General features: G+C 37.4%; 3 protein-coding genes across 8 annotated transcripts; 1 reads left to right on the forward strand and 2 right to left on the reverse strand.

Annotated features, from left to right (window-relative positions):
- Positions 1-4,288: 4,288 nt before the first annotated feature.
- Positions 4,289-92,319, reverse strand: XI-I (myosin). Of its 4 annotated transcripts, none has more exons than XM_082901105.1 (38): positions 91,944-92,319; positions 91,519-91,662; positions 85,947-86,092; positions 85,711-85,867; positions 85,136-85,194; positions 82,320-82,476; positions 77,794-77,943; positions 77,544-77,680; positions 75,903-76,049; positions 75,689-75,790; positions 74,775-74,832; positions 74,276-74,377; positions 50,429-50,466; positions 50,211-50,337; positions 49,958-50,131; positions 45,701-45,832; positions 45,030-45,139; positions 43,281-43,341; positions 42,913-43,090; positions 36,750-36,955; positions 30,616-30,735; positions 30,034-30,132; positions 29,651-29,872; positions 28,870-29,009; positions 28,604-28,712; positions 28,027-28,077; positions 27,848-27,937; positions 27,548-27,718; positions 27,196-27,348; positions 24,856-25,032; positions 22,803-22,940; positions 6,411-6,481; positions 6,220-6,319; positions 6,070-6,126; positions 5,928-5,984; positions 5,752-5,832; positions 5,586-5,668; positions 4,289-4,972 (listed from the first exon to the last, which is right to left on the reverse strand). In XM_082901105.1, exons 1-38 carry the CDS (start codon positions 92,061-92,063, stop codon positions 4,849-4,851), a joined length of 4,548 nt encoding a protein of 1,515 aa, XP_082757231.1. In that variant the 5' UTR covers positions 92,064-92,319; the 3' UTR covers positions 4,289-4,848. The 4 variants fall into 4 exon arrangements, with proteins under 4 accessions (XP_082757231.1, XP_082757233.1, XP_082757232.1 ...); XM_082901107.1 differs by having other exon boundaries at positions 85,711-85,884; positions 91,944-92,309; XM_082901106.1 differs by lacking the exon at positions 28,027-28,077.
- A 22,569-nt stretch (positions 92,320-114,888) lies between these two features.
- On the forward strand, positions 114,889-116,555 carry LOC114311429 (uncharacterized). The gene is made up of 2 exons (XM_082903813.1): positions 114,889-115,310; positions 115,404-116,555. The coding sequence occupies exons 1-2, from the start codon at positions 115,014-115,016 to the stop codon at positions 116,091-116,093; spliced, it is 987 nt and encodes a 328-aa protein (XP_082759939.1). The 5' UTR covers positions 114,889-115,013; the 3' UTR covers positions 116,094-116,555.
- Positions 116,556-119,795: 3,240 nt separating this feature from the next.
- On the reverse strand, positions 119,796-135,107 carry LOC114278819 (Leucine-rich receptor-like protein kinase family protein). 3 transcript variants are annotated; one of them, XM_028220950.2, is made up of 27 exons: positions 134,284-135,107; positions 133,689-133,827; positions 133,385-133,456; positions 133,170-133,241; positions 132,948-133,019; positions 132,775-132,846; positions 132,610-132,681; positions 132,401-132,472; positions 132,228-132,299; positions 132,069-132,137; positions 131,914-131,985; positions 131,686-131,757; positions 131,245-131,316; positions 130,903-130,974; positions 130,749-130,820; positions 130,590-130,661; positions 129,218-129,289; positions 129,039-129,110; positions 128,891-128,962; positions 128,731-128,802; positions 128,329-128,397; positions 128,053-128,124; positions 127,879-127,952; positions 122,517-122,645; positions 121,761-122,108; positions 120,940-121,310; positions 119,796-120,375 (listed from the first exon to the last, which is right to left on the reverse strand). In XM_028220950.2, exons 1-27 carry the CDS (start codon positions 134,366-134,368, stop codon positions 119,998-120,000), a joined length of 2,958 nt encoding a protein of 985 aa, XP_028076751.1. In that variant the 5' UTR covers positions 134,369-135,107; the 3' UTR covers positions 119,796-119,997. The 3 variants fall into 3 exon arrangements, with proteins under 3 accessions (XP_028076751.1, XP_028076753.1, XP_028076752.1); XM_028220952.2 differs by having other exon boundaries at positions 133,385-133,445; positions 134,284-134,425; XM_028220951.2 differs by lacking the exon at positions 132,069-132,137.
- Positions 135,108-144,179: the final 9,072 nt, after the last annotated feature.

The following is a 144,179-nucleotide window of genomic DNA, read 5'->3' on the forward strand; positions in this document are numbered from 1 at the left end:
CATGCAATATGCAAAAGGGCTTAAGAAGCTACTATAAGGGGGGGCACCTCCTTTAAGGCTAGCCAGCATGGCCAAGCCACAGGCCACGCCTATGCCAGTGCATGCGCTTGATCCTATTATGTTGGCCTTCGGGATCAGAGTAATGATTAACAGGGACAATCGGGGGTATTCGTATTTCATAGTCAGTGGTGAAATTCTGGAGCAACCGCGCCGTCCTACTTATTTAAAGTTTGAGAATAGGTCGAGGGCATTGTGCGCCCCGATGCCTCTAATTATTGGCTTTAATACTAGTGCATTGTTAATTATATGCCATGGTTTAGGGAAGAATATAAAGGAATCATGTTCAAAACCGTCTTCAATAAAACGGTGAAAATGTACGAAATACGACACATTGTCAGAAAAAGCGATAACATACACCATAAGCGATACCCAAAAAAAAAAAAATTAATTTTTTTTATAGTGTCTTGATTTATTTTCTTAAAGTTATGATTGAAAATTTGTGATAGAAAACATTATTACTTTTTTAAAAAATCCAATTATGATTTATTTATTTATTTTTTGAACCAATACAATACTTACTATAGTTTTGGAGCCTTTTGTGGGACATTTTTGAAGGGCCCAAAGTGGCTGTTTTGTGTATTTTGCCCAAAAGCCGGTCCTGATCAATGTAAGAAGGTTAGACGATGATCCTTTTAATTGTATGCAATTCCACAAGGTTAATTCTATTCTTCCACTTTTTGTGTAATAATTCCAAGTCCAACATACTATTCCATCATCTAACATATTATCAAACAAGATTTATTAGCTTTTCTGTCTGTACAAAGCAAAATTATATTTCATAGAATTTATAAAAAAAAGCACAATGCAGAAGGGCCAAATTTACCTGATCTCTGAAAAGCAGCTACTCCCAAAACCTCCTGATTGCTAAATTAATTTTAGATCCTATCAAGAATAACTATTGCATTTCTTCTTTAAAGAAAAACTGTTAAGGTTCTATGTTGTCAAAAATTTATACAATCATTTCACACCAGAATGAGCATTCCATTAAAAAAAAATATATAATGCACATAAGCTACCATGAAGCAAATGAGAGGAAGTCATCCTTGCCTCCTCCTCAGTGTGTATTTCTCTCAAACAAATCTTGACAATTAAGCCTTGCTATCAAGGTGAAAAAAACTTTGACAGCAAGGATTGCAATTCTGTTAGAAGCATATCTCACAATGGAAGCTTACAAGGAAATGGCACATTAAGCAATGTGACAAGAAGTTCAAGTAGTGCAAAGGGAGATCATCCATAATAATTTAAAAGCAGTGCCATCCCCTCAAAGTAGGGATGGCAATGGACGGCAATGAGGTGGTCATTAATTCTCCATCCCTATTTTTCTATAATTATTTTTTCCCATTCCCCATCCCCTATAGATACTATCCTCCCCATCCCTAAATGGGTTTGGATTTTTCCCAACCCAACTTGATCTCCCCCCCCCCTCCCCCCTAAGGTTCACAACCATAGCTAAATATACATTTAATTTAATTTTTTTAACTTAACAACAAAATCAAATACATATTAATTAATTAATTAAGAAGTTCGTTTTAAAGTAATCGAATATATAATTTCAAGACAATCAAATAAGTTTTTAGTGATTGAAAAAAAACAAAAAAAAAAAACTAAAATTATATAATTATGAGTGTTTTCACCTGATGGTGCCACATCAAAACATTTTAGAGACAATAAAAGGAAAAAAAAAATTTCTTACAAAAATCATGTAAAAGAGAGATTTAATATTGGATGAAATCAGTAACTCAAATGTAATCAGACTCAAATTTCTTACAAATTTTTCAATCGTATTTCATTGACATCTATATTTACAACACACTAATTCAACTAAAAGCAAAAGAAATAATTTTTTTTTTAAAAAAAAAAAACTAAAGTTAAAAGCAACAAAAACTCCAATTCAACAATACACATTCTTTGACATTTCAACTCTAAACTGCCCATAAACTGCCTTAAAAAAGCTTTGGTGTTTTTCTTTTTTTTGCAAGAATTAATTGAGAATGTAGGTCTAATCAACAATTAATAGCAACACAGAAATCAGACCACTAAACTATTACAACCCATAAGCTGAGAACAAAAACAGGGAAGACTTTTAATCAAAGCCCATATGAGATGGCCAAATTTTGACAGAGTACAGACTAACAGATAGCTTAGCAGACCACATAAAACAGACACAAAATGAACACAGAATTCACACGAATCAAAAACATCAGTCGTTTGTTTTACAGCTAGTTCTGGGCTTTTTTGCATGTGATTGTAAATATGATTCACTACACACCAAATGTCAAAATGATTAATGATACAACAAAAAAACAAAAAAAAAAAAAGGCCATTTCATTGGCATCATAGGCACATCAGATAGGTAAATACTCCATATCATTTACATTTAAAGTGACGCATTAAGATATGAACTTGAATGAATTTAATCAAATAGAACTTGAATTAGATGTGAACCAATTTCAGTCTAACAATATCTCGTGAGATCATCTTTTATTATTCCCTTCCTAGTTACTGAAGCAAAAGCAACTAGGTAATAGAAGATGCAACAATGACATAGATTCTAGAAGTTGATTGACTAGATTAGTTGATAACTATGACATACCAATTTCAGTCTAACAATGACATACCAAGTAATAGAAGATGCAATCTATATTGGTGTAGTTATGAGGTTATGGGCAAGGACTCTTTGGTAGATTATATTTCTAGTTAAATTAGGATCTTAAGAATCCTGTATTATTGTCAAAAGAAAAGACAAAATCACCAACAGCAATAAATGATCTAACTTGTTCTATGCCAGGGAGAAGTTGAGGAACTGCTTGGAGTTGACTCAAAGAATTTTGCCATTGCAGTTGCTGAAGACTGCTCTAAACAACTATTTGCATATGTTAACTTTGATGTCTTAGATGCTATTCAGAGATCAGCTGCAAATCCTTGGGTCTCTGGGACTCCTTATTCAGAAGAGGCTTGTATGCCAGACTTAAGTCCGGTTTTCATTGATGGGAGTAGGTTGGAAAAGAATCTCTTGGAAGCCATCCTGTGGTGGAGTATAGTTCTGAATACGAATGAAAGGTTCCACATTCTACTTTTCCTTATTATTTATAGTGCTTTTCCTTTTTTCTTCATAGGCCTTCTGTGCTTCACTTAAAATGTTGATATTTGGCTGCGAAGCAAGTTTTGGTTTCGATAAGATTTGCCCTAGATGTGTTAAGTAAGGTAGTAGATCAGCCCAATTGAAAAGTAGGCTTTCCTTGCTCAAGTGTTGATTCTAGTTGAATTTAGAGATGGCAATGGGGGTTAATGGGGTGGATATTAATTCCCCATCCCCATTCCTCTATAATAAGTTAGTCATGTAGTCAAACAAATTGCACATCCAAATTCTAGTCTACTGCAGCTTTTTGTCTCTTTCAAACAAACACAAACACATGGTGGGTGTGCAGAAACCACTCACAAAATGCACACAATTGCAAATTCTCAACAGAAATACTAGTTATTGTACTGATTTCACAACTTCTTACCTACAGACTTAAAACCAAATAAAACCCATTAAAGTTTTTGGCAAAAAAAAAGTGAAAATTGCTACAAACTAGTCCTGAACTAAGAATCAACATAACCCAATAAGCACCAAGCAAAATGAGTTCAAATAGTAGAAGAAAAGTGGAGTACCAAGTCGGGGAAGAACTTCTGATACAACAGAGAACGAGAGAACGAGATAGAGAAACTCACCATGCCGGAGAACCACCGTGGTAACGCCGATGGAGATCGCCACCGCTAGATCGTTGCCTTCACAAATCCGACGGACATCGTTGCCTTCGCTGACAAGAATGAACCCTTAAACAAATTCAATTCCTGGATTTGTTCTCCAAGAAAATCGGTGACAAAAGAAGAATCAAGAAGGCGTAGGCAATGATTCTTACAGAGAGATCGAGATCGGGGAGAGAGGAAAGGACTTGGTAGACAGGATTGAATGGTGTATGTGAGAATGAGAATGAGAACCTTAAACACAGATACGGGGAAATGGGCGGGTGCCCATTCCCGACCCATATCCTATGGGTATTTAAAAAACACCATTTAATTAACCCAATGGGTAAAAAACGTGGGGAAAATCCATATATTTCAGTATCATGAAGCATGAAATCAACAAAATGTCTCAAAATGCAATGGCCCAACTCTTAACATGGATATGAATCATGCACTGGTGAGAATGTCCATAAATATTTCACAATAATGCTCACTAAAATTGTCAGAAAAAAATTTCCATGATGCTAATTATAATTGTACATTGTATTGATACAAGAGAATCCTTAATTAAGAAAGGATGGGGAAAGAAAGAAGGGGTGGTCCTTAATTAAGAAAAGAAAAGAAAACTAAACCAGAAGCAAAATACAACATGAATGCATTTCCAATAGGATCATCCTGTACAGAGTAGAGCTTAAAAATAAGCTTCATAAATAGAGAAGCCTTTTAAGCAAGTTGTTCCTTTTTACTGTACAATCACTACTTCCTAACACGTGTAATTAAATGGGGCGACCTAATCAATCCCCATTCAACTTCTAAGGAATCCCTTGTCACGAAAAGGGATATTTTGAACACATTCCAGCAGTTGGCTAAGTTAAACTCACCGTTGTCTGATGGTTAGGCCTTCAAAATATAAAAGCATTGCAGATACCTGTATTTGTCAGGTCTAAAAATTGAAAGCCAGTCTAACTCAGACCTGAGATACAGGAGGAACTGTTCCCTTCAGATAAAGCTAGCATTTGCTAAAAGAAACGATGTTTTTGGAGTCTAATCATGAAACATTTACTTTGTAGTCTGGAACAGGAACTGTGCACAAGAATTCCCAGACAAGATTGTTGGCAGCTCAATATCTGAAGGATCTATTGCTGGAAGTGCCATATATATATCTTCAGTAGAGAATGGAATGCTGCAACAGAGCAAAAAAAAATTAAGATGAATGTGAAATTCCCAGTCAGGAAAAACAAAAAAATAATAGTAAACCTTTGGGTTTTTCGGGTTCATTTCCATGGTAAAAATTTTGATCAGTAATTTTATGTTTTACTTGGCACATGTGGCAATATATTCAAATAATATGACAGCTATATAAAGAAAGATATACTCAGTAAAGATATGGAAACGTGGAACTCCTGGAATAACGATAACCATTGGGTTTTTGTCACCATTTAGAAATTCAAAGAGTTGCAAGCTTCAGTAGCATCAATGGATGCTGGTGTCAAAGCACTATCATTGATGATGATAATGAAGCAAAGTCTCATAACGCCTGGGCCTCACCTCAATATGCTGCACATTACTTTTGCACCCAGGCAATGTGAGACTTTGCTTTCACAGAACACTCACAAATTTGTCAATAAGCGTGATGACAAAGCACAATTTTTTTACAAGCATAACGAAGATTACAATTTGTTTGAAAAGTCTAACATCTATGATCTGAAGCAACAAGTAGCACACTACCCCTCATTTATTCAATGAACCGTGTGAAACAAACAATTCCAGATACCATGTTAGGTTTATTAGTTTACCTCAAATCATCATCCAACAAAAATGAATTTGAGGTTAGATTTTGAGAATCCTTGTTCAACATCTCCCTCATCTGAGCAACAACCTGTATAACCAAACAATGTTCACAAACAGTGGGTCATCATGATACGCACTTATTACAAAACAGAGACGGAACTCTAAACTTGCCTCATTTGATACACTTTGAGTGCCATATTTATCATCCCAATACATAGTACTTATGCGATAGATTTGTCTAACAGTCAGTGCCTGCACAAGATCACGATGACAACTAAGTTTTGGAAATGTGCAAAGAGAAATCAGGAGAGAAATAATGGCTAACTTTCAGCAGTGTAAGATCATACCGGACAAAGATCTTGCCTAATCTCTTCCAGAGACTTTTTTCTTTTTTGATGAATCACCTAAATGATTTGCAAGATGTTTAACATAAATACAGCTCTAAAAATTTCAAGCACTACAGGTTTCAATTGCAGTTATGGCTTATACCAGAAATCCAACAGCTTGTCTAATATAATTTAGCTCGTGCCATGAGGTTCCTGCAAACTACATTTAGTAATGATTCATATTCAGAAAGATATTCAACTTCTGTAGAACATGTGCGCCAGAAAAACTTGAAAAAAGAAACACTCTATTTACCTCCTCTGTTGCACTGAGAATCCATTTTTCTAGTTCTGCTAAACCAGATTTCACATATTCTCCATTTGAAAATGTGCAACATTCCCGTCGCAGCAGAAGACTGAGAAGAAATTTTTTTTACTCAATACCTAAGCCTAAATTGATCATCAATTCAAAAAGCACTGGTAAATTCTAGGATCAAGATTACATACCTGTTAAAAAGTGATATGTTGATGAAAGAAAAAACCTGGGTAGTGATCTTACGGATAAAAAATGAAGGAACCTGAAAGTACATTGTTTGATTTACAAATTCAGAAGGCAATGTCACAGCACACAACAGTAACACAAAACAACAGGTAATGAATGCTTCATCCAAGAAAAGTAAACTCCAAAGAAAGTTCACAAACTAAGAAGAAACTGGCATTAAACTGTGTAAACTATTTTGAAAACCCTATGGAAACTACTCCAAAAAAAACTTTAGAAATGATGTTTCATATTTATTCTTTATGTGCTTCCTGTTGTGATCCACAAGTGATTCTCATTAGTTTCTTTCTTATTTCTGCTTAAGTTTAAATTTTCAATTAATCTTCCAAATGTTTCCTTTCCGTCTTGCAATAGTTATTTGCTAGGATTCCTATTAGGTTTCCCTTCCAATATTTAATCTTTTCCCACTATCATTTTCCTATATATGTTTTGGCTATGTTTCCTACTTCCATTTCCCCTACTATTTCCTCTTTCTACTTCCTATGCTGGTAATTAGGGGTGGGCGCAGGTCGGTTGCGACCACGGAACCTCCAATCCGCCATCCGTCCGCTAGATTGGCGGATTGGAGAAAATCAATCCGCATCCGTTCGCCAATCCGATAGATGTGGATTGAGCGGATTGACGGTTTGGCGGATGGATGCGAATCGGTTTAGCTGTTTAAAATTTTATAAATTTTCAACATAATTCAACTTGTACACTTCCTCAAAAAAAAAAAAAAAAAAAAAAAAGTATTACAATCAATGACTTAAAAAAATATTACAATCATTGCATGCCTCATCCAAAGCAAGAAAGTTTGAAACTTTAGAATATCCCAATTACAGCATGCATTATCCACATAAAGTATTACAATCTGTGATTCTTAAAATATAAAAACAATTCAAACCACCAAAACCATAAACAAAGCAGTAGTACATATTGTATGTCTCTGTATTGTTACATCTATATCTGTTTTTGAAAACAAAAACCAACCAGAATATATCATATTTTCTATTTATTATTTTTAGAGATAGATTTAAAAACTAAAAAATATAGATAAATAATACGCAGTGTTTTAAAAAGCCCTAGGCGCATCGAGGCGTCAAGGTCACCTGGAGCCTAAGCCCCGAGGCGCGAGGCGAGGCGCGCGCGCCTCACCAAAGCGAGGCGCAAGTTATAGAAGTTAAGCAAAATATTAATAAAGCACAATTTTCTACATAAACAAATATTTAATATGTACATTATTAATTTTTTAATATATATATATTATTTTATTTATTTATTATATTTTTTAAATAATGTGTTTTAATTAATTATTTTATTTTATTTTATATACATGTGTTTATTTTTAAATAATTAATGTATTTTATTTTACATATTATCTATAAGTATATCATATATTATATAATAGGTATTGTATAATATTATATATATAAATCAATTATATTTTATATTTTATATATTATATATTACAAGTATATTGTATATTATATATTATATAATAGATATTATATATATATATATATATATATATGTTAAAATCCACCTACTCTCCACCTACTTCACCCACTTAAACCTACTCCACTAAACCTAACCCACTACACCACTACCACCTCACCTACTCCACTAAACCTAACCCACTACACCACTACCACCTCCACTTCACCTACTCCTTAACTACTACACACTCACCCTCTTCTATATATAGGAATCATGAATCATTGTAATAGATATAACATTATATCAATCAATAATACAATTCTCTATTTCTCTTTATACATTAAATTTCTACATGGTATCAGAGCTATAAGATTTAGGCCTATACTCCTTTCTTTCCGGCGGGCAGCCGGCCGGCAACCTTGCCTTCGCTGCCCGCTGGAGTTTTTTCTACACATACATTCACTTTCCTACTGCTGCACCTCCACAACCGGCAGACACCACTGCTGCAACTCCGGGACTGAGCTACCATACAGCCTCCAAACCGTGACCATGCACACATGAACAACTTTTTCTCATCATTCTTCTGGGAGTTCTCATCAATGGTGTCTGAGATCATTGTTACAGTGTAGACCAGCTCTATTTGCAGATCCTTTCTCTGTCCGGTTGTTCTTTCATATCGGCCAAGAGCTTGCCTTATTTGGTACAGTTGGGTCAGACTCTTGTGGGGTTGAACATCAAGCACTGCTATGCGCTAAGCAGCAGCATCGTTGATCTGCTTGTGGAGCGCCTATGGCGATGTGTTATGCTCTCGGGATTTGGCATGCAACCTTTTTTTTTTGCAACTTACCTTCCATAAGGAAGCTGTAAAAATTTATGTATTATTGATTGATGTTTATTGATATCTATTACAATGATTCATGATTCCTATATATAGAAGAGGGTGAGTGTGTAGTAGGTAAGGAGTAGGTGAAGTGGAGGTGGTAGTGGTGTAGTGGGTTAGGTTTAGTGGAGTAGGTGAGGTGGTAGTGGTGTAGTGGGTTAGGTTTAGTGGAGTAGGTTTAAGTGGGTGAAGTAGGTGGAGAGTAGGTGGATTTTAACAGCCCCCCGCAAACTCAAGGGGGGATAGGAACTAACCAACTTGAGTTTGGAGAGAGTAACAAAACAAGAAAATACATAAAAATAAAAGAGGATAAGAGACACTGTATGGTCGTGTCAGACCATTGGTGAAGACACTGGATGGTGGTGTCATAACGTTGTAGAGGACACTGTATGGTGGTGTCATAATGGTGTAGAGGACACTGGATGGCGGTGTCAGACCGATGTAGAAGTCAGTTTATGGGGTCATGTCGGACCGTTGTAGCAGACACTGTGTGGTCGTGTCAGACCGATGTAGAAGACAGTTTTTGGGGTCATGTCGGACCGATGTAGAAGACAGTTTACGGGGTCATGTCGGACCGTTGTAGCAGACAATGTTGTGACAGTTGTTGTGATAGTTTACAGAGTCTTGCTGGACCCTTGTAGAAACTAACCGGAATCAATGTCGGGACAGTTTATAGAGTCTTGTCGGACCCATAAAGGAGCTAACCGGAATCAATGTCGGGACAGTTTACAGAGTCTTGTCGGACCCATAAAGGAGCTAACCGGAATTAATGTCGGGACAGTTTACAGAGTCTTGTCGGACCCATAAAGGAGCTAACCGGAATCAATGTCGAGACAGTTTACAGAGTCTTGTCGGACCCCTAAAAAGTCGCACCCTCAAAAGGTGTGCCCAATCTTTCAAAAGGCGTGCCATCAAAAGGCGTGCCCAATCCATAAAAAGACGTGCCATCGAAATGCGTGCCCAATCCATAAAAAGACGTGCCATCAAAAGTTGCGCCCTCAAAAGGCGCGCCCACTTCATCAAAAGTCGTGCCCGACAGAAAGCGTCGAGCCATCAAAAGGTGAGCCGGAGACGCGGCGAGGCACGTGAGCGACAGAGTGGCGTGTCGGCCGCGTCGTTAGTGTCGATATAAACCAATGCGGAGGCTGTGCTTGAGGCAGAAGCGAAGACAAAAAAACCTGGGAAAAAACTTCTGAAAAACTCTTCATTTTCTGAGAGAGATGTTCGTTTTTCTGAGAGATTGCCTCTAAGAGCTGCAAATCTTGAAACACTCCCTTTCCGAACATTATCAGTTTGAAATTGCTATTTCGCTGAAACATTCAGCAACCCAAAAAACATGGCCTCTTCTTCCCGTTCAGCTACCCAGAATATGGCCTCTTCATCCCGTGGTCTACTCACTCTCTTTCCCGACCTCAACGAGTCAACAAGAGAGATAACTGGTGCGGAGGCCCGTGAACCTCAACCAAACACCTCTGGTTTTGCTCCGTTGAACTTTCCGATGCGGTCGGTGGAGCAAAGAATGGCAGTGCAGTCGGATGTGGAGGCCAATCAGTATACATTGAAGTCATGTGTGGAAACCATGACTGCGGTTACAAATTTGTCGAACCGGCTGCAGAGTAGGACAAATGAGGTGCAGCAGTTAAACGCCCAACTGGCTCTGCTCCAACGCATGTATAAGGATGCGCGAGCAGAGATAAGTGTGCTAAAGGCGGAAAACAAGGAGCTGAAGCGGAAGGCCAGTTTTATGTTCCGATTTGGAGGGCCGCCATATGCTGCAGTGGAGGAGCAGGGAGTAGTGATCATGCCCAGTGGAGTGGGAAACACGGAGGCAACACCGGCAAGGGCCACCCAGGACGGAGGCAAGAAGAAAAGACCGGCGGCTGAGTAGAGAAGAAAAATCCCACTGTGGGTGTGGTAGTTTTGTTTTTGTTTGTGTGGGTTTTCTTTCTTTCTTTTTTTTTTTTTGATGTAAAAGTATGATCGGGGTTGATCCCTTGATATGAATAAAATGACAAGGTTGTGGAATGTTGTTGGTGTTATTTTGTGGTGTTGTTTTGTTTAATAAGAAAATTAAAATAAAAGAAAATAATGGATAAAGAAAATAGAGAAAAATATTTGTGGATGGAATAAATTAAGAGAAAGGAGAGATATGATTAAAGTGGGTTTGAAAGTGGGAAAAGATGAGAGAGAGGGAGATAGAGTGGGTGCATGATGATGATGTTGGGTCCATGGAGAGAGAGAGAGAGGGATGTCCAAGAAGCTTGTGCTTTTGATAGTTACACATTACCCAAGCTGTATGTGAAGATGCATGTTACTGTCTTACACTTCTGCAGGCTTGGTATTCTTTGTGGGGCACTTGCAACACGTGACATTGAAAATTGTATTCGAAAATGATGACATCTCCAACATGAAACGTCTTGGAAGCAGCCCAGGCCTTGTAATCAATATTCCCAATGATGGTTTAACCAGCGGAGTCCCCAACCTTGTACACTGCTGCCATTGAAACCTTCAAGCCAGCAAACATGGCTACCAACAACAGAGCCACAGCTCTACACCCCACACCCAAATCCATGGCTAAGAGAGAGAGAGCAAATCGGGAAAAAAACAGCAGTGACGAGCAGAAAAGCAGCGCCAGAAACGCCAACGACGACGACGAGTAAGAGTACAACCACGGATATGTGAGAGGCAAGGTGAACGGCGATAGAGGCTAGACGATGATGCGGGTGCCGCCGCCGACATAGCGGAGGAGGGGTGTAAGAAAATGTTGAAGAAGTCAAGGTATGTGTAGAAAATAAGCGGAATAGGTTGAGGTCCGGCGGGCGGCCAAGGCGAGGTTGCCGCCCGCCGGTGAAGCGAGAAATACTAAGGTCTTAACCTTACTCTGATACCATGTAAAAATTTATGTATTATTGATTGATGTTTATTGATATCTATTACAATGATTCATGATTCCTATATATAGAAGAGGGTGAGTGTGTAGTAGGTAAGGAGTAGGTGAAGTGGAGGTGGTAGTGGTGTAGTGGGTTAGGTTTAGTGGAGTAGGTGAAGTGGTAGTGGTGTAGTGGGTTAGGTCACCTACTTCACCCACTTAAACCTACTCCACTAAACCTAACCCACTACACCACTACCACCTCACCTACTCCACTAAACCTAACCCACTACACCACTACCACCTCCACTTCACCTACTCCTTACCTACTACACACTCACCCTCTTCTATATATAGGAATCATGAATCATTGTAATAGATATCAATAAACATCAATCAATAATACATAAATTTTTACAGAAGCTGTTGGAAGAACTTTGGCCGCCCAAATGATGGGTCGTTGCTTTCTTCATCGCCATGCTTCCCTGAGAATACAGATACGGGTTCTGGTTCTAGAATTTATTTTCCATTGTCTTTTTCTGTCTCGTTGGCAGTTTGTGTTTTAATGTGGCCATGCATCGACATCATGCATCCATATCATGCATAGGCTAAGCTTTTAGTTTTTGAGTCCGTCCACTTTCAGTTTTACCTTTTCTTCCATGGTGTTGAAGCCTCGTGTTCTGCATGTGATGGTTAGGTCCCTGTTTTCCTTGTTGGGGTGGGCTAAGATTCCTTGGATCTCTTTATATTTGGTTTGCTTTTGACAGTTCAAAGTTTGTGGCCTTGTTTTCGGGGGCTTTGGTCCTGGCAGCAGATTCTATTCAGAACAACTTTTGAAAAAAAAAAAAAAAAAATCATCTCTCCTCCGTTTGATTTCCAATTCCATTCATACCATATAGCTTTGCACACCAAACCATATTTTATTCATCTCAGGGATCCACCCCGATCACAATTTTACAAAAAAAAAAAAAAAAAAAAAAACAACAACAACAAACCACCACACAACACCAACAGCTTTGTTTTCTTTTCTGCAGCCGGCCATCAACCGACCTCACTTCTTCACCTATTCCGCCGGTCTTTTCTTCTTGCCTCCGTCCTGAGCGGCCCTTGCCGGTGCTGCCTCCGTATTTCCCACTCCACTGGGCACGATCACTACTCCCTGCTCCTCCACTGCAGCAAATGGCGGACCTCCAAATCGGAACATAACGGTGGCCTTCCGCTTCAGCTCCTTGTTTTCTGCCTCTAGCACACTGATCTCTGCTCGTGCATCCTTATACATGCGTTGGAGCAGAGCCAGCTGGGAGTTTAACTGTTGCACCTCATTTGTCCTGCTCTGCAGCCGGTGCGACAAGTTTGTGACCGCAGTCATGGTTTCCACACATGACTTCAGAGTATACTGATTGGCCTCAATATCAATTTGCACCGCCATTTTTTGCTCCACCGACCGCATTGGAAAGTTCAACGGAGCAAACACAGAGGTGTTTGGTTGAGGTTCACTGGCCACCGCACCAGTTCTCTCTCTTGTTGACTCATTGAGGTCGGGAAAGAGAGTGAGTAGACCACGGGATGAAGAGGCCATATTCTGGGTAGCTGAACGGGAAGAAGAGGCCATGTTTTTTGGGTTGCTGAGTGTTTCCGAGAAGGGTTGGATACAGAGTATTTACAGATTGTTTCAGAATAACAAGTTCAGAGGTTTCAGTCTGGTTTGGTTTCCTCCGCCTCCGCATTGGTTTATATTGACACAGACGACGCGGCCGACACGCCGCTCTGTCGCTCACGTGCCTCGCCGCGTCTCCGGCTCACCTTTTGATGGCTCGACGCTTTCTGTCGGGCACGACTTTTGATGCAGTGGGCGCGCCTTTTGAGGGCGCAACTTTTGATGGCACGCCTTTTTATGGATTTGGCACGCCTTTTGATGGCACGCCTTTTTGAAGGATTGGGCACACCTTTTGAGGGTGCGACTTTTCAGGGGTCCGACAAGACTCTGTAAACTGTCCCAACATTGATTCCGGTTAGCTCCTTCATGGGTCCGACAAAACTCTATAAACTGTCCCGACATTGATTCCGGTTAGCTCCTTCAAGGGTCCGACAAGACTCAGTAAACTGTCCCGACATTGATTCCGGTTAGCTCCTTCATGGGTCCGACAAGACTCTGTAAACTGTCCTGACATTGATTCCGGTTAGTTTCTACAAGGGTCCAGCAAGACTCCGTAAACTGTCACAACAACTGTCACAACAGTGTCTGTTACAACGGTCCGACATGACCCCGTAAACTGTCTTCTACATCGGTCCGACATGACCCCATAAACTGTCTTCTACATCGGTCTGACACGACCACACAGTGTCTGCTACAACGGTCCGACATGACCCCATAAACTGTCTTCTACATCGGTCTGACACCGCCATCCAGTGTCCTCTACACCGTTATGACACCACCATACAGTGTCCTCTACATGGTTATGACACCCCCATACAGTGTCCTCTACAACGTTATGACACCACCATCCAGTGTCTCTTATCCTCTTTTATTTTTATGTATTTTCTTGTTTTGTTACTCTCTCCAAACTCAAGTTGGTTAGTTCCTATCCCCCTTGAGTTTGCGGGGGGCTGTTAAAATCTACCTACTCTCCACCTACTTCACCCACTTAAACCTACTCCACTAAACCTAACCCACTACACCACTACCACCTCACCTACTCCACTAAACCTAACCCACTACACCACTACCACCTCCACTTCACCTACTCCTTACCTACTACACACTCACCCTCTTCTATATATAGGAATCATGAATCATTGTAATAGATATAACATTATATCAATCAATAATACAATTCTCTATTTCTCTTTATACATTAAATTTCTACAATATATATGAATAGAAGATAAAGGGAGAGACAGAAGAAAGAGAGAGATAGATCGTCAGCGCGAGAGAGAACACGAGAGAGAGATCGCGATCGCGAGAGGGAAGGCGAGAGAGAGAGAGCGAGACAGAAGCGAGAAGAAGACAACGAAAGGAAGAAGAGGAGAAGAATCGAACCAGAAGAAAGAAAGAAAAAAAAAAAAAACAGGGTATAACAGAACCAGAAGAGAGAAGAGAAGAAGAGGAGAAGAGAAGAATAGTCAAAGCAGAAGAGAAGAGAACCAGAGAAGAGGAGAAGAGAGAGAGGAGAAGAGAACCTGTGTTTTTGCTCTGTTGACCCACGTTTGTATCATTTTATGATGTAAATGAGATGTTATCCCATGTGGGTATTCACACAGTAAACAAATGGGGGCTGCTGGAGTGAATAACATTTGAAGCGCATGAAGCGCACGCCTCAGGCTTTATAATAAAGCGCGCGCTTCGTCGCCTAAGCTGCGCCTCGCCCATGTCGCCTCGCCTCACCTCACCATGCTTGAGGCGCAAGGCTGCGCTTCATCTCGCCTTGGGCTTAGCGCGCGCCTTTTAAAACACTGATAATACGTTTATTTTTTTCAATTCAAAAAAGATATTTAAGTTGATTTCTTTTTTAACAGAATATTTAAACTCTTTTTTAATTGAAAACACAAACTGAATATTTAAACAAACTGAAAACACAAAGTCTTATAAATTACTAGGGGTGCTCGCGGTTTGGCGGTTCGGTTGCGGCCAAAAGAATCTCAAATCTGCCATCCGTTAGCTAGATTGACGGATTGGAGAAAATCAATCTGCAACAGTCCGCTCGTCATCACGCATCCGTCTAAAATGCGGCGGATCGGTATATCCGTTGCTCACCCCTACTGGTAACTATGATTCAAACATATCAGACTAGCTGTTCATAATGGAGACTCTGATGTGTCCAAATAATCTAGATGCCAAGTTTATCTTCTAGGTATATGAAAAATTATGCATATATTCCCACTCATTCAAATATTTCATATAGGATAGGAATACTTTCTTCTCGGGAAGTTAAATATTCAGTTTTTAAAAATTATTATGTCCACTTAAATATTTGGAAAAAAATCCACTTTATGATAAAGCCCAGGAGGAGCACCTCTCCTTGTAACATTTAAAAAAGGCAAAAGAACTCTCATATGGTTATGGACTAAAATGCCACCCCAACTCCATTATCATTGTCTACAAAAAGACATTTATACTCATCTTATTGTTCTTTGGAAAAAACAAAAACAAAACTAGAATAAAAAGAAAGAAAATCAGATTTCGAGGCAAAGCAAAACTTGACAAAATGCAAAGGAGTTATAAATAAAAAATTAATAAAATGAATTAACACCCCATATGAATTAACATTAGTTAGATATTAATGACAATGATGAGTCCCACATGAATGCCATTAATATCCAACTAATGTGTGTGTGTCACGTCAGATGGTAAATAAAAATGTGGTAAAAGAAGATGGTCATTCTAGCATTATTGAAATGGAAAAGAAGTCAGTGTTGTCAAGGACCAAGCTTCAGAAACTATAAATGTCGTTGGCAACACAGAGCATAATAATCTCAGTTATGAAATCATCCAAACCACAGGGGCAAAAGGCATCAAACTTTATGTTGATTAAAAGCATTGTAATGCCCATGTATTTAACATTAGCAATCTCCAGATAATCAACATAAACCAAATCGAATAGACAAAATGAAGGGGCAGCATAGTGGGGGGAAAGGGAGACTGGGCGCCTGGGTATGAAAGTAATATGTAGCATATAAGCGTGAGGGTACCCTCACCACAACAACTAGAATACTGCACACTACTTTCATATTCAGGCAACATAGGATTTTTTTTTTTGATAAATAATAAAACTTTATTGAGAAACTAAAGCATCAAAGAGATGCTAAAGAATACAAGACAACACCCCCTAAAAGGAGCACCACACACAAACAAAACAAAACAGCCACCTCAACCAATGTAGGACTTCACTTCATAGGTAATGTAGTGAAGTCCTACATAGGTTGGAGTGGTTGGGCAATGTAGGACTTCACTTCATACATAGGAGGTGGCTGGAGTGGTTGGGAATTTTTCACATGGTAGGAAGATTAACAGAAGGGAAAATTTGTATTTTACATTGAAATTTGATACTGACTTCAATTTTTTCTTCCAAACTCTAAAACTATGCATGTGTGACACAATTTCCATCAATTTGGACAAAAAGTGTAATGCTGGAAATTTGTGTTAATGCATATAATAAGATAGTGGCATATGATAGTGGTGTTGGTGGTAGATAGTGGCATGTATAGAATATGATAGTGGTGTTGGTGGTAGATAGTGGCATGTATAGAATATGATAGTGGTGTTGGTGGTAGATAGTGGCATGTATATAATATGATAGTGGTAGATAGTGGTAATATATAATATGTAAGTGGCATATAATGGGTTATAATGATGTTTGTAATATCTCCTATATAAGGAGTGTCATTTGGTCTTGTAAAATAAGAAGTTTTGAATATAACAGAAATATATTCCTTCTTCCTCATATTTTCGGAGTTCTTCTTCCTCATATTTTCTAAGTTGGTATCAGAGCTACAAAAAACACAGCAGCCCTAAAACCGTCATAGCCATGTCGGAAGTCACGTCCGAAACCACTTCAACCCCTGCCACTGCCATTCCGGTGAAAACGTCAAACTCTCACTCTGTCCAAATCACCACCATCCGCCTGAATGGTGATAATTTTCTCCGCTGGTCACAATCTGTCCGGATGTATATCCGTGGGCAAGGAAAGATCGGTTACATCACTGGTGACAAGAAGGCTCCTGCTGTTAATGATCCGCTGTTCGACAGTTGGGACGCTGAAAATTCCATGGTTATGACATGGTTGGTCAATTCCATGGAGGAGGATATAAGCTCTAATTACATGTGCTATCCTACTGCACAAGAATTGTGGGATAATGTTAGTCAGATGTATTCTGACCTAGGAAATCAATCTCAAGTTTTCGAATTAACTTTGAAGTTGGGAGAGATTCGTCAAGGAGATGATTCCGTCACCAAATATTTCAATTCGTTGAAAAGGTTGTGGCAGGATCTTGACATCTTCAACACATACGAATGGAAATCGGTTGACGACTGCAACCACCACAAGAAAACTGTGGAAGACAGCCGTATTTACAAGTTTCTTGCCGGCCTCAACATTGAGTTCGATGAAGTGCGAGGAAGAATTATTGGCAGACCTCCTCTCCCATCCATTGGCGAAGTATTTGCCGAAGTCAGAAGGGAAGAGAGCCGAAGGAGCGTCATGCTTAAGAAAAAAGGTACTGGTGAATCAATTGAAATTTCTGCTTTAATTAGCGATGCTGCGGCCAACAAGGCTGCAAATTACCAGCGCAGGTTTGATGATAAGCCATGGGTCTGGTGTGATTTTTGCAACAAGCCTCGCCATACACGCGAAACGTGTTGGAAGATCCATGGCAAACCTGTCAACTGGAAAAGCAGCAAACAAGGAGAGAAGAATCGTGGCTTTCCTACCGCTAATGAAGCCGATTCAGGTCCCTTCAACAAAGAGCAGATTGATCAACTCTTAAAGCTGATAAAATCCAACTCCTCATCCGGTACTCCTAGTGTTTTGTTGGCACAAACAGGTAGAAATCCTAAAGCCTTCTCTTGCCTAAACTTCTCTCCGTGGATCATAGATTCCGGTGCCTCCGATCACATGACTAGTTTTTCCCATTTATTTAGTACCTATTTCCCTTGTTCTGGTCATGACAAAATCAAAATAGCCGATGGTAGTTTTTCACCTATTGCAGGAAAATGATTTATTAAACTAACTGAGAAAATTAATCTCAATATTGTTCTTCACGTCCCCAACTTAGCCTGTAATCTTTTGTCTGTCAGTAAACTATCTAAGGATTCTAATTGTCGTGTTACATTTTTTGAATCCCATTGTGAATTTCAGGACCAGAACTCGGGGATGATGATTGGGCGTGCTAGGATGCTTGAAGGTCTTTACTACTTTGATGAAGTACCTGTTAGTAATAAAAAAGCTCAGAGCTTTAATAGTACTAGTTCAATCTCTGTTCGAGAAAAAATAATGCTATGGCACTATAGGCTAGGACATCCTAGTTTTCTTTATCTGAAACATTTATTTCCAGAATTATTTAAAGGGATTGATTGTTCTTCTTTTCATTGTGAAAGTTGCATTTTTGCAAAATTTCATCGCTCTACTTATTTGCCAAAACCTTACCAGGCTTCCAAACCTTTTTATTTGATTCATAGTGATGTTTGGGGCCCTTCTAAAATCACTACTCTTTCTGGTAAAAGATGGTTTGTTACATTTATTGATGACCATACCCGCTTATGTTGGATTTATTTGATGAATAAAAAATCTGACGTGAAAAATTTATTCACAAATTTTTACAATATGATTGAAAACCAATTTCAAACCAAAATTGATATTTTACATTCTGATAATGGAACAGAATGTTTCAATGAGCAGTTGGGTGAGTTTTTGAAAAAAAAATGGGATTTTTCATCAATCTACATGTCGGGATACCCCTCAACAAAATGGCATTGCAGAACGAAAAAATAAACATCTACTTGAAGTAGCACGTGCTATAATGTTTTACATGCATGTTCCTAAATATTTATGGGGTGAAGCAATTTTAACAGCCTCTTATTTGATAAACAGGATGCCTACAAAGGTGTTAACATACAAAACACCTTTCGATTGTCTCAAAACTTTTTTTCCTGACACGAGGTTGTTTTCTGATTTACCCGCCAAAGTTTTTGGATGTACTGCCTATGTTCATGTTCCTAGTCAATTTCGTTCAAAACTTGACCCCCGTGCTATAAAATGTGTTTTTTTGGGTTATTCCTCAAACAAAAAGGGGTATAAGTGTTTCGATCCTCAAACCAAGAAATTTCATGTGAGTATGGATGTGTCATTTGTGGAAACAAAATCCTATTTCCCCAACACTTCTCTTCAGGGGGAGACAAGTGGAGTAGAAGACCGTTTTTGGGATATTTCTATCCCGCTCCCCAATGTCATTTATCCTACACAAAAACCACATCTGTCTGATAATGATCACTTAGGAGAACCAAGTTCTATGGTGCCTAGTCAAGAAGATTCTTGTTTAGGGGGAGAAGTACTACAAAATGATCTAAATCCTGAGCTTCAGGTTTATACTAGGAAGCGATTTCATCTGAGGAATAATGACCCGAATGTCCATCCTAATGACCCGAATGTCCACCCGAGTTCTGGCATCGAAATTTTAGGTAATCCTATTCCTTCTATTTCCGACCTTGATGTTCCTATAGCAATTAGGATAGGTGTCCGAAATTGCATTAAACATCCTATTGCAAATTACCTCTCCTATCAAAGACTGTCTAAAAACCATAGAGCTTTCACATCTAGGATTTCACACTTGTTTGTTCCAAGGAATATACAGGAAGCATTGGATGATCCGAATTGGAAATTAGCAGTCATGGAGGAGATGAATGCTTTAAGGAGAAGTGGTACTTGGGAGATAGTTGATCTACCCAAAGACAAGAAAACAGTTGGGTGTAAATGGGTGTTTACGATAAAATGTAACGCAGATGGAAGCGTTGAGAGATACAAGGCGAGACTGGTGGCTAAAGGCTTCACTCAAACTTATGGGATCGACTATCAGGAGACGTTTGCTCCTGTTGCTAAAATAAATTCCATCAGAGTACTGTTATCTCTTGCAGTAAATTCAGATTGGCCTCTACATCAACTTGACATTAAAAATGCATTTCTCAATGGTGATCTTGAAGAGGAGGTGTTCATGAGCCTACCGCCGGGATTTGAGCAGAGACTTGGAAGCGACAGAGTATGCAGATTGAACAAGTCATTATACGGACTCAAACAATCACCAAGAGCATGGTTTGAACGCTTTGGGAAGGCAGTTATCAGTTGTGGCTTCTCGCAGAGTCAAGCAGATCACACAATATTTTATAAACATTCAAAAAACAGTAAAATTGCAATTTTGATTGTTTATGTTGATGACATCATTTTAACTGGTAATGATGAAGCAGAGTTAGCAGCCCTCAAAGAGAAACTCGCAAAAGAATTTCACATTAAGGATCTGGGAGCCCTCAAGTATTTCCTCGGAATGGAATTTGCAAGATCCAAGGAAGGTATATTCGTTAATCAGAGAAAATATGTTCTTGATCTCCTTGGAGAAACAGGTATGCTTGGTTGTAAGATGGTGGAGACTCCGATCGAGCCTAACTTGAAGTTACAAGCTGCTAAGGCTGAAGAAGTCAAAGAGAGGGAACAATATCAGCGACTTGTCGGGAAATTGATTTACTTGTCTCATACGCGGCCTGATATTGCCTTTGCAGTCAGCATGGTAAGTCAGTTCATGCACTCACCAGGGGCAGAGCACTTTGAGGCCGTTTATAAGATCTTAAGATATTTGAAAGGAACTCCAGGGAGAGGCTTACTGTTCAAGAAACATGGACATCTTCAAGTTGAAGTATACACAGATGCAGACTGGGCAGGAAGTGTTACAGACAGGAGATCAACATCCGGATACTGCTCCTTTGTAGGTGGGAACCTAGTTACATGGCGGAGTAAAAAACAGAATGTGGTAGCTAGAAGTAGTGCAGAAGCAGAGTTCAGAGCTGTTGTCCATGAAATCTGTGAAATAATGTGGATTAAAAGAATTCTTGAAGAATTAAAGCTTTCTCACCCGACACCTATGAAGGTCTATTGTGACAACAAAACAGCTATGTCTATAGCTCATAATCCAGTTCTACATGATCGCACAAAACATATAGAAGTGGATAAACATTTCATCAAGGAGAAAATCAATGCTGGCATAATCTGTATGACCTACCTTCCAACAGGTGAACAATTAGCTGATGTGCTAACGAAGGGACTACACAAGAAGCAATTTGATAAGCTGACTAGCAAGCTGGCTATGAAAGATATCTTCAAACCAGCTTGAGGGGGAGTGCTGGAAATTTGTATTAATGCATATAATAAGATAGTGGCATATGATAGTGGTGTTGGTGGTAGATAGTGGCATGTATAGAATATGATAGTGGTGTTGGTGGTAGATAGTGGCATGTATAGAATATGATAGTGGTGTTGGTGGTAGATAGTGGCATGTATATAATATGATAGTGGTAGATAGTGGTAATATATAATATGTAAGTGGCATATAATGGGTTATAATGATGTTTGTAATATCTCCTATATAAGGAGTGTCATTTGGTCTTGTAAAATAAGAAGTTTTGAATATAACAGAAATATATTCCTTCTTCCTCATATTTTCGGAGTTCTTCTTCCTCATATTTTCTAAGTGGATGCAACTAAGTTCAAAACCACAAGAGGGTTCCTCTTCTATTTTTAAATGTGAGGTCATTAAGTGCTCCTGAATCATACCACACAAAGGGGGTAAAACAAAGTTTGCCCAAAATATAAAATAATAGTTTATGTAGACCAGAATTTGATTGTGTACGAGCTCAATTAACATTAAACTTTCTCCAAAACAATTAGGGAAGAAAATAGAGAGCAAGCAATACAACACTACCACTCAGCAATAATGGTCTTGTTAAATTCAAAATAATTAGCTGTACCTCAGCTTGCTGAGACAAGAGTATCATTAATGCCATATTTGATTTAGTATTAAAAAAAACAAAGACAAAAATGAAGCTTATAACTTTAACCCATTGGATGTTGTAAGGTCAACAAAACCAAACCACACTAGGGAAACAAAACACGAAGCAACACAACTTCCTCTCTATAACACATTGTGATTGTTATGACTTGCTGGAAGACTGGAATTTCTATTTCAATACATATTCCTATTCTAATTCTTGTTTCACTTCTTTGGTTGTCTACTAGATGTATCGATGTACATAAATCATACAACATTCTCTAAAAGCCATAAGCAATATCTGAATGTCCAACCCAATTGGTATTCTGGAGCAAATCTCGGTAGATTACAAATTAGCCTCTTATAACCATATTGATGTTCATGTCAACTTGGTTATTCATTTAACTGAAAGGATCACAGCAAACAATGAGATAACTGGAGAAATACAGCAATTAAACAATAAATCATGTTCCAGGTTTGAGTAACTTTGCTATGCAAGTGGCATGAATAAATACAAGAATAGTTCACCAAGGTTTACCTAGATAAAATACACAAATTTTCTTTCTTTAAAAAAATAAAAAATTCATAAGTCCACAATAATATCCAACAACAATGAAAGAGAAACTGATAGCAAAAGAATGTTGAACGTACATGATTTTCACGTAGACGACTCATAAGAGAATCCAAGAATTTGATGATGCTATCCCATTGACTACTTGGTGACTGTTGAGGAACACCACCAGGTGATCTAGATGACTTTCCACCATGCATGCGTTGGATTTTAGGTGCCTTTACAGATGAAAAATATATGAATTAAATAAATAAAATACACCATCAAGCAGTTGCCTAATTAAGCATTGCAAAGGTTGAAATTTTTTAAGTTGAAAAGAGGGTATTTCATTCAAAATTTTCAGAAAACAAATATTATATAGATATATAGACAGATAAAATATACTGGCAGTTACCTTAATTCATCAAGCAATTTTAAATCTCTATAATTCACTAAATTAGTGTACTATCAGATGGCTCATAATTGCATTTCATAGCTTTTGACCATGTAGTTGAACCATAAAGAAAAGATTTCAATGTATATGAACTCAAGAACTCGTTAATTTAATTGATTCCTTTCAATAATAAACTAAATAAGTTAAGTGATTTGATTTGATAGAAGAAAGTACATGAAGGATGGTGTTCACTAAGTTATAGTCAGACAGATTCAACGCATGGAAATTCATAAATCCTGAACCACAAATAATTGCTAATGCATTGCTTGAGCATGGCAGTATTTTCCGGAATCATGTGTTTAGTTGCTGTTGCTGTTCTCACAAGGGTGCTCCTCATTTATCCAGTGAACTTCTATTATGTATTTTTTTAACTCAAAATCTACAAAATAAGGATGTACATACCTACCAATCCTTTTTGTTATATGGAAAAATACACAACCCTTCATAGATAATGTGGAGAAGAAAAAACCTATGGGCAGAAATAAAAGAATCTTGGTTCTATATTAAATCCCTAAAAAACTCCCAGGGTTTCTCCAACCCCATCACACAGATAATGTATATAGCTACCTATTTAATCAAAACTCCCAAATCATAGATGGAAGCCAAGAGTTTTTCTTATGGGTTTATATAACAGCATGTTTAAGATTGTGTCTTGAATCAGGTACCAAACAAGTACTAACAAGACCATATCACTTTATTTCTTCCCATGTCGCTAAAAGAGAGCCTCCATTTTGGTGAACGTGTACGTGTGTGTGTGTGTGTGTGTGTGTGTGTGAGAGTGAGAGAGAGAGAGAGAGGAGAATGCGTCCTTTGAATACATCAACTAATGTATTCTTATTGCAGGACTTCTTCGCAACTCATACCTAATGCTAGGTCTCATTTCCTTACGTCAACATCAACGAATGGAATTTGAACCCACCATTGGAGGTAAAAATTTACTAGAAAAAGTGAATTAACACACATGCTACTATCACATTCTTCTAGGTGAAAAGTGTCTTAAAAGTATCTTCTTGAGTATCTCATTTTGTTCATACTACTTATCAGCTTCAAACAAAATGCAACAAAATAAGAGCTGATACCATTATGATAAAAAATAATAATAATAACAGTTTTATTGACAATTAATTATGTTGAAGCCACAAGATTCCAAATTACAGGAACTCTAACATGTTAAATTCAAGATTTAGAAATGAACAATGCCAATGAACACCGTGAAAAAAGTGCAGAATAGGATAGACATGAAAACTCATAAAAGATAATGCTGGATAATCAAGAAATAGTTTACTGAACAAGTGACTCTTCTGACTTATAAGCAGAATAGGATAGACATGAAAACTCATAAGCAAGTGACTCTTCTGACTTATCCATGCAGGAAAAATAACAAAAACAGCAAAACTTATACTACCAACAATTACATCACACAATAACTTTGTGTCATGGTCATATCATTAAATAGTAATGTAGCAGGACAATGTCATGCTCAATTTACCAACTTACTGAAATAGTTTAGCATTTATGAAACTCTGCATAATATTTGTAACCACATGACGAGACCTAATCTTTGATTCAAACAGCAACAAATAAAAGCAAGAATCAAGGAGAATACAACAGTACCTAACATCATTAAAAGATGAAGATACAAACAGAAAAATATAAAACATTGAAAAATGCATTAAGTTAACCAGAAACAAATCATTCACCTGAATGCACAAACCCAAGAGGGGTGATATTTCTTTCTTCAGATTGTCTCGAATCAAACCGAAAATCTTCTCCACGCAAGCAGTTAATTGTTGTTTAAAAAGTATGGCAGGGTATCTTGCTTCCACATGTGAAATACCATCCTCAAATCCAATGTATTTAAAAGGAGATTTTAGGCTCTGAGAAGTGAAACAGAGATCAACTAAATCTCAATCTCATGAAATAACTAATAACTAAGAATATGGTAACAGCAAAAGCATGAAGGACCATTACAAAATAATTAATATAAGCAAAAAGACAAACTTTAGAAATGCTAAGTGTGATACTTTTATTCAACAAACTACAATCGAATCTAAAATTTCTTCTTCACATTTTATTTTTCAATTTAACACATTAATAAGATTGAAAAATGAACAAAGCAGAACTAAGAAACGCCAATCAATCAATTGGTGAAACTAGAGAAAGATAACGGATAAGGTAGAGAATTGCATTTTGTAAATAGCATGTGATATAACAAGCGAAAGCACAAGACATGGGTAAAACACAATATGGACAAGAAAACAAGAATATTAAAAAAACAGACAAAAATGTCACGACAACAAATAAATAAATGTTTTTATATATGCATGAAACTAACAACAATTTATTTTTTACGTCACAAAGACATTTGTATTTCAAAGATGAAATCAGGTAAGACTGCCCCAAAATATTAATCTTTTTTGAATGCACCAATTACATGTCCCCTTAAAAAGTGGGAACTCCCAAAAGCACTAACATTGTGGAGCCTTTTTCCCAAAAGGAGTAACAGAGTACTAACCTTTTTCACGAGGGAAAAAGAAAACGAAGAAGTAAATAAACATGCCGAATCTATTTTGCTAGATCCTGTGTTACATGGACTCTAGTTTGAGTATCCGGTGCACGTGCGTATCAAAGCATGAAACCTTCTTAAACCTAAATCTTAGGATATTGGAATATATATCCAAAAGTTGAGTACAGGTATGTGAACATGTTTAAAACACTTACATATATTACATAATGTCTACTATTGTTAGATAAGATGATATAAGTTATTTAGAAATGTACTTGAAATCAAATATGATTTACAGATAAGATGGAATCTCTCTCCCATCCATGTGCGAGGCAAGAAATATTCTTTATTAGTAAATCTGAACTTCTTTCTTCTTTAATCATCATATAAAATTAGAAGATCCAAGTGTCTAAATTGGGTACGGGTGTAGGACACATCCCAAACCCTTACTCTCGTTATATTAGGTGGACACAAGTACCAAGGGAGGAAATAGAAGAGTCCATGTAGCACTCTTAAATCATTAATAATTAAGAACTACAAGATGGAAAAGTTCTTAAAATAGGAGAAATTTTCTTTCACTCTTAGTGAAATGGGTTTGTCCACTATTTGAAGAACTCCCCTTGAATCTTTTGATGCAAGTAGATTTCTTTAGTTAAAATTGAAGAATACATCATATAACTGCGAAGCGAAGTCCAACATTGCCCAAGTACTAAAATAATGTCAAGCATATAAGTGTGAGGGCGCCCTCACCTCTTGACCTAGCTTTTGGGGTTGAGTTATACCCAAGACCGTGTAAATGTTACATGGACTCTGCTATTTCCCCCATAGTATCCGTGTCCACTAGATGTGACATGGGTAAGGGTGTGAGATATGTGTTCGACACTAGTACCCAATTTAGACACTTGGATCCATTAATTTGTTACAATATATGAAAAAAAAGAAACTCATATTTGCTTAGTAAAGCAATATTTTTAGCCCCCCACAGGAATTAGATATAAAAAGTTCATATTTTTCCTAAATCCTATTTAATTTCTAGTATATTTCTATATAATTTACACCATCTCATTCAAGAATATTATATAATATGTAATATATAAGAGTATATATATGATGCATCCCCATACCCATATCTAATTTTGGATACGTATCCCAAGATTCTAAGATTTAAATTTATGAAGGTTTGATGCTCAGATATACACCAGCACCCAAGTCCATGTAACATGGTATCAAAACCGAAGTACTTAGGGAAGGGTAGCGTGTGTGTCCCTGACCTGCATGCCGCAGTTGTTGCCGAGTAAGCATGCTAGGCGTGAGGGAGGGTGTGAAGCGAAGTCCCACATTGCCCTAGTACTAAAATAATGTCAAGCATATCAGTGTGAGGGCACCCTCACCTCTTGAGCTAGCTTTTGGGGTTGAGTTCTACCCAAGACCGTGTTACAATAACATCGAAGTTAGTTAACCTAAAACGCACTAAAGACTAATTATTAGAGTAACAAAGATTTAAATACATCTATTGTACAACTATATGACTCACTTGTGCAACCCGTCCATTCAGCCCAGAAGAGCCAGCAGAACGTTGAGAAGTAGCTGTCAGAAACCCATTGGAGCGTAAATTCCTCTGCAGGAGGCACAAAAGTGCTGAGGCATTAGACAACCAGTATGGCAAGGTAACATTCTCATCTCCCACCTGAAACGATGTTATAGCATATCATTAAATCTAACAACAATTCCACAATCTACTCCAATACTTCAAAAAAAAAAAAAAATTCTTAACCCCAAAGGCAATGTAGGCGAAGAAACATGAATCAAGACCCCCCCCCCAAAAAAAAAAAAAAAAAAACCAAATGTCTCTATAAATTTTTTAAAGAATGGAAAGAGTGAATCACCTTCAACACTTCATTAATGCCCTCAATAATGTAGTCAAAAATTGCCGTCCTCTCAGACTCAAAGGCATGCCAATGAACAAGGCATTTGTATATGACACAAGCAGCCACTGGTTTACTATCTTTAAAACCCAAATCCTCTTTAATACAGCTTGAGAGAAATTCATAATTCTCCTGTATAACAATATTACTTTTAAAACCCTATTTAGTGCTGTAGAGAACTCATCAAGTAATTTACTCTGAGCAAGCAAAGTGAGTCAGAAATAAGAAACTGTAACATTATAAACAATAGGAGAAGAAAACCTGGTGTCTTTCAGTGGTTAACTTTGTCCTGCGAGAATCAGATAAACCTTGTGAAAGGGGTGCTATAAGTTTTGTGGGTGTAGGGGATTCCTGCATCAAAGGTAATATATGAGAACAACAACGCAAAATTAGATTTCCTAGTTATGCAAAACCATATGACTGATAGGGACAAATCTTACAAATACAGGCTTCCGATCAGCATAGGGAAGAGCAAGTGCAGCAGAGTACTTCTGTTTCATCAGCAAAGAGGAACTGATCACAAAACCATAGTTCCCACTTTCCAAGTACAAAGTCAACTAAACCATCCTATACAGACTAGAGCTGGAATTTTCTTTCTTTTTCTTCTCATTTGTCCTCTTTTTTTTTTTCTTTTCTTTCATATTCTTACTGAAGGGATAGCTGAATATGCATCAAATTATAAAACCATTTGCTATAGGTCATAACATTACAAAAATTAAAAAGGTGGGAAAATCTACACATCTAGAATTTTCTTTCTATTTTCCTGCTTTTTCTTCTCATTTGTCCTCTCTTTTTTTCCTTTTCTTTTCATATTCTTATTGAAGGGATAGCTGAACATGCATCAAATTGTAAACCATTTGCTATAGGTCATAACACTAAAAAAAGGTTAAAAGGGAGCAAAATTTGCATAGACACGCCGACACCGATGCACATACGTGGTTGCACAAACATACTACATATGCTATATGCATGTGCACATGAATGTTGATGTAAAGTAATGACTGAATCAAATCTTACCTCCAAAAATGGCTTGACAAAACCAGGACGGCTGCCCTTCGGAGAACTCAACGCTTTTTGACGCAGTACATGATTCTCATCCTCTAAATTGCAGAGCTTTTCCTCCAAACTTGTATTCACAAAACATCTCTTTCAAATCAGGAAGAGATCAAAATGAGGCATAACAATTTAAAAACATATTTGAGAAGAAAAAGGAATGCAAAGCAGCTTTTTGGCAAGCAAGATGATAGAGACATGAGCATAGTAGTCAAGTAGTTATAGAACACCTTTGCAAATTCTGTTGCAGCTGTGAACATGTTTTATCAACTTCCCTCAACTTTTTCATGGTATCATTAGTATCATCTTTAGCCTTGATAAGCTCCTGCTCAAGCACTGAATTCTTCTTTTCCAGGGTATTTATAGAACTCTGTAAAGAAACCAAAGAATCAATTTCCAGCAGTCAATTTGCAGTAATTTTAACACAAAAAGAGTGCAAAATAGAAGTTTGTATAACAACTTTTGGAGAGGCCACCTTCCAAGAATGCATTTATAAGATACTAAAATAACAAGATCAGCTGTCATTCTTTCTCTTTACCTTGTTTCCTTTCCAAGTTCACATGATAAGGAAAGATGTTATAGAAAGGCAAAAAGCCCAGGAATTAATCCACGTGTTTGATGGATAAATAATCAAACCATATGATGGAATAAATAACACCAACAGGGTGGAAGTATAATGAGAGGTGAAGTATACCATGGTAAGAATGGACGGTCCAAAAAGATTATTAGCTTCAAGTAAAAGACAGGTGACAGGGTTGCCTGGATTTACAAGAATATGGATGCTCATCAAGTATGCCCAAATGATTAACTCATGCCACTGGTGGGGTCCAATACACAACGTATGGATATTTGAAGCCTAACAAAGTTAATTGCAGCCATTTGGGTTTATAGGAAATATGCCATATATGCTCTAGACGACACAATAAGGTTTATCAATTGGTTAATCATCAAGAACACAATTAACAAATATACATGCAATACAAGGAAATACAGAGTGCAGTGCCAAATCACCTTTAACAGTGCATTTTCATTTTTTAGTTCAGCCAGTGCAACGATTTCTCTTTCCAAAGCAGATTTCTCCTTCACAAACAACTCTAATTGATTTTGCAGCACCGCATTCTTGTTGCACTCGTTAACTGTGGCCAATTTAGCTGCAGCTAACTCAAGGCTCAAAGATTCCACTGACTTCTGAAGTTTTGTAATTCCCATTACTTTACCCTCTTCATTTGACACCTGCATCCCAGTATGTTACCATTACAGAATGAACTCACATGTAACCACTCAAATGTAACAACGAAACGGCTAATTTGCAATCAATGGTTGCAACAACTTGAATGGCAGATACACAATACTCAAGAAACAATAGAAGTAAACAAGAATAACAATTTAAATACCCGTAATTTCTTTTCAAGCTGCAACCGCCATGTGAGATCTTCTAACTGCTTCTCAAGTTTGTTCTTTGCCAAGCGTAAGGCACCTGCCTCATTAGCCTCCTGTACAAGATATACATGCACAAAAAGGTGATAGTTCAACCTGGTAGAAAACAATTGACACCACAGAAAAGTATGCAGACATTTCCTGGACTAATTATATATAAATATGTGATAAACCACTCAATACGGATCACTTGAAAAGTACCAGTTATGTACAGTCCAAAAAATTATCCCATTTCTTATGCTCTAAAGAATAATCAGCAGCACAGCTAAACTGATACCCCTACAAAGTAACTTAAGAGTGGTGTAATAGTGGAAACCATCCATCACTGACTTTCTGGGCAATTAACGATTGATAGACTGTACTTCCTAAAGGAAAACTAATACATCATAGACTACAGGGTATGCATACATAAAATAAAAGGAAAACAAATAATTGACGTACAAATAAAACTAATACATCAACTTAATATAATTGACGTACAAATAAGACTACAATGAATTGGAAGTAAAAACCATTCTACAACGGTTAATAAAGTTAACCTGTTTAAGCCTCCGGAGCTCTCTCTTTGCCAATTTTTGCCTCCAACGACATTGTATTGCTACAATATTTGTTTGACGATGACGGAAAGTAGAACGAACCTTGCACATTCTCCATTGAGCCTATGGATTGTTACATACTTAAATGTCAGGAAAGGATGAAAAATAGAGAGTTGTCAAATACAACAGGCAAAATGCAACTTCCATGGCAATGGAAAAGAAAGCAAAAGTTATCTTACAAAAGAAAATCAAAAGTTGATGTTCTCAGTTATAAATTGGTTTTTTTCATAAATCCAATACCATTTACAAACTAGGATGCAGAATGCATTGTTAAAAAAAAAAAAAAAAAAAAAACCGATATTCAAGAACCATAGTACTAATTCGAAATATAGTCAATGACAAATATGGAACTCAAAAACCCTTTTCTAAGTCCAACAACAAATTCTTAAAATTTCTGACATAGTGTTTGTCCAGACATTACAAGCATTTTTTTAAATTTCTGACATAGCGGTTTTCTTTATGTGGACTTTGGCTTTGGGGAGGAATCTCACATTGGACAATCTGATTAGGCGTGGGCATGTGTTAGTGAGTCGGTGTTGTATGTGTTGTGCTAATACGGAGTCGGTGGATCATTTGTTTCAGCCCCAAGGGGTGTTGGATATGCTTTGGGCTTGGCAAGGTGCTCGGATTGGACGTCAAAGGCGCCGGGTGTGGCTGTTCGCGCTGTTTTGCTTGATTGGCTTGTATGGTTGGAGTGAAATAGACGAACCTTTCAAGAGGTTCATCATGGTGTTCTTTGGTTAGAGAATCGGCTTCTTGTAGTTTTGTATAATTGGTTGGAGAGATCAGTTGATCCAGATTTGTTAGTTTTTTTAGATTTTCTAGATGATATAATTGGGTAGTGCTTGGTTAGGGTTTCCCAATTTGGGGCGCTGTGTTGTATTCATTGCATCATCTTGATGCCTTTTCTAATAAATGCTTTATTTATCAAAAAATAAAATTCTGACATAGTGTTTGTTCATCATTCCTTATATTATCGTATACCTTGGCCACATTGCATGCAAATTCAAGATATGAAAACTGGTACTTGTTCACCAATTTATATAATAAACAAATAAATAAATATAGATTAATTTTTTTCACAAATATTCTTGGTTATGATGCTTTATTTTTAGATGCTTTAAGAATAACAATCTGATAATGCTTTCCATTACAGGACATATAGCGAACTTTTTATCCTAAATTTTTTTGTCCACCCCCTTTCAACCCTCATATAGATTATCTTCAACTTTGTGTAGTAGGAGAGGTCTAAGATTTTTTTTTATTAGCTAAGGTCCATCAACATTTGACTTAGAAAAATTTTGCCCGACTCAAAGAAATTTTGCCCCAACTCCGAGAAATTTTGAAATTTCTCTAATATGATCACAGAGAAATATCAAAATTTCTCCAAGTCAGGCAAAATTTCTCTAAATAGAATTTTCTCTGTAAAAATGTTGAGGGCTAGGAAGCACGGATACGGATACGGGATATGGATACGGATACGATACGATACGGCGATACGACAAAATTTGAAAAACTAGGATACAGGTACGGCAGGGATACGTTCGTAAAAAATATTATTTTAACAATTTTTAATAATGCAGTATGCATAAAAATAAAACTTAAAGCAAAAGACAACTTGATAAAGAAGAAAGATTCCTACAAAACTAAGAGTCTTCAAGGTCAATAGTTTCAACTTGTTTCCCTTCATTAGTAAATATCACAAGACCTTAGCTAAAACCAAAGCCAAAGCCAAAAAACCATTCTTAAATAAAAATTTCAGCAAATATACTTTTTTAAGTCATCAATGATAGCCTAGGAAGCACGGATACGAATATGGTGATATGGGGATGTGGATATGGCGATATGTCAAAATTTGAAAAAGTATGATATGGGTACAGCGGGGATACATTCATAAATTTTTTTTTTTATAATTTTAATAATGTAATATGCATGAAAATAAAACTTAAAATAAATTAATAAATAAAGAGAGGGATTCCTATTAACCTAAAAGTGCTCAAACATTCATAAAACATCCAAAACTAAAAGCAAAAGCAAATGCAAATGCAAATTAAGCATCATCCTTACATGCCAACACCAAAAAAAGAATGAGAGCAGAGAGAAGAAACGTGAGAGAGTGAGAAAGCGAGAGAGAAGTGAGAGAGACAACAAGGATACATCAATTTGACAAATTCTATTACTTTAGCTCTCACTATATTCCTCTTATGAAAGAACTAAACAAAATATTATAAGTAATATGTAACTTCGAGTATCCGATACTTCAAAATTAAGTATCCGCTACTTCAAAATTAATAAAAAATTTGTTAGAATTTCCCATCTTTACCTTAACCTACCTCCACTTCACCACACACTCCACTTCACCTAACCCACTATCACCTCCACTACACCTACTCCACTACACACTCCACTTCACCTAACCCACTATCACCTCCACTACACCTACTACCACATTTTCTTCTATATATAGATTGTATAGGAATTGTAATTTATCAATCTTGTAATACAACATTATATCAATCAACAATACAATTCTCTATTTCTCTTTATACATTAAATTTCTACATGGTATCAGAGCCATAAGATTTAGGCCCGTATTTTGTTTTCTCACCGGCGGGCAGCCGGCCGGCAACCTTGCCTTCGCTGCCCGCTGGAATTTTGTACACATACCTTCACTTTCCTGCATCTTCCAACTTTCTTACAACTGTTGTCCCATAGATGGGCTTCATATCTACCAGTCCATCTATGCCTTGTGACACCTCTATACTGTGAAGTCCTCTGTCCAAATGTATCAATGGACTTCCTATGGCCAACCTGCTTCTGATCAAGCTTCTCAGCCCTCTTTTCTTCCCCTCCTTGAATGGTGTTTGGTACACCTCATGGCCTCTAAATGCATAGTAATCTGAGTATTGCTGGGCTTGAATCTGCTGTTGTTGACTATTGTTGGTCTCATGATCTGGGTTGTGGTGGTAGTACATGCTCTCTTCTTACATGAGAAGGCGCGTCACTGTCGGAATACGGGCTGCCGCCTCTGGCCCCTTAAGCTTCCGCTGCTTCCGCCCTACTCTTGCTGGCGGCGCCGCACCTGCGCTGAAGGTTGCCCAATTTAGGCGGAAAGTTTGCTCGGTATTTGGCATTGTAGTACCATTGGTTGTCGATGGCATCATCTTCACAGCCTCAATCTCTCTCCTCGAAATCACAGTGAATTGAAATTCGGCAACAAATGGTATACAGAGTGGTAGTAGTACTGTTTTTGTGCGAAGGGACAGAAATCATCACATTTCTCACCTTTTTTTCTTTTATTTTGTCCTCCACTTTACACCTCACATGCCTTCTCTCTGTCTAAACAATAATTTTCCACCACCCAACTTTCTTTTTATTTTATTTTCTTTTCTTTTATTTTATCACCAACTCACTTCTTATGATGAAAACACATGCCTTAATTTATTTTAATAACATGAGTGGCCTCCCTTTTCCACCATCTCCCTCTTTTTCTACACAATATTTTTTGTACCACCGCCCACTCCATGATACCCATATTAATATTATTATTATTTTCACAAAAAAAAAAAAAAAAAAAAAAAAAAAAAAATTCATTCCAGTTGATTTTTCTGCATTACCACACCTACCATTCGAGTTTGCCAAACACACTTATTTTATTCATGTCAGGATCAACCCCGATCACAATTTTACACACCAAAAAAAAAAAAAAAAAAAAAAACAAACAAACAAACAAACAAACCACCACAACACACCCAACACCCAAAGTGGGATTTTTCTTCTCGCCTATTCCGCCGGTCTTTTCTTCTTGCCACCGTCTTGGGCGGCCCTTGCCGGTGTTGCCTCCGTGTTTCCCACTCTACTGGGCATGATCACTACTCCCTGCTCCTCCACTGCAGCATATGGCGGCCCTCCAAATCGGAACATAAAACTGGCCTTCCGCTTCAGCTCCTTGTTTTCCGCCTTTAGCACACGTATCTCTGCTCGCGCATCCTTATACATGCGTTGGAGCAGAGCCAGCTGGGAGTTTAATTGCTGCACCTCATTTGTCCTACTCTGCAGCCGGTGCGACAAATTTGTGACCGCCGTCATGGACTCCACACATGCCTTCAAAGTATACTGATTAGCCTCCACATCCGTTTGCACTGCCATTTTTTGCTCCACCGACCGCATCGGAAAGTTCAACGGAGCAAACTCCGGGGCGCTTGGTTGAGGTTCCAGTGCCACCGCACCAGTTATTTCTCTTGTGGGCTCGTTCAGTTCTGGAAAGAGCGTGAGCAGGTTCTGGGTAGCTGGACGGGAAGAAGAGGCCATGTTTTTGGGTTGCTAAGTGTTTCGGAAGGGTTGGTGACAGAATGGCAACAAAGTGTTCCACAGTTTCTCTCTCCGCAGAGGCAGAGTTTTTTTCAGCGAAGGGTTGGTTTCAGAGGTTTCAGAATGGTATGCCTCAGCCTCAGCCTTCGTCTTGGATAAATAGCCGAGGCAGCCACGCGTATCGCGCGCCTCTTGCCGCCCGACAAACTGGCACGCCTTTTCATGGCACATCTTTTGACAAAGTGGACACGCCTTTTGATGGCACGCCTTTTGATGAATTGGGCACGCCTTTTGATGGCACGCCTTTTGACAAAATTGGGCACACCTTTTGAGGGTGCCACTTTTACAAGGGTCCGACAAGACTCTATAAACTGTCCCGACATTTGATACCGGTTAGCTTTTTCAAGGGTCCGACAAGACTCTATAAACTGTCCCGACATTGATTCCGGTTAGCTCCTTTATGGGTCCGACAAGACTCTGTAAACTGTCCCGACATAGATTCCGGTTAGCTCCTTTATGGGTCCGACAAGGCTCTGTAAACTGTCCCGACATTAATTTCGGTTAGCTCCTTTATGGGTCCGACAAGACTCTGTAAACTGTCCCGACATTGATTCCGGTTAGTTTCTACAAGGGTCCAGCAAGACTCCGTAAACTGTCACAACATTGTCTTCTACAACGGTCCGACATGACCCCATAAACTGTCTTCTACAACGGTCCGACATGACCCCATAAACTGTCTTCTCCAAACGGTCCGACATGACCCCATAAACTGTCTTCTACAACGGTCCGACATGACCCCATAAACTGTCTTCTACAACGGTCCGACATGACCCCATAAACTGTCTTCTACATCGGTCTGACACCACCATACAGTGTCCTCTACAACGTTATGACACCCCATACAGTGTCTTCACCAACGGTCTGACACAACCATACAGTGTCTCCTATCCTTTTTTATTTTTATGTATTTTCTTGTTTTGTTACTCTCTCCAAACTCAAGTTGGTTAGTTTCTCTCCTTCTTGAGTTTGCGGGGGGCTGTTAGAATTTCCCATCTTTACCTTAACCTACCTCCACTTCACCACACACTCCACTTCACCTAACCCACTATCACCTCCACTACACCTACTCCACTACACACTCCACTTCACCTAACCCACTATCACCTCCACTACACCTACTACCACATTTTCTTCTATATATAGATTGTATAGGAATTGTAATTTATCAATCTTGTAATACAACATTATATCAATCAACAATACAATTCTCTATTTCTCTTTATACATTAAATTTCTACAAAATTAATTAAGAAGTATCCAATACTTTTAAGAAGTATCCGATACGTATCCGCGAGTATCCGAGGAGTATCGGTATCCGATACGGATACGTCACCCTTTTTGAAGTATCCGTGCTTCATAGGTTGAGGGACTTTAACTATTATAAATATTGTATGTCCTTTATCTTATAAAATTTTAATATTAGGGACCTTAAAAAAAATTTCCCATTAAATAATTCATGAATTAGCTTTAAAAAATATTATTTTTGAAGAGTTTCGCTTTAAGAGGGTTCACAAATGTACTTTCCATGGGCATGCAATACCATATTATCTTGTAGGGTTTTGTAAAAGCAATAAAATATAAATTTTTGTTTAATTCAACCTTGATTACAGTACATGCAAAACACATACACTACAGATTTTTTCTCATGCAACAGTAAAGAGAGGCCCTACCACTAGAAACATCTGGCCAACCTTAATCAATTTTACCTGAATTAAAGTGGCAGCTCTATGTTCCTTTCTGTACAAGAATCTTTGCCGAGTTAAGAAACCACAGATGCTGGATTGTATGAGTACAGCAGAAGAGCAAAGTTGCATATAGGCACCCATGAAGAGCCATCTGCGAACATATTTCTGTATTAAAATAGCAGCTGCTACCTCCCGTATTACTGCATATGCATTTCGAGCAAGAATGCCTGCAAAATAAAAATATTTTTTTAAAAAAAAATTATCAGTGTCACAGTGCTGAATCTAAAGCAAAGCAAGACAATAACGCAGAAGAAGAACAAGTTAATGAACTGTTGCCTTAAGCTCACTAAAGTTCCAGTGATTAAATATCAGATAAGAAATAAATATGACTAAACAATCACTAATATATAATGCACAAGGAAATCAAGAATGAATACACCAAGTCAATTAAAACACAAATGGCTTAGTAAAAAAAAAACACAAATGGGAAAATAAATGAAAAAATGGTATCACGGTAACCAACTTTTGGTATGATGTCTGACAATGGGGTGCCTAAAGTGTTAATACATAGTGACTGAGGTGGTGGCTGTGGATATTGTAGATGGCATATTGCTACAGATCATGGGAATTGTAGAGACACATTAGTTTTTCTTCTTCTCTGATTTTGAGATTATTAAGTGTGCGTGTTTATTTTTTATAATCTCATTTAAACCTATAATGGGTGGATGTCTGCATCCACTTAAGTTCCACTTAATAGTCACATATTTTGAATTGGCATTGAGGGCCTCAAAGAATGCCATCATTAGATTAATGGGTGTATTAAAATATATGGCATATCAGGCCAAAAGAAGCACCAAATTAAGTTTTTCAAACACAGAAATCAAACAATCAAAATGTTAGTAGGATACCGAGGAAAAAAATTATGTAGAAGAAATTTATTAGATGGCATAGAAATGGAAGTGAGCAAGGTAAAGTCCAGTAGAAGTTTCAATAAAAGAGAGGTCTTCTTGTAATTATAGAGTTAAACAACTTCAATAGGCCATCTTGTCTAATAAGGGAGGGGGAGGAGATATTCCCATTTCCAAGTGACTATTGAAATAATTCAAAAACAGAAAAATCCTTTTCTTGATGGCTTAACATTAGTTAAATCCACTAATGCCATCCTGTAAAGCAGTTGGCAGCATGGAGGATATTGAAGATTAACATGGGTGAAATAATTCAAAAACAGAAAAATCATTTTCTTGATGGCTTAACATTAGTTAAATCCACTAATACCATCCCATAAAGCAGTTGGCAGCACGGAGGATATTGAAGATTAACACTAGTGATGAACTACAGTTAACTATAATGTGGTGAAGATCAGGTAATATATTAATTTGCTGATTACAAGACTCGGAGGCTTCATAATTACCAACCAAATCAATTTTCCACCTCCATACAAACAGCAATTCATAGTATGTCGAACAAAATGGGCAAGTTAGGAATTCCACTTTGGACCTAAACCTACAAACTATCCAAACTATTAATCTAAGTAGCACAAACATGGACACAACACCGACACGTCAATTTTCAAATAATGCAGGACACAACACATTGCGGACACATTCAAGTTTTACATTTTTATAAATTATTATATGTCATATATATAAATAATTTATTCAAGGATAATAAAAAAATCTAACACAACATTCATGACACGCTTCCTTCGTAGAAGTGTCTGTGCTTCTTAGCCTAGTGGTGAGTGCATATGTTACACAACAGTTTCCCTACAATTATACATGTTAGAATTTCCCATCTTTACCTTCACCTACTCCACTACACACTCCACTTCACCTACCTCCACTTCACCACACACTCCACTTCACCTAACCCACTATCACCTCCACTACACCTACTACCACATTTTCTTCTATATATAGATTGTATAGGAATTGTAATTAATCAATCTTGTAATACAGAATCAATACTACAATCAATAATACATCAATTTTAACATGGTATCAGAGCAAGGTTAAGAACCTAGTCATTCTGCTTCACCGGCGGGCGGCAGCCTCGCCTTGGCCGCCCGCCGGACCTCTACACATACCCTGACTCCGCTGCTACTAAACCCTTCCGATAGGAACAGAGCGATCAAGCTTCTTTCTTCTTCCTCAAAACTGGCCCAGCTTTATTCTTCTTCAATCGGAGCCCGCGGCTGCCAAACCGACTCGTCTGCCAACGCCGACGCCGACTCGTCTGCGACACCACTACTGCTGCTACGGTTGGCCAGCTCCGACAACAACTCTGCTGCGGTATCACAGTTGTTGTTTGCTTGTGAGCTCGGTTCGCACCTGCCTTGCGCACACACCAGATACACAACAAACACACACCATTCACACAGAGCCACCACACAAATAGACTTTCTCACTCTCGCTTGCCCATTTTCTCACTCAACTCAACTCAATCAAAAATCATTCACTCACTGATTCGTCACTTGTTCAACTTCAAAACTCCCCAAGGATGGAGCAGACTTTCGTCATGATCAAGCCTGATGGTGTTCAAAGAGGCTTGGTTGGTGAGATTATTTGCAGATTTGAGAAGAAAGGTTTCACTTTGACAGGTTTGAAACTCCAGTCTGTGGAGCGTGCTTTTGCTGAGAAGCACTATGCAGACTTGTCTTCCCATGGTCCCCCACATGCCCTTTATGATGAAAACATGTTTTTTTAATCAACCCACTCATTCTCTCTCTGGTCCTTTTTCCACCCACGTTACCTTTTCCTTTTCTTTTATTTTAATCTATATCTATATATTCTTTTTTTATTATTATTATAATATATTTCCCCTAGACATCTCTCGGTGATACCCACATTGTTTTTTATTATCCCTACGTCCCCATGTGATCCACTCTACCAAAAAAAAAATAAAAAATAAAAAAATAAAAAAAAAATAAAAACAAACAAAATAACATAAAATATTCTCTCTTTTTTATCCTTTTTTTTTTTTTTATTCTTATTATTATTATTAAACAAAACCAAAACAAAATCATCACCAAGCACATTCCACATCTCACAATCTTTGTTTTATTTCTGTTGGGCTTAATCCTGATCACTATTTTACACCACAACCCCAAACCACCAAAAAAAAAAAAAAAAAAAAAAAAAAAAAAAAAAAAAAACCAACAAACCAAAACACAACCCCAAAAGATTTGTTTTCTTTTCTGCAGACGGCCACCCACCGACCTATTCTGCCGCCGGTCTCTTCTTCTTGCCTCCGTCCTGGGCGGCCCTTGCCGGTGTTGCCTCCGTATTTCCCACTCCACTGGGCATGATCACTACTCCCTGCTCCTCCACTGCAGCATATGGCGGACCTCCAAAACGGAACATCACGGTGGCCTTCCGCTTCAGTTCCTTATTTTCCGCCTTCAGCACACTTATCTCTGCTCGCGCATCCTTATACATGCGTTGGAGCAGCGCCAGTTGGGAGTTTAACTGCTGCACCTCATTTGTCCTACTCTGCAGCCGGTTCGACAGGTTTGTGACCGCCGTCATGCTTTCCACACATACCTTCAAAGTATACTGATTGGCCTCCACATCCGACAGCACTGCCATTCTTTGCTCCACAGACCGCATCGGAAAGTTCAACGGAGTATACCCAGCGGTGTTTGGTTGAGGTTCCAGTGCCACCGCACCAGTTCTCTCTCTCGTTGACTCGTTGAGGTCGGGAAAGAGGGTGAGCAGTCCACGGGAAGACGAGGACGAGGCCATTTTTCTGGGCAACAGAGTGTTACAGCGTATTACAGAGTTTCTTTCTCAGCACAACAGTGTTACAGCCTCTCTCTCTCAGCACAACGAAGAGTTTTACAGAGGATTTCGCAGTTTTTTTTGCTTCTGCCTCGGCCTCAGGCTCTGTCATGGTTAAATAGCCGAGGCAGCCACGCGCATCGCGCGCCTCTTGCCACCAGCCGACAAACGGGCACGCAAGCCAAGGTGCCCACGTGCCTCGCCATCATGTCCGGCACACCTTTTGTTGTCCTACTCTGCAGCCGGTTCGACAGGTTTGTGACCGCCGTCATGCTTTCCACACATACCGTCAAAGTATACTGATTGGCCTCCACATCCGACAGCACTGCCATTCTTTGCTCCACAGACCGCATCGGAAAGTTCAACGGAGTATACCCAGCGGTGTTTGGTTGAGGTTCCAGTGCCACCGCACCAGTTCTCTCTCTCGTTGACTCGTTGAGGTCGGGAAAGAGGGTGAGCAGTCCACGGGAAGACGAGGACGAGGCCATTTTTCTGGGCAACAGAGTGTTACAGCGTATTACAGAGTTTCTTTCTCAGCACAACAGTGTTACAGCCTCTCTCTCTCAGCACAACGAAGAGTTTTACAGAGGATTTCGCAGTTTTTTTTGCTTCTGCCTCGGCCTCAGGCTCTGTCATGGTTAAATAGCCGAGGCAGCCACGCGCATCGCGCGCCTCTTGCCACCAGCCGACAAACGGGCACGCAAGCCAAGGTGCCCACGTGCCTCGCCATCATGTCCGGCACACCTTTTGTTGTCCTACTCTGCAGCCGGTTCGACAGGTTTGTGACCGCCGTCATGCTTTCCACACATACCGTCAAAGTATACTGATTGGCCTCCACATCCGACAGCACTGCCATTCTTTGCTCCACAGACCGCATCGGAAAGTTCAACGGAGTATACCCAGCGGTGTTTGGTTGAGGTTCCAGTGCCACCGCACCAGTTCTCTCTCTCGTTGACTCGTTGAGGTCGGGAAAGAGGGTGAGCAGTCCACGGGAAGACGAGGACGAGGCCATTTTTCTGGGCAACAGAGTGTTACAGCGTATTACAGAGTTTCTTTCTCAGCACAACAGTGTTACAGCCTCTCTCTCTCAGCACAACGAAGAGTTTTACAGAGGATTTCGCAGTTTTTTTTTGCTTCTGCCTCGGCCTCAGGCTCTGTCATGGTTAAATAGCCGAGGCAGCCACGCGCATCGCGCGCCTCTTGCCACCAGCCGACAAACGGGCACGCAAGCCAAGGTGCCCACGTGCCTCGCCATCATGTCCGGCACACCTTTTGATGAATTGGGCACGCCTTTTGATGGCACGCCTTTTTATGGATTGGGCACGCCTTTTGATGGCACGCCTTTTGAAAAATTGCGCGCACCTTTTGAGGATGCGATTTTACATGGGTCCGACAAGACTCTGTAAACTGTCCCGACATTGATTCCGGTTAGCTCCTTCATGGGTCCGACAAGACTCTGTAAACTGTCCCGACATTGATTCCGGTTAGCTCCTTTATGGGTCCGACAAGACTCTATAAACTGTCCCGACATTGATTCCGGTTAGTTTCTACAAGGGTCCAGCAAGACTCCGTAAACTGTCACAACATTGTCTTCTACAACGGTCCGACATGACCCCATAAACTGTTTTCTACAACGGTCCGACATGACCCCATAAACTGTCTTCTACAAACGGTCCGACATGACCCCATAAACTGTCTTCTACAACGGTCCGACATGACCCCATAAACTGTCTTCTACATCGGTCTGACACCACCATACAGTGTCCTCTACAACGTTATGACACCCCATACAGTGTCTTCACCAATGGTCTGACACGACCATACAGTGTCTCCTATCCTCTTTTATTTTTATGTATTTTCTTGGTTTGTTACTCTCTCCAAACTCAAGTTGGTTAGTTTCTCTCCTCCTTGAGTTTGCGGGGGGCTGTTAGAATTTCCCATCTTTACCTTCACCTACTCCACTACACACTCCACTTCACCTACCTCCACTTCACCACACACTCCACTTCACCTAACCCACTATCACCTCCACTACACCTACTACCACATTTTCTTCTATATATAGATTGTATAGGAATTGTAATTAATCAATCTTGTAATACAGAATCAATACTACAATCAATAATACATCAATTTTAACAATACAATACTCACAAAACCCCCAACAGAATTTGACATAACCCTAACATACCTATACCCCCATCCTTCAGACCTAATCCAAGGCATCATAGAGCAACACAAGGATCACTTGCTCACCTTTCAACCTTGCTTCAAATAATATTGAGCTCTATGTTAGAGGAAGAAAAATTGTCCTTATAAAAGCAATGAAAAGGTTGTATAAAATTTTAAAAATAAAGACATGCAAAACAAAAGTTTCAAATATAAACTATATTGTGGAAGAGAACCTCTGCAGCAAGCTTGAAGGGAAACTGCAGCAACCCTGGTTGAGACAAAATCCCTGTGTGCAACAAAAGTCCGTAACCGACCCTGGATACACTTTGCAGCAGCATCCAAAACTTCAGCCCGTCGTGAGTCTAAAACTCCAATCTGACCAGCCCTAAGAAAAACTTTTGTCTTTCCCAACTACAAAAAACAAATAATAATAATAATAAAAGATAAATAACAATAAGCCAACGTTGCCACCCATAAAACTTAAAAACTTCACAATTGAAACATTCAACAAACTGAACATGAAAGGAATTTAAAAAAAAAAAACACAAGATCAACACAAATTTTGTGATACCAACTGTAATATAAAATTATGGGAGCATACCTGATAATTCTCAAGCTTTAATTTCTGAAGTATCTTCTCTGTTGTTTTCTCATCGTCATAACTGTTAAAACATCAATAGGGAGCGGGGGTGAGATAGGCTAAGCACACAAATATCAAATAGCAAGAAAAAAGTTACTCTCCTACATCTAAAATCATCAGCATAACATATATTAATGAATCCACATTTGTCATAGAGAAAATTAATTACATGTATGCATAGATCCAGTTAAGTGTATCCACTCATATGTCTAACTCAACAAAGCCTTGTCCCAACTATTCATATTCAGCTACACAAATCCTGTTCGATAATACCTCTGTCCCTTAAAAATAATGTATTTTTGTGTCAATTTTTTTTTTTTCACAATTAAAAATACTTAATGAGATCTTTTAATTAGTAAAACAAATTTAAAAATTTTGGTATGAAAATTCATTATTTTTAAGTTCTTGTTTTTCTTGCCAGACAAACAATTTGGGATGGAGGGAGTAGTATTTTAGAAGATGCACTCAATTACAAACCTAGAATAAGTTTTCCTTTTCCCTTTTCTTTTTTCTCCCCTATATTTCATGCTCGGGGGGTAGAGGGTAGCAAAGAAACAATTTTGAAGGATCTTTGTGACTACAAAATTGTGAAATCCTCTAGGTTTTTGAAGACATATCCAAAACTAGGGGAAAGAGGAGCTTGTTAAAAAATTGAATGAGTGAAGCAAAGCCTAGAACGCTTAACAAGCATATGGACAGCTGCACAACAAACCAAATACGGCAACTTGATTTACTATCAAATTACGAAAATCGTGCAGCCATCTAGATCAGTCAGTATGTGTTATGCTCATAGCAATATACAACCATCTTAGATATTTACCTTGCCACTTTTTATCCCCTAGGACCCCTACCCTAGTATGAGAAAAAAAGAGGGGGTGCATTTGTATACTATGTAACTCATTTTATCTCTTTCATTAAGTACTCAACTTTATCAAAGCATTGCAGTTGTTTGGTGCAGCTTATATGAGTTGCTAAAAGCTTTTTTTATTTTAAAGTCTATGTAAGACTATTTGGTGAAACTTCTGCTTAATACTTTTTAGGCAGAAATAACTTAAATAAGTTGATTATTCGGAAGTTGGTGGAGAGAGCTTTTGGCTTCTGTTTTCTGATTATCAACTATTAGCTTATAATAAGTTGCACCAAACAAGCACATTGTCAGTCAATCCCATGGATGGAAGTTGGTCACAACATTGGACAGTAATTGGTATCACACTAGAACTGGATTGAAAAAATTCAGAAGTAACATCCAAAAAGTAACAAAGATTAAAATTCAAGATATACGATGATATGCCAGATTTCTGTTCACCCAATTGCATGCTACCAACCATAAAAATCTGAAAAAAAATTTAGTATATCAGCAAGTCATACCCTATGCTCCACGAGCTCCACTGGAATTTAGCAAAGCATGCTAGCCCCATAACAAAGGAACTAACAATGTAAAGGTGACCAGCATTAAACTTGTAAGGTTTTTGGGTCTTGAATTAATCATGTGTATATCCTCTTCTATACCAAAAAGGATATGGCACATTTGGCAATGCAAATATAATAACAATTATACATTAGCATGTTTGACTCAATGGTTCCTGTAGATACTTAAAAAACATCGTGCTTTCAAATGAAAAATCAAACAGAAATGGATGCTGAAACATGAAGAATATATGCAAATCATTCAGTGTATATACTTTGCATAAGCTTTACAAACAAACCCACCTTCCATCCATAATTTCCAGAGCTAACAGTCCAAAACGATCCACAAATTCATGATAAGTTCTCCGAGTGGGATAACCAGCCAGACTTATCCGAACAGCTTCTAAAACACCCTGAAGAAAATCAAACAATTATCATAAAGAACTTTACAATCATCGATAAGAATCATCCTCTCACCATAGTATTAGTATATAAGCTTGTGTCGTGGTAAATTAAACACAGATATTACATTCAAATGGCAAAATTGCCACATGAACACTATCAATACTCAAGTGAAAATTATTGTGCATACAGTCTAAACCTATCCATTTCTTAGCCTGAATTCATTGCAAATTACATCCCATAACAATCATGCTGGGAATATATGAAAAACAGAAGAGTAGTTTTAGCAAAAAGATGGATATTTGTGCTAAATAATTTTTACCAATTCCAAATTTTATCAACTTTGTTAGTATCTGCTCAAATAAATTAGCCACTAAACTTACTATTTTCTGTTTGTTTTAAAAAATTTTGGAAATTGAAAATGGAAACACATTTGGTAACTATTTTTGTTTTCCAAAACAAAAAGTGTTTTCTCATGTTTTGAAAACAGGTGAACTTTAGACGGTACATAACATCATGTAATTCATCAAATAACAAATTGTATGAAATGAAGAAATTCTGATGCTACTGACCCCACATCGTAACTGATGCAAGATACTCTGATTCTCAAATTTGTGAGGTCGGTTCAAAGAGTTTGGCTTCACACAGCGAATGTAATGAGGCTCCGTTGAATTGAGAGTCTCCATTAAAGCTTGAAGTTGTTGCTACAAATAAAAACAGAACAGTCACACATAGCAAGTTCTATTAGGCAAGATAAAGATATAGATGGACCATGCCATAACAACACAACCAAATCTTCAACAGATAAACATAACCAGTAAAGGCCTAAATACAATTAAAATATTAAACAGAAGTAGAAAGCTAAAACATAAAAAGTTAGCAAACCACACCAACTCTAATGAAACAAAAAGTGGAAGACTTGACCACTCCCACGTTGGCCAAAACAGTAATACACAAACAAATAGCTTACCAGCACTCAATCAAGGGTATATCATTCTTATATCAGGCACCAATGGCCCTACTAGTAGCACAATCAAGAATTCCCAAGGCTGAGAGCCTCCAAGTAGGTGTTTATCCCAACATGACATCATAGAGCCTCAACAAGGGACCTAGCCATATGAAGGGCCGTCATAGAGCCCAAACAAATCAAACCTAAGGCTTTTGCCAAGAGCCTGAAACAACAAGGTACAGTGTAGAAGTATCGCTCATTTCTTCAACGGGTCACTAGTGTTCATCGTAGTGCACAAACGGAATCAACATTATCAAATCAAGGGCATCTAGTCCAAAGGTTCTTATGCAAAAATCCCAAAATGGCTCGCAAACTAACCCAACATTGCCCAACCTTATGTCATCCTCTAAACTCTCTAATAATTTTATGGGTTTCCAATAGGACATATGTCAAGCATGTTGCCCAAAGCATATAGCAATATCCAAACACCAATGTACCATGCACCCCATGCAAAGGGGACCACCAACGTCAACATTAAAAAAATTGACCACTCCTCTATGTTACAGTCATTATGTAACAGTGTAGAAGGGTTTCAATATAGGCATAACGGCCTCCACAATCGCAGTTTGGACAAATGAACATTTTAAAGTATCAATTTTATTTTCCTTTTTCTTTTTTATAAGCCCAAGCCCTCTAAAATTCCTATTTCAACTTAGATTTACCTTCCTAACCTACAAAACGACAACATTTCATGGTAAATTCAAAGGTGGTTGTGTATTCCATTCTCGATATAACTTCCAATTTTTTTATTTTTTATTAATGTTGTGGCTTAATTTGAGTTAGATAAGTAAATTTCACCTACATGTACTTGTTTTATTTCAGCTTTGTTGTTTGAGACTTTCTTGGATATTCCATTTCAAAGTATTATTGATCAAGATTCTACATGCTTCATTTGACATTAGCTATACTTAGTAATTTTTTATTTTTTTAGTCTTTTTAACTATAATAATAAAATAAAATAAAATAACTAATTATTGAAAGAAAGTAGATATGTTCCTCTTGACAATGACTTAACAATAGAATTAACTACCTAAAGTAAATCATGTTCACTAATTATACCAAAAAAATCATTACAAATTATTATGAGCCCAAATATATATGATTTTGAATAAAAACATGCGTATCGATATAGGACTTGTGCAAAGAAGAAAGAATCACGACTCTATTGTCCGCTATTGTTAAGCAACATCAGTTACATCCTAAAACTGCACCACAACCACTGCCACGCTACTACCATTATTTGAAACCTTGATCATGAGTAACAAGGTGCCTGGTGTCACGAAGCTAAATTATCTACCCAAATTCATAGCTAACCAATCTTCACCTGTGGTTTACTAACAACTACGATTACATGTTCAAAGAGGCTATCTAAACAACTAAACAAAACAATACAAGAAACTATTACTAAGTTTATATGTATTACCATGCCTGCAAAATGTTTACAATGTGTATTTGCCCTCAAAGACAATAATGTCAAATAAATAGCCCAAACTAGGGCTACCAACTAGTTGGATACCCAAGCCCATTGAAGTTTTGTTTTTTTTTCGGATAGGCCATTGAAGTCTTGTTAAAAGACCAATGTTGCCACTTGAAATTTAAATTGGATAGAAATCCAATTATAATCTAATCAAACTTGGATTTGTTTAGATTCAAAATCTAATTGTATGCTAATTTTTCTTTTATTCCCACTATTATCTTGATTTCAACTATACTCTAATCAAACTCAAATCCAATTACATGTTGATTTTCTTTTATTCCCAAATATGAAAAGATATACATAGAAAGAGAGAAGAAAGAAGATAAGATAGGAAGGGTTGTCACCTCTTCCAAGGGTTTAGAAGAGGGAAATTAGAAAAGAGAAAAGAAAACAACAAAAAATCACATAACACGCCCGGGGGGGGATACAAAACTCTTCCAAATATTTCAAGTTCCATTCATTCTAAGTGGCTCTGATCCAACCCTCACCACGCTACTTGTTCCATGCATTACCCTAGTATTATTAAAGGCGCACCTAGGTGTGTGCCTAGGCGCAAATCCCATTCAGGCCTAAGGTTTGTGCCTTGTAGCGTTCCAGGCCAGGTGACTTCAATAAGGCGCACCTAGGCTCAAGTCCCGTCCAGGCCTAAGGTTTGCGCCTTGCAGTGTTCTAGGACAGACGACTTCAATAAGGCGCGCATAGGCTCAAGTCCCGTCCAGGCCCAAGGTTTGCAACTTGCAGTGTTTCAAGCCAAGCGACTGTGATAAGGCGCCTGACTAGCCCAAGGTTTACATCTTGAGGTTTTTTTCATTCTTGCTTTAATTGGTTTTGTTTAAAATCTAACCATTGATTTAATATGGTGCAGCTACAGAAGATACCTACTCTTATTACAGATGCTAATACATTGGGCATTCAAACCCAAATCAATGATAGAAGAAAAATTAACCCTAAAACTTAATCTCCAAAAAATATTAAATGTTAAACATTTTATTTTGTTTATGTTGAATACTAAATTATTTACTTATATTAAAAAAAAAAAAAATTTCCGTACAAGGTGCGCCTCACTTCAGTGAAGCCTGCGCCTTGAGCCAAGGCCTCAAGAGACCTTGGCGCCTTGGTGTGCCTGTCGCCTTTAATAACACTGCATTACCCTCACTATGCTACTTGTTCCGTGCATTACCAAGGACTGCTTCCAGCTATGGTGGGCTCCAAAAAGAACCAAGCTTTGCACATGACAGGGTTGTGCCCTCCTCAATTCACATGGATGTTAGGAAGAAACATATATTCACAAATTTTCCGATTTCATAATAAACAAAATAGATATTATGTCATTCTGTGTGATCTCTAGTCTAACAAGAAGAAACATGTCGATTGCATAATCAACAAAATTTCATGTATTCACAAATTTGCAATGACACGTCAATAACTACAAAATGCCATTATTGTGCATCACATGCCATGCCTTGAAGCAATTCTACCCAAAGTGATGCCGCCAATTTGGCCAACAACTAGCCACTGAATAATCAACATGATGATCCAAGCAGATAACAAAAATAATAATAATAAAATCCAAAGACCATGAAAGATCATTTTTTCACATTTACGAGCCTCCCAAAGTAATTGTTAGGTATAGTCCAAAGTTCCCCAACCAACAAGTATAAAAGCATGGGTTTGAGTATAAGAGCATCCACTTGGCAAAAATAATGCAAAAGCTACATCCACAATCTCACCCCATCCGACATTCTCTCATTAATGGGAATAATGTCTTGCTATTATATACAACGATTCCCTCTCATGTGAAAGTTGTTCTCTCCAAAAGTTGAGGCACAGAAGGACGATTCTACATCTTTCTAGACGATAGAATGAGAGAACTCTCTCTCATTCAAACGATTCTACATCTTTCTCCATACTCTTCTTCAAACGACCTATAGCACGGACACCACCCTATTTAGTCAATCCTCACGTAACTCTATCTATCCCTCACCCCTATATAGTCCTTTCCCATAAATAAAAAAAGGTTGACCTATCCCAAGGACAACAAAAGTTGTGGACAGATCAATGTAATAAATCTGATTAACCAACTCCTTCAAATATTACTTGCTCTGAATTTTACTCGCAAACTAACAGACTGATGTCAATCATATCATGGATCTGTCCCCAAATAAAACAATCAACTTTGTCAATTATGTAATCAATGGAGTATCTGATGCAAGAACTTTTCAAACCCCTAGTTTATCCACTTTCTTCACCTTCCTCATTCATATTGTTTTGTCAATACAGAATTACTAAGTTATTATGCACTAAAAAAACACAGGGTGACATATAGATGTGCAAGTTTCATACCTTAAATCTAGAGGCTACTGAAGAAAACTTATATGACGACCTTGAAGATTCCTCCGGTAATGAAGCAAAAAGACCAGCAATGAAGGAGCATTTGGAAGAAGACAATAGATTGCAATGTTCCACCACAACATAATCACGATTTTTATCTAAAAAAGTATCTGTCTGATATGTAACCTGCAGAATTATAAGGAAAGTTAAAACTATGTTTATAAAATTTCTGGACCACAACACAACTTCAATGCGTATGACATGCCTTGCCAGCATAGTGGGAAATGGTAAAATCTGTTTCTGAAAATTTTGCCTTCTCCAACCTTGGGTGAGCCCGAAAATTCTGGAACAGCTTGGTTGAGAATGTTCCATATGTTGATTTGGGAAACATGCTGCATAAATAGGAAAATAAGGATACGACAGAATTGAACTAATCTAAAAGAGCAACACACACCAATTGCCAATGGAAAAGTCATATTGTACCAAGCTTCATCCAGAAGAGCAATTATTCCAATAGGCTTCTGCAAAAGCATTTACAGAAACATGAGGCTAAAGAATAGCAGGTATTCAAGAAAAACAAAAAACACAAAGGAGAGAGAAAAAAAATTAATATTAATAATAATAAATGAAGAAATGGAAAATGTACATATCCACTCCCGATCTCCAAAAATACATTTCGTATATAATCGCAAAACTTGCAGTCTGGGTGCACTTCCTATATTTTGTCCAGATACAGCATTCTAAAAGAAGGGTTACTAAGTCATATCTGAACATAAAATATTTGCTAGTGTTATTCTCCTACCCAAAGAAGCACAGACTAGGACACACGACACGAGTCAAAAATCAAACATAATCCTAATACTTAAAAGACCCGGATGGCAAACTGTAGAGATCTGCAAGCGCAGCCCAGGATACTCACACTTGCGGAATCCAATCTTTTCGGTGATATTTTTCTTTTATTGTTTTAACCTATTGGGACCACTTCTAACCCTCAGAATGAGTATTAGGACTTAGAAAAGGCTCTAATGAATACTCAAACTTGTATCAAATGAAGAATGATTTGAATTTAAGATGACACTCGAATTAATCTCAAACTTGAGGTTCATACAAGCTAGAATAGAGTATTCAATGGACATTGCTTCTTCGTACTTGTGTATGTCAATAATTTTGTGAATCATCCTACTTGTACGAGCCATTGGTGAGTAGTATTATCTTGAAATTAAGTTCAAATGCTTAATTGGAACTCAAATCATGTTATACTTTGGAATACATTAAAATATTTTATATGAATGGATATCCTATGTTTATGTATGACATACGTAAAAATGGCATCCCAGATTAGTCCCAGATACTAAGAGACAATAAATGGGTTAATAGCAGACGATTGAGATCTCCTTTGCGTGTTTGTCTAATTGGTACCTAGGCCGATTATTCCTTTGTTTTGTTTCTGTTAGAATACTTATTTTTGTTCTCTTGTTAATATTTACGTAAGTTGAGGGTACAATAGTCATATTGCTATGTTAGGGTTTATATATATATATTTTGTTGATGTAGAGTTGAGGGATAATGATTATTCAATATATATATAATTTCTCTTTCTTCTCTCCTCTCTTCTTCTTCTTCTTCTTCTTCTTCTTCTTCTTCTTCTCTTCTTCTTCTTCCTAAATCCCAATACTAAATTCCTTCATTTTACATTCTAATTTGGTATCGGAGCAATCTATTCTTTAGTAGAAAGGTTTCTACAGACTCTAGAGATCAATTGGAGGTGACCGAGACGTGCTAATGTCATCAACCGTCAAAATGACATAAGCACTGTACGGATGGGGTCCTTCACCCCTATATTTGAAATTTCCTCCTCAAATTTATGGTGATTTTTGTGAAATTTTTTTATCATCCCTGATGTGAGTTTTCTATTTTTGAATGTTTTTCGTGTTTTTTGGTGTCAATCTTCAAATCTGAATTTGGGACTGGTTTTTGTTGGATCTGCTTGTTGAAATCCTATCTCTAGGAGCCGAAATACACTCTCACAGTGTTATTTGCTATTATTTTGTTGATTTACTACTGTTGGGTTGATGTTTGATTCGATTTTGGCTTCATTTTGGTACTGTACACATTCGGCAGTTTTATTTTTCAATTTCTACCTACTGAAACTTACTATATAGGCGTTGAAAATTATCTAGCAAGGGTTGTTTGATCTTAAAGTGTTGATTTGTGTTGGTGGATTGGTTTTTTTGGTTGAATTTGGGTCCAAATTTGTTTGGTATGAAGCTTTAAGTAACCAGCTTAGGGTATGATGAGATATCACCCCTTATTTATACATGAAGATTAGGGTTTACAAGGCATAAAAATGATTACAAACCCTAGTGACTTTCAGCTAATATAATATGCTAAGTGACTTTCGACGAATATAATATGCCAACACTCCCCCTCAAGCTGGTGCGAAGATATCTCTCATGCCCAGCTTGCCTAATATGTCATGAAATGGTTTATTCCCAATTCCCTTGGTGAGAATGTCTGCAAGTTGTTCACCAGACTGGACAAAAGGAGTACAAATGGTACCACTAGTGAGTTTCTCCTTAATGAAGTGGCGATCAATCTCAACATGTTTTGTCCTGTCATGTTGAACTGGATTGTGAGCGATGTTGATGGCGGCCTTATTATCACAGTATAACCGCATGGAGTCCGTCTGAGCAATACCTAGATCACTCAACAATAATTTGATCCATAAAAGTTCACACACACCTTGTGCCATAGCTCTAAACTCAGCTTCTGCACTTGACCTGGCAACCACATTCTGTTTCTTACTCCTCCAAGTAACTAGGTTGCCGCCAACAAATGTGCAATACCCTGAAGTTGATCTCCTATCAGTTACTGACCCAGCCCAATCAGCATCTGTATAGGCTTCTACACGAAGATGATCATACTTTGAAAAATACAAACCCTTACCAGGAGCAGACTTCAAATACCTCAAGATTCTCATGACAGCCTCAAAGTGAATCTGATGAGGAGTATGCATAAACTGACTAACTACACTGACAGCAACAGCAATATCAGGACGGGAGTGAGATAGGTAAATGAGCTTACCCACTAATCGTTGATAGCTCCCCCTATCCACAACTTCTCCTCCTTCATCATCCCCCAATTTCTGATTGGGTTCCAGTGGGGTGGCACATGCCTTGCAGCCAAGCATCCCAGTTTCCTTCAACAGGTCAAGCACATATTTTCTCTGTGAGATAAATATCCCATCCTTAGAGCGAGCAACTTCAATTCCCAGAAAATACTTCAAGCTTCCCAAGTCTTTGATTTCAAACTCTTTGGCTAAATATTTCTTCAACAGAGGTATTTCCCCACTATCATTGCCTGTAAGAACTATGTCATCTACATAAACAATAAGTGTTGTAGTCTTACCACATGAGGAATGTTTCACAAACAATGTGTGATCTGCCTGACTTTGTTTGAAGCCATATTTAAACATAGCCTGAGTGAATCTCTCAAACCAAGCCCTTGGAGACTGTTTGAGACCATATAATGACTTCCGAAGTTTGCATGCTTTGCCTTCTGTTTGATGATCCTCAAAACCCGGAGGAATGTCCATATATACTTCTTCTTCGAGGTCACCATGGAGAAAAGCATTCTTGACATCAAACTGATAAAGCGGCCAATCTAGATTAGCAACTAGAGAGAGAAGTACTCTGACTGAATTCATTTTAGCCACGGGTGCGAAGGTCTCCTGATAATCAATGCCATATGTCTGAGTAAACCCTTTTGCCACAAGTCTTGCCTTGTAACGCTCAATAGACCCATCTGCTTTGTGTTTCACAGTATATACCCATTTACAGCCCACAGGTCGTTTGCCCGTAGGTAACTCAGTCAATTCCCAAGTGCCATTCTTCCTAAGTACTTTCATTTCCTCAATCATGGCTAGTTTCCACTCAGAGATAGCAAGAGCATCCTGAAAATGGTTAGGAATACTAACAGAGGAAATATTGGACACAAACGCTCTATATGAGGATGACAAATGAGAGTATGATACAAACTGTGAGATAGGATGTTGAGTACAAGATCTCACACCCTTCCTTTTGGCAATAGGAACATCAAGATCAATGGTCTCACGAGATTCAAAGTTACCTAGACTCTCATCAGAAGCAGGAGATGGCAGTGGAGTAGCAGAAACGGTCCCGTGTATCCAGTTAACTTGTTTTCTGTCGATGTCCCGGACATAAACATGCCCATCCTTATTCTTGGTGACAGTGGGTTCTATAGGTCCAGTAGAAGAGGGGGGTGCAAGAGCAACTGGTTCTACCATAGGAGGCACAGGACTCACTTCTACCATAGGAGGCACAGGACTCACTTCACACCAAGGCTCCCCCGGAAATGACGACGGTGACACCGGAGAGGACAAGAAATAGGACTGGGACTCAAAGAAAGTGACATCGATGGACACAAACCACTTACGAGAAGAAGGGTGGTAACATTTATACCCCTTTTGAGTAGGAGAGTAACCAAGGAAAACACACTGGAGGGAGCGAGGGTCCAACTTACCACGAGAGGGAGAGTGATTATGGACAAAACAATATTTTGGGAGGAATAGAAAACAAGAACTGAGAACCGAGGAGGACGTGAAGCGGAGCCTGTTTGTCCAAGACCTGGGTAGGGAGACGATTAATAAGATGGGCAGCGGTGAGAACAGCGTCGCCCCAATAGGGTCGAGGCACATTCATAAAAAAACACATGCACCGAGCCATGTCAAGAAGATGCCGATTCTTGCGTTCGGCCACCCCATTTTGTTGAGGGGTATTGGTGCAAGAGGTCTGATGGATAATGCCATGAGTAGAGAAATATTGTCCTAACCCAGAATCTATGTATTCCCCGCCATTATCAGAACGAAATATTTTGATAGTGGCCCCAAACTGAGTACAAATCATCTTATGAAAAGTGCGAAACACAGAGAAAACCTCACTCTTATCTTTCATGAGATACACCCAAGTAGCACGAGAAAAATCATCAATAAATGTAACAAACCAGCGATGACCTTTCACAGACAGAACACGAGAGGGACCCCAAACATCAGAATGTATTAATGAAAAAGGAACTAAGCTTTTATTCAAACTGGGAGCAAAAGAAGCTCTATGTTGTTTTCCAAGTTGACAAGACTCACAAAGAAAGTCAGACACATGATGATTTGCGAAACTATAAGGAAATAAATGCTTAAGTAAATGAAATGAGGGATGCCCAAGACGCCAATGCCACAGCCATACATCAGCGGGGGTAGTAGAAGACATGGTGGAAGAATAAGCAAGTTTGTCCGGTTGATCTAGGAAGTAGAGACCATTTTCTGCACTACCACTGCCAATCGTCCTCCCCGTGACAAGGTCCTGAAAAAGACAATGATCAGAAAAAAACGTCACACAACAATTCAAATCCTGGGTAAGACGACTTAAGGATAACAGATTAACAGAAAACTTGGGAACATGGAGAACAGAAGATAGATGTATGGTAGGAGTGACTTGGACTAAACCTTTTCCAGAAATAGAAGAAACAGTTCCATCGGCAATCCTAACTTTGTCCTGACCTGAAGAGGGCTTATAGGCAGAGAAAAGATCAGAGGAGCCAGACATATGATCTGAGGCACCAGAATCAATAATCCAAGGCAAAGATGTATGACACAGGAAAGCACAACGAGAAGATGCTAAGTTACCTGAGCGGGCAAAGGACGAGGAAGCGGTACTGAGAGCAGTAGAAGATCGGCGGTCCAACAATTGGCGCAAAGCATCCTCCAGCTCAGTATCAGAAGCTTGGGTAACAGAAGTAGAATTAGAATCAAGGGTATCAACGGCACTAGACTGATGAGCCCGGGAATAGGAACCACGTCCTCGAGATTGGCCTGACCGACCTCCTCGAGAACCAGACCGATCACCTCGACCGCCAGATGGAGTCCCATGAAGCTTCCAACATGTCTCACGAGTATGCCACGGCTTCTTGCAATAATCACAGAATACAGACTCCTTAGCAGCAGACGGAGGAGGCAGGCTGAGGCCATCTCGAGGAGTAGATAGTAATGCGGAACGGTCAGTAGAGACAGGGGACATCATAGCAGACCGACGACTCTCCTCATTTTGTACATAGGCAAATGCCTCCTGCAGTGAAGGAAGAGTGTCCATACTCAGAACTCGACCCTTAACTGGATCATACTCCATATTTAGGCCGGCCAAAAATTTGAAGACCCGTTCCCGTGCGATGAACTTCTTGTACCCGACAAAATCAGTAGGGCAAACAGGCTTATAGTCTTCCAGGTGGTCAAGGCGTTTCCAGCCGTTGGTGAGGAAAGTGAAGTACTGAAGAACAGTCTGTTCCCCCTGAAGTGAGCTCTCAATAGAGCGACGCAACTCAAATGCCTGTGAAAAATTTCCTTTGCGGGAATAGGTAACAGCCACAGCCTCCCAAATGTCCTGGGCAGTCTCCATAGACAAGTAGCCCTCACCAAGTTCTGGAACCATCGAATGGATAAGCCAACTCATAATCAAAGAGTTGGTAATCTCCCATTGGTCATAACCTGAGTCAGTGGTACTAGGTGCCTGTATCCTGCCATCAACATACCCCATCTTTCCTCTGCTTTTCAAAAACAAAGTCAAATTTTGAGACCATGCTAGGTAGTTCTGACCATTAAATAGAGAGGTGGTGATTTTCAGACTAGGGTTGGGGTTCTCAGTCATGGTAGTAGGTAGAATAAGACTCTCACTCTTTGGTGTTTGAGACGAAGGGGACACACTAGTGGAATCTGTCATGGATACAATACTACCAAACCCGCAACAAAACTAGTGGAAATCACAAACCCGGAAGGTGGTAGTGAGATAACAGGCACAATGACCACTATAAAGACAACAAAATTAAGAAACGATTTTTTTTTTTTGTTTTTTTTTTTTTAATTTTAATTTTTTTTTTTCAATTTTTTTTTTTTTAAATTTTTTTTTTTTTTTTTTTTTGAAGTTGATTTATTTATGTATACATGTCTTTATATATAAATATATATATATATATATCAGGCTATATTTATATATATATATCAAGATATATATGTATATATATATATATATATATTTATACATACCACAGTGAGATCAGAGGCTGAGGACGACGAGTGACGAAGAAGACGAGCGACGACTGGCTGGAGGAGATCGCCGAGCTGAGGAGTTGACGGCTGAGTGACGATCGACAGAGGAAGGCGAGGAGATCGACGAGGTGAGGACGACGAGCTGAGGAGATCGACTGAGGAAAACGGCTGAGGAAGACGGCTGAGTGATGATCCACCAAGGTAAGCTTCGAACCCTAAAGTGTCGTTGGTGAAAAGGTCTACCAACGAGGGTGAGCCTAAACCCTATAGGTTCTGCTCTGATACCATGAAGCTTTAAGTAACCAGCTTAGGGTATGATGAGATATCACCCCTTATTTATACATGAAGATTAGGGTTTACAAGGCATAAAAATGATTACAGACCCTAGTGACTTTCGGCTAATATAATATGCTAAGTGACTTTCGGCGAATATAATATGCCAACATGGTAGACATAGGTTCTCCCCACTCATGTCTCTGTAGTCATGGATTCTTGTTGATTGAACTAGTTCCAGTGTCTATACTCATTGTTGTAAGTGTTGATTGGTGTGGGTAATTCCTATTTGCAAGGATTCTGCTACATTCATACTCTTGTGTTGAGCATTTTGTGTGATTGCTTGCCATGGTTGAAATTGAGACTATAGCTGTGGGTATGGATGATGACATGCCTAAATCTATTATTATCAAAAAAATGAATGGTGCCAATTATTTGATAAGAAGAAATACCACTTCATTAGCGAACTCCCTCCTGCTACTAACGACAAAGCTTATGATGATTGGTGTAGTGAGGATTCTTGTGTTATGGGTTGGATTTGGCATAGCTTGGAACCACATGTTGCTACTACCGTGGAATTTTGTGATACCTCTAAGGAAATTTGGGACTCCATTACTGAATCCTTTTCAAATTAAAGTAATGTCACTCGGGTCTATGAGTTATATGAACAGATTTTTGCTATGTGCCAATCTGGCCGGTCCCTTCCCAATTATTATAGTAGTCTCCAGACCTTGTGAGATCAGTTATTGCAGCATCGACCCTTCACTACTGATGTGAACAAACAAAAGCAACATTAGGAGGAGTTTATGATGGCTTCTTTACTCTCCGGCTTAGATCCTAAATTGTGGGGGATCAAGAATCAAATTCTTCCCAGTGAGACATTACCTAATGTTGCTAATGCCTATTCTCGGCTATTGCGTTCTTCTTTGGGACAGGCACAATCCGCCTCTGGGTCCTCTACCTTGTCATCTTTTGCATTGGTCTCAAGTAGTAGTGATCGTGGGTCTCATCAAGGGGGTTTTCTTGGCCCATCTAGTCAACGACACTCTTATTCTAGTTCACAGGGTTCTTGTGGTGCTGGTTCCCATGGTGGTGGCTCGCATGGTGGTTTTAGGGGTGAAGGTAGTAATGGACTTGGTTCTCGCACACGTGGTGATCGCAAGTGTACTCATTGTGGTTCCTAAGGTCATACTGAACCTTAACGTTGGCAGAAGCATGGTAAACCTAACCGTGTCCATCAGGTTATGGATGCTCTATCCTCACAGTCCTCCTTGTTTTCCACTAGTTATGTTGCTTCTCCGGTTGATTCTCATGAGACACTCACTACTCAGATTAGTGAACTTACCGCTCTTGTCCAATCTCTCCGGCCTAGTTTACCTTCATCCTCTACCGCTACTACGCTAGTTCAGGTAATATTGCATGTGTGGCTAAGGCACTGAGCCTTGGCTCCTAGACTCTGTGCTAGTTCCATATCTCTAGTAATTCCTCACTCTTTGATACTCTTAGACCTGTTGATCATTCTATTATACTTGGTGATGGATCTTCTCGACCTGTCAGTGGTCAAGGTCCTCTTCACCCCACTCCATCCCTTTCGTTACCTTCGGATCTTTATGTCCCTAGGTTTCCATTTAATTTACTGTTTGTTTTCCTATTGACTCAATCTCTCCACTGTTCGATAACCTTTTCTCCTATTTCATGTGTTTTACAGGACCTCCAGACCAAGAGCATGATTGGTTTGGGGCATGAGAATGATGACTTATACTTTTGGGCACGGAGCCCTCTCCTAACCCTTCATTTGCTGTGTTGAGTGCAACTATATCTCCTCTTCAATGGCATTTTCGCTTGGGTCATCCCTCCTTGGCCAAGCTCAAGTTAGTTGTTCCTAGTTTAAGTCATATTTCTCAGATTGAGTGTGAAGCCTATCAATTTGGGAAGTATCATCGTAATTCTTTTCCTAGTCGTAGCAATAGTCATGTGTCTGAGTCATTTGCTCTTGTCCATATAGATATCTGGGGTCCCAAAATTTTCACTGTTAATGATTTTTTTTATTTTGTTATTTTTGTGGATGATTACTCTCGGATGACTTGGTTGTTTTTAATGGAACAGATATCTGATTTGCCTTCTATTATCTCTAAGTTTTATAATGAAATCTTTACTCAATTTGGGAAACGTATTAAAATATTTCGATCTGATAATGTCTTAGAATATGTACAGTCTATTGTAACTACTTTTTGTGATGCTCGTGGTATTATTCATCAAACTAATTTTTCTCATACATATCCTCAAAATGGCATTGCAGAGCGAAAATACCGCCATTTGTTAGATGTTACTTACACATTGATGTTTAAAATGCATGTTCCCAAACAATTTTGGGGAGATACAGTTCTTACTGCTTGTTTTCTTAATATCTACATGCCTTCTAGTATTGTACACACATTTCCTATTCTCTGTTTCCCTTGTCGCCTCACATTTTTGATTAAGTGGCCTTTGTCCATGTTCTTGACCTTGATTTGGATAAGTTATCTCCTCGTGCTCGCAAATGTGTATTCTTAGGCTATTCTCGTACTCGGAAAGGGTACCAGTGTTATCATCCCGAGTCTCGTCGGTACTTTGTCAGTGTTGATGTTACTTTTTTTGAATCTACTTCTTTTTTTCTTCCTCTGGGCAAGAGTTACCTACTGATCTTCTCTCTTGTCGTGAGAAGGAGCCAACCTCTCTCACTCCTACTCTTCCCTCGTGTGTTCCTTCCTCCTCCACTCATATATCCTCTCCCTCTCGTCTCGCCTCTACCCATCCTTTGCCAGTTTATCAACAGTCTCAAGCTTATCGCATTGTGTCTTATGGCCCAACCAGTTCATCTCCCTTGTCTGAAGTCCCTGTTCCACCTGCTAATATGTCCTCTGATGACCTTCCTATTGCAATCCGCAAAGGTAAATGCACTTGCACTCAATATCCTATTGCTAACTTCGTTTCTTATGATCGTCTCTCTCCTAGTCTTCACTCTTTTGCCTGTAGCTTGTCTAGTATTTCCATTCTCCGCTACTATCAACAAGCTATGTCCATCTCTAGTTAGAAGCATGCCATGGATGAGGAAATGCATGCTTTTCATCAGAATCAGATGTGGGAACTTACAACTTTGCCGTCTGGCAAATCTATTGTAAGTTGTTGGATTTATACTGCCAAGTATCTTCTTGATGAAACTATTGAGCGACTTAAGACTCGCCTGGTAGCCAAAGGCTACACACAAACCTATGGTGTTGATTACTTGGAAACTTTCTCTCTTGTGGCTCGTCTTAACTCTATTCGGATTCTTCTCTCCGTTGCAGTTAACAAGTCTTGGCCTTTATATCAACTTAATATCAAGAATGTCTTTTTCATGGTGATCTCCAAGAGGAGGTCTATATGGATCAACCCCCTGACTATGTTGTTCCTTGCCAAGAGCATCTTGTTTGTCGATTGCGAAAGGCCTTGTATGGTCTCAAATAGTCCCCTCGTACCTGGTTTGATTGCTTTAGTGTTGTTATGCTTGCCTATGGATTTCACTGTTCCGCCTATAGATTTCACCATTCCACTTATCTACTAAGAGTATTGTTCTTATTGTCTATGTGGATGACATCATCATTTCTAAGAGTGACTCCACTGGCATTGCTGATTTGAAGCAGTATTTAGGCCAACAATTTCACAGCAAACCCTTGAGCCATCTTCGGTATTTTCTTAAGATTGAAGTTGCCCGCTCTTCTTTCTCAACAGAAGTGTGTTCTTGATCTTCTTACTGAGATTGGCCTCTTAGGCATTCGCCCTAGTGATACTCCTATAGATTCTAGCATCAAGCTTGATGGTGAAACTGGGGACTTATTTCCCGATATAGGTTGTTATCGTTGGTTGGTTGAGAAGTTAATCTATCTAACTGTCACTCGTCCAAATATTACATTTGTCGTGGGTGTGGTCAGTCAGTTTATGCATTCTCTCTTCTTTTTCCTAAATCCCATCCCTAAATTCCTTCATTTTACATTCCAACTGTTTCAATGGATGTACACTATCTTGTTATTGGAAATCTAAAGTCCATTACTACGATATGATTTAAGCAGGTTAAAGCTTTTTGTCTAGATATGCTATTATTCTGAAAGTTGTTGATATTCATTCACCTTACCACTTTGTTATAATATTGTTCATTAAGCTTTCCCCTATATGTACGGAGGTAATAAAAAGCAAGTTCAAAAAAACTTTGGTTGCGTTTAGTAAAGTTTTGTATATATGATACTTAGAAAATATGAGGAAGAAGAACTCCAAAAATATGAGGAAGAAGGAATATATTTCTCTTATATTCAAAACTTCTTATTTTACAAGACCAAATGACACTCCTTATATAGGAGATATTACAAACATCATTATAACCCATTATATACCACTTACATATTATATATTACCACTATCTAGCACTATCATATTATATACATGCCACTATCTACCACCAACACCACTATTATATTCTATACATGCCACCATCTACCACCTACACCACTATCATATTCTATACATGCCACTAGCTACCACCAGCACCACTATCATATGCCACTATCTTATTATATGCATTAACACAAATTTCCAGCACTCCCCCTCAAGCTGGTTTGAAGATATCTTCCATAGCCAGCTTGCTAGTCAGCTTATCAAATTGCTTCTTGTGTAGTCCCTTCGTTAGCACATCAGCTAATTGTTCACCTGTTGGAAGGTAGGTCATACAGATTATGCCAGCATTGATTTTCTCCTTGATGAAATGTTTATCCACTTCTATATGTTTTGTGCGATCATGTAGAACTGGATTATGAGCTATAGACATAGCTGCTTTGTTATCACAATAGACCTTCAGAGGTGTCGGGTGAGAAAGCTTTAATTCTTCAAGAATTCTTTTAATCCACATTACTTCACAGATTCCATGGGCAACAGCTCTGAACTCTGCTTCTGCACTACTTCTAGCTACCACATTCTGTTTTTTACTCCGCCATGTAACTAGGTTCCCACCTACAAAGGAGCAGTATCCGGATGTTGATCTCCTGTCTGTAACACTTCCTGCCCAGTCTGCATCTGTGTATACTTCAACTTGAAGATGTCCATGTTTCTTGAACAGTAAGCCTCTCCCTGGAGTTCCTTTCAAATATCTTAAGATCTTATAAACGGCCTCAAAGTGCTCTGCCCCTGGTGAGTGCATGAACTGACTTATCATGCTGACTGCAAAGGCAATATCAGGCCGCGTATGAGACAAGTAAATCAATTTCATGACAAGTCGCTGATATTGTTCCCTCTCTTTGACTTCTTCAGCCTTAGCAGCTTGTAACTTCAAGTTAGGCTCGATCGGAGTCTCCACCATCTTACAACCAAGCATACCTGTTTCTCCAAGGAGATCAAGAACATATTTTCTCTGATCAACGAATATACCTTCCTTGGATCTTGCAAATTCCATTCCGAGGAAATACTTGAGGGCTCCCAGATCCTTAATGTGAAATTCTTTTGCGAGTTTCTCTTTGAGGGCTGCTAACTCTGCTTCATCATTACCAGTTAAAATGATGTCATCAACATAAACAATCAAAATTGCAATTTTACTGTTTTTTGAATGTTTATAAAATATTGTGTGATCTGCTTGACTCTGCGAGAAGCCACAACTGATAACTGCCTTCCCAAAGCGTTCAAACCACGCTCTTGGTGATTGTTTGAGTCCGTATAATGACTTGTTCAATCTGCATACTCTGTCGCTTCCAAGTCTCTGCTCAAATCCCGGCGGTAGGCTCATGAACACCTCCTCTTCAAGATCACCATTGAGAAATGCATTTTTAATGTCAAGTTGATGTAGAGGCCAATCTGAATTTACTGCAAGAGATAACAGTACTCTGATGGAATTTATTTTAGCAACAGGAGCAAACGTCTCCTGATAGTCGATCCCATAAGTTTGAGTGAAGCCTTTAGCCACCAGTTTCGCCTTGTATCTCTCAACGCTTCCATCTGCGTTACATTTTATCGTAAACACCCATTTACACCCAACTGTTTTCTTGTCTTTGGGTAGATCAACTATCTCCCAAGTACCACTTCTCCTTAAAGCATTCATCTCCTCCATGACTGCTAATTTCCAATTCGGATCATCCAATACTTCCTGTATATTCCTTGGAACAAACAAGTGTGAAATCCTAGATGTGAAAGCTCTATGGTTTTTAAACAGTCTTTGATAGGAGAGGTAATTTGCAATAGGATGTTTAATGCAATTTCGGACACCTATCCTAATTGCTATAGGAACATCAAGGTCGGAAATAGAAGGAATAGGATTCCCTAAAATTTCGATGCCAGAACTCGGGTGGACATTCGGGTCATTAGGATGGACATTCGGGTCATTATTCCTCAGATGAAATCGCTTCCTAGTATAAACCTGAAGCTCAGGATTTAGATCATTTTGTAGTACTTCTCCCCTTAAACAAGAATCTTCTTGACTAGGCACCATAGAACTTAGTTCTCCTAAGTGATCATTATCAGACAGATGTGGTTTTTGTGTAGGATAAATGACATTGGGGAGCGGGATAGAAATATCCCAAAAACGGTCTTCTACTCCACTTGTCTCCCCCTGAAGAGAAGTGTTGGGGAAATAGGATTTTGTTTCCACAAATGACACATCCATACTCACATGAAATTTCTTGGTTTGAGGATCGAAACACTTATACCCCTTTTTGTTTGAGGAATAACCCAAAAAAACACATTTTATAGCACGGGGGTCAAGTTTTGAACGAAATTGACTAGAAACATGAACATAGGCAGAACATCCAAAAACTTTGGCGGGTAAATCAGAAAACAACCTCGTGTCAGGAAAAAAAGTTTTGAAACAATCGAAAGGTGTTTTGTATGTTAACACCGTTGTAGGCATCCTGTTTATCAAATAAGAGGCTGTTAAAATTGCTTCACCCCATAAATATTTAGGAACATGCATGTAAAACATTATAGCACGTGCTACTTCAAGTAGATGTTTATTTTTTCGTTCTGCAATGTCATTTTGTTGAGGGGTATCCCGACATGTAGATTGATGAAAAATCCCCTTTTTTTTCAAAAACTCACCCAACTGCTCATTGAAATATTCTGTTCCATTATCAAAATGTAAAATACCAATTTTGGTTTGAAATTGGTTTTCAATCATATTGTAAAAATTTGTGAATAAATTTTTCACGTCAAATTTTTTCTTCATCAAATAAATCCAACATAAGCGGGTATGGTCATCAATAAATGTAACAAACAATCTTTTACCAGAAAGAGTAGTGATTTTAGAAGGGCCCCAAACATCACTATGAATCAAATAAAAAGGTTTTGAAGCCTAGTAAGGTTTTGGCAAATAAGTAGAGCGATGAAATTTTGCAAAAATGCAACTTTCACAATGAAAAGAAGAACAATCAATCCCTTTAAATAATTCTGGAAATAAATGTTTCAGATAAAGAAAACTAGGATGTCCTAGCCTATAGTGCCATAGCATTATTTTTTCTCGAACAGAGATTGAACTAGTACTATTAAAGCTCTGAGCTTTTTTATTACTAACAGGTACTTCATCAAAGTAGTAAAGACCTTCAAGCATCCTAGCACGCCCAATCATCATCCCCGAGTTCTGGTCCTGAAATTCACAATGGGATTCAAAAAATGTAACACGACAATTAGAATCCTTAGATAGTTTACTGACAGACAAAAGATTACAGGCTAAGTTGGGGACGTGAAGAACAGCATTGAGATTAATTTTCTCAGTTAGTTTAATAAATCCTTTTCCTGCAATAGGTGAAAAACTACCATCGGCTATTCTGATTTTGTCATGACCAGAACAAGGGAAATAGGTACTAAATAAATGGGAAAAACTAGTCATGTGATCGGAGGCACCGGAATCTATGATCCACGGAGAGAAGTTTAGGCAAGAGAAGGCTTTAGGATTTCTACCTGTTTGTGCCAACAAAACACTAGGAGTACCGGTTGAGGAGTTGGATTTTATTAGCTTTAAGAGTTGATCAATCTGCTCTTTGTTGAAGGGACCTGAATCGGCTTCATTAGCGGTAGGAAAGCCACGATTCTTCTCTCCTTGTTTGCTGCTTTTCCAGTTGACAGGTTTGCCATGGATCTTCCAACACGTTTCGCGTGTATGGCGAGACTTGTTGCAAAAATCACACCAGACCCGTGGCTTATCATCAAACCTGCGCTGGTAATTTGCAGCCTTGTTGGCCGCAGCATCGCTAATTAAAGCAGAAATTTCAATTGATTCACCATTACCTTTTTTCTTAAGCATGACGCTCCTTCGGCTCTCTTCCCTTCTGACTTCGGCAAATACTTCGCCAATGGATGGGAGAGGAGGTCTGCCAATAATTCTTCCTCGCACTTCATCGAACTCAATGTTGAGGCCGGCAAGAAACTTGTAAATACGGCTGTCTTCCACAGTTTTCTTGTGGTGGTTGCAGTCGTCAACCGATTTCCATTCGTATGTGTTGAAGATGTCAAGTTCCTGCCACAACCTTTTCAACGAATTGAAATATTTGGTGACGGAATCATCTCCTTGACGAATCTCTCCCAACTTCAAAGTTAATTCGAAAACTTGAGATTGATTTCCTAGGTCAGAATACATCTGACTAACATTATCCCACAATTCTTGTGCAGTAGGATAGCACATGTAATTAGAGCTTATATCCTCCTCCATGGAATTGACCAACCATGTCATAACCATGGAATTTTCAGCGTCCCAACTGTCGAACAGCGGATCATTAACAGCAGGAGCCTTCTTGTCACCAGTGCTGTAACCGATCTTTCCTTGCCCACGGATATACATCCGGACAGATTGTGACCAGCAAAGAAAATTATCACCATTTAGGCGGATGGTGGTGATTTGGACAGAGTGAGAGTTTGACGTTTTCACCGGAATGGCAGCGACAGGGGTTGAAGTGGTTTCGGACGTGACTTCCGACATGGCTATGACGGTTTTAGGGCTGCTGTGTTTTTTGTAGCTCTGATACCAACTTAGAAAATATGAGGAAGAAGAACTCCGAAAATATGAGGAAGAAAGAATATATTTCTGTTATATTCAAAACTTCTTATTTTACAAGACCAAATGACACTCCTTATATAGGAGATATTACAAACATCATTATAACCCATTATATGCCACTTACATATTATATATTACCACTATCTACCACTATCATATTATATACATGCCACTATCTACCACCAACACCACTATTATATTCTATACATGCCACTATCTACCACCAACACCACTATCATATTCTATACATGCCACTAGCTACCACCAACACCACTATCATATGCCACTATCTTATTATATGCATTAACACAAATTTCCAGCAATGATTTGAGAGTATGAGTTGTATTTTGAGTTTGTGAGTTGTAGAATTATGATTTGAGTATAGAAACTTTGTTTGGTTATGATTTTTGAATTAAGTGTTGAATTGAGTTTTGAATTGTATGTGGAATTGAGTTTTGAAAGTTTGATGTGACATGTGAAATAAAAAAATTTGTTTGGTAATGTGTTTTTAAAATAATTTTCAAAACTTAATTCAACGTATAATTGATAATCAAACACACAACTCATAATTCAATATCCGTATTTTTTATCAACAGTCATAATCAAATTATTTTTAAAATACTCGAATAAAAAATTGATTTTTTTTTCAATTAATTGTTTTTAAGTAATTTTTTTGAATAATTTTTTTTTAAATAACTTCTATGTCAATTATTTTATGTCAATTAATTTTTCTATCAATTCATTTTTTAGGCCTGTATAAACATTAAAAATATTAAAAATATTTTAAAATTATTTAGGAAAGTAAAATATTAAAAATATTTAGAAAAATAAAATATTAAAAATATTCCGAAAAATAAAATATTAAGAATATTAAAAATATTCCGAAAATCAAAATATTTACAATTAAAATATCAAAATATTAAAATATTTTTATGAAAATTAAAATATTAAAAATATTCCTATAAAATAAAATAAAATATTTAAAATAAAAATATAAAAAATATTTAAAATAAAAATTAAGTTTTTTTTTAGTTTTGAAAAGAGTTTTGAGTTGTGTGTTTGGTTATGAATTTTGAAAAGTAATGATTATAGTTTGAAATGAGTTTTGAGAAATGGGTGTAGAATTATGATTTGAAAGCTGCAACCAAATACCACACTCAAATCAGTGATGGAACTATGTTTCGAAATCTAAACCAAACAGAACCTTTGTTTTTGTATAAGGATTTGTACATATCTGAAATAGAATGGAAGTCATGTTTTGGGTGTTTTGTAACTTGTGAATATTCAGCTTTGGAAAGAGTGTATTCTCATGTAATGGCGGTGTTTGGGGAAAAAAAATTTGGGGTTTTTTTTTATTTTTTCCACTAAAAGACAGTTTTTACAAAACCAAAAAAAACAAATCTAAACAAAATATCACATCCAACCCCATAATCATTTCACTTTTTCTCTCACAAACATCACATCCAACCACAAAAAAACCCAACTATCTTCCTAAACACCAAAAATTTTTTATCCAATAATATCCTACAACTAAAAAAACCTACATAAAAACCCACTTCCCAAACACCCACAATGTTATGTACTCCTTATGCCTCTGGTAATCTAGGACTACTGGCTTATCACAACTCTTTTTCGTTTGGGGTAGGATGGGATCGTGACCATAGTTATCAGAATCCCGATCCGGATCTTACGATCCTACGATCTTACGATCCATTTGAATGCAATCGATCCGGATCACGTAAAAAACTCCTTATAGGTAGGATCTTTTGATCCTGGTAGTGGGATCTTATAGGATCGTGGAATCCCGATCCGAATCCGATCTTATCCGATCCAATTTACAAGCCTTGTTTTGTATTGTATGACATATTTTGTTGTAAATTTTATATTTGTTGTCTAAATATCAATTTATGTTGTCAAAATAAATAATAAAAATTAAGTAGTATTGAATCAAATAGACTAAGAAAAACAAATTAGGAAACAAACATTCAAATATTGCGGTAATTTAAGAAAATTAAATAATCGGAAAAACAAACTTAGCTTTAGCGAAGTCTAAGAAGAATAAGATGATTGTAACTTTATCCCAATTTCTGGAGAAATTATTTTTGTGACTCGAATCTGCTCCACCAGGGATGCTAACGGCAAACCTTATCATTCGACTAAGTTACTCTTTTGAGTTCTTAATCTATTTTCATATCCAATTTTGTTAAATATTTTTTCTGCACTTTTTATGTATTATTGTACATTGTAAAGTATTTTGTTATAGAATTCTTCTTCTTCTTCACCTTCTTTTTTGATAAAATACAGAACTTTTACCATCGAGTTTTCTATTGCATAATATTATATGTACATTTTACATGGAGTATTATATTTTTCACAATATCTTCACTTCTTTTTAATAAAATATAAGTTCAGTTGGTGTATACTTTATAAGAAATATTTATTTAAATTAAATTATTATTTAATTTGTCTTTTTTGGTAGGATCTTACGATTCTCGATCCGATTCTACGATCCGATCCTATAAACACCTCCAACGATCCAACGTAGGATCCCGATTTTAACAACCTTGATCGTGACACCTCTCTTTGTCTTCCTCACCTAGTTCCACCTCCTTTTCCTATGCAGAAAGCATTGCAGAAGTACGTTCACTGATTGCCATCTTTGCATGCACCTAAATTGCCTACCAATGAGACTTTTCCACATTGTGAGATCCTTTGCGGAATCCTAATCTTTTTTTTGGGTCCATATTTGCAACTTCTAATGGTCCTAATTCTCTTCCAATTGCACCACACAAAAGTAAAGCACTTGTACTGCTCATCATATTACATAGTTTGTATCCAATGATCATTCATTCGTTTGTCTCCATCTCTTTGTTCTCGTCAATTTTGTTTTTTTTTTTGGTCGACATTCCTAAGTGCTCCCCCCCCTCTTAATTTGACTAACGAAATGGCCTTTGATAGGGCCACGTGGAGAAGAAAAATTCATGTAACCGACCCCATTTGATGGGAATTAAGGCTTGGCTTGGTTTGGTTTCCTAAGTTTGTTTTTTTGTCCACCTTCCTAAGTTTGTTCATGAGGTTTTCACTATCCTGGTTGGAGGCAAGCCATGGAGGAGAATTAGGATCATTAGGCACTCCATTATAAAGGCACCTGGGATCTGATACCTCTTCTTTTTGGAAAATCACCTTGTCATTGGTCCTACCTTGTGCTAAATATTCTAGAGAAACAAGTTTGTTAAGGTCAATCTATGGAGACACATGGATTCTAATATCAAACTTTATGTTGATCAAGGGGAGTTGCTGTCTAAACTGACGATTATCATTGGTTAGTTAGAACTGATCCAGATCATGAGAGCGTTTACTGATTCAGATTGGGCAAGACATCCACCAATGGAGCCTAATCACTTGGAAGATTAAGAAGCCCATTGTCACTGCTAGGTCCAGCGTTGAAGCTGAGTATAGAGCTCTGGCTCATGCTTCATTTGATCTTTATATAGGTGAAACAATTTCTTGAAGGAACAGAGATTAATGTATAGTTGCCTATAACTATGTATTGTGATAATCAAGGTACAATTCACATTGCTTCTTGTAAAAAATAAATTGATGTATTATTATTTATTAATTGATATATTACAATTGGTTCCTTATATAGATGTAGGTGTAGTGGATGGTGGTAGTGGTGTAGTGGGTTAGGTTTAGTGGAGTAGGTGAGGTGGTAGTGGTGTAGTGGGTTAGGTTTAGTGGAGTAGGTGAGGTGGTAGTGGTGGTAGGTGATGGTAAATTCTAACAGTAACACTCTGTTGCGAAAGATATTCTGTAACACTCTGTTGCCCAGAAAATGGCCTCGTCCTCGTCTTCCCGTGGACTGCTCACCCTCTTTCCCGACCTCAACGAGTCAACAAGAGAGAGAACTGGTGCGGTGGCACTGGAACCTCAACCAAGCGCCCCGGAGTTTGCTCCGTTGAACTTTCCGATGCGGTCTGTGGAGCAAAGAATGGCAGTGCAGTCGGATGTGGAGGCCAATCAGTATACTTTGAAGGCATGTGTGGAAAGCATGACGGCGGTCACAAACTTGTCGAACCGGCTGCAGAGTAGGACAAATGAGGTGCAGCATTTAAACTCCCAGCTGGCTCTGCTCCAACGCATGTATAAGGATGCGCGAGCAGAGATAAGCGTGCTAAGGGCAGAAAACAAGGAGCTGAAGCGGAAGGCCACCGTGATGTTCCGATTCGGAGGGCTGCCATATGCTGCAGTGGAGGAGCAGGGAGTAGTGATCATGCCCAGTGGAGTAGGAAACACGGAGGCAACACCGGCAAGGGCCGCCCAGGACGGAGGCAAGAAGAAGAGACCGGCGGCAGAGTAGAGAAGAAAAATCCCACAGTGGGTGTGGGTTTTGGTTGTTTGTTTTGGTTGTTTTTTTTTTTTTTTTTTTTTTTTGTTTTGTTTTTGTAAAATTGTGATCGGGGTTGATCCCTGAGATGAATAAAAATATGGGTTGTTGTGCAAATAGTAAATTGGTTTTTTTTTTTTTTTTTTTTTTTTTTTGCAAAGAAATAATAATGAGAAAAAAAAAAAAAGTTTCGTGGCCCACGGTTGTGTGAAAACCGGCAATGGGTTTGATTTTTTTTTTTTTTTTTTTTTTTGTAATAATAATAATAATAATAATTTTAAATAAAAATATATTAAGGTAGAAAGCATAGGCGTGGGTCTGATGGAGAGAAAAAGTAACATGAGAGAGAGGGAGTGGGTTGATTAAGAAAAAGTTTGGATCATAAAGTGCATGTGGGAGAAATGATTATGTTTTTTTTTTTTTTTTTTTAAAAAAGAAGAGATAAAATAAAAAAATAAATAAATAAATAAATAAACAAAGTAGTAAAAGAAAAAAGTGGTGTTCTCTCTCTCTCACCACATTCAGCCCTTCGGGGAAGTTTGTTCAAATTGAACATGCCTTAACAGCTGATGGATCTGGCCAAACATCTTTAGGGATTAAAGCTGCTAATGGAGTTGTTATTGCGACAGAGAAGAAACTACCATCTATCGTGGTTGATGAAGCGTCGGTGATCGATGGCGCAAGTGGCGAAGCCGGACTTGGCGAAGAGGACGGAGATGTTACGGAGTTACAGATCGGTGTAAAGTATAAGCCGAAAACTTGTGACATTCAGGCACACAAAGGTGATAGAGTCAAAGTACATTATCGGGGTAAACTCACAGATGGATCTGATTCCAGCTTTGAAAGGAGTGACCCAATTGAGTTTGAACTTGGCAGTGGTCAAGTGATTAAAGGATGGGACCAAGGATTGTTGGGCATGTGCATAGGAGAGAAGCGCAAGTTGAAAATACCTGCAAAACTTGGTTATGGAGAGCAGGGGTCGCAACCCACCATTCCAGGTGGTGCAACACTTGTTTTCGACACCGAGCTTGTTGCAGTGAATGGGAAAACATCTGATGGAAGGTATGTGTAGAGGTCCGGCGGGCGGCCAAGGCGAGACTGCCGCCCGCCGGTGAAGTAGAATGACTAGGTTGTTAACCTTGCTCTGATACCATGTAAAAAATAAATTGATGTATTATTATTTATTAATTGATATATTACAATTGGTTCCTTATATAGATGTAGGTGTAGTGGATGGTGGTAGTGGTGTAGTGGTTCCTTAATATATTTTTATTTAAAATTGATGTATTATTATTTATTAATTGATATATTACAATTGGTTCCTTATATAGATGTAGGTGTAGTGGATGGTGGTAGTGGTGTAGTGGGTTAGGTTTAGTGGAGTAGGTGAGGTGGTAGTGGTGTAGTGGGTTAGGTTTAGTGGAGTAGGTGAGGTGGTAGTGGTGGTAGGTGATGGTAAATTCTAACAGCCCCCCGCAAACTCAAGGAGGATAGAAACTAACCAACTTGAGTTTGAAGAGAGTTACAAAACAAGAAAATACATAAAAATAAAAGAGGATAGGTGACACTGTATGGTCGTGTCAGACCATTGGTGAAGACACTAGATGGTGGTGTCATAACGTTGTAGAGGACACTGTATGGGGGTGTCATAACGTTGTAGAGGACACTGTATGGTGGTGTCATAACGTTGTAGAAGACACTGTATGGGGGTGTCATAACGTGGTAGAGGACACTGTATGGTGGTATCATACCGATGTAGAAGACAGTTTATGGGGTCATGTCGGACCGTTGTAGAAGACAGTTTATGGGGTCATGTCGGACCGTTGTAGCAGACAATGTTGTGACAGTTGTTGTGACAGTTTACGGAGTCTTGCTGGACCCTTGTAGAAACTAACCGGAATCAATGTCGGGACAGTTTAAAGAGTCTTGTCGGACCCTTGTAGAAACTAACCGGAATCTATGTCGGGACAGTTTACAGAGTCTTGTCGGACCCTTGTAGAAACTAACCGGAATCTATGTCGGGACAGTTTACAGAGTCTTGTCGGACCCATAAAGGAGCTAACCGGAATCAATGTCGGGACAGTTTACAGAGTCTTGTCGGACCCTTGTAGAAACTAACCGGAATCAATGTCGGGACAGTTTACAGAGTCTTGTCGGACCCCTTAAAAAGTCGCACCCTCAAAAGGTGTGCCCAATTTTTCAAAAAGGCGTGCCATCAAAAGGCGTGCCCAATTCATCAAAAGACGAGCCAGACATGATGGCGAGGCACGTGGGCGCCTTGGCTTGCGTGCCCGTTTGTCGGCTGGTGGCAAGAGGCGCGCGATGCGCGTGGCTGCCTTGGCTATTTAACCAAGGCTGATGCTGAGGCTGAGGCAGAGAAAAGCTGCGAAAAACCTCTGAAAAAAAACTTCGTTGTGCTGAGAGAGAGAGTCTGTAACTGTAAAAAATAAATTGATGTATTATTATTTATTAATTGATATATTACAATTGGTTCCTTATATAGATGTAGGTGTAGTGGATGGTGGTAGTGGTGTAGTGGGTTAGGTTTAGTGGAGTAGGTGAGGTGGTAGTGGTGTAGTGGGTTAGGTTTAGTGGAGTAGGTGAGGTGGTAGTGGTGGTAGGTGATGGTAAATTCTAACACTTCTAATCTAGTATTCACCGAGAGGACAACATCTATTGAAGTGGATGAAACCGTGTTCAAGAAAGAATGGAGACCCGTGTCATTGCTACACCTTAATTGTCTAATGCAGCTCAACTTGCTCATAATTTGCTAAACCCGTGCAAACGATACAATTTGCTATGTATTATGCAATATATAATATTGTATTTGTATATTAATAAACACGTATTAGGCTTAATTAACACCCTACTGCATTTTAGCTCACCAAAAACAACGACACTTCTAATGGAAATACATAGGTGACTGCCTTAATGATATGTTGCCCTGGGAAAGGAATTTTCACCAAGTTTAATAATGGTTTTGAATGGAAAATATTAGGGTGATGAGTTATGGTTTAGATTCAGTTTTGGACAGTTGCTTGTCAAAGAATACTGAAGGACAATTAATCTCTAAGGTTTAGCCTTCAAAATTCCTACTGTTATAGGTTTGGTGTATTAATTTAATATTTTTTCTTAATTCTCAGTTGTCTAGTTGTTGTTTTCTTCCTCATTTTCTTTGTTGCAACACCTACCATTTGAGAGAGACATAATAACATGCCCAGAAAAATTGCAAGCAGTCATCACAACTTCGAAATTGCAAGAGTTGCAATGAAGTTTCATACATGATATTGGCATGTTAAACAAGCCATGCCGAAATTACCACAAACATAAAGACAAAATCCCTCAATACTAGCAAGCTTCTCTAACAATGAAACACCATAATAAGAGTAAGCTGAATGCAAATGCAAATCATTAAATTTGAATGTCCTCTTATATTTTATAGCAGTGACACATTTATAAATTTCATACATTAAAAGGTCCGAAAAATAGAAGAATTTGACAAATGAAATGAGGGAAAACCTTCTCAATCAGATCGAGAACATCTTGATTGTCTATAAATTCAATATAGCTCCAATTAATTTCTTCTTTCTGATACTCCTCCTGCTCCATCTTAAATACATGCTGAAAAAAGCACAAAACATAAAATGTCACAGCAACAAACGTCAAAAAATTAAGGGAATGTTTGGTATCATTTTTCAAAAAGTACATTATACTCTCAGAAACAGAAGAGAGGGGGGGGGGGTGATAAACTGATACAGAAAACCTGTTTGGAAAACTATTTCAAAAACTTTTTCAAGAAAGTTTTTCGAAAGCAACCCATTATTTAAGAAATAGTTTTAAAATTTTTCTTGAATGTCAAAAGATGTTTTCGTACAAAAGAATGAAAGTAATGAGTATATTTGAACTTCTCATTATTTTTTTAAACCAGAAAACAAAAACATCACAAATGAAAATGATACCAAACAGACCCTAAGTTAACATATCAATCTATAAACCTTCATGAAACATCATTGCCCACCTCATTGAAATGTTGTTGAAGCTTTTCATTTGCAAAGTTAATGCAAAATTGTTCAAAACTGTAGAATAAATATGGCAACCAATCAATTAGGACAAGATATATGGCCAACAACTGAATCAAATACTAGAGTCAAGAAAATTCTCAATGGTTTCCATGGAGAAAACTTGGATAATAAAGTAATGGAACCACCTTAATAAATTTGAAATAAATTATTAACAATAAGTAAATAAAAAGTGATGAGAGCTAAATAATTGACAATCAAAGGTTGTCGCAACAAAAATGTGAATAAAATTTATTTCAAAACAAACTTAAGTAAATGTACATGTTCATGAAAAACGTATATATTTAGTTCATACTGCATTGGTAAGAGAGTATAGATAAATGCTAAGCATATGCAAGACACCAAAAGAATCTAAAGATTTAACAAATATTAACGTTAAATTAGTTTCCAATAAAACAGTGATTCTCTTCTCGATTTGGGTTTTTCAAAAAATCTTGATTGTAGGGAATTCTTCTGAGCCAGTAATTGAGCTGCCAGATTGGATTATTCACAATTGCAGCTGTGGAGACTTTTTAAGGGCAAAATTGTGTTGCAACCAATTATAGAACACTTTTAACCCATTAGAGTTTTTTCCCAGGACATGGGTGGGTTTATTTCGAGTTATTTTTATTTTCCCCTCATATTTCTTCTGTCATCAAATCTTATTTCCCAATGACCTTCATATTTCCTAAATCCTAATGAACTTCATCTCTCTTTGTTCCTCTTTTCTCTTCACTAAAGGAGTTGAATGTTTCCTCCCAAACACAATAACAAAAAACAGACAACATTCAAAAATTAATTGCTGAACTGCATGAAAAATGAAAAAAAGTGAGTAGAAGTAATTTCAAAAACATTTATGAGAAAAAAAATTCACCTGTTGTTTTTAAAGCATTCAAATCCATATATGTCAAGGACACCAATTTGCATCTGAGAATCCTTGTCTTGCCCAACAGACCTATTAATCTTCTCAACAAGCCTAAAAGAAACAAATGTAGAAGCCACACAAGCATACTCATCAAGCAACCACAGCGAATTTTCGAATCAAGAAAAACAAAAAGCTACTGACAACACATTAATAACAAGCATACCAATCAAACAGCCTAGCATAAATAGTCTTTGCCAAAGCATCCCGACTTGCAACAGCAGCATTACAATCCAAAGCTTTAACAATAATCCCTTCACGAGTTTGAATTGAACGTGTGCACAGAGTAGACAGTAATAGATTTACATCACACCTAAGCAAAAATGCAATCTAGTCAACTGGGTTTATCATGAGCCAACCTCCTCCAATAAATGGAAAAGCAAAGATTGCATCATCAACAAAGAAACAAACACAAAATGCTCAGCAGCTAAGTCAGTCAGGCTCAGGCTCAATTAGTTCGCATCACACTAATATTGATACATTCTTTTTTATACTACAAATCCCAAGGAAATGAAGCATTTATTCAAGCACCCAAGGCTCCATAAATACAAGAATAGTCAATTAGATTATCAAAGATATAGTTAAAGATACAGTGATAAATAAAATTCAGTCAATTGAGATTATCAAAAGACAACAACACGGGAAGTTGCATCATCAACCAAACTATAAAAGCTCAACAGCTAACTAAGTAGGGTTCAATTAACTTACATCCGATTGAAAGCTATACATTCATTTTGATACTCCAAGTCCCAATTAAATGATGCATTTCTTATTCAAGCATCCAAGGCTCCACAAAATACAAGAAGAGTACATTAGACCAACATAATTTAAGATGTAATAACTCTTAACACCTGATGCATTAACACTTTTTAACACTTTATGCACATAACAGGAGAAGAAAAATAAATCCACATCAATTAAATGTCGATGGCTCGATAGTTTTAAGCATAGGACTTGTTTAGGAACTGTACGTACTTAGAAACTTTGATTGATTATGGATTCAGTTATTTCTTATTTATTGCTACAACTAATTACGTCATTCTAGTCTTTCTAGAACGCTAAAATGCTCTATTAATTAAAAGTTAAAATGTTTTTAAATATTCTATTATGAAAGAGTTGCTAAGTCGTCAAAGTTTCCTATTTAAATATTTTCACTCGAAGTTAAGTACTTAAAACAGCTAATATCCAGGTTCTTACTTGATAAGGACATACCCGTTATGTTGGAATCTAACTTGATTGGGGCAATTCTTAGATGCTTTATGTAAAACTTTTACTGTTTTCAAATGTATATAGATAAAACCCTTGCCTTAAATGAGATTAGAGCTGTTAATAAATTGGGCTTTTTGGCCAAGAAACACCCCCCCCCCCCCCCCGGGGGATTAGTTTTGAGTGTGGATCTCAAACAAGCCCTTAGTGTGCCTTCAAAAAGAATCAACCAGCACCACCACTGCGGTGCATTATCAAGCATGTCTGGGACAATTTTCTTACACACCATCACAGAGTAAGGAATTGATTTTAGCACTTTTCTCAAGACATGCACAATAATAGCAATAGTGACTTAGAGAGTCACGTTTTCTATACAAAGTTGTATCATGCCCACTAGTTCTGTGACGAAGAGTAAAATCTAAATCGATTAAATCAAACAATCCCTAGAAAAATTACAAAAGAAAAGGCGTGAAAGTTGCAAAGACGTCAGAGTGTTAATTTCAGAACTGAAAAAGAAATCAACGGACTTTCAAAGTTTATAATTTAGATTAGTCAAGTTGATAAAGAAATCATTTTCAAGCTCTCACATGGTATCACCTACATAAAAAGATTGGCAGCCATCTGCACATGAAAACTAGATTTCTGGTCCTTTACAACTGATGAGTCATGCTCTTTTCCAGGAGAAAATTCAATGTTTCCCACATGTAGAATGGCAGCCAAGGTCCGGAATATGGCTTCCTGACATAATGAGAACAGATGTAAAAGACAACAAAGCGAACATCCTAAACACAAGGGTAGAACTGAAAAGGGCAAGATTGCAATGTGCCCATGCTAAGAAATATTTTAAAAACCTGTTCTTCCTGACTAATGCCAACAATGTCCATCGCCCTCCTTGTCTTCATATACTCCTCTGCACTGTTCACTCCATCCAACTCATAAGTCATACTTTGATTTAAGTAGTAGAAGTGGCTGGGGTGGCCTAGCTTGTACTTTTCTGCATCCTATACACATGAAGACATAGGCAACAGTTCAATGTGTCCTGTAAGAAGCTTAAATTATGATTTACACAAATATATCTCACCTAAACAGAACATTACAACCCACAGTTGGCTCTACATTCCTTAAAGCCAAAGCTTAATCTTTTCTATGTAAGTTCCAAGATAGAAGAAAAGCACTTTCAAAAGTTCAAACGAAAAAACAAAAATTAAAGCTTGCATCATGTGGACATACACAAAATCAACATAAACACATGAACGCATTTCACAAATATTTTCATTATAAGCTACTTAGTTTCTAGCAGAAACAAGGATTCATAGAACCAAGAAAGAAAAGAAAAGGGACAAAAAAAAAAAAAAGAGAGAAAAAAAAAAGCATATCAATGTGAAGCGCCGTAAGTCCCACATTGCCCTGAGTAGGGAAGTAATGTGAAGTATATAACCATGAGGGTACCCTCACCTTAACAACTAGCTTTTGATGTTGAGTTCTACCCAAGACGGTGTAACTGAAGCTTGGGTAACCAGCTTGGGGAATGATAGAATATCACCCCCTATTTATAGATTAAGATTAGGGTTTACAAGAAATGCAATTACAAGATGATCCCCCTGAGTGCTATCCCTGAGTGCATAAAATGATTACAGACAGACCCTAGTGTATCTTTCGGCTACCTTTCGGCTAATATAATATCACTTAATATAATATGCTAACACTCCCCCTCAAGCTGGTGCGAAGATATCTCTCATGCCCAGCTTGACTAATATGTCATGAAATGGTTTAGTGCCAATCCCCTTGGTGAGAATGTCAGCAAGTTGTTCACCAGACTGGACAAAAGGAGTACAAATGATACCACTAGTGAGTTTCTCCTTAATGAAGTGGCGATCAATCTCAACATGTTTTGTCCTGTCATGTTGAACTGGATTGTGAGCGATGTTGATGGCGGCCTTATTATCACAGTATAACCGCATGGAGTCCGTTTGATCAATACCTAGATCACGCAACAATAATTTGATCCATAAAAGTTCACACACACCTTGTGCCATAGCTCTAAACTCAGCTTCTGCGCTGGACCTGGCAACCACATTCTGTTTCTTACTCCTCCAAGTAACTAGGTTGCCGCCAACAAATGTGCAATACCCTGAAGTTGATCTCCTATCAGATACTGATCCAGCCCAGTCAGCATCTGTATAGGCTTCTACACGAAGATGATCATACTTTGAAAAATACAGACCCTTACCAGGAGCAGACTTCAAATACCTCAAGATTCTCATGACAGCCTCAAGGTGAATCTGATGAGGAGCATGCATAAACTGACTAACTATACTGACAGCAACAGCAATATCAGGACGGGAGTGAGATAGGTAAATGAGCTTACCCACTAGTCGTTGATAGCTCCCCCTATCCACAACTTCTCCTCCTTCATCATCCCCTAATTTCTGATTGGGTTCCAGGGGGGTGGCACATGCCTTGCAGCCAAGCATCCCAGTTTCCTTCAACAGGTCAAGCACATATTTTCTCTGTGAGATAAATATCCCATCCTTAGAGCGAGCAACTTCAATTCCCAGAAAATACTTCAAGCTGCCCAAGTCTTTGATTTCAAACTCTTTAGCTAAATATTTCTTCAACAGAGGTATTTCCCCACTATCATTGCCTGTAAGAACTATGTCATCTACATAAACAATAAGTGCTGTAGTCTTACCGTGTGAGGAATGTTTCACAAACAATGTGTGATCTGCCTGACTTTGTTTGAAGCCATATTTAAACATAGCCTGAGTAAATCTCTCAAACCAAGCCCTTGGAGACTGTTTGAGACCATATAATGACTTTCGAAGTTTGCATACTTTGCCTTCTGTTTGATGATCCTCAAAACCCGGAGGGATGTCCATATATACTTCTTCTTCGAGGTCACCATGAAGAAAAGCATTCTTGACATCAAACTGATAAAGCGGCCAATCCAGATTAGCTGCTAGAGAGAGAAGTATTCTGACTGAATTCATTTTAGCCACGGGTGCGAAGGTCTCCTGATAATCAATGCCATATGTCTGAGTAAACCCTTTTGCCACAAGTCTTGCCTTGTAACGCTCAATAGACCCATCTGCTTTGTGTTTCACAGTATATACCCATTTACATCCCACTGGTCGTTTGCCCGGAGGTAACTCAGTCAATTCCCAAGTGCCATTCTTCCTAAGTGCTTTCATTTCCTCAATCATGGCTAGTTTCCATTCAGAGGTAGCAAGAGCATCCTGAAAATGGTTAGGAATGCTAACAGAGGAAATATTGGACACAAACGCTCTGTATGAGGATGACAAATGAGAGTATGATACAAACTGTGAGATAGGATGTTGAGTACAAGATCTCACACCCTTCCTCTTGGCAATAGGAATATCAAGATCAATGGACTCGAGAGATTCAAAGTTACCTCGACTCTCATCAGAAGCAGGAGATGGCAGTGGGGTAGCAGAAACGGTCCCGTGTATCCAGTTAACTTGTTTTCTGTCTATGTCCCGGACATAAACATGCCCATCCGTATTCTTGGTGACAGTGGGTTCTAGAGTCCCAGTAGAAGAGGGTGGTGCAAGAACAACTGGTTCCTCCATAGGAAGCACAGTAGTAGCGGGTGGTGCAAGAACAACTGGTTCTTCCATAGGAGGCACAGTAGTAGCGGGTGGTGCAAGAACAACTGGTTCTTCCATAGGAGGCACAGGACTCACTTCACACCAAGGCTCCCCCGGAAATGAGGACGGTGACACCGGAGAGGACAAGAAATAGGACTGGGATTCAAAGAAAGTGACATCCATGGACACAAACCACTTAGAGAGGTGGTGATTTTCAGACTAGGGTTGGGGTTCTCAGTCATGGTAGTAGGTAGAATGGGACTCTCACTCTTTGGTGTTTGAGAAGAAGGAGACACACTGGTGGAATCTGTCATGGATACAATACTACCGAACCCGCAACAAAACTAGTGATAATCACAAACCCGGAAGGTGGTAGTGAGATAACAGGCACAATGACTACTAGAAAGACAAAACAAAAAAAAAAAAAAAAATTAAGAAACCATTCTTCTTCTTTTTTTTCTTTTTTTTCTTTTTTTCCTTTTTTTTTTTTTGTTTGTTTTTTTTTTGTTTGTTTTTTTTTTTTTTTTTTTTTTTTTTTTTTGGGTTATATATATATATATATTGATTTATTTATATAAACATGTATTTATATATATAAATATATATGATCAGGTTATATTAATATATATCAGCATATATATACATATATTTATATATATCAAGGGTGTGAGATACCAGAGTGACGAAGGCGAGGGAGATGAGGACGACGAGGGCGATGGCGGAAGGCGAGGGAGATGAGGACGACGAGCAGACGAGCAGACGAAGCAGACGAGCAGACGAAGCAGAGACGAAGCAGACGAGCAGACGAAGATGAAGACGAAGCAGACGAGCGGAGGGACGAAGATGAAGCAGAGGACGGCTGAAGGAGATCAACCCAGTAGATGATCCAACTAGGTACGTTTTGAACCCTAACCCTAGAGGTGTAGCTCTGATACCATGAAGCTTGGGTAACCAGCTTGGGGAATGATAGAATATCACCCCCTATTTATAGATTAAGATTAGGGTTTACAAGAAATGCAATTACAAGATGATCCCCCTGAGTGCTATCCCTGAGTGCATAAAATGATTACAGACAGACCCTAGTGTATCTTTCGGCTACCTTTCGGCTAATATAATATCACTTAATATAATATGCTAACAGTAACAACAATAACAAATAAAGAGAGAAGAAGAAAGAACAATAGAAGAAAAGGAAGGTTATTTTTGTCTTTTTAATTTCGTCATTGCAACCATCCATTTGAGAAATTCTATTCCCACACCACAAAAAGCTCAGTACACACTATTTATGCCGTTCAGATATAAACTTCCAAATAAAAGTTAAATGAACGGACAAAAACTACCAAATCAAAAATAGTTATTTAGATATAAACTATTGAACAGAATGTATATATGAACAATTCATTTTTGTTCGAAAATTTATGTCCAAACATTTGACTTTTGTTCAGTGTGTACTGCGATTTTCTATGGTATAAGAATAGAACCACCCTATCCATTTTTACATATTGGTATTAACCGCAGGGGAGTTCATTGTCACAAATCAAAGTTCAAGGGGCATCATGTTTTTTGCCTAAAAACAAACGGGGTAAACTGTAATTTAACCATACATATATATAAGTATATACATCAATCATCACAATACAAGGATTTCTCATCTTCAAATTAGGACAAGAACATATAATCATTCGAGCATCATGATGAATAGTTCTATTCAGTTAATATACATAAATAAACATAAATGAAATGAGAGCGCAAAAGGGCGAAGAGATTACCCTTCCAGATGCACACAGTTGATAAAAACAGTGATAATTCCTCTCAGGATCTGTTATCTGAACTACACGGGATCGTTCCAGCAGATAAGTTCTAATTGCAGCACCAGATATTCTACCATTTGCATCAAACTGGATCTCAACAAACTTGCCGAATCGACTACAAGAGCAAACTAAGAAGTTAAAAACTAAGCAAGAATGATTCTCTTTTAAAAGCAAGATGTCAAGTGCCAACCCTGTTAAGCAAATCAACATAATATCACCAAACTGCATAAGTTAGTATTAAACCAAATTTATTCATTTATGCAGGGGAACATAAATGCAATCGCAACAAGGCATAGGCAAAATAAAGATACTAACGTTTTTTGCCTAGAGAGCACTGTCATGGTTTTAAATACAAGCCTAGTTGTAGCGAATTGGATTTTGGAGCCACTGAGTCAGTTACACCTAGTATACTGGCTTGCATAGAAAACCACTTGCGGTACATATGAGCCTGAACTGATTATTTCGTGGTACCCATTGTTACTTGCTCCAGTACTAAATCAAAATATTGATCCTTAGCTCTTACCGCTGCTGAAGTTACTTGACTTAGTTACCTCCTCCTAAATGTTCTCAACCCTTTACACAATCCTACAACTACATTACGTGATAACTGAAGTGCCATCTTCATGTCAGCAAATCCAATTTTCCATGCCCGCACCAAACACATAGCTCCTCATTATCACTCCATCCGCAAAAAAGCAGTTGCTGGTTTATTAAGATTTCAATTTGTGACTTCCAAACTTCAAATTGCTAAGTTATTTACTAAAACTTTGTTGAAGTCTCACTTCTCCTTTCTCAGTTCCAAGCTCAGTGTGTCGTCTTGTCGATCACTTCCACACTTTGCTTGTGGGGGTTTGTAAAAGATACAAATCCTTGAGATTCACATGCCACAGAAAAACTCCACTAAATCTGTTATGTTCATTCATCCTTTTGCAAAATGCAAGACTATGAAAGGTTCCATATAAAGAGTATTTCTACTAGCATATCCCTCTAATTATGTAATAGCAATTTCTGTCATCTTGCCAGTATTCTGTAACGTTCATTTGTACAGTTGTATCTTTGAAAATATCTATACATACAAAGAGTTCCTTGGGCTGTGTTTATTGAGAAAACAAAATACCAAATTCTTAGCATCCTGTAATCTTGTTTTTTTTAAAACTCATTTAGTAAGACATGCCAAACACCAAGGACCAAGAGGGCAGCAACAAGAGAGGTGAAGCTGTCCGACTAAGAGAGAGAGGAAGCGGAGTACAAGATCTCAAGTACGGAGCTTAGGACTCAAGGATGACCTCTCAAGTAGATGACGTACAAGTAACTTTAAATGCAAGACAACCATTGTTAGGAAGGTTGTTAAGATTTGGCCTAAGGCAGCAATATATACAGAGTATCACGCCAGGTGAAACTTTTGCCTCTAGCCTCCAAGCCACTATAACTCCAGGTCCCATGGTGCATGTCAAAGTCATCAGCATGCCCAAGTCCTGCCACTTGGCTTAAGCACTTGAGTAGTGCATTGATGGCTAGACTGCCATTGTTAAGAAGGCAAACAGAATCACTATCACAGCAACAGGACCCGCAGTGAACTACTACAGTAAAGAGCCTCATGGTGAACTCCGTGACACCAAAGCAAACTTGACATTTTGCAAAGCCTAAAAGTTTTTTAGTATCACTGGTTACAAAGGCAGTATATGTGTCCCTTAGAGCCTAACACGTGTCGGTCTTATGCAAACGTGTTAGTCGCGCATCATTGCCCATGTGCCCACAACACATGTTGGTGTAGGAGATACATGCATCAAAATCACAAAATGATACAACTTGATTAAGTGAAGGCAGAAATGCTGCTAGCGACAAGTAGTGATTCTGGTAGGAAGTGAAGGTGGTCATTCTAGAAGGGTGACACTGAGGTTCAATTAGGCTGTGTGCGCGAGCTCGTGCATGCATGCATGAGTGTGTGTGTGTGTGTGTGTGTGTGTGAGAGAGAGAGAGAGAGAGAATCTTAAGGAATGACTTTTTTTTCCTTTTTTATTTTGGGTTGAAGTGTTGATACAAATTGATGACAAGGCAGGTATGGGATCTAGATGCCCAACTACAGGTGTAAATGGAGTCTACTTAATATTGAAACTTCAACAGTACACTTAAAAGTAACCCAAAAAAACACCACAAAAAAAAAAAAAAAATTAAACAAATACAATAAGACATCTCCATTGGGACGCAATAGACTGAATTTAAGGAGAGAATGAAAAGCAATGGAGTGGATAAAAGTAAATAGTACACATGTGATCTAAGAAGCACGAACACGGCAAAAATGTAAGACATGATATGTCAAGGACACTTGCGAAGCATATAATTTTATATAATTATTATATGTAATATTTTTTAATATTATATATTTATTCTATGTTAAATATTTATTCTTATCAAATTCTAGTATGCTATTCTAGTGAAAAAAATAAATATAAAATTTAAAAAATGGGTCCCCAACGTATTGCAGCATGGCCACCTCAAAGTGTCCCCAGTATCCCAACGCGTCTGACACATGTCCAGAGCATGTCCAAGCATGTCCGTGTATGACATGTGACAGACACAAGTCCGTGACCTCCAAAGCGGTGTCCGTGCTTGAAAGCATATGATCATAAGACGGTCAAAGAGAAGGGCATTTTACAAAAATACGAAGCTTATTGCTAAGCTTCTATGAGAAGAGTAAAACTAGCACTAGATTATCAGATTAAAGCTGCAAGAAACAAAAAATTGAACTATATAAAAAAAAAACTTTAACCCACCTTGAGTTGTCATTTCTAACAGTTCTTGCATTACCAAATGCCTCCAAAAGCGGATTTGACTGAATCAATTAGAAACAAATATTAGTAACGTAATCGTTGAATGTTGGTTGGTCAAGATTTACGACAGAAAAGAATGGGAAAAAAAAGGGCAAGAATAATAATATTTACAACAAATGTCCATAATTAAGAAGTTAGACATGAAACTAAGGTCGAAAGAAATCATTCTGTGACAAATCTTCTTAGTAGAGAAATAGGAGATGAACAATATAGGGGAAATTACAAATCAGTGTAGAAGATCAAAAATAACTACAAACACATGGCGAGTGCAACTTTTTCTGTGCAAAAAAAACCACAACAAAAGTTGCACCCCCCATCTTTTGGTAAATAATTTAACTACTTCCCACTATCTTGCAATTTCCCCAACAATATAAAGGAAACCTGTTTTTTAACTTACTTCACTTACAGACAAACATATCAAGCAGTTACCTGTATTTTATTCAAATTCAAATAAATATGGCTGTACATAACTATTATGTCTGTACATATGGATCTGATCAACTTAAGTGTAATCTTACTTCGAGGACTTGTTGTTCAACTGTTCTATCGTCACCAGCAGCACGGCCACCAACATAAGTAAGATACTGCATAATTAACTTTGTTGTCTCAGTTTTTCCAGCCCCACTTTCTCCACTAACCAATATAGATTGGCTTCTACCCTCGTTTATCATTGCCCTGGATAAAAGAACCAACTAAACCACTTACTGAAATGTATACCACTCACCGTCAATAGAACCAAGGAAAGTTCACAAACCTGTAAGATGCGTCAGCCACAGCAAAAACATGGGGGCTTAGCTCGCCAAAAGGAGCTCCCTTATACTGCTCCATCATATGCACATTATAAAGATGAGGAAGCTTCGTGAAAGGATTAACAGCAATCAAGATACTTCCTGTGTATGTCTATTCAAGACATAAAACGAACAAACTCATGTAAATGCCAGGTTAAAGGCACATAGAACAGTAAAAAATTATAAACCAAATGTTGCAGGAATCCCATAGTTAAATTAAGGAGATGCCACTTCTTTACACTAGTGGTACTGAGAGAATATACATGTTAAAATCCACCTACTCTCCACCTACTTCATCCACTTAAACCTACTCCACTAAACCTAACCCACTACACCACTACCACCTCACCTACTCCACTAAACCTTCACCCACTTAAACCTACTCCACTAAACCTAACCCACTACACCACTACCACCTCACCTACTCCACTAAACCTAACCCACTACACCACTACCACCTCCACTTCACCTACTCCTCACCTACTACACACTCACCCTCTCCTATATATAGGAATCATTGTAACCATAACATTATATCAATCAATAATACAATTCTCTATTTCTCTTTATACATTAAATTTCTACATGGTATCAGAGCAGGTTTAGAACCTAATATTTTTCGCTTCACCGGCGGGCGGCAACCTCACCTTAGCCGTCCGCCGGACCTTAATCTATTCCGTTTCTTTTCTACACATTCTGAACATTGACAAAGGTGACGACACGGCAACACTTGTTTTTCTTTGTGAATGTTCCCGCCATGTGCTTGCTTTTCATTTTAGCTACCACCTGCCAATTTGAATTTATGTTGATAGAAACTTGCTTCCAGTGGAGAGCTCCTTTCCTGGTGCGTTTAAGAAGCTCGCCCCCTTTAGAAACAAAGTTCAATGCTATTGAGACATTTGCTTCTTCAACCTGTTCGTCAGTCAGGGATATACTTGTAGCTCCATACCCCTTTTCCAGCCTTGCCTTCAGTGTGGCAGCCCCTCTCAGTGATTGGGAACGCAGCATGCGCTGGTTTGGCAGTGATGATAGTGATTCTGTCTACTGGTTGCAACCATGAAACAAGAAGAGAATATTCCAAATGGATCTGGAAGCTAAGCCTGACCATTAGCATCAACATCTTGTGTCTAAAGTACACAAACTGATTTTCTCTCTTCTCTCTCTCAGCAAACCCAGCACAAATGGAGAGGGGCTACGAACCTCTCTCTCTCTCTCTATGCACTGACTCTCTCTTTTTTTTTTCGGAAGCTTTGAGTTTTGAAAGGTAAAGACACACTAGACCCACTCACTTCCTTTTCTTATGAGGAGAACATTTTTTTTACTCACCCAACATGGATACCACTCACTTTCTTTTTAATATCTTTACTCACCCAACTTTTGTCCCCCTCTTTTCTTATTTCTTTATCATCACACCAGACACCAACTTTTGTCCCCCTCTTTTCATTTCTTTTTATTTTTATATTATTCACCCACCTCTGTTTTTTTTTTCAACTCTTTATTTTATTTTATTTCATTTCCCACACTAATGTTTTTTCATATAATCCATCTACCAATTCTTTTTATCTATTTTCTTTATCTCTTGTTTTCTTTCCTTTTATTTTTTATTTTTTACACAAAAAAAAAAAAAACCGGAAGAAGACGAAACTGCACACCAAACTCATTTTATTCATATCAAGGGATCAACCCTGATCACACTTTTACATCAAAAAAAACAAAAAAAAAAAAAAACCCACAAACAAAAACAAAACTACCACACCCACAGTGGGATTTTTCTTCTCTACTCATCCGCCGGTCTTTTCTTCTTGCCTCCGTCCTGGGTGGTCCTTGACGGTGCTGCCTCTGTGCTTCCTAATCCACCAAGCACATTCACTCCTCTCTGCTCCTCCACTACAGCATATGGTGGACCTCCAAATCGGAACATCACGGTGGCCTTCCGCTTCAGCTCCTTATTTTCCGCCTTTAGCACACTTATCTCTGCTCGCGCATCCTTATACATGCGTTGGAGCAGAGCCAGTTGGGCGTTTAACTGCTGCACCTCATTTGTCCTACTCTGCAGCCGGTGCGACAAGTTTGTGACCGCAGTCATAGTTTCAACACAGGACTTCAATGTATACTAATTAGCTTCAATATCCGTTTGCACTGCCATTTTTTGCTCCACCGACCGCATCGGAAAGTTCAACGGAGCAAAACCAGAGGTGTTTGGTTGAGGTTCACAGGCCACCGCTCCAGTTATCTCTCTTGTTGACTCGTTGAGGTCGGGAAAGAGAGTGAGCAAACCACGGGAAGAAGAGGCTATGTTCTGGGTAGCTGAACGGGAAGAAGAAGCCATATTTTTGGGTTGCTGAGTGTTTCAGAGAAGGGTTGGTTACAGAATGTTACAGAGAACGAAGAGGTTTCAACTGGTTTGTTATGCTTCCAAGCCTCAGACTTCGCTTTGGTTTATAAAGACAGAGACGACGAGGCCGACACGCGCTCTGTCAATCACGTGCATCGCCGCGTGTCCGGCGCCCCTTTTGATGGCTCGACGCATTCTGTCGGGCACGTCTTTTGATGAAGTGGGCGCGCCTTTTGATGGCACGCCTTTTGATGGCACATCTTTTTATGAATTGGGCACGCTTTTTGATGGCACGCCTTTTTATGGATTGGGCACACCTTTTGAGGGTGCGACTTTTTAAGGGTCCGACAAGACTCTGTAAACTGTCCCGACATTGATTCCGGTTAGCTCCTTCATGGGTCCGACAAGACTCTGTAAACTGTCCTGACATTGATTCCGGTTAGCTCCTTTATGGGTCCGACAAGACTCTGTAAAACTGTCCCGACATTGATTCCGGTTAGCTCCTTTATGGGTCCGACAAGACTCTGTAAACTGTCCCGACATTGATTCCGGTTAGTTTCTACAAGGGTCCAGCAAGACTCCGTAAACTGTCACAACAACTGTCACAACAACTGTCACAGCATTATCTGCTACAACGGTCCGACATGACCCCATAAACTGTCTTCTACATCGGTCTGACACCGCCATCCAGTGTCCTCTACACCGTTATGACACCACCATACAGTGTCATCTACAACGTTATGACATCCCCATACAGTGTCCTCTACAACGTTATGACACCACCATCCAGTGTCTTCACCAATGGTCTGACACGACCATACAGTGTCACCTATCCTCTTTTATTTTTATGTATTTTCTTATTTTGTTACTCTCTCCAAACTCAAGTTGGTTAGTTCCTATCCCCCTTGAGTTTGCGGGGGGCTGTTAAAATCCACCTACTCTCCACCTACTTCATCCACTTAAACCTACTCCACTAAACCTAACCCACTACACCACTACCACCTCACCTACTCCACTAAACTTTCACCCACTTAAACCTACTCCACTAAACCTAACCCACTACACCACTACCACCTCACCTACTCCACTAAACCTAACCCACTACACCACTACCACCTCCACTTCACCTACTCCTCACCTACTACACACTCACCCTCTCCTATATATAGGAATCATTGTAACCATAACATTATATCAATCAATAATACAATTCTCTATTTCTCTTTATACATTAAATTTCTACAATACATTTACTACAGTGAGTATGACTGTATCAAAGTGCTCGCCTGGTTGAAACTACCAGGTGGACTTTGGTGACATAATTAAAATGAAAAATATATGGAAAAGTAATTGGTGTTAAGTCCCATTAGATGATCTTACAGATGGATAGATCCTATAAAAATTCCTTTAACCCGACTAGTCCTGGTTTTTAAGATGTTATGTTTGCGAGTTGGACTTCCATTTTTAAATTTATATATTTTTTATAATTCTTTTACCCTTACTGTTATGAGTAGGAAAGACAAGCAAGACCGTAGTGTTGGCAATCTTCAATCTGGTAGAGGAAGTGAAGACAGCTATAAAAGGAGTCAAGGATCCAATTCATGCTTTCTTCAGCATTTGCAAATCTCTCGTTGCAGCAAAGTCACTATACTCCATAATCCGAAGTCCATTCTGTGTTTCACCTTAATGTCGTGGACCATATATTTTGATTGTTACTAATTCTTTTGATCGAATCATGTGTTTATGCCAACTTAAATTTTATACTTGAAATTATCATAAGGCAAATCAATTGATAAAAAGAATAAGGAGGTAACCCCATATAGACCCACCTATTGAGTAGTGAAGCAAAATTAGACCAAAAGAAGAGGATGACAGCCATAAGCAATGGAAAATTGAGACAAAATACAAGAGGTTGTAACCACCCTGCTCGAAGAGGAACCACACAGTGGTAGGGTTAAGTCACTAAGTCCCAAGAGCTTAAACTGCTAAGAAATGGGCCCAACAATGTATATCAAGCTATTCAACTAGTAGAAGAAGCAACTAGCAAAATAACCCCTCCATACCATCTACACCACAGTAGCACATCGGCAACGAGAACTTATATGAACTGGGGCTTGAGTTGGGCATAGGTTTTGTCGTTTATGCGAATTTAAATTTTATTCTTGAAATCGTCGTAAAATTGTAGTTGTCATTGGTATGTTGTTGATTTGAGAATTTAGAATGACAAACATGTTATTGTTACTCTATGCAATATATATAATATACAGAAGATTATCCACAAACATGATACATATGCATTATATTGAAAAGTCATAGCGAGCCGTGCAGCTACTTGTACTAAAAACAAGTAAGCATAATTCTTTCAAGACAATAAAATATGTTTAACATGAGGAGCTTCAGTCATTATGCATTGAACAGAAGCAAAAGCCTAAGTAATTGTTGGGTTCAATAGATTTTGATCCCCTTTTTAACTCCTCTTCATGTTTAGAAATGTCTTAATACAACTTCTAAGAGCACTTAATCTTTAAAGAATCTCATGGTTAATAGGATTGAAACTGACATCTCGTACGATGAAGGCAAATATCTTCCCAATTAGACGACTAATCATGTCTGTCATGATTAAAAACTATGGCCATGTTTGCTTGGACAGACTGGATTAGGTTGGATTAGCATTCACATGACTAATAATCTTGGGACTAAAAATCTCTTTGGATTGTGTATCTTATCCTATATTTGGATTGAGTTAGCATTATAAGAAGGGATTAACAAAATATTATCAAATCCGATGTTTGTTTAAGGGGATTGGAATGGATAGAATATGACAGGATATGGGACATCCAATATATTGACCATAATACCTCTATTATGGTCATTTGATAAGTTAGTCCAGACTTACACTTACTATCCCAGTTTATATCACATCCCCTATGTGGAATTGAATAGTCCATCTTATGTGGGATACATATCCGGATTGTTGGTCCGTACTTAAATTTTTTAACCAAACATCAGATTAATAATTTTGTTGGACTATGTCCAATCCTAGGCACATGTACACCCAAACAAACATGGCCTATATGTGTTAAAATCAACTTATATTGTTTTCTTTCGTATATATGAATTGTTTAAAGCATCATCTTAGAAAGAAAAAAAAAAAAAACAGCTCCAGGGCAATGGAAAACAGCTCACGTAGAGAATGCACTTACATATATTTCATTAAGAGCATATCTCCTCTCCAGGTTGTCGAGAACTCCAGGTTCATTCAGGTAAGTCAGTTTCGTCATATCGTCGACTCCACCATGGTCCGCATCTGCGTCCCTCGGAAACAACTTGGCAGGAAAAACCAAAACCTACAGAAACAGTATTATCAAAACAAAACTGTCATATTCCAGAACGTACATCATACTATTTCGTTTGGTTCAGTTTCCTTCAACAGAAAAAAAAAAAAAAAAAAAGGACTGAGCAAAACAAATATATACAAAATAAAATAAATTAGTTAATTTAAGTTTTATTCACATTTTCAAACACTTTGCTCCTCGCTGTTTTCCTTGGTTTTCTCGGGAAACAAACAGATGAAAATTTAAATAAATAAAAAGGAATAGGAGATCATATATATAGGGTAGGAGGTCACCTTCTTCCCAGAAGCAGTGAGGAGTTGAACTTGTTTGCCTACAAAATCAACGACTTCGGCAGCAACCCAAGCCAAGTCTCTATCTTCGACCCACACCTTGCAGCCCTTTCGATGACTCATCTTTGATTCCAGACCCGAGCAGACAAGCCCTAGAATTTGAAACAGAAGAATTCGAATTTGTGAAAACCCTAGAGAGAGAGTGGTAAGAGAGAAAATAGTAGTAGACTGTCTCTGTCTTGGGGGGGGGGGGGGGGGGGGGGGTGTTGGTTTACAATTACAATTTGGGTGAATTCTACTTCCCGCCCTAACCAAATGAAATGAGAGGCAGGCAAAGGCAGCCAGACGAGCAAACAAACAGTCAAAAAATTGGGCGAAACGTAACAGTCTTTTTTTTATTTTATACTGTATATATATTTCGTTTTGTATTCGACACGTCGTCTATGAAGTGTTTGGCAAAAATAACTTTAATTTACTAAAATAATCTACTAAAATAATAACTTTTCAAATCATTGGTGTTTTGGGAAGTTAATTTTTTGACTTTTTTTATTTTTTTAAGTGACTTTTATGACTTAAAAAGTTGATTTTTTAACTTTTTCTTTATTTTTATTTTTTTGTAAACATATTAAAATATCAAAAAATTAATTTTTTTAGCTTCTTCCCCAAAAAAAACTCCATGTCTGTATGTGCAGTTATGCACGGTATATATCTTGCTTAACGCCATTGATTGTCGTGTTTAAACACAACCCTTTTCCTAGTAATCAATTTACAGCTTATATTTCTGTAAAATTTAAAAGAGTCCGATCAAATGAAACTGTCAAAACTGAAAATAGTTCATCAATCATTAAATGTAACTGTTGCTAATATTTTCAAATAGAGCAATGGTAGAGGGCCCAAATTTTGTGGCTCAAATGTGGCTCAAATGGCCAAAACGACGTCGTTTTGAGTACAAAACAACATCAAAATGGCCAAAACGACGTCGTTTTGGCCATTTGAGCCACATTTGAGCCACAGAATTAGGGCCCCCAAACATTTTTCTTTCAAATATGTATTCTTTTTTTTTTCCGCCCAAACTTACAAAAAAACTTCATTTTAATAAATTATCAAAACTTTTCAATTTTGTCTGTACTTTCGTAGGTAAGAGCATCTCTAATGGTTGTTATTATAATACCATTGTTATTATTATAATTTGGCAATGAATAGTACTATTTTGTCAAATTATAGTAATAGTACTCCAATGATCACTTGCTATTTTAGCAATTCTCAACCAACTTTCCCTCCAAGTTTGTAAGTACTGTTTAGATATAAGTTTTTTGTGATTTTATTTTTGTTTATTTTTTATCTTTTATGACCTTTTTTTAATTATTTGTAAAAAAATTATATATTTATATTATTCCCGACTAGACAAATATAAAAAAATTAGAAAAATTAGAAAAAAATAAATAAATATTATTCAATTTGAAAAATTAAATAGAAAATTTAAATTTGAAAAATTACTTTGTTTTCTACTATTTCAACTCTGTTTTTTCAACTGAATTTGGAGCCACAAATATGTTCGTATTTGCTGATGTGGCATGTTTGATAATTGTTATTTTACTTACCAAATTTGATAACAGATATGGCATATGACATCTTTCGCAAGTAAAATGGCAAAACATTTGAGACCCACTTTTTATTACTATTACTGTATTATAGCTTTGGCAAGTTTTTTGCGAGCTCTATTGGAGATGCTCTAACATGATAATGAATTGCACTGTATCGTTCAAATTTCTATGCATTTTCTTAGAGCATCTCCAATGGTTGTTGTTATAATACCATTGTTATTGCTATAATTTGGCAATAAATAGTGCTATTTTGTCGAATTATAGCAATGGTGCTCCAATGGTCACTTGCTATTTTGGCAATTCTCAACTAACTTTCCTTCCAAATTTGTAGGTGTTGTTTGGATATATGTTTTTTTGTGATTTTATTTTTGTTTATTTTTTTTATTTTATGACCCTTTTTTAACTAGTTGTAAAAAAAATTATATATTTATATTATTCATGACTAAACAAATATAAAAAATGAAAAAAATTAGAAAAATTAGAAAAAATATATATATATAATTCAATTTGAAAAATTAAATATAAAAATTAAATTTAAAAAATTACTTGGTTTTCTATTGTTTCAATTATGTTTTTTCAACTGAATTTGGAGCCACAAATATGTTCATATTTACTGATGTGACATGCTTGATAATTACTATTTTACTTGCCAAATTTGAGAACAGATATGGCATATGCCATATTTGGCAAGTAAAATAACAAGCCATTAGAGACTCACTTTTTATCACTATTGCTAAATTATAGCTTTGACAAGTGTTTTAAGAGCTCCATTGGAGATGCTCTTAGTTCCATTCACTCTGTTGGATTTAAAAAAAATAAAAATGATAATTATTCACTTTGTTAATTTTTTGAAAACACTTTTCAAAAAATTCAATTTTCTTATTTTTGTATTTTTACTAATTTTTTTAATTTTTAAACATATGTAACATAAATACACTTAAAAATATAATTTTTGTGAAAAAAATCTTTAAAAAATTCACTAAATTCCCAAAAAAATAAAAAATAAATTCAATATATTTTTCATATTTTTGTGTATTTATTACTTTTTTTAAAAATATTTTTTCACAAATATTTTACTTTTTAAATACATCTAAGTAAGGTGCATCTAAAAATGTAAAAAAAAAATGCTTAAATTTTAAAAAATATTCACTAAAAACAAAAAAAAATGAAAAATCTTTAATTCAATTTTTAAAAAACTTAATTCAAAAAGTTATAATCAAACACAGTAATTGATTTTTTAAAAATAAGAATCAATTTTTTTGGGGGGGGCTATTATAGACATATACATAGATGTGACCACCCATCTTCTCTTGAAAGTAAGCTTCAAAATTGTAAAATAATAACAGTGCTAAATGAAGGGGATATAAGATTAAACGAACAAAAATGGCAGAGGCTTCAAAAATTTTACCAAAAGTTTTACCAAATGTCGGGTTTCACACCATGTGAGATATTTGATAAAATTTTTGATAGAATTTTTTAGATCTTTAGCATTACTCTTAAACGAAGTGGATCAGATATTGGGTTGAAACTACCTCTCAAACCCAGCCAGATGGCCCAGAAAGTTATAGCCCGATCATAAAGGTCGAATTCACCATCTTAAGTGGAACCCAACTAAGAAATTGAGATACGTAAGGCAAGAGCCATGCAAACACATGGGCCAAACCCACTCAAATAGAAAAGCCCACACAAGTCATTTGTCTAAACTCAGCCCATTGAAGAGACCTAATGCCAAAGAGGGCTGAGCTACAGCTTGGTCAAGAATAGGGCTGCAAATGAACAGAGCCGTTCGTGAACAGGTTCAAGCTCAGTTATGTAAAAACTTGTTTGAACTCGGTTCGTTAATATTTTTTTGCGTTCGAGCTCGAGTTCGAGCTCGTTAAATTTTTAATAAACAAGTCTAAACATTCTAAAGTTCGGCTTGTAAGCTCGGTTTAGTTATTTATTAAATAATATAAAAATATGTATAAAAAATAAGAGAAATATGCTATTTATATATTAAAAAAATATAAATGTAAATAATAGTTAACTACAGATAGTACATTTATATAATAGTGGTAGTAGATATTATTATTTTAATAAAATATGGACTTTTTTTATTATGCTTGTATGTATTGTATATATAATTGTATAATTAAAGTTTTAATTATAACTTTAGTTTCACATGCAAGTATGAATTTATAAATCTGTTGGCTCATTAAGGCTTGTGAACAGGCTCGAGCTCGAGTCGAGCCTAAGCCAACTCAACTCGAGCTTAATTCGTTAAATTTTTATTCAACTCAAACTTGAACTCGTTAAAATCTTAATAAACAAGTCCAAGCATACTAAAGCTCGGTTCAACTCGGCTCGTTTGCAACTCTAGTAAAGAACCAAGCAATAGTAAAGATTAGGACACAGGCATGACGTCGTAAGTAAAAGTCACATGACCCTTATTGTGGTCTCTATATTCTGAAATAGTTAGAGAAATAGTATTCAAATTACTAGACATGGTTCAAGCAGCATGTGCAGACATGAATAACCAACTTAAGGACTTGAGTTATGTCAACCACAATCAAGAGGTACACAACACAAGCTCCCTTACCAACAATTTCGTGAGCAAGGCACTATAACTATATAAAGAACTAACCCTACACTTAGGTCTATTTTGAGAAATGGATTAAAAGCTACTTCTTAACTTTTAATCCACTTCCTCTCTCACAAAAAAAAAAAAAAAAAAAAAGTCAAAAAAATTTAAAAAGTCAACTTTTAACTATTTTCTCAAAACATTCTTTAAAATGGTACATGACATTCCACTTTACAAATATTCTTTCTATAGTTATTCATTTTTTCCTCTCCCATCTCCTAATTTGTGCATCTAAAAGGTTTTCCGATCAACCTTGACCAGACAACTCTCACTGGTTCTTTGATTTTTCATATCTCAACCACTGAATTGTCCATTTCAGTCATAGAGCTCCAATTCATTTCAATAGCGTAAAATCCAATCTCGCACACTAAACAAACAATAACCCATATATAAAATTAGCAAGGCTTCGACACCAAACTATAGTCAAATGATGTATTTCACTACTGACAAAGTGGAGGGGGTGGCATATACGGGACCTGTTGTTGAAAGTTCATAATTATAATCTCATATTAAATGGTAGACAAATCAATATTTCTTTGAGTTCGAGCTCGGTTCGTTAATATTTCTTTGCTTTCGAGCTCGAGTTCGACCTCGTTAAATTTTCAATAAACAAGCCCAAATATTCTAAAGTTCAGCTCGTAAGCTCGGTTCGTTAACTGGCTCATCTAATATTTATTAGTTATATATTAAATAATATAAAAATATGTATAAAAAATAAGAGAAATATGCTATTTATATATTAAAAAATATAAATGTAAATAATAATTAACTATAGATAGTACATTTATATAATAGTGGTAGGAGATATTATTATTTTAATAAAATATGGACTTTTTTTTAGTATGTTTATATATATTATATATATAATTGTATAATTAAAGTATTAATTGTAACTTTAGTTTCACATGCAAGTATGAATTTATAAATTTGTTGGCTCGTTAAGGCTCGTGAACAGGCTCGAGCTCGAGTCGAGCCTAAGCCAACTCAACTCGAGCTTAGTTCGTTAAATTTTTATTCAACTCAAGCTTGAACTTGTTAAAATCTTAATAAACAAGGCCAAATATACTAAAGCTCGGCTCAACTCGGCTCGTTTGCAGTTCTAGTCAAGAACCAAGCAGTAGTAAAGATTAGGACACAAGCGTAACGTCTTAAGTGAAGGTCACATGACCCTTATCGTGGTCTCCATATGCTGAAATAGTTAGAGAAGGAGTATTCAAAATATTAGACATGGTTCAAGCAGCATGTGCAGATATGAATAATCAACTTAAGGACTTGAGTTATGCCAACTACAATCAAGAAGCACACAACACAAGCTCCCTTACCAACAATTTCGTGAGCAGGGCACTATAACTATATAAAGAACTAACCCTACACTTAGGTCTATTTTGAGAAATGGATTAAAAGCTACTTCCTAACTTTTAATTCATTTCCTCTCTCACAAAAACAAAAACAAAAAAAAAGTAAAAAAAAAATTAAAAAGTCAACTTTTAACTATCTTCTCAAAACATTCCTTAAAAGGGTACATGACATTCCACTTTACAAATATTCCTTCTATAGTTGTTCATTTTTTCCTCGAATCCGGATCCTCATCGCCCTTTCCTGCGGCGCGTCCCTGTCGCCCTCCAAAACGACGTCGTTTTGGAGATTTTTTTTTTTTTTTTCTTCTTCTTCTCATTGATAACTCTCTCTCTCTCTCTCTCTCTCCATACCACTACTTAGCTCTCTCAATAGCTGGTTTTCGTCCCACAGATTCATCTATTCTCATTCCTAAAGCAATAACAAGTTTACCCAAATTCATTTTGCTTTCAAATTTTCCTTCCTGCTGATCCACCACACAGAAGGTCCATCCATGTTGCCTTTCGTTTTCTGAAAGTGTTTTTTATATTTTCTTTTTCTTAGATTGTGTGTTTCTTAAAAAAAAAAAAAAAAAAAAAAAAAAAAACTGGGTTTCGTGTTATTGCCTTGTTTTTGTTAATTGAAGTCATTTTTAATGCCCTTTTTTGTTAGTTTGATGGTTCTAGAAAGCTCGTCGAAAAAGGGAATTCAATTTGTTTTCGTGTTCTACTCATCTGGGTTTTGGTTGCAATTTGCTTTTTGAAAACAGAAAATTAGATTCACCATCGATTCTCAGTTTGTTACTATTTTTATTTTTATTTTTATTTTTTTCGACTAGGTTTGTTGCAATTTACATTGAGTGTTTGGGAATCAGGAAAACAGGGAAGGCCATTGCGAGGAAGAGGAAGAGCCTTGAAGTGCCCGAAGAGCTATTCAGAGTGTTGCAAGAGATGCAAAAGAATTTGGTTCATTTTCAAAGGAAAGACAAGGGGCAGGTACGTTCTATTCGGATGGAATTGCGGGTAGCATTCGATCTGGGATGCGTTAGCTCCGCAGATTTTGGATTCATCACTGAAAATTCCAAGCACTTCTGGTGAGTTTGGGTCCTTCTCTGCAATGGGTTTTGTCTATACCCTTTTGAGCTAAGTAGTGGTACGGAGAGAGAGAGAGAGAGTTATCAGTGAGAAAAAAAAAAAACTGTCACGACCCAAACCCGGCCCTATGGGTTTAGTACCGTAACCGGCCAGTAATCTGAGATTACCGAAGGCCTGCTTAACAGTAGTACAGTAAAACAGAGTACAGGGCCTGGCGGAAGCCAATAGAGTAAATGAATAATGTCCATTGAGCTGTGACAGTCTGCATGCCAAAAAGATTTTTCATGCATTCACATATACAAACAGTACAGTCTATACAAAATTTACAGTCACATAGTACAGGGACCTAATCCCTTGATAACAGTACGGTTAGCAGTTAACAGTCTATACAGTAATCCAAACAGTATGGAGACAGACGGGGGGAAAAACAAGACACCCCAAAGCCATAGCATGGCAACTCGGAACCTCGCAGTGAGGCACAAAGGCTGGCTTGACAAAACTGGAGTCTAACCCACGCTCCTAGCTCCGATCTGGCGGCTGAGCACCTACATATATATATAAACAGTGAGCTAAAGCCCAGTGAATAACATAATGCATAAAGGGGTTATGAATGAAATGTCCTTACAGTAATGAAATCGGTTCATTAAACAATACTTCAGTCTTTCAGTCAGAACAGTTATTCAGTCATATGTGGTACATCCATTAGCATAGCAGTAAACAGTAGGTCTTAAAGACCGAACAGTAATGATGGCCATCAGTCAGTAAACAGTAGTGGTCCCACGAGGGAACCGACAGAGATCTCTGTAACAGTAAACAGTAGGTGCTAAGGATGCCACAATACAGTTCAGAAAATAGGACACACATTCATTCAGTAAACAATATCAGTTCAGTAAACAGTTCAGTTCGGTATTCAGAAGATAATCATTTGAACATATCTTTACACAATTGTTACTCACAGAGTTTGGGCTACAGTATGCTAGAGCGTGTCTCCCCAGTCGCCAACCCTACACAGTTCATAGGTTGAACACACACTAAGCTACACAGTTGGGAAAGATAACAACTTAATCCCTAATTTGCCTCGATGTGTTCTACATCTATATCCTCAACAATATGTCTTAAACTAGGCCTAAGAATGCCTAGAATGGGATGAGGATGCAAAGATGCACATTTAAAAGCATTTTCAGAAAAACAGGGTCCCGCTCGAGCGCAAGTTTCCCCGCTCGAGCGGTCACGCAACAAAGGTACACGCTCGAGCGTAAACTTCCCCGCTCGAGCGTACTGTAAAAGTACTGGATGGGTGAAATCTCCGCTCGACGCCCGCTCGAGCTTGAGACATGACTCCGCTCGAGCGCCCAATAATCCACTCGAGCGGACTGTAAAACAGTGCAGAGAGATGCTGGATGCTCGGATTTCACGCTCGAGCGTCAATTACCCCGCTCGAGCGGGAGTGCAAAATCTGGAAATCCCATATTGCACCTCCAAGCTCAAACTCACATTCCATTGCATCAAAACCGATCCTCTTGGGCCCATTTTCTGGAAAACATTTATAAACACATAGAATAACATGTTTCAAAGCTCAATTTAAAGAAATCAAAGCCCAAGGGTGTTTAATTCAAACTCAATTTAAACCATTTTTCAAGCACAAGATGAACATGCAAACATGCATGAATTCAAACCATTTTGAAGCTCTAATTTGATGCTCTAAGGAGTCAATTGATCCAAGAACAAGTTGAAAACATGGACCATTACAAAATTATGGACATGCATGCACCATTTTGCCATGAACTCAACTCCAAATTCAACCAAGAACACATGCAATCATGAATTATGCTCTAAATCAACATGTATGAACTAAAACATGGCTTAGCTCTACAATTAGGCATGAACCATGCATGAATCAACTTAAAGACAAAATCAAAAGATGAAATTCATACCTAGGTTCTTTGAATTAGAAGACTAGGAGCTCGAATATACAATCAACCTTCAAGGTCTTCAATTAACAAGCAAAATTCAAGATGGACTTCAAGTCCTCACTCTCACTCTCTCTAAGGTCGGTTGAACAAGAGATATACCAAACCAAACCAAACCAAACGAAGCCTTAAGTCCCATCAAATGGGGTCGGCTACATGAATCCTTCTTCTCCACGCGGCCCTATTAAAGGCCATTTCATTAGTCAAATTAAGTAGATTCATATCTCTATTTATAACGCTAGTCAACGTTAATCTAGGCCTACCCCGTCCCCTAACACTTCCATCTACCGTTACAGCATCGCATCTCTTCACTACTGCCTCTGTTGGTCTCCGTTGAATATGACCAAACCATCTCAAACGATTCTCTCTCAACTTATCTTCTATCGGTGCTACTCCTACCCATTCCCGAATACACTCATTCATAATCCTGTACTGTCTAGTCTTACCACACATCTACCTTAGCATCCTCATCTCAGCCACACCCATCTTATCTACATGTTGTTTCTTAGTTGCCCAACACTCCGTCCCATACAACATAGCTGGTCTAATAGCCGTTCTATAAAACTTACCTTTTAGTCTAGTGGGTATTCGTTTATCGCACAATACCCCAGACGCACTTCTCCATTTACACCATCCCGCCTTAATCCTATGGGCCACATCTGCATCAATCTCTCCCGCTGTTGTGATAATCGACCCTAAATAACGAAAATGTTCACTCTTAGGCAGTTCTTGGTTCTCAATCTTCACTTCTCCTCTACTTTCATTGTTACTGTTACTAAATTTACACTACATGTACTCTGTCTTAGTTCTGCTTATTCGAAACCCTTTAGATTCAAGAGCTTTTCTCCAGATCTCCAACTTTGTGTTAACTCCTTCTCTAGTCTCATCCACTAACACAATATCGTCTGCAAAAAGCATACACCATGGCACGTCATCCTGAATATTTATCGTCAACTCGTCCATAACTAAAGCAAAAAGATAAGGACTTAAGGTAGATCCTTGGTGTAACCCTACAGTGATAGGAAATTCATTTGTTTCTCCAGCTGGCGATCTAATAGTGGTCACCACCCCTTCATACATGTCCCTAATCACGTCAATGTAGCCTTTTGTCACCCCTTTCTTCTCTAACCCCCACCATATTATATCTCGGGGCACTCTGTCATATGCTTTCTCAAGGTCGATAAACACCATATGAATGTCTCTTTTCTTTTCTTTATACTTTTCTATTACTCTCCTCAAAAGATAGATCGCTTCCATTGTTGACCTACCAGGCATAAACCCAAATTGATTCTCTGACACCTCTGTTATGTCTCGCAATCGATGTTCCATCACCCTCTCCCACACTTTCATTATATGACACATTAGCTTAATTCCTCTATAGTTGTTACAATTCTGGACATCACCTTTATTCTTATAGATTGGTACTAAAATACTCTTCCTCCACTCATCTGGCATGTTCCTAGTCAACAAAATTTTGCTAAACAACCTAGTCAACCAAGCAACTCCCTTTTTACCCAAACACTTCCAAGCTTCAATAGGGATATCATCAGGTCCTAAAGCCTTATTTGATTTTATCTTCTTAAGTGCAATCTCCACTTCAAAATTTCTAATCCTGCGATAGAACCTATAGTCTTGGTTTATCGTATTACTGATTATTTCTTCCCCTATTGTCGTACTTCCATGTTCCTCATTTAACAGTTTCTCAAAATAATTCTTCCATCTTTCCTTAATCTCATCGTCCTTCACCAATACCTTAGAATCCTCACTCTTGATGCACTTTACTTGATTAAAATCTCTTGTTTTCCTCTCCCGTATCTTAGCAAGTTGGTATACCCTTTTCTCTCCCTCCTTACTATCTAGTCTAGTGTATAGGTCATCATAAACTTTCAACTTAATCTCTCTCACTACTTTCTTGACCTCCTTATTAGCTAATCTATAGCTCTTAAGGTTTTCCTCAGTTCTATCCTTCTGCCACTTTTTAAAGCACTCTTTTTTTGCCTTAACTACCGCTTGGACCTCTTCCCTCCACCACCAAGTTTCCCTAGAGCTGGGTCCCGTTCCTTTCGACTCTCCAAGCACTTCCCTTGAGATTCTCCTCATACAATTGGCCATCGAATTCCACATAGTGTTAGCATCACCTTCTAAATCCCAAGTACCTTCCTTATCCATTCGATTCTTAAATATTTCTAGTTTATCCCCTTTTAAGTCCCACCATCTCGTCCTACGACGCCCACCATCCTTCCTAGCTTGGTATTGCCCTCCAAAACATAAATCTAGTATCAAAATCCTATGTTGAGAGACCAGACTCTCTCTAGGAATCACCTTACAATCATTGCATTATAGGCAGTCTACTTTTCTCACTAAGAAATAATCTATTTGGCTCTTAACTAATCCACTCTTAAAGGTTATCAAATGCTCCTCCCTCTTCTTATACATAGTATTGGCCACCACCAGGTCAGAAGCCAACGCAAAATCTAAGATTCCCTCTCCAGCCTCATTTTTGTTACCAAAACCGTATCCACCATGCACCCTTTCATAACCTACTTTATCTATGCCCACATGGCCATTAAAATCTCCACCTATAACCAGGTTCTCTCCTACGGGTATCTCTTGTAAGATCTCATCCATGTGCTCCCAAAAATCCCTCTTAGGTGTATGAGTGTATACAAGGCTCAAAGGTGTGTGAGATAGTGGCCCACTTAGTGGCAAGTTGGTAATTACGGCAAACTTTGCAATTAACTCGTTTTAATCTAATTTAATCATACCTAATCAGTTTTCAAATAATTATACCATAAAATCTCATTAATTATGACGATCATAAAACATCAATCAATTTCGGATTCGGCCGCCGATAAGGCCTTCAATTAGCAGTTTAAACATAAAACATGAACAGATCAACCAAACAGTCAACAGATAAAATGCAATTCAAACAGATGTATTCATTCCATTCAGTTTCAATTTCGGTCAGTCAGTCAGTTCAGTACTTTTAATCAGTTCAATTATCAGTCTTTAATCGGTAAACAGTATGAGGGTTGTTACAGTCTCCCCTCCTTATAAAGAGTTTAGTCCTCTAAACTCGAGTTACCTTCATTCTGGAAGAAAACAGGGTTCAGTGGAAACAGTTCAGGATATCTTTTAGCCATGTCGTCTTCCCTTTCCCAAGTGGCATACATGCCACCATGGTTCTGCCAGTCGACTTTCACCAACGGGATCTCTTTGTTTCTCAACTTCTTGATTCGTCTATTTACAATCTGTATAGGCCGTTCCTCGTAAGTGTAGTCATCACTCAACACTACGTGGGTAGGCTCTATTACATGGAAGGGATCCCGGAGATAATCTCTTAACATCGAAATGTGAAAAACATTATGCATGTGCTCCATTTCAGGAGGGAGCGCAACTTGATACGCCACCGGATTGATTTTCTCAATAATCTCATACGGTCCGATGTATCTTGGCGCTAACTTGCCTTTGACTCCAAAACGGGTCTGGCCCTTCATTGGTGTCACTTTCACAAAAACGTGATCACCCACTTCATACTCTCTGTCCCGTCTTCTGACATCCGCATAACTTTTCTGACGGCTCTGTGCAGTTTTCAATCTCTGTTGTATCAGTTTCACTTTCTCAGTTGTTTCATAAACAATCTCGGGCCCAAGCAAAGGCCCATCTCCAATCTCTGCCCAGCAAATTGGAGATCTACATTTTCTGCCATACAACGCCTCGAAAGGCGCCATACCAATACTCGAATGGTAACTATTGTTGTAGGCGAATTCAACTAATGGCAGATGACTTTCCCAGTCTCCCTGAAAATCAAGGACACACATTCTTAGTAAATCCTCCAGAGTTTGGATGGTCCTTTCTAACTGGCCATCTGTCTGAGGATGATAGGCACTACTCAGCCTCAATTCAGTACCCAATGCAGTCTGTAGACTTTGCCAAAACCTCGATGTAAACTTCGAATCCCTGTCAGAAACAATAGACACAGGCACTCCATGCAGTCTCACAATTTCATCAATATAGATAACAGCCAATTTGTCCGCATTATAGATTGTCTTGACAGGTAAGAAGTGAGCAGATTTGGTTAGTCTATCAACAATAACCCAAATTGAATCCATACCTTTTCTGGAGCGAGGTAACCCAACGATAAAATCCATCGTGATATGCTCCCATTTCCACTCTGGTATGGGTAGGGGTTGCAATAATCCGACAGGTCGTTGATGTTCAGCTTTGACCTGTTGGCAATGAAGACATTTCGATACAAATTCTGCGATTTCTTTCTTCATTCCCGGCCACCAGAAATTCAATTTCAGGTCTTGGTACATTTTCGTGTTCCCTGGATGGATAGACAGTTTTGAATTGTGGCCCTCTAGCAGAACTCTTCTTCTCAATTCAGTATCGTTCGGTACACACAGTCTTTCTTGAAATTTCAGTACATTATTCTCAAATTTGAATCCCGGTCTCGGTTTAGATTCTCTTTCTTCGATGATCTTTTTCAAGAAGTCATCCAGTTGCTGTTTCTCTTTAATTTCTTCTATCAAGGCTGGTTGAGCAGAAATAGCAGCTAAGGTTCCGCCTTGTTCTCGCAAAACAATTTCAATTTCAGATTTTTCAAGGTCACAAATGAGCTCTTTCTGTCTAGTGAGTAAACAGGCTAAGTTTCCAATTGATTTCCGACTCAATGCATCGGCAACGGTATTGGCTTTTCCTGGATGGTACAAAATCTGCAGGTCATAGTCTTTAATCAGTTCTAGCCATCTCCGCTGTCTCATGTTCAGTTCTTTCTGTGTGAAGAAATATTTCAAACTCTTGTGGTCGGTATATACTCCACATGTCACCCCGTACAGATAGTGATGCCAGATTTTCAGTGCAAATACTACTGCAGCAAGTTCCAGGTCATGGGTCGGGTAGTTCTTTTCATGTGGTCTCAACTGTCGGGAAGCATAAGCAATAACTTTCCCATTCTGCATTAACACACACCCCAAACCCTTATGAGAAGCATCACTAAATACAGTGTAACCATCCGTACCTGAAGGTAGAGTCAAAACCGGTGCAGTCACAAGTCGAGTTTTCAACTCTTTGAATGCTGATTCCCTTTGGTCAGTCCATTCAAATGATGTCCCCTTCTGAGTTAACTGAGTCAGTGGTAGGGCAATTTTGGAGAAATCTTTGACAAATCTTCTGTAATATCCAGCCAATCCCAAAAAGCTTCGGACTTCAGTCACATTTGTTGGTCTAGGCCAGTTCACTACAGCTTCAATTTTCTGCGGATCAACAGAAATTCCGTTTTTGCTAACAACATGCCCCAAAAACATAACATGGTCAAGCCAAAATTCACATTTAGACAGTTTAGTATACAGTTTCTGTTCTCTTAGGGTCTGTAGGGCAAGTCTCAGATGATGTTCATGTTGTTCTATACTTTTGGAGTAAATCTATATGTCATCGATAAATACTACAATGAAATCATCAAGGTATGGTTTAAAAATTCTGTTCATGAGGTCCATAAAAGCAGCAGGGGCATTCGTAACTCCGAATGGCATAACTAAAAATTCATAATGGCCATACCTCGTTCTAAAAGCAGTTTTATCAATGTCTTCCGGTTTAACCTTCAGTTGATGATACCCCGATCTGAGATCAATCTTGGAAAACACTTGAGCACCCTGTAACTGATCAAATAAGTCATCAATGCGCGGTAATGGGTATTTATTTTTCACAGTTACCTTGTTCAGTTCACGGTAGTCTATACACAATCTCAATGAGCCATCTTTCTTCTTTACAAACAAAACAGGAGCGCCCCATAGCGAAGTGCTAGGCCTGATGAACTTCTTATCCAGTAGTTCCTGCAGCTGCACTTTCAGTTCTTTCAATTCAGTCGGGGCCATTCTGTAAGGAGCTTTCGATATCGGCTGTGTACCCGGAATCACATCAACCGCGAATTCAATCTCCCTGTCAATCAAATCTCCTGGCAAATTGTCTGGAAAGACATCTGGGAATTCTCTGACTATATGAATGCAGTTCACATTAGCATTATCATCAGTAGATACAGTCAGTATAGAACACAGATACCCCTTACATCCCTTTCTAACTAATTTAACAGCTTTCACTGACGAAATCAAATACGGAGGAGGTATTACTCCATTCCCATTAAACACAAATTCAGGCAAACCAGGTGGACGGAAAACAACTTGCTTGGTCACATAATCAATAGTGGCATGATATTTTTGTAACCAATCCATCCCCAGTATTACATCAAAATGATCAATGTTCAATGGTAGTAAATCAATAAACAAATGCATATCCCCAACAATGATTTCATATGCGGGGTACATATAAGCACATGTCATGGATCCTCCTACGGGTGATGATACGGCTAGCAGATAGTTCATAGATTCTAAGGGTCTATTCAATTTTCGTGAGAAAGCATGCGATACATAAGAATGTGTAAACCCCGAATCAATCAATATATATGCATTTTGTGTACAAATAGAGAGGGTACCTGACACAACGGTTTCAGTATTTTGCACGTCTCCCGGTACTAGGGCGAACACTCGGCCCTGCCTCATGGGCTCTTTCCCGGTAGCTTTGGGGTTAGGCTTTGGTGCTACAGTTGATGCTGTCACGCTTGGTGCAACTTTACTACTAACTTGCAGAGCAGAAGGGCAGTCTCTAACCATGTGGCCCACTTTGCCACACCTGTAACAGGCTCCAGATATTTTGTAGCAGACCCCTTTGTGCTTCTTGCCACACTCAGAACAGGGTGGTATAAACCCACTCCCCTGGCTGAGGCTAGTTGTCGACCCCGTATTCTGTTTCTTGTTGGCCGAGTTGTGCTTGCCTTTATTGAATTTGAAACCCTGCCTCTTACTACGCCATTCCGACGTTGGTGTTTCAGTTTTCAGTGCTTCAATGTTTGATTCAGCCATCAAGGCTCGGTCAAGAACATTTATATAATTCGGTAGCTTCAAAACATTTATTCGGTCAAGGATTGCAACATTAAGGCCACCCTCAAATTTCCTGGCCTTCTTATAGTCAGTATCCACCATATGCGGTGCATATCTAGCAAGCTCGGTGAATTTCGTTTCATATTCCGCGACGGACATTGTGCCCTGCTTCAGCTGTTCAAATTCAGTCACTTTTCTATCCCTGACACACTGAGGAAAATACTTTTCAAATAAGGACTCCTTGAACTGAGCCCAAGTCATAACAGTATTTGTATCGCGGATCAACATCCACCACCTTCTAGCTTCTTCTTGTAGGGTGAAGGTAGCTAACAATACTTTATTCGCTTCTGAGCACGGGAACACCTCAAATAGTTTTTCTGTTTCGAGCACCCAAGCTTCAGCCTTTAGCGGTTCCAGTCCTCCCTGAAAGGATGGCGGTTTCATCTTGCTGAATTTATGGGTGAGAGTAATAATATCCCCATCATTCACATTCACATTCACATTCGCATTAGGTTCCGGCTGTACCGGAGGAGGAGGAGGTGGGGGCTGTCGGTTCTGTTGTTGTTTAAGTCTAGCGGTTATCAGTTCCATCATTCTTTCCATTCTTGCCTCAGTAGATGAGGATTCAGGTTCATTTGCATTGTCCATTTCACTATAAGCAGTTATAACAGTTATAACAATTGTAACATAAACAGTTGCATATTTAGACAGTTATCACATCAACATGTATTCAGTCATAACATAGCCACACACTTTTCAAGTTCATGAAATGCCCTAATCACTTTTCTAGGACACCCTATAGCTCATTTGGACACGTGTGTGCGGTACAACTCGTGGTTAAGTATCGCTCTGATACCACTCTGTCACGACCCAAACCCGGCCCTATGGGTTTAGTACCGTAACCGGCCAGTAATCCGAGATTACCGAAGGCCTGCTTAACAGTAGTATAGTAAAACAGAGTACAGGGCCTGGCGGAAGCCAATACAGTAAATGAATAATGTCCATTGAGTTGTGACAGTCTGCATGCCAAAAAGATTTTTCATGCATTCACATATACAAACAGTACAGTCTATACAAAATTTACAGTCACATAGTACAGGGACCTAATCCCTTGATAACAGTACGGTTAGCAGTTAACAGTCTATACAGTAATCCAAACAGTATGGAGACAGACGGGGGGAAAAACAAGACACCCCAAAGCCATAGCATGGCAACTCGGAACCTCGCAGTGAGGCACAAAGGCTGGCTTGACAAAACTGGAGTCTAACCCACGCTCCTAGCTCCGATCTGGCGGCTGAGCACCTACATATATATATAAACAGTGAGCTAAAGCCCAGTGAATAACATAATGCGTAAAGGGGTTATGAATGAAATGTCCTTACAGTAATGAAATCGGTTCATTAAACAATACTTCAGTCTTTCAGTCAGAACAGTTATTCAGTCATATGTGGTACATCCATTAGCATAGCAATAAACAGTAGGTCTTAAAGACCGAACAGTAATGATGGCCATCAGTCAGTAAACAGTAGTGGTCCCACGAGGGAACCGACAGAGATCTCTGTAACAGTAACAGTAACAGTAAACAGTAGGTGCTAAGGATGCCACAATACAGTTCAGAAAATAGGACACACATTCATTCAGTAAACAATATCAGTTCAGTAAACAGTTCAGTTCGGTATTCAGAAGATAATCATTTGAACATATCTTTACACAATTGTTACTCACAGAGTTTGGGCTACAGTATGCTAGAGCGTGTCTCCCCAGTCGCCAACCCTACACAGTTCACAGGTTGAACACACACTAAGCTACACAGTTGGGAAAGATAACAACTTAATCCCTAATTTGCCTCGATGTGTTCTACATCTATATCCTTAACAAGATGTCTTAAACTAGGCCTAAGAATGCCTAGAATGGGATGAGGATGCAAAGATGCACATTTAAAAGCATTTTCAGAAAAACAGGGTCCCGCTCGAGCGCAGGTTTCCCCGCTCGAGCGGTCACGCAACAAAGGTACACGTTCGAGCGTAAACTTCCCCGCTCAAGCGTACTGTAAAAGTACTGGATGGGTGAAATCTCCGCTCGACGCCCGCTCGAGCTTGAGACATGACTCCGCTCGAGTGCCCAATAATCGGCTCGAGCGGACTGTAAAACAGTGCAGAGAGATGCTGGATGCTCGGATTTCACGCTCGAGCGTCAATTACCCCGCTCGAGCGGGAGTGCAAAATCTGGAAATCCCAGATTGCACCTCAAAGTTCAAACTCACATTCCATTGCATCAAAACCGATCCTCTTGGGCCCATTTTCTGGAAAACATTTATAAACACATAGAATAACATGTTTCAAAACTCAATTTAAAGAAATCAAAGCCCAAGGGTGTTTAATTCAAACTCAATTTAAACCATTTTTCAAGCACAAGATGATCATGCAAACATGCATGAATTCAAACCATTTTGAAGCTCCAATTTGATGCTCTAAGGAGTCAATTGATCCAAGAACAAGTTGAAAACATGGACCATTCCAAAATTATGGACATGCATGCACCATTTTGCCATGAACTCAACTCCAAATTCAACCAAGAACACATGCAAGCATGAATTATGCTCTAAATCAACATGTATGAACTAAAACATGGCTTAGCTCTACAATTAGGCATGAACCATGCATGAATCAACTTAAAGACAAAATCAAAAGATGAAATTCATACCTAGGTTCTTTGAATTAGAAGACTAGGAGCTCAAATATACAATCAACCTTCAAGGTCTTCAATTAACAAGCAAAATTCAAGATGGACTTCAAGTCCTCACTCTCACTCTCTCTAAGGTCGGTTGAACAAGAGATATGGCTGAGGAAAATGTTTTGATTCAAGTGTATGAGTGTATACAAGGCTCAAAGGTGTATGAGATAGTGGCCCACTTAGTGGCAAGTTGGTAATTACAGCAAACTTTGCAATTAACTCGTTTTAATCTAATTTAATCATACCTAATCAATTTTCAAATAATTATACCACAAAATCTCATTAATTATGACGATCATAAAATATCAATCAATTTCGAATTCGGCCGCTGATAAGGCCTTCAATTAGCAGTTTAAACATAAAACATGAACAGATCAACCAAACAGCCAACAGATAAAATGCAATTCAAACAGATGTATTCATTCCATTCAGTTTCAATTTCGGTCAGTCAGTCAGTTCAGTACTTTTAATCAGTTCAATTATCAGTCTTTAATCGGTAAACAGTATGAGGGTTGTTACAAAAACCCTCCAAAACGAAACGACGTCGTTTTGGAGGGCGACAGGGACGCGCCGCAGGAAAGGGCGACGGAGGATCCAGATTCTTTTTTCCTCTCCCATCTCCTAATTTTTGCATCTAAAGGGTTTTCCGACCAATCTTGATCAGACAACTGTCACTGGTTCTTTGATTTTTCATATCTCAACCACTAAATTGTCCATTTCAATCACAGAGCTCCAATTCATTTCAACAGTGTAAAATCCAATCTCGCACACTAAACAAACAATAACCCATATATGAAATTAGCAAGGCTTCGACACCAAACTATTGTCAAATGATATATTTCACTACTGGCAAAGTGGAGGGGGTGGCATATATGGGACCTGTTGTTAAAAGTTCATAATTATAATTTCATATTAAATGGAAGACAAATCAATAAAATATAATTATGTTAAAACTGGGCCACCTGCAAACCGTTTATTATTTTTACTCTATAGTAGGTAAAATTTTAAATGGGCATGCTTGAGAGCTATCTCTTAATGTAGGTTCTTTTAATTTTTAAAATATAGGCTCTAGACAATATCACACCATATATAAAAGAACGAATAATTTACAACTATTTGGAACAAGCGGAGCAGGAAAGCATTGAACCAAAATTTGATATTGTCTTGTGAATTCAATTTTTCATTCACACATTGGAAATAAGAAAATGCATGATGGGTCTATGCTTCTATATGAGGTTGGTATATAGGAAAGAGAATAATAATTTATTTGTTTCGTATGATCACTCCTGAAATTGCTACCTACTGAGACTCGCTATTATTCTTTTGGCCACTTCACGGTAGAGTCCTAACTCTATCCCTGGATGATGCTATTATTTTGTAAATGTTTTTACTTTATAAGGCATGTATTGTCTCAAGAGAGCAATCTAATTTGCACCTCAATCTCTATCTATGGGCAAGTTGATTCGTGGTATTTGAGCATAATATATATATATATATATATATGAATTTTGTTAATGAGTGCCCTTAAGTCATTTGATAAAGAGCTTAAAATGCTTGTACATAATATGTGAAAGTACATGCAACATGCAATGTACAATTAATTTAAACATTGTTAACCAATATCATTAAGACACTCGTTCACCAAGCCTTATTTATATTTATAAGAGTAATGTTAGGAATACTTACAATATCACTAATACACTCACAAGTTGATGTGGGTCTTATACCAAGTGATGGTTAATCTTATCAAAACTTGTGAGTCTTGTAAATGTGTTAGTAAAATTATAAGTATCCCTAGTATTGTTGTATTTATAAGTTTGAAGTAATATTTTCATAGATAGAGTTTGCTTCATTTATATGAAAATAACTCAGCATTTAACGAGTTACTATTAGAACATTAATTTAAGTGTGATGGGTGTGACGAAGTTGTGATTTGAAATTTGATTTCATGTTTTTCTGTTTCAAATCAGTTAGAGTGGAAACAAGGAAACAGGAGCAATCAGGAAACTACAGTCTACACCATACAAACAGCAGTGGAATACAAAATTGAACATCACGCTTGGACATGCCTCATCTACCAGGCCAACCCTTTCATCTTACCTGAAATTTTGTTCAAAGTGTGAGAAAAAAGGGAGGCTTTAAATGCAAAATACAACTACCTTGAATACTCTGTTGAGTTGTGTGAGGCATTTTGCAGGGGGCAATAAACCTTCAGACCCGATGGGATTAAAGTGAGAAATTGGGACCTTCAATCTAAGCAAAACAAAAGGAATAAAACAAGAAGAGTAATATTAAGAATACTAAGGCCTTGTTTGGTTTGTTTTTGAGAAATAAATTTTAGAGAATTTTTTTTTAAAATTTTGTTTGGTTTAGTGATTTTGGAAAAAAAATTCTAAAATCACTCTCTCTCCTGCATATCAATTAATTACTTTTTCTCTCTCCTTTCTCCTTGTCAATCATTTTTTCTCACACACATCTACTCAATTACAACAAAACTATTTCCAAAATATACAATCAAACAAACCAAAATTTTTTCTAAACTCTCCAAAATCTTTTTTGAAAATTTTTCTCCCAAACAAAACCAAACCAAACACACTCTAAATTTTCTATCAAATAAATAACAAAATGTCTCATATAATGTGGGATCCACAATTTTTGTAAACCCCACATCCGTATAAAACATTTGATCATTTATTTGATAAAAAATTTGAGATTTCTAACATTTTCCAAATAAAAATAACTCAGACGTCAAATGCTAAAAAATGCACGTAGATTTTGATGACCTGCAATAATGTTCATTTATATATCCTAGAACGTTAATGTCAGCTCCACTTAGGCTTGGTTTGGCATAATAAAAAAAAATAAAAAAGTCAAAAAATCATTATCTTATGTAAGTCAAATCATCTTATTTAAATCACATCATCTCTCTATTACATCACTTCAAATCCAACCCATACCCAACTCATATTTAATAAAAAGTCAAAAAATACACTTATTTAGCTTATCCCAAACAACTCCTTACTAAAGCAATGAATTATGAAAAATGCTATAAATCTCAAATAAATTATCAAATATTTTATATGGGACCCACACACATATAATTTATGTATCTCACACTCATGTAAAAAATTTAATAAAATATTTAGCAATTCATTTAGAATGGTTTGCCATTGGAGCTGCCATTGCTATATATAGCAGCTGCCATTGAATTTTGATGCTCCAATGGCAAAACATAGCAGCTACCAAATTTGAGAAATGCCAAAGCTTGTGTCAAATTTGACACAAGCTTTGGCAGCTGCCATTCATGCCAACTCAGCCAAAACCAACGGTTTCCCTCCCTCCCTCCCTCCTTCCTTCCTCCCTTCCTCCCCCAACAACTGTTTCACCATTTTTACAGATTCAAAAATTATTCATCAAATTCATCAAACAGATTCACATATTCACAGAAAAAAAATTACAGATTCAGAATTAGAAAACATGAAAACACATTGAAACATGAAAATTACAGATTCAGAATCATAATTAGAAAATTCAATTAAAAAAAAAACTTGCTTAGAAAATTCAATTGAAAATTCAATTAAAAAAAAATCAATTGAAAATTCAATTACAAATTCAATCAGAATTAGAAAATTTAATTAGAAATCAATTTCAAAAAAGCAAAAAACTTGCTTTACCAAATAAAGAAAAACAGTGAAAAGTAACATCAATGAATATAGAATTACGCATAGATGGCTTCAGATTCCATAATTGGCAGCAAATCCATAAAGTGGCCATATGTAGAAAATTCAATTAAAAAAAGAGAGAAAGAAAACAGAAGAAGAAGAAGAAATAGAAATATTTGGCAGCAGAGAATTATTACCATTGGACCAGAGACTCCATAGAAAGATTCAATTCGAAGCTCTGTCAGATTGAAATACTCAAACCCATCTACACATTTGCTAACAAACCCAACAACAAATAGAACCCATAAACCCATAGCCAGTGAAGACCTCTGCTGGAACTCAAAAAATCTCAAAAAATGTTAAAGCTGAGATCTCAGAAAATCTAGCCAGTGAAGACATTTGCTAACAAACCCAACAACAAATAGAACCCAAAAAATCTCAAAAAATCTGAAAATCTAAGCAGAGATCTTTGAAAATGTTAAAGCAGTTACGCCATAGCTAGTGAAGACCTCTGCTGGAACTCGCACTACTCTGCTGGAAATCGGGACCGAGATCAGTGGAGAGAGATCGGCTTCATCGATGGAGACCGAGATCAGTGGAGAGAGGTCGGCTTTGTTAGGGTTTGATTTAGAAGATTTGAGGAGAGGAGATGAGAAAAGAGGAGAGAGAGATGAAGATCGGTGAGGGCAATGAAGAGAGAGCACACAAAGAGGAAGAGAGAGAGAGAGAGAGAGAGAGAGAGAGAGAGAGAGAGAGAGCTTGGTGTCATAGATAGATAGATATGGCTCAAACCAGAGGGTATATAGGAAGATAGATAATGCACGGATTGTTCTAGATATATGGATGGATGAGCCGTTGGATTATATAATCCAACGGTGCTATTTTGTGAAAGTAATGCAACGACTCTTTTTCTTCCTCTTTCAAAACAGTTATAAATTAACGGGCATTTTTTTACAAACGGTCATATTTTATATTTCTATAAATAAAAACTTTTAATCTCAATTTCATTTCACACCAAACATTTTCAATTTCATTTTTCTTTTCTCTTCTCTTTTTCTGAATTTTATTTCACACCAAACTTCACAAATTATTTTCTTCTTTGTTTTTTCATTCAATCACTATGGAAGGTTCATCAAAAATGAAAAGAGGAAAATCATTTACCACTCAAGAAGATGTGGCAATTTGTAGAGCTTGGTGTCACATTACTGAAGATCCAATCGTTGGGAATTCACAATCTCATGCTCATTTTTGGGGAAGAATTTTTGAAAATTATTGTTCATTGCAGAATGATCACTCAAGAACACAGGTATCTATCTCATCTCGATGGAGTGTAATCATGAAATGTTGTAACAAATTTCGTGGGTGTTTAGCGCAAGTCGAAAATCTACATCCAAGTGGGGCGTCACAAGTTGATATAGTAAGATTTCATTTCCATTTATTATGTTAGTTTTTTTATTTTGTCTTACATAAAAATTAACTGATTAATTAATTCAATATTTTATTGATATAGATGCTTCAAGCAAAACTGTTATACCATCAAGATGAAAACAAACATTTTCTTTTTGAACATTGTTGGCCAATCTTGCAAAACAATATTAGGTGGCAAGATGTAACTCCTACGAACACGGTGAAGTCAAGAATACATACACCGTTTTCCCCTAATTCAACCCCCGATTCTCCTATGGAAAACTGCATTTCTCTTGAAGATGACACCAGTCCAAGTGTTGGTAACAATCCAACTGTCGGTGAAGGCAGTGTCTCTGCAAGGGGTAAAAGGCCGATGGGTAGGAAATCTGCAAAAGAATTATTTCGGAAAAATCAAGTCGCTCAAGCTGAAGTTCAAAAAATGAGCACACAATTGTACACATTTAACCAATACCTTGCTGAGAAGGAAAAGAAAAAAGATGAAAGAGAAGAAAAAAGGATTCAAGCACTGCAGGAGATGAAAGAACTCGAGATGAAAAAACATGACTTCGAGATCATAAGACAAGAACATGAGATGAAAAAACATGACTTCGAGATCAGAAGACAAGAACATGAGATGAGAAAGGAAGAACACCAAATAATGACTACGGACATTTCTCATTTGGACCCTCAGATGAAAGCGTATTACACAATGCGAAAAAATGAGATTTTCGCCAAATGGTCCTCAAATGTGAGCAGCCCAAATTTTTATTTCCCCCTACCTCCTGATGAATAATTACGGGATAAATGTTAGTCTTTATTTTTTGCAATATCATTTATTTTTTAATGTAATTGTTAGTGGTTGGTTGTTGATGGGTAATTGGTGATTGTTTATTTTTTATGTGTAGTTAAAAAAATTTATTAAATATGTAGTGATATGTTTTTTGGTGGGGTGAATTAATCAAACAAATTTTGTTTTTTTTCCAATTTTTCATTTTTTTTTATTTTTTATATTTGTCTAATTTTTTTAACAAACAGATAAAAAAATGTCACAAAAGACAAAAAATAAATAAAAATAAAATCACAAAAAACCTATATCCAAACAACACCTACAAAGTTGGAGAGAAAGTTGGTTGAGATTTGCCAAAAATAGCAAATGACCATTGGAGCACCATTGCTATAATTTGGCAAAATAACACTATTCATTGCCAAATTATAGCAATAGCAACCCCAATATAGCAACAACCATTGGAGATGCTCTAACATAACTCATAAATTATTATAGCAAAATCTGCGGTGCAAATAACTGAACCCCAAAAAATAGGACTTCGTGAAATTGAATTTATAATTAAACATGATCAGTAATCATCTTTATTATAATCCAATCACATCAAACTCAAATCATAATTTTAAATTTGACTAGGTTGAATCTTAGGGGGCTGTTAGGATGTGCACATGATTAAATTGTGCACATTATATACACCTTACTTTTAAACCATTGGATATATATAAATTAATTTGAACCATTAAATAATTTTATCAAAAAAAATGAATAACTTTTCAACCGGTTAATTTTTTTTTTCTTTATTGATTGTTCTCATCCCAGAAACCCTTACGTTGTTTTGTCAAAACCCTCTACTATTGTTCTGCTTGGTGCTATTGCTGTTGACGTTTTTATGCGGGGTCATTTTGGATACAATAATCTCATTTGCAAATGGTGTGTAGATTTAGTTGTTTGATGTTAGTCCATTGTATTGAATCAACAACAATGCAGCAAAATGTGGGAATCCGTCTCAACCTCACATCCGCAAAAAATAAATAAATAAAACAAATCAGCCTCCATTTGAAGGATCCTCCTTGAGCTAATAGATCTCTTGACACAATTCTCTCGTTTAGTGCCAGCTAACAAAAAGCCTTGAATTCTGCATGACATATGAGGTTTGTATCTAAAGCACTCAAAAGTCTCAAGAAGTAAGAATAAGCAACCCATCAACTTGCAGGAAAAGCCTAAGATGATTTCTATCAAAATTTTCTTTCTGTTTGATGCATCTCAAAGGACTTCTCTTAATCCACTGAAACTTGCGTCCTAATGATGCATCTATGAGCCATCTAAGGTGTTGGAAAACTATCTAATGCATATAATTCTTCCCAAGAAATTCATATTTAATAAAGAAGTATGGAAAGTGATGTATGGATGAAAAAAAAGTTAAATATCATTGCTGCTAAGTATGAGAAGATAATACAGATAGTGCAAACATGCTACAAGATGAAGAAATAAAGCAAAAACCAGCATATGCTATACATGTGTACCTGATTGTAAACCATGACATAAATACATAGATTAAAAAAAAAAATGCACACCCGCAAAATGTGGCCGACCACACCAGCCATGAACGATAGCGGTGCAGCAAAATGTGGGAATCCATCTGGTTTGGGAGTGATTTAAATTATAGAGTGAATTGTGGTGAAATTCAATCTGTATTGCATTGGTCATGTGAGATGATGGATTAGTTCTCGAATGATGAGGATTGAAATTCATTTTTCAACAAGGTAGCTTAGTTAAGTTGGTTTATTTGGAAAGATCTTGACAACTTTGTGTTTAATCATATCCCAGTGAAGCCCTCCTCAACTTTACATCGAGCTGTAGTGGCTATACAGGAATTTGAAGAAGCTGCTAGCCTTAATGGGCAATCCCAAAGGCCCACTATTTGGTCCTCTGCCGAAGTGGGCAATTGGATCCCTCCTGCTTCTGGAAATTTCAAAGTAAATTTTGATTTGGTTTCTAAAAGAGGAACAACACAGGCAGCAGTTGCTGCAGGATTCAGTTGGGAATTTGGTGAATGGTGTTACAAAGAAAATCCACATATCATCTCCACTCCAAGAAGAAGCTGTAGCATGTCGATGGGCCTGTATTTTGGCTCAAGAATGTAGTCCAGCAACTGTGGTAATTGAGGAGGATGACCAATCTGTTATCCATATGAGTGTTTCTGAAAGTGTCCCTCCATAGGAATGTGGTGCAATCTTCAGTGACATCAAAAGCTCTCAGAGGAGTGTCTCTTTTCGACGGAGTCCTAGATCTTCAAACATGGGGGCTAGTTAGATTGCCAATGCTTGTCTTCATGAACGACTACCATGGGATTGGGTGACAAATCCTCTATCTGTTTTATCAGGTTTAATCAGTATCTCGATATAGTTCTGTTTGCCTCTCTTGTTTTTCTAAATTTCTTTGATAAAATGAAAAAAACATAAAAAATAAAAAAACGTGTTATGGTTATGATTCATTAGTAAAAATTATGATTTGTGTACTACCTAAAGTCATGATTTGTCATGGTGAATCATGATAAAAAAATGTTACGATTTAAATGTTATGATAATTTGTTGAAAATAATTACATTTGTTATGAGTCATTGTCACCATGGTGTATATTATAACATTGTTATGATTAATTATAGTATTGTCATGATAATTGAACAAAGTTATGATTATTTCATATAACCTGTTCGATGACCAGTTTAACAAGTCACTTTTTATGATGTGGCACGCTATGAACCGTACAATAAGTGCATATCATATGCCCTTTTAACTTTTACAAAAATATTAAAGACTTCAAAACTTCTATCAAATTTGACAAAATGTTATAAATTTTTTTGACATTTCTAATATTACTAATTTTTATTGTAAATATTGCAAGCAATCCTAGGAATAGCTAGTTGACTAAAATAAAGAATTGGATTACAGGTAATGGGCTCTTCTGATATCCCACACAAAGTATCATTGACCTTGCGTTCGTCGGAGATAGGTGGTACAAACCATGACACGTGGCACCCTTCTTTTGTTTATTATTTATTTAATAAAAAAGAAAATGGCTCCCGATCACTGGAGGGTATTGTTAGGCCAGTGAGAGTCACCACGAATCCCGTTTCAATAATCCAAACCTTTTTATGTTAATCGATAGCTATGTGATCAAATCACTTTTGTATGAAAAAAATGGAAGGTGAAAGTCATGTTGATCGAATATCGAGTACTATAAGCCATTTATTTTTAACCGTCCATTTTTTTTCATATAAAACTAATTTGATCACATAACCATTAATATCCGATTAACATGATTTTTTACAAACATATAATACTCGACGAGTTCTACATATTGCACGGTTCGGATTATCAAAACAAACCCGTGATAGACCCTCACAGACCCAATAGTACCCTCCAGTGATCAGACTAGAGGGAAGCCATTCCCTTAGAAATGACCTCCATCATCAACATCTCAAAAAAGTTACTGCAGGTCCCACCAGGCTCGGCTCGGCAAGGCAAGGCAAGGCAAGGCAACGTATTATTGCTGAGAGCACACAGATAACTGCAGCTCTCAGCTCAGAGTGTCAGCCTGAAACCGCCAAACAGTCCATGCCAGAGCCCAGAACCAGTGGTCCCATACAACAAATGCCCATGCCAGAGAGAGTCCGGACTACTACAATAATTTGATACAGTACAGCAGAGATACATCAATTGGGCGCACTAGACATTTAAAATCTGTAAAATAGCTGTCTAACCTTTCCATCTTCCTACCCACAATAATTGGTTACTAAAATTTTTATACAAAATTGTCACATTCTGATTCTCCCCACTACACACTACACTACTTTCTTGAGAGATAATAGATGGTACCTCTACATTTTGATTCTTCTTCTGCTGCTGCGTCTTCACTCACTGTTTTGAGATATTACCTCTCCAAATTTAAGGAAGAGCTGAGCATCTGAGGTGCTCATGGATGAGCAGTTCACCGAGTGTGGAGTCTTGAGATTTGCATATTCATCCATGTAGCAGGGCACCTTAGCAGATGGGAGGGTTGTTGGTGTGGGTGTAGTTGGGGTCAATTGTTTTGGTGTTGTGTCGGATGGCATAAGGCTTACAAGGACACGTCCCACTTCATGCATTGTTGGCCTATCTGACGGCTGTCTTTTGGTGCACAGAAGCGCAAGCTGAAATACTTTCTTTACTGCCCCAAGATCCTTACACGTGGCCGATATCTCAGGATCAACAGTATCCATGACTGCATTGTTTGCGGTCTTTGATAAAATCTGTAACAAAGAAGAAAAAAGTCGATCAAAATAACCATTTATTCCATCTCACATCCAGTTCAGACAGCACCTAAAATAACAATTTCAATTTGCAATTCAATCAGCTCAAAGATAAAAGCATGGATAGTAACATGGCCAGGCCTTAGTACTAGCAAATGGAAAAAGCAAATGCCAGGCTTCAGCTCTCAAAACCCAGTTATAAAGCTCTTTTCCTCTTTGCAACAGTTTATAATGCTGGAATACATATTCAAAAGGATGACAAAGCGAGAAGAAATAATAGCCATACAAATAGGCATCTAAAACTAGAAACTACAAAAATTATTGCAGTGTGGCATAAATATATAAAATTGATTGCTAAACTACACATCTTTCTGATCCATATAGCTAACATACAGACACACAACAGTAGTGTGGCATTTACATTTCCAATGCAACCCCAATATACTAGATAAAAAATATCAAGCAAAATCAACCTATATCATCTCATGTTAATTCTAGTGCTAGCACAAATATTTTCCATTTTAGATACAAATTTGGCTTTATAAAGATGTAAAAAAAACTGACCAGATGATGGAGGTTGGATTCATTGTCCACTGCTTTTCTTCCAGTCAGCAACTCAAGTAGAACAATCCCATAGCTGTAGACATCAGACTTCTCGGTGAGACGGGAAGTACGTGCATATTCTGGATCAATGTAACCAATCGTACCCATTATGTAAGTAGAAGTATGAGACTTGGAGGTGCATAAACTCTTGGCAATGCCGAAGTCAGTGAGATGGGCCTCAAAATCCTTGTCCAATAGAATGTTTGATGACTTCACATCCCTATGGATTATGCGAGGGCTACAATCATGGTGAAGATATGCAAGACCTTGGGCTGCTCCGAGTGCTATCCGAAGACGAGTGTCCCAGTCCAGTTTTTTCTTCTTTGTAGGGCCTAGAAGGTGCACAAAATATGTATATCTCTAATGATTCAGCTGTTACAGAATTATAGCAGAACTTCACTAAGGTCTCTCTATAATGTAAGGTATTTCAAGGGTTCAAATTTCCCTTTGGATTGTAGAGAACAGATCAGAGGGAATGGAACATGTAAATGAAGGGGAGCTAGCAATTCAATACTGAACTTCAGGAGTGCTACCATCAATGTACCTAAACACCTCCTCAAATGCATTGTCCATAATGGACCACTCCATTCTCTACTGCCCCAAAAGGGTCAATCACAAAAGAATCCAAAAAATTAATGTGGTGATTATGCTTCCGCAAATGATAAAATAATACTATTGCATTGTGTGTTAGACGTGATGTGGTTTAAGAGCAATTCACCACAAGGCTCTTACATGATCATGACACGCAAATTTCTACATAACAAACATCTTAAAAAACTCACCGTGAAGGAGATCCCATAGACTGCCATTTTCCATGTAGTCATAGAAGAGAAGGTTCCCAGATGGGGACAAGGAATAACCTTGAAGACTGACAAGATTCCGATGCTTGATGCTCCCAACTGTCTCAAGCTCTGTCTCAAATTCTTTTAGGCACTGTGGGTATTGGGAATACAGTCTCTTAATTGCCACTGGCTTGCAATTTTTAAGAACACACTTGTACACAGTGCTTGATGCACCATAGCCAATTACATACTTCTCACTCAAGTTCTCTGTCATCCTCAGGATATCATCGTACACATGAAGTGCCATGTTCATGTGAAGGATCACAAGCTTCGGTGACGAGTAATTAACTGTTTGTCAACAAAGGCACATGATTCAGTAGCCAATGAGAATCTATAATCATTAGATTCATCAATCATTTTAGGTTATTTACATAAAACCATCATATATACAACTTTAACCTTATGCAAAGCAACAGTGTAACATAACTTTAACCTTATGCATCTGGTTTTCTGTATTCATTCTATACAAATTAGGGACATAACATTACAAATCATGTCAACACTACGGACCACAAGATTTCCTTATTTAAGTGTATCAATTGGCTTGTTCAGTTTTTAGTGAAAAAATCAATCCTAGTTGAGCCATCTTTAACTGTGGATCAATTATAACCATCTTTAACCACGGATCAATTCTGTTACATCCACCATGTAATATTTTTTCATAAAATAAATGTTTGCATAACACATGACAAGTACCTGGTTTGTCTAGTGATCCTTCCAGAAAAGGTGTAGGATTGTGCGACCGGCATGCTGCCACTAAGATCATGAGGAGTATCACCAGGGCACCCAGAGCAATCCCTAGTATAGCTGCTTTAGAAATTGTGACTGCATAAACAAGAAGCTCATTCTCAGACTGAGCAACTGAAATGAATTAGCCAGTGAAGATGCAACGAGCATAATTTTTTGCCACTCCGATCATGCATATGACTATTTTTTATTTTGAACAAGTATAACACGTGACAATGATTATTGAAAAATAACTAATTTAATCTTACATCTCTCTCAGCCATTTTAGTTTCTCTCTCTTTGATGAAAACAAGTTTGTTGCACTCTGATCATGCATATATATATATATATATATATTTGTGTGTGTACGACATGTGACAATCATGATTGAAAAAATTAATTTAATGTTACATGTCTATCATCCATTATAGTTTCTGTAAGATTTTTTAATGAAATTATATATTCAATTGATAAAAAAATACAAAGGATACATCTGATTGTATAGTAGTCCTAACCCTAAGACTAAAAAGGAAACGAATCACAATCTCACTACACTACCATATATACATATATACACAATATTCTCACACCCCCGCTCAAACTTAAAGTGTTTTAGCAGAAAACACTGAGAGTTTACCAAGAAGAAATTGAAACCGGGCAATGGTGCGAGTCTTGGTAAAGAAGTCAGCAAGTTGCAGAGCCGAAGAGACGAAAGGAAGAGAGAGAGAGCCAGACTGCAGATGCAGCCGAACGAAATGATAATCAATTTCAATGTGCTTGGCCCACTCATGGGAGACAATATTATGGGCAATTTGAATAGCACTGCTATTGTCACAATAGAGGGAGGTTGGAGAAGATTGAGGGATGCCCAAGTCAGAGAGAAGACAACGAAGCCAGACAACTTCAACAGTAGCATGAGCCATAGCACGATACTCAGTTTCGACAGTAGAGCAAGCAACAACAATTTGTTTCTTGCTTTTTCAAGAAATCAAAGAATCTCCAAAAAACATACAAAAACCAGACGTGGACTTGCGATCAGTAACATCACCAGCCCAATCAGAATCAGCATAGGCCACTAAATCCAGAGAGGAAGTAGAGAACAATAGTAAACCCCAAAATATAATACCTCGAAGCTAGTGAAGAGTCCGAACCAATGTGTGGAGCGAGGAGTAGAGACAAACTGGCTAACCACATGAACAACATAGGAAAAATTAGGACGAATAACGGTCAGATAGACTAAGCAACCTACAAGCTCTCGATATAAAGTAAGATCATCCAGAAGAACACAATCAGTAGTGTTGAGCTTTACATTAAGCTCAATGGAGATATCAAAAATCTTAGTGTCAGTGAGACCAGCACGATGAATAACCTCATTGGCATACTTGGCCTGAGATAGAAAGTAACCTTTGAGAGAAGAAACTACCTCAATACCAAGAAAATACCGCAATGGGTCCAGATCTTTCATTTTAATGGTGCAGAAAAGATGCTGTTTGACCATAGATATAGTAGAAGAGTCAGAATCAATGATGATCATATCATCCACATACAATAATAACGCAACAAACCCAACAGAGGTGTGGAGAAGAAATAAAACAGAGTCCTGGGCACAAGGATGAAACCCAAACTCAGTAATAGTAATCCGAAAGCGATCATACCAAGCACGAGGAGACTGCTTCAGACCATACAGAGCACGCCGAAGGCGACAAACCTATCTAGAGGAATGATGAAGGTTAGGGAGAGGACGCACGTAAACCTCCTCATCCTCAGTGAGATGGCCATTAAGAAAAGCATTCTTAACATCCATTTGATAAAGAGGCCAAGAACGAATAGCGGCAACAGAGATTAAAGTACGAACAGTAGTCATATTGGCAACAGGAGCAAAAGTCTCCTCATAATCAATACTATACTTCTGTGAAAAACCTTTGACAACCAGATGAGCTTTGTAACACTCAAGAGAACCATCAGAATGAGTCTTGACTTTGTAGACCCATTTACAACCAACCAGATTCTTACTAGCAGGCAAAGGAACCAACTCCGAAGAATTAGCTTTCTGTAAAACAGACAACTCATCCTCTATAGCTTGAACCCAATGAGGATCCTAACAAGCCTCCTTGTAAGACTGAGGTTCTGAAAAAGAGTGAATAGCAGACAAAAAAGTACGATAGGCAATAAAAAAACATGTATTGGACCAACCCAACCTGTTTGGAGGATGACGCGCTCGAGTAGGATATCGGTGTACAGCAGGATCAAAGTCGTCAAAAGCAGGAGGGTTAACAGTAGAGGTAGAGACAACCAGTGGAAGAGGAGTGTTGCAGCGAGAATAAACTAACAACGGAGGAGGAGAAGAAACCGAAGGAGAAGCAGCCAAAGGTGAAGGAGAAGATGGAATAAGCTCAGGGGGAACTATGGAGATGTACTCATTAGACGGGACCTCAGAAGGAAATGGACCAATATAAACCAAATCCTCTTTAGAAATTAGGATAGTGAGAGGAGGAAGCTGAAAGTAAAGTAGACTTTCAAAAAAGGCAACATGGCGGGAGATATAAAGGCGACAAGAAATAGGGCCATAACAGCGATAACCTTTCTGAGTGAGACTATAACCCAAAAAGACACATAAGCCAGACCAGGCATTACATTTGGTCTTATCTTTAGGAGGTAAAAGGACAAAACAAGCAGACCTAAACACACGAAGGACGGAGTATTTGGGAAGTTAAGAAAACAGAGCCTCATAAGGAGACCGACCAGAAAGAAGGGGGGTAAACATACGGTTGAAAAGAAAAGCAGCAGTAAGAACTGCCTCACCCCGAAACGGAGCCAGAGCGGAGCCAGAAAGAAGGAAAGACACCTAACTGTCTCAAAGAGATGACGGTGTTTACGCTCAACTCGACCATTTTGAATAGGTGTATCAGTACAAGAAGTTTGGTGAATGGTACCCAATTTGGTCAAATATTCACAAAATTCAATTTTAAAGTATTCCCCGCCCAAGTCAAACCACAAAAATTTAATAGTAGACCCAAACAGTGTAGTGACCATAAACTGGGAAGTACGGTATATTTGGTAAAAGTCAGACTTACGAGTTATAAGATAAACCCAAGTGTAACGAGTGCAGTCATCAACAAATGATACATAATAGGCAGAACCCCCTTTGGTAAGAACAGGAGAAGGGCCCCAAACATCAGTATGAACTAAAAAAAATGGTATATCAGATATAGAAGTACTTTTATGAAAAAGTAAGGCTGTCATTTTGACAAGTTTACACCCCCGATATTCAGTAAGTTCACTAAGAGAAACTTTATCTAATATACCAGACTAAGCTAAAGACCGTAAGCGATCAGCAGACTAATGCTCTAATCTAGAATGCCACAAGTAGAAAGAACTAGACAGAGAATCTAACTGAAACGAGGAAATGACAGTTAGAGAGGTTGCCATAAGCAGATGCAAGCTCTCCACCACATTGAGGTCTCCAACTCTACGACCGGTCCCAATCTGTTGCCTAAACATCCAATCCTGCACAGAACAGATAGAAGAAGAAAAGATAACATCAAAATCAGAGGCATCAAGCTGACTGATAGATAATAAATTGACAAATAACTAAGGAACATAAAGGATAGATGGAATAGAGACAGTAGACATAGCAGACGGTAGAACAAACCCAATAGATACAACAAACATACCAGACCCATTAGCAGTATTGACAGTAATAGGAAAAGAGGGAGTAGTACAATTTTGAAGTAAAGCGAGATTGAGAGTCATATGATGAGAGACACCAGAGTCAAAAATCCAGACAGATGAAGAAATACCTGAAGAAGATCCAAGCAAACCTAAATGAAGAGAGGAAACAATGGAGGCAGACGGGGATGACTTAGAGGTAGACAATATATGTTGAAACTGACTAATCTGAGCAGTCAAGGAAGCCAAGTCAGGATTAGAAGCCGGAACAAATGCAATATATGCAACAGAAGGAGCCTGTAATAGGTTTTGAGATTGCTGAAAAGATTAAGCAAGCAGACGTCCCTTCTTGGGACAGTGGTACTTCCAATAGCCCCTTTGATGGCAGAAGACACACTCATCTGAAGCCAGTGACCTATTTTTAGGCCTAACAATCTTATCATTGGACATTGTAATGAACTAATTAACTAACAAGTTGAAGTATAATAATTAAATAACAGATGGGCCAAACTGTAAATAAGAGGTTTTTTTTTTTTTTTAAAATCCTCAGAGAATCACGAACAGAGAGAGAGACAGAGACGGAGTGATCGCGAGAAGAGGAAGAGGGCCACAAAGTTTTGGTCTCTCGACCTAACTGAACCAGAAAACTCACCCAGATGGTCAAGCGATCAAACCGAGATTCAGAATAGCAAGATGAGTCAAACGACTCGATGGATCGTGATAAACAGAAGCAAATGGGTCAACTCGACTTCCGACAAACCAGATGATGCACAACCTCAAACCAGAGGCTCGAACGACTAGGCCACACCTTCAGATAGAATGAACTAGAGAACGAGAGAAGTCGAGCGAGAGAACAGCTTAATGTCACGACCTGGGAGAAAATTTCGATTGACAAACCAGGAATTTGAGATTAGAGCTTCGATCAATCAACCAGAAAGAGAAACTTCAAACCAAAAATCAAAGGGTAGGATTCCGAACACAGCTCTGATACCATGCAAGATTTTTGAATGAAATTATATATTCAATTGATAAAAAATACAAAGGATACATCTGATTATATAGTATTCCTAACCCTAAGACTAAAAAGGAAACGAATCACAATCTCACTACACTACCATATATACATATATACACAATATTCTCACAGTTTCATGATCCATTCTCCCTCTATTTTTTTCCCTCTGCCAAGTTTTAAGTGTTGGACCAGTACAAGTTGCCATTTCCCAAAAAATATAATCAGAAATTAACCATGAACCTTCTTTTCTCCTTTTTATGGTTTTAAGAACTAGTGTGTCAGACCACAAACTCAAACTGGCATGTTTTACTGTATCTTCGTACTGAATCCCAAAAGAAAATGCAACAGCAGACATTCTCAATTAGTTCAAGGAACAACATTCTGCAGCATATTTATCTACTTGAAATTTTAGAGGGCAGAGAGTACACAGGCTTTGTTTTAAAAGAGAATGCCTGCCTTCAAGGCGAGGATATAGATTTTGCAAATCATTGAAAGTATAGCAATTAATTCCAGACCTACTTTTAAGATACGTAAGCTATTTCCCAACTGAAATACTATATATGAAGTTTATATATGAAGTTTCATGGCTGCTCATTCTTCTACCTAAGAAGGGTGAAAATATATAGCCACACTCCAAGGTATGCTTACCTCGCTCGGTTGGATGAGATACATGACAAGGAGAACCAACCCAATAGCCACAAATACCAGAATTTCCTATGAAGCTGCAGATAAATCATACATTAGTTGTAGGAACAAAAGATTTCAGGTAATGAAAATAACTTGATAATGCCAACACAAGTTTAGTGTTTGTGATTGTCTAACCTATCTGGTGAGAACCTCGAGAAGTTATTGCCAGTAGGAATATTCCCAGCTAGGTTGTTATAAGATACATTTCTGTAAGACATATTAGTAGTCAGATATAATGCTCTTAGAGTAATATTGTACAAACAGAAGAAAATATACAGAGAATTTATACATAATGATGTGGCTGAGTTGTGTGCCCATCACTTTAAAAACCAAAACTCATCAAGACTAAATGGTCTTAAGAGCATTTTACAATGGTCTTAATATGTTAAGACTAAATGACTGGTGACTTACAAAACTGTAAGACTGAGGCAGTTTATCAGTGATATCACATCTCCAGATAAATTGTTGCTTTCTACTCTCCTGCCATATTGGAGACACAGATTAAAATGGATACAAATGGAAAACTACAGCATAATCACATAAAAACCCAAAAACAATATATATCTGTAAAAGAATTTGATGACACGTCACTTAAAATGCATATGAGAAGCTTCAAACAAAAAGGGATATTGTGCAAGAAACACATCCTCATAAAAATGTCAACCTATACAGCCAATGGGTCATTTATTCTTCATCATATCAAAATCTTGGGCAACTAAGAGGTTTGACAGACATTCACCTGTTGTGCACCGGGCACTATTAACAAATATAGCAACCTATAGGCAAAGTATGAATCAGGGGAAAATAACTTACAGCAAGAAGAGGTTTTGAAGCTGACCAAGTTCTTGAGGAATCGGACCAGAGAGGTGATTATTTGAAAGATCTCTGCAATACAAAATTATGATTGACAGAGTTGAAGATTGAAGAAAGAAAGTAGAGTAATATCCATAATTTGTAGTAAATCATTCCTTACATGTCCATAACACTTCTTAGATTACCAAATTCAGCTGGTATAAACCCTACCAAATTATTCTTGCTTAAATTCCTAGCACAATGAAATTGAGAGTGTGAGCAATAATAAAAAATTTATAGACCAGAAATCACCAAATGGTTAAACTCACAGTTTCAGGAGATGTTCCAAGTCACCAAGGGAAGAAGGAATGGAACCACTAATCCTGTTATTTGATATGTCCCTGACAAAAAAACAAAGAATATGTTAATAAAGTCAAAAATCAAAGCTGCATTAGATAAATATGAACAATAAAGAGATTACAGAAACAAAAGTGTTTTAAGTAGTTACACAGTATCCAAATTGCCAATCCGTGATAGCTCAATTGGAATAGGACCCCTCAAATTGTTAGAGGAGAGATTCCTAAAGATGGTAAATAAGATTATTAGAACTGTAATAAGCACCAATTACTCAATGCATAGGTATGAAAATAAAGATAATTGGAACTGTGATAAGCACCAATTACTCATTGCATAGGTTTGAAAATTCAAAAACATAAAAATGCATACATCTTTGTAAATCAACTTAGCTTTGCTGAGACTATGCACGTCATTACGTTTTACATGCATCACCTGATAGTTGTGTAAATAATGGCCTAGTGATTTCCAGAGAGATACTTCCACATGAAAACTACTAGACTAAACAGAATCAAAAGATACATCTATGGAAATGAACTTAGCTTAGACAAGCAGTTGCTTATCATTAAGTTTTATTGCATCGCCTGATAGTTGTGTGAATAATGGCTGACACATATACAGTTTTTTTTTTTTCAATATTAATTAGTTATTTCCCAAAAATGAAAAACATATTCTTATTGATAAATAACAAGCCAACATGGTTAAATATGTTGCATAGACTTAGGTACATATGTTGGAAACAAGCAGTTATCATCTAATTCCCATGACGAAAACATCAGAACTCAATTGAATATTTATTTTTGTTAATATTATTGTTTTATTTCTTAAGATAAATGATGTGTATGTGTAAACATATAGTATATTAAAAAAGGACACTAGACTCATTTTTTTAAGCAACCATGTCACCATAATTATCATACTAATGGAGACTTATTCTAAGCCAGTCTGATTTAACATGCCAGACCCATATCTCATACCATTCCCCAAAAGGTCACGTCACGTCACGTCACATCTCCAACTCAAAGTAGTAGTTACTTGCACCTAGAAGAGTTCAAGCAACACAGATTGCATATATAGTAGATTTATTAATCACTTGGTATATATAGTAAGCTTTTGTTAAACTGTTTGATAAATCCAGGTGTTTTGTGTTACCAATTTTTTTCATCAAATTATTTTTGATGAAAAATGAATGTTTTGTATTGCAGATTATCATCTTATGTCGGCAAGTATCACATCAAGGCTTAATGGATCTCATTAACATCGTGACAGGCATTAGATTAAAACCACAGGATGGCTCAATTTTAGTGGTGAGACAGGGATGCCATTGAGATCGTATAAAGATGGCAACAATGGAAACACAAGCTTAAGTTTCTTTTTCCAAGACATCCAATGAGAACATGCAGGACGATTGGGAACATTGAACTGATTGGCTTGAGAAGATCTTCTATAGTTCAACAAAACTGCATGCTCCTATATTACAAGCAAGGTTTCTCAAAATTAAGAAAAATATGAAGGATGGAACTCACAGATATGTCATGCTTTCCAGCCTCTCAAATGCAGGTGGGATGGTTCCATTCAACTTGTTCCCATGCACATTGCTACCATCAAATCAATGGGTCAACTACCACATTCACATAGTTCAAGGTTAAAAAGACAAAGCAACAAGAGCAAGGTTAAAAGCTTACAGGCTGTTTAGATTTGTGCATGAACTAACATTATAAGGTATAGGCCCATCAAGGAGGTTGTTAGCAACATTTCTGCAAGAATACCGTGTTAGTAATTGGCTTGTGAAAAGCAAAAACTGCTCCAAACAAAGCCATTAAGAAAAACAGAATATACAGGTCAAACAAGTCGGTGAGCTTCCCAAGTTCTGGTGGAATAGGCCCAGTGAGCTGATTGTCATTCAATTCCCTACAAAACAAAAACCTGATGAACAAGAAATTGCATTCCTATCACAGAAGTGATGCACAACAATGTTGCTTCCAAGTCTCAACCAACCCCTCAAACAGGGCTGATGGCAGAAGAGACCATGAGTAGTTCATTCTAGCCATGAGATCTTAATATCATAGTCTGATTGTCCAAGACAAAATGCATATATATTCCACAATATTTCCAGTTAAAGAAACATCAATAGAGATCAATTAACAGAAACAGGCTTGGATAATGAAAAAGAATTTGTACAGATAATGAAGTTTTGTCATATTTCCGAGCTCTGGGGGAATGGGCCCAGTCAGCTTGTTACCATGCAGATACCTACAACATCCGATATCGGAATTAGAAAGTTGACAATTAGATCACTGAGTAGAATATACATTTTATGTATCATGTAATGTAATGATCTCGTACTTACCCAAAAAAAAAAAATGTAATGATCTTGTTTGTTGTTCACATTAAATTAATACAAATATAAATTGATGAATGGAAGTTTAACGGCAATTCAACAATTTGTCTTATGTAGCAAAAGACTATCAACTATTTTCAAAATGACATATGCATCTTTGAAATGTAAATCAATCAAGAAAATGAAGGAAATTGAAAGAATTACAAAGCAAAAATACTCACAATTTCTCCGTGTAAGTCAAATGAAGGAAATTGAAAGAATTACAAAGCAAAAATACTCACAATTTCTCCGTGTAAGTCAAATTTCCTAGAATAGGAGGGATAGGTCCACTCAGCATGTTGCAGCTTAAATCTCTGCATCAAAATCAGGATAACGACGCCGTTATAAGACAAACAAAACATTAAACACCGGGTCTGTTGAGTTAGTAAAACTCCATAAAGCTCCCCTCAAATAAATTCAATTTTGTGAAAAACACCAGATTGAGGAAACAGCAAAATTAAAGCACTTACAACACAGCAAGTGCCTGCATCAAGCCAATCACCGATGGGATTTGTCCTGAGAGTTGATTACCTTGCAAAGATCTAGCATGCAAAATAAAATTCAGAGCAATTTTTTAAGTAAATAAGCCATAAGAAATTAAATCACTGGACTTCTATACACATACAATGTAGCGACTTGCAAGAACCCAATATTAAAAGGAATCTCTCCAGTCAGCTGATTGTAAGACAAGTCCCTACCAATCAAAAGAGATTAAACATTCTTGGACTACACATAGTAGAGTTTATCCAGAATTTGGCGCAATTGCATTAGAGGGTATACATACAAGACCTGGAAGGCGGTGCAGTTGCCTATGTTCTGAGGGATGCTACCAATCAGACTATTATTTCTTACGTCACTGCATGTTGAAGCAAAATGGTAAAATATATCACAAGATGACCCAAGATACAGAAAACACAAGGATCAATAAGAAATAGAATGAAGGTATCAATAACTTACAAGTACCACAACCCTGTCAGCTGACACATGTCAGGAGAGAGAGTACCAACCAAATTGTTCCCACGCAAACCTCTTTTAAGTTGAGAATAAAAACATACATAGGCACAAATTCGTAAGAATTTCGACTCACAATGTGAAAAACATAGGAAATCATAACAGTGCCAATATGGAAAAGATAACTGAGAAAATGGAAGGAGAAGTATACTCACAGATATTGCAAAACTTCATTCCAGTATATAAGCCTAGGTATTTCCCCACTCAGTTTATTCTGTGCAAGGTCTCTGGAATAAATATATTGAAACATATGCATCTCAGTCATCATTCTAAAATTAGATAGAAATTAAATGCGAAGAGAATGGAGAAAGAGGACTTACAAGAGTTTTAAATTTGGAATTTGGGACAAGGTTGAGGGAATTGGACCAATTAACTGATTGTTTTTCAAAATTCTGGGGAGACCCATTCCAAAGAAGGGAAGAAAAAAATTATACAAGACAGAATTAGCGCAGTAAGGGACTAAACATGGACATGAGGTTGTCAAGAGACTTACAGGTGTTCTAGTTGTTTCAACTTTGAAACTGAGAACGGTATGTCCCCATATAACTCATTGAATGATAGGTCCCTAACAATAACAGATTTCATATCAATTGGTGTATAGTAGATAAAATGGATATCGCCAGAGAGTAATATAAAACTCTGTGAATGTGAGCTTCAAACTCTGCAGACTAGTGGCAAAACTGAATTATTGTCTCCAAAAATATAAAATACTTACAAGCTTTTCAAAGAGGAGCAGTCACCAATTTCATCGGGGATCTGTCCTGAGAGGTGATTTCCTCTCATATCACTGTTCAAAAGAGAGTGCAATGATAATCATTTCCAAAATAAAACCCATTAAAGTTGATGTACTGTACAGAAAAAATTCAGTACAAATAAAATGACAAATAGAGAAGAAAGAAGAAGGGTACAATACAAGTGAAGAAATTATACATAGAGAGCAGACTTTTAAGGTCGCCAATCGCAGGTGAGATTTCCCCATCAAGATTTAAACCTGAGAGATTGCTACAACGTTCGAATAACCAACCGAAAAGTCAAAACATTTTGAACACCATGAAACCCAAAAAAGAAAATGCTAAGGACATCAAAACCGACAAGAGTAATAGTATGTGATTTCATAACCATAGTTGAATTGAACCACTATGAAAGGAAGTCAAGTCTTGTAGACTTTAAAAAAGAAAAAAGAAAAAGAAATGTTAGGTAATGAAGTGTTAACAAAGGGAAGGGAAACACATACAGTGCAATGACATTGAAGGTGACATTGTCACATGTTACCCCTCTCCACACACAGTAGTCTGAAGATGGTGAATCTGTCCAGTCATACAACACATTATCCACATCCCTAAATGACTTCTTCATTTCCAATAGCGTAGCCCCTTCCATTCCAACAAACAACAATCATATACCTACTTTTCAGCCCAAATATACATTTTGTATATAGATCTTAAATATATATATATATATGGAGAGAGAGAGAGAGAGAGAGATGAGGGAGATGAGGGAGAAAACACTAAAACAACAACTACTCCATAATCGAAACAAATCTTTATATTTAGCATACGCAGTGTTGAGCTACATTGAAACAACAACGACAAAAACAAACAAATGCATGCAGCATAAAGGAGACAAACGCTTGGAAGCTACATGTATGGCATTTAAGCGATAAAGAAAGGGGGGGAAACAAAAATAATAATATTAAAAAAGAAAAGGAAAGGTGGTTTGATTAAAATAATAGAGACTGGGGGGGGGGGGGGGATGAAAGAAGAAGAGTGAAATCAAAACGAGAGAGAGAGAGAGAGCAATGCAGCAGCTCAAAATAGTCAGTCACTCACCTTCGTCTGAGGAGAGTACAAAGCCAAAGAAGCTTAAACAACCCAGAAAGAGCACAAGAACCCTCACTCGCTGAGAAAATGCCATTGCTGCTCACTCCTCGCTGAGAAAGTCACTTTTTTTTTTTTCTTTTCTAATAATATCTCAAACATTCAATCTCAACAACTACCACCACACCACCATTGAGAGTCGCGACGGGACAGCCAAGCCAAAGTGTCTGTATTTATTCAAATTTTCTCGATTTCAAGGACGCCGTGTGACCTTGTACTGGTGGGGTGGTGTGAGAGCAGAGGAGTAGGATGGAAACGCCACCGACACTTGAAACGAAACAGTCCAGGGAATGGGAATGGGGAATGGGAATGGATAAAAATACTAGCATATGAATAGAAAGAAAGGGAGAGAATTTTTAATAATATATGTTCACGAAGAGTTTTCTTGTTCAATCACATCCTTTGTGGCAGGGAGGATTGCTAAATACAGTGAGCAATTGAAGTATCCTCTCTCTCTCTCTCTCGAATACAGAGAAAGATAAAAGACTACAGGGAGAGAGATAGAAAACACTTTACTGGTGTGTAAATACTAGCCAGCAAAGCACCGTAAGAACCACAGAGAGAGAGAGAGAGAATTATTGAGAAGAAAAGTTAAAAGACTTCTGCCAAGCTCTGGCACGAAACCTGCAACAATACAGCTCTGAGCTCTCTTCTCAGCCTTTCTTTCTTTCTCTCTCTCACTCACTCACTCACTACTACTACTGTATCTGTAAACCTCCTTTTCAATTAGTCTTTCACATTGTTTTTCTCTCTCTCTCTCTCTAATTAATAAGAATAGGATGGGTGATTACTAGCTATGGCTTTATTTGGATGAGACCAGTTTTTTTTTTTTTTTTTTTTTTTTTTTTTTTTTGGGGGGGGTTAATTTCGAAACGGGGGGGTCGGTTTCCGTTGTTGGTGACTCCTTATCATAAGTCGCTGTCGCGCTTTCATTATCTCTCTCTGTATTTTGCAGTAGATGATGAAGCTGAAACAGGTAATCTTTACCGGTTGTTGATAACGACGACCCCCTCTCTCTCTCTGTGTGGAGTAATTAGGATGAAGCCTCTTCTCATTCCCTGTTTATTAATGTTTGGATAATATTAGAGATACTAAGGCTCCGTTTGGTAGAGCTTTGTAACTATGATTTGAGAATATGAGTTGTATTTTGAGTTTGTGTGTTTTAGAATTATGATTTGAGTGTAGAAAATTTGTTTGGTTATGATTTTTGAATAAAGTGTTGAATTGAGTGTGGAATTGAGTTTTGAATTGAGTGTAGAATTGAGTTTTGAAAGTTTGATTTGACATGTGAAGTAAGAAAATTTGTTTGGTTATGAGTTTTGAAAAGAGTTTTCAAAACTTAATTCAAATTGTTATAACTCATAACAAAACATATTACTTTCACATTATTGAAAATTTTGATCAACACTCATAACCAAACTCTTTTTAAAATTCAATTAAAAAAATTTATTATTAATGAAAAATAACATTAATCAATTTTTTAATTGAAAATACTACAAAGGAAATAATTTTTTTTCAAAATAAATATTCAAAAGATTTAAATCATAAATATTTAAATAATTTAAATAATCTAAAAAATTTAATAAGTAAAAAATTAAATAAATATTCAAAAATTTTAAAGCGTAAAAATTTAAATAATTTAAATATTCAAAAAATTAAAATAATTTAAAATTTTAATATTTTAAATTTGAAAACAACTCTACACTCAAATCGTAACCAAACATATAAAACAAAACTCAATTAAAAAATTATTTTTAAAACTCATAACTAAACACATAACTCGAAACTCCATACTACTTTCACAACTCTACACTCAAATCGTAACCAAATACATAACAAAAAAAATTAAAATATTTAAAAATATTTTAATAAAATAGAGTTTGAATTTATTTTTATAAAATATTTTAAAATTTTAAAAATTAAAATCGCAATATTTAAAAATTAAAATATTTAAAAATATTCAAAAAATTTAAAAAATTAAAAAATTAAAAAAATAGTAACATATTTAAATATTAAAACATTTAAAATCTTAACAAAATTAATATATATTTAAAATATTGATTTGAATGGAGTTTTGAAAAGAGTTTTGAATTATGTGTTTGGTTATGAGTTTTGAAAAGTAATGATTATGTTTTGAATTGAGTTTTGAGAAATGAGTGTAGAATTATGATTTAAAAACCCTAAACAAACACCACACTCAAAAGTGAGTGTTGAACTAGATTTTGAAAACTCTACCAAACGGAGCCTAATTTTTTTACTAAATAAATAATTAACTATTATATGAGCGTGTTTCTGTAATTTTGTAAATTAAAATTATTTATTTAATAAAAAATTTGAGATTTATATGACCTTATTTGGTTTGTGTTTCTTAAAAATTTTTGAAAAAAATTCTCTACAAATAAGTTTTCAAAAGTAATCAAACCAAACAAATTTTTTCAAAAAAATTTCTCAAAACTTGTTTGGTTTACAAGTTTTCCAAACAAATCTCTCTCTCATACACATCAAATCAATCACTTTTTTCAAAACTCTCTCTCAAAATAATTTTTCAAAACATCTTTTGAAAAAAACCAAACTAAACAACTTTTTGTACTTTTTATCTCTAAAACTCATCTCCCAAACTCACACCAAACATACCCATAATATTTTACTTAAGCCTCCGTTTAGGAAGTGGGTTGGCTTTTTGGCTTTTTGGCTTTTTTAGCCTGGGCTATTTTAGCCTGGTTTGGGAAGGACTTTTTGGCTTTTTGGCTTTTTTGACTATTTTTGTGAGAGATGATTGTAATGATTATGGGTTGGATTTGATGTTTTGTTTTTTGTGGCTAAAATAGCCTATTTTGTTTTTTGTAGCTATTTTAGCCAAAAAAGCCTGGGCTTTTTCTTGCCAAACGGATTATTAATATTTTACCTTTTGCTTTGCTATTTATTATTATTAATCATTGACTCGTATAATATATGTGCTATTATTTTTTTAAAATATTTGATGGTATAATATGTGTTATAAAAAAATAATTTTAATTTTAAATTAAAATTAAAATATGATTTAAATTATTTATTTTGATAATATTGACGTTATCATTTTATAAAATTATTACTTGAATACTTATATATATTAATTTTAATTAAATTATTTATGTATTTTGATAATTTTAGTTTTATCGTATTATAAAAGTGTAATTATTATATAATAATTTTGTATGATATATACTAAATTATAAAATAGTAAAATAAATACTCAGTTTGATATTAAAAATAATACTCGTTAAATTATAAGAAGAATTAGTAATATAAAACTAAAAATAATTCTAACAATTTAATTTTGTTTTATATTTATTTGGAAAATAAAAATTATATAAAATCTATTAAAAAAATTATATATGAGTATGTTGTAGTTAGATTATCATATAATGATTTTATATGATATATATTAAATTATGATATTATAAAATAGACACTCTTAATTAAATTAAAATATCAACTATATAAAAAAAATTCAACAACAATTAACTAAGAAATAATCACATAACAACATCTAAACCTAAAAAGAAAAATTATGAAAACATCAAAACGATAGATATATCTCAGTGTGAGAAGTGATTAACCATCTCTAATATGATGTCAAAACATAAAAGAACTTATTGTTCAACTATTAAAAAAGTACCGTAAACAATAAAGTCAAACTTTAGGATTACTCGAAAGTATCATTGTTGGGTTGGTTTTTCCCCTTGTAAGTTGTGATTATACAAAATAATATAGGAAATGATGTATAATTTCATATATAGCACTATATAATTTAAACTACAAATCCATAATATAGAATTTGTATTGGGTATAGAATAATACATGAAAAATAAGAAGAAAGAAAAAGGGGGAAAAAAAGAAAAAGAAGAAGACAATTTAGTATTAAAAAAATCTTAATACCTTTGAAAAAATTAAGAAAAAAAACATGAAATGCAAAATTGATATTGAGTTTGTAGATTATCTTAATTTATCATAAAAATATACATAAAATAAATATTTATTAAATAGAGTCCATATAAAATAAATAAAATTAATATAATTTAAATTAAATTTGAGTTTGTGTAAATATATGTAATAAAAAAAATACATGTTGATGTTTGACGCGAAACTCTAATAAAAAAATAAGCTCTTATAATGTGCTACTTAAATATAAAAAAAAAAAATACTTTTAATAATATATATATATATATATATACTGGAGAGAATTTACATCTCACTTGAATCTCAAAAATTAATTATAAATTCATAAAGAAATCTTATAATTTTACTTTTTAATATTTATATAATTTCACGTTAATTTAAAAATACTTTTTCAAATGTTCACTTATGTGAAATTATCTCTTTTATCATTCACCATCTGCTTTTAACCTACTTCACCATAAGAGGATTTTTGGCATGGAAGTATATTTGTAAATTACTCTATATTTTTTAATAATTTTGTAATCTTTTGATATTTGTATAAGAGTACTATCTATTTTTAAAATGAACAACTTATGTCATTAAAATAGGATTCGTAATATCTCAAGAGTAGCAACACCCTCTTATCCGAGTTGTAAAGTGGAGGTAATTCAACTCTATATATTGGACTCATTTGGAAAGTTGTGTTGGTTTTTTAATTTTTTTTTAACTATTTTATAATCACTAAAAAAGATTATGTTTGGAAAATTTATTTTTAGATTTTTATATTTAATTTGATGATTATGAGAAAAAAAAAGTGAAATAATTATGATTTGAATATGATATTTTATTTTATAAATTATTTTAATTTATTTTATCTTTATTAATTATTTTTGTGACTTTTTTGACTAAAAAAGCTAAAAAATAAAAAAACTGACTTTTTACGACGTACCCAAAACACCCCATATGTTGGTCGCATTTAGAAAATTGATTGTTTTAGTTAATTTTTTTGATTATTTTAATCTGATTAAAAAGTTATTTTTAAAAAAGAAAAATTAGTAAGCCTCCGTTTGGGAAGTGGGTTGGCTTTTTGGCTTTTTGGCTATTTTAGCCTGGGCTATTTTAGCCTGGTTTGGGAAGGGCTTTTTGGCTTTTTGGCTTTTTTGACTTTTTTTGTGAGAGAGGATTGTAATGATTATGAGTTGGATTTGATATTTTGTTTTTTGTGGCTAAAATAGCCTATTTTGTTTTTTGTGGCTATTTTAACCAAAAAAGCCTGGGCTTTTTCTTCCCAAACAGAGGCTAAGGTCCTTCTTCCATTTTTAGTAATGAAAAAGATCTACAATATTATTTTTTGATGTCTAAGATCACTAAACACACACCCATATATCAGATTAGATAAATTTGACTCTCTATCTCTTTCTCTCTTTTTGATCTTCAGCAAAATATACAAAACAAATCCAAAATAGAGACCACATAGATGAAAGAACCAAACTTTGCAACAGTATTTGAAATTGTTCTCACCTTCTTTCCCGGCACCGTCAAAAGAAGATGAGGAGGAGGAGAGGAAACAACAGCGGTAGTAAGAGAAGAAGAGCGCGAAGAGGAGCGAAAACCAGCTAGGGTTTGGGCTTTCTTACCACTTTATGAATAATTCCAAATCTCTCAGTCCTTTTGGTCCCTCAAAATAATTTTGTTATATTATTTTCCAAATTTGAACAAATGATCATATTTTATCAAAGAAAAATACTTGATTCCGATTCTGCACAAACTTGTTTTTGAAAATATGCAAAATATGTACAGAGCTGGGAACATGGATTTAGCAAAGAAGATGTTTGATGAAATGCTAAGGAAAGAATGTCTAAGGTCCCTCAAATCAATCCAGAGACATTTCAATATAAACCAGAGAATTTCTCTGGACCAAACCAGAGAAAATTCAGTCCAAACCAAAGAATTTCTCTGGACCAACCCGAAAAAATTGAGTTTAACCCAAAAAAAATTCAATCCAAATTAGAGAATTTCTCTCAACCAACCCAATTTTCTTTGAAGCAAAGCACTAGTCCAGTCCAAACTAGAGAATTTCTCTGGATCAACCCAGAGAAAATTGAGTTCAATCCAGAGAAAATTCAGTCCAAACCAGAGAATTTCTCTAGACTAACCCAATTTTTTCTGAAACAGAGCACTAGTCCTCATTGTTGTCCAGAGAAATTTGAAATTTTCTCTGTGATTTGTTCAGAGAAATTCTCTAGATCGAATTTTCTCTGAATCGATTTTGAGGGACCTTAGACATTATGAAAATATTGAGTGTCCTTTACGCTAAAAGATTTTAATACCAAGGACCTTAAAAAAAAATTCCGCTTTTAAAAATTGGTTAACTTCTTTCTTGTAATTAATTTGATAATTATGAGAAAAAAAAAGGAAATGATTATAGTTTAGATGTAATATTTTATCTTATTAATTATTTTAACCTATTTTATCTTTATTTTTGTCTCTAACCTATTTCTCAAACACCTCATTAGCATAAATCACTTTTCAAAATAACATTGTTTAGTTTGGTTTTTCCGGATTCACTTTTTTCAAAAAATAAAAAAAATTATTTTCCTTTTTTTAAAAAAAAAAAATATTTTTGTGTATTTATTGATTTTAAAAATATATTTTTTTACAAATATTTTACTTTTTAGATACATCTAAATAAGGTGCATGTAATAAAGTAAAAAAATTACTTAAAATTTTAAAAATATTCACTAAAAACAAAAAATAAAATTAAAATTAAAATTAAAAAAAATTAAATTCAGAAAATTAAAACCAAACATAATAATTAATGTCCTATCTTGAAAAAGTAAGGACAATGTCTCGTAACTCAAATTTTGTGGCTCGTGAGAAGGCTCTTATCTTAAGTTTGATTGGTTGTTCGGAAATAAATTATTATAGTAATTTATTAATTTTTTTAAAAAAATATATAATATGATAGAAATGTAATATAATTCGAATAAAATAAAAAGACAATAAATATGTTATTCTAGTAGGTTATCAAACAACACCATATTTGGATGTAATTTTGTTTACTAGACAGGTAGCTTAAAATTTAGGTCTCTTTTGGCAATATTTAAAAAAGTCAATTTATTGACTTATTAACTTATTTGAAGCACATTACATTTTTATTTTTTTATACTTCCTTTTATAATAAATAAAAAAAATCAATTTATAAATCATACCCAAAATAACTTTTAATTTTACTTTGTTTGATTTTAACTGTTAACTTTCGAAACTAACTTCTATCTTTTTAAAATAATTTTTCAGTCAATATTGGGTTGATTTTGAACTTGCTTATTTAAGTGGTTTTTTATAAACACACACACATATATATATTGAGAGGGTAATTTTTGGTAAAAATTGGGCCGAGCTATGTGATGGGCTTTGTGGCCCAAAGTGCGAAGGACTGGGTGGGAAGGCCGCAACGCTACTCCGGCCCAGGAGAAGTGTAGTTACTCCGGCTCAGGAAGGTATAATTACTCCGGCCAGGAGAGGTAAAAGTTACTTCAGCTCAATAAAAGATAGAGTTACTTCGGTTGAAAGGTTGTAAATGTACTTCGGTCCTGGAACAGCTTGGAGTTAGACCGGTCTTGAAGTCTACATCGGCTTTAGAGGTGTACCGGTCTTGGAGTTATACTGGTTGAGAGTCGTTGTTTCGGTCCAAACACACCATGGGTTGAGCAGAGGAGAATCGAGATATGGTGTAGCGAGCAAAACCGAACTAAGGATAGGTCGGCCTAATCTGTGGCTCAGCATAGCCAGTGTTATTTCGGTCACATGGTAATTCGGTCATGGAGAAAACCATCCCACTTGGTTTAAGCAGTGGGGGAGGGTGTAAAAGGATAAGCATTATCCTTAGGAGAATAAATCCTAGGAGGACTCTGCATGAAGAAGTACAAGTCCTACTAGGATTGTGCCACGGAAAACTTATAAAAGCCCACAAGCATCACCTTGGAGGAGGTAATTGAACATAATTCTTTCTGAGAACATAGAGCTTTGTCTATTTGTCAAGTTTTCTGATTTAGGCATCGGAGAGATTTCCGGCACACACCCGCCGGCTAGCTCACGTTTGTATTTTCAGGTGACAAAGCGACGTCGTACGGAGGAGCGTGGACTTGGTCAACAGGATTATACGAGGAGAATTATTTCCTCCCCGTACAATTGGCGCCGTCTGTGGGAAGAACAGACAAGAACAAAAAACCTCTTGACTAAGCTTCTCCTTTTCTCATTCAATGGCACACATTGAAGACTTGCCGCAGTCCGCCGTCGACGGGCTAACTCCAGACGGGGGCGCAAGGCGTGAAGGATTACCCTCTGTTCCTCCTATGGCAGATTTGGAGCCCCAACAACATAACTCCAGGAGGAGTGGCAGGGGAAGGCGGAATAGCAGCCCTCGTCACTCTCAAAGTCCTGACAGGCAAAGGAGGAGGATTGATCCTCAAGCCCTGGAAGATCGCGTAAAGGAACAAGATGAACTAATTCGGAAGATGGCGGCGGACATGGAAGCATTAAAACGCCAGATGAAGACTAAAGATGTGGCGACAGGAGAGGGGCGCAAGCACAAGACGCCCCCTCGCCACTCAGAGAATCGTAGTAGGAATACTACACCCTACCAAGGAGAGAGCAGAAGCCTCAGGACAGGCGACACTCACTCCTTATCTTCAAGGACTCGTCACTCCAGGTCTGAGAGGACGAGATTCGAAAGATCATACACTGAAGGAAGCATGTATTGGCCTTCACATTCACACCAAACCAGATCTAGACAAACGGAGCTGCCCAGGTCATCCGACTTACGAACCGTGCTCGAAGAAAAAGCACGATGCAAGGAGGATGCCAGGGCAAGGGATCCACACCGAGTTTCGGCCTTACAACGGTTGGCTCCTCGGACGCATGGAAGCGTCGAGGTTGGAATGCCAATACCGCGACTGGCCTACGAACCAACGGACAAGGCATTGGCAAGACTACAGACTTCGCCGTTTGTCCCAGCAATCGAAAACGCGCCCCTGCCATCAGGTTTCCTTCAGCCGAAATTCAATACATATGAAGGGAAGACGGACCCATATTCACACCTGAGCCACTTTCGCCAAGTCATGGCTGTGTACAGGCGAAACGAGGCCTTAATGTGCATACTCTTCCCGTCAAGTCTGGGCGACCTAGGCTTGACTTGGTTCGAAAAGCTCCTAGAGGGCAGCATAGCCTCCTGGGCCCAATTGGCAGAAGCGTTCGTAACAAGGTTTCGAACAAACACTAAAACACCAGTGGAGATAGACCAGTTACTCTCCATCGACATGGGTGAAAAAGAGACCCTCAAATCTTACAACAGTCGCTACTGGGAGACATTCAACCAGATTGGAGACTGCTCCACCAATCTAGCCATTGCGCAATATAAAAGAGGCCTACCAGTAGGGAACCGACTAAGGGATTCAATTACCATGACGCCACCCCTCACCATGGAGGCCCTGATGGAAAGAGTGCATCAGCACATCAGGGTAGAAGAGGATGGCGCACGTGCAAAAGCAAAATCTAGTACAACCACAGTACCAGAAAAGAAGACCTCAGCAAAGGTCAATACAGTAGATCGGCAGAATAAAAACGGGCGTGGCAGACGAGATAACGGAGAAGACCCAGACAAAAGATGGTTGAGAATCCGCACTGCCATAACAACGGTGTTCAAAAAACCAATATATCGGATTCTGAGCGAAATAAAAGACGAGCCATTTGTCAAGTGGCCAGTCAAGCTAGGGGAAGCTCAGAAGAATTACGACGACAGATCACGGTGCACCTTCCACAAAGAAAAGGGGCACCGAATTGAGAATTGCACGCCACTGAGACAGCACTTGGAAGAGTTGGTGGCAGCAGGCCACTTGGACAAATACATTGAAGAAGGAGCGCAACCGGTC

The sequence above is a fragment of the Camellia sinensis genome, chromosome 13, assembly GCF_055761805.1.
Source record: "Camellia sinensis isolate YWXY chromosome 13, ASM5576180v1, whole genome shotgun sequence".
Taxonomy (NCBI): Eukaryota; Viridiplantae; Streptophyta; class Magnoliopsida; order Ericales; family Theaceae; genus Camellia; species Camellia sinensis.

What these genes read in the sequence shown, in the direction of transcription:
- XI-I (XM_082901105.1), bottom strand. Translation starts at nt 92,063, where the DNA reads ATGAGTCATCGAAAGGGCTGCAAGGTGTGGGTCGAAGATAGAGACTTG. An exon ending in TTCTCAGTGCAACAGAGGAG is followed by an intron (nt 6,127 to 6,219) that starts GTAAATAGAGTG and finishes TACTAAATGTAG; the next exon opens with TTTGCAGGAACCTCATGGCA. An exon ending in GACAAGCTGTTGGATTTCTG is followed by an intron (nt 5,985 to 6,069) that starts GTATAAGCCATA and finishes CAAATCATTTAG; the next exon opens with GTGATTCATCAAAAAAGAAA.
- LOC114311429 (XM_082903813.1), top strand. Translation starts at nt 115,014, where the DNA reads ATGGAAGGTTCATCAAAAATGAAAAGAGGAAAATCATTTACCACTCAA. An exon ending in GGGCGTCACAAGTTGATATA is followed by an intron (nt 115,311 to 115,403) that starts GTAAGATTTCAT and finishes TTATTGATATAG; the next exon opens with ATGCTTCAAGCAAAACTGTT.
- LOC114278819 (XM_028220950.2), bottom strand. Translation starts at nt 134,368, where the DNA reads ATGGCATTTTCTCAGCGAGTGAGGGTTCTTGTGCTCTTTCTGGGTTGT. An exon ending in TGTACTCTCCTCAGACGAAG is followed by an intron (nt 133,828 to 134,283) that starts GTGAGTGACTGA and finishes TTGGAATGGAAG; the next exon opens with GGGCTACGCTATTGGAAATG. An exon ending in CTCACCGACTTGTTTGACCT is followed by an intron (nt 130,821 to 130,902) that starts GTATATTCTGTT and finishes GTATTCTTGCAG; the next exon opens with AAATGTTGCTAACAACCTCC.